The sequence below is a fragment of the Lycium barbarum genome, chromosome 1, assembly GCF_019175385.1.
Source record: "Lycium barbarum isolate Lr01 chromosome 1, ASM1917538v2, whole genome shotgun sequence".
Classification (NCBI taxonomy): Eukaryota; Viridiplantae; Streptophyta; class Magnoliopsida; order Solanales; family Solanaceae; genus Lycium; species Lycium barbarum.
This window is the reverse complement of record NC_083337.1, coordinates 6,283,514-6,427,692: the sequence shown is the minus strand read 5'-3', so window position 1 is coordinate 6,427,692 and position 144,179 is coordinate 6,283,514. Positions and strand designations below refer to the sequence as shown.

Genomic DNA, 144,179 nt, shown 5'->3' with positions numbered 1-144,179 from the left:
AGTAGAAAAATATTACTACTGTTAAGAAAAGTGAGTCCAACTCACTTTCGTCCTCCGTTTCCAATTTAATTTTTTAAAAAATATTGTGAGCCACACCCATATATATTAAACAGCCCCACCCATATATATTAAACAAAACAATTAATATAAAAAAAAATGTGAGCCCCATAATTCTATGGATATATATATATATATATATACGTTTCAATTTTTTTTTTAAAAGTTGTGGGCCCCATATATATTAAACAACAACTAGTATTAAAAAAATAGTGCAAATTAATAATATAAAAAAAAAAAATGCACCCCATATTAAAAAATCAAATAATATTCATGTAATTTTCAAAGTATCTCATTAAGTCAATAATGTTGGATTCATTGTCACGTGCGTATTCGTAGCAAACACTAATATAATAAAATTTTAAATACAAAGCACAAACTACAATGTTATATTAATTGTGTTTTGAACATAGTATCCCATGTGTGTGTGTATATATATATATATATATTATATGCATAAAAATAGTGCAAACTAATAATGTCCAAAAGGGTGGGTCCCATACTAAACAACACCAAGCAATATAAAAAATAAAAATAAAAAAAGAAGAAACTATATAAAGCATGCGTTGTCCCTTAAAAAAAAAGGGTGGGCCCCATACTAAATAACACCGAGCAATAAAAAAAAAAGTGGAACTCACCATCTCCAAACTCATGGGAAAAAAAAAAGTGGAACTCACCATCTCCAAACTCATGGGAAAAAAAAAAGTGGACCCTATATTATCAAAATCAAGCAATATAAAAAATAAATAAAGGTGAACCCCATATTAAAAAAAATATAATGTTAGAAAAAAAAAGTGTTGGCTTTGTATTTGTAGCAAACACTAATATAATAAAGTTTTAGATACGGAGCACAAACTATAATGTTATATTAATCGTGTTTTGAACATAGTATATGTATATATATTATATGCATAAAAATAGTACAAACTAATAATGTCAAAAAAAAAAAGTGCATCCCATAAAGGGTGGACATCATACTAAACAACATCAAACAATATAAAAAAAATAAAAAAAATAAAAATTGGAACCCACCATCTCCAAACTCACTGTAAAAAAAAAAAATGGACCCCATATTAACAAAATCAAACAATATCAAAAAAAAAAAAGCGAACTCCATATTAAAAAAAAGTGCAGACTTTGTATTCGTAGTAAACACTAATATACTAAAGTTTTAGATACAAAGTACAAACTACAATGTTATATTAATCGTATTTTGAACATAGTGTGTATATATATATATATATATATGTATGCATAAAAATAGTGCAAATTAATAATGTCAAAAAAAAAAAAAGTGCACTCCATATTAAAAAATCAAATAATATTCATGTAATTTCCAAAGTATGGGGCGGAGTGTTGGCCAGTTAAGGTTTCTCACGTTCAAAAGATGAAAGTTGCTGAGATGAGAATGTTGAGATGGATGTGTGGCCACACCAGGAGTGACAGGATTAGGAATGAGGATATTCGGGACAAGGTGGGAGTGGCCTCGGTGGAAGACAAGATGCGAGAAGCGAGATTGAGATGGTTTGGGCATGTGAAGAGGAGAGACACGGATGCCCCAGTGCGGAGGTGTGAGAGGTTGGCCATGGATGGTTTCAGACGAGGTAGGGGTAGGCCAAAGAAGTATTGGGGAGAGGTAATTAGACACGACATGGCGCAGTTACAGCTTACCGAGGACATGACCTTAGATAAGAGGATTTGGAGGACCCATATTAGGGTAGAAGGCTAGTAGATAGTCTCATTACCCTGCCTTATTAATAGTCGCATTATCGTAGTATAATTTCTTGTGCTCTAATTTATGCTATTATGCTATTATCTGTTATTTCCTGTGCTTTGATTATTCTATGTTATCTGTGTCGCTTGCGTTACTTCATTTCCATACCGCTTTGAATCTCTTAGCCGTATCTGACCTCTTTTTATGTTTTTATTGAGTCGAGGGTCTCTCGGAAACAGCCATCCTACCTTGGTAGGAGTAAGGTCTGCGTACACTCTACCCTCCCCAGACCCCACGTTGTGGGATTTCACTGGGTTGTTGTTGTTGTTGTAATTTCCAAAGTATCTCATTAAGTCAATAATGATGGATTCATTGCCACGTGCGTATCAGTCCATTAGTGGGAGCAAATAAAATTGTTTTTCTTCAAAAAGTTAAGTAGTCAAACTATACAGTTTTTTTTTTTTATATATTAGCCTGAGATCTAATCTAGATATTAAACTGTTGTATTTGCTATTCCGCCATGTCATTTATTTGTTACGTTCACTAAAATAAATATACTTAAAATATTTATATTTTAAAATAACATAGAATTTAATTACTTTTTTATTTTGATCAAATACTGAATAAGGTAAATTAGTCAAATTATAATTGTAATCGACGTTTTCTTAAAAACCCATGCAAAAGACAACATGACAAGTAAAATGAGCTAAACCGAGAATTTGAATTTGAATTATCCAAATCAAAATTTGATAAAAAATAATAAATATTCTACACCTTTAAATTAATCGAATTAAATTAAAAGTATCAACTGATGCTTAAATATTGCTATTGTTTTATCTCAAAGAGAGGAAAATATTTTCCTTTTAAACAAGTCTTCTCTTTTAAAAAATATTAATAAATTGCCGATTTTGTATTCGTAACAAACATTAATATATTAAAATTTTAGATACGGAGCACAAACTATAATGTTATATTAATCGTGTTTTAAACATAATATATATATATATATATATATATATAATCACTATTCAAAGACAACTACATACACATAGATGCATTATAATCTAGTAAAATTTTCACAGATAGCTACCTTTTAGCTGCTTCTAACAAGTTATAAATACAAGTTCATTATTTACAATTCGTAGCTGGTTTTTCCTATATTTAGGTCCTGGACGCGTCGCATAAATATAGCCAAAATATAAACTAAATACACGGAACTGTTGAGCAAATAGTGCCTCTATTTAAGGGGAAAAAATCTTTTTCAAACTAAACAGAAATCTATTTTTAATGTTCCATAAATCACGCAAATCTTATTCTCTTCCATATCTAATCACATATCTCATTCAACATCTAATCATTCACATAAAATTTGAATTCAAAAACCCTCTTCATATTTTTCCCAAAATATAACTAAAAAAAATCTCTTTTTAATGTTCCATAAATCAAGCTTTGCATGATTTGTTCATCAACTGAATTACACGTTTCACCATGTAATTGCAACTTTTTTATTTTTTATATTTTTCTGAACTTTTTAGTTGTTTTTCATATATATTTTAATTGTATTTTAATTATTATGTTCAATATTGCTTATTCTGATTTCTGTTGACTATATTTAAGATATATTTTTCATATATTTTGACTATATTTAGAAAAATTTCAGAAAAAAAAAGTTGCAGTGAAAACGTTACTACCTCCATTATGAACTCAATTATGACTATATTTTGGCTATATTTTTTAATTATATTTTGATTAATATGTTCAATATTACTTATTCTGGTTTCTGTTGTCTATATTTCAGATATATTTTTCATATATTTTGACTATATTTTTCAAAATTTCAGAAAAAAAAAATGTTGCAGTGAAAACGTTGTTACCTCAATTATGAACTCAACTTGAATTCGATATTTCAACAGATGAATTCAAATATATATTCGTCGTTTAAAATGCAAAAATAATAGAGAATCTTACATATTTTAGGAAATAGAGTTGAATTTTGGGGGTAAAAGGTTGAAATTAATGAGCAATTAATACAAAGTAAAAAAAAAAAAGTGAAAGAAATCTGAAACTGATTTGAAAAGCACGAAATTAGGGGAGATGGGGAGTTAGAAACGTGTATATTTAGGAAAAGGAGGGAGAGAGAAGTGTGCAGCTAAAAAATAGGGGTGTGGGGAGTGGTAAGTTAATTGGTAGAAAAGTGGTTAGCTATAAGTTGTAAAAATATAATATTATAGCTACTAAACTTAATTATTAAAAAATATAGTTATGTTCCATAAATATGTAACATAGTAAGTTATGCCAAGTAAAAAATACTATAATCTAAAGTGTTGGGCCCGTGCTGCGCCGTCTAGTTTTTGTAAAGAAAGACCCAAAATAGATTTGAAGAGTGAATGGATTTCTATATGATTATTAATGATTATTCAAATGACAAGTGGATCTTTTATTAGCATTTGGGTTTTGATTTGAGTTTTATTTGAGTTACTAACATTTATAGACTATGAGTTACTAACATCTATAGACTATAAAACTTGTTTGGCCATTTAAGATTCTAAGTTCAAGTTTGAAATAATAAGCTAAACGACCAAAATTATGAAAAAGTTTTAAAATATTTATAAATTACATTTCAAATAACCTTTTATGTATAAAATATTTTAAAAAAAATTGTATACATGTAATATCGGGTTGGTTTGGTTCGGTTTGACTTTTTTTAGTTAAAACTAAACCAAATCAATTATGATCGGGTTTTTTTTTTCCAATACCAAACCAAGTCAAACCAAACCACTAGTAGAATTTTGTTTTTCTCAGTTTGGTGCGGTTGTCGGTTTTCTTTGTACACCCCTACTTTTGACTATTAAATTCTAAGGGGGTTCCAAAGTTTAATTCTCCCACTTTAAAAACTTAATTAAGTGATTTAATGAAATAAAAATATATGTTAATTAATTATGATTAAGTAAAATAAACTTATATTTAAATACGTAACATTCATGTATTTACTTAACGTAATCACCCGATACGGATAAGTTTTTACCAATTTCTTCACTTAGCAATTAGCATCATCAGAGAGTGTTCCCTTTCTGGATAATTGCAATTTTTGGAGCTTAATTTCATAGATTAGTCTCTCAATATTTATTTTATTATATTAAAATTATAAAATTATTTTTATGATAAAAAAAATCACTTAATTTTATCTAAGTATCATAAATATTTTTGTAAGAGGATAAATTTTATTGGACTTAATTCATTTGATAAATTGGACTATATGCTAAAATTTTAAGATATATCAATCTAAATAAATATTTTAAATTAAACTACTTAACTATTTAAGTTCAATGTATTATGGATTAATAAAAGGTCTATAATATTCATTGAGCTACAAATACTGAGCCTACTTCATTAGCCTAAGACGGAAATATCTCAAGTGTGGCAAGTAATTAACGCAGCGTGCCAAATTCAAGATCAAATTTCACGACCAATAGGCTTATTATATATAAAGAGAAGAATAAGATGTAATCCTCATTGTTTCTTGATATTATTATTGTAGACACAAAATTTGCTGTTACAATTATTAAACTATAACTAGCAAAAAGAAATGAGCATTTTCACAGGACATTTTTAACGGAATGTTTGGAAATTCGTCGGAAACGTTAGTGATGAGCTAAATTATGACAGATTTTCGATCGGAAGTCTGTAAGAAATTTCCATTTAATAATGTATTTTTAATTAAAAAGTCACTCAATTTTATCCAAATATCGTGAATTTTCAAGGGACATTTCCGTTGGAATCGGTCAGGAACCCATCAAAAACGTTATCGTCGAGTCAAATTACGACGGATTTCCGGCTGTACATTTGTAGGAAATTCCCCATTTATTTAATAGTGTATTTTCTATAATAAAAAAGTCACTTAATTTTATCTAAATATTGTGGATGTTACTTAATTTTATCTAAATATTGTGGATGTTACTATACTAATCAAGAAGCTAATTAATCGAAATATAAAATTTAAATTCTGAAACCGCTGAATCTAATTGATAGAGAAAGCATCTCGATTCATAACTACTAGGAACCATCAAAGGATGTGGTACAACGGATGAGGTTGCTTCTTCCTTAACCAGAAGTCTTGGATTCGAGCCCTGGGTAGGGAAAATTCCTTGGTAGGGAGTGCTTCCCCCGAATGGGGCCCTACGCGCGTGAATCACAATATATAGTCGGGCTCCAATACAGATAATGGACATCAGGTGGAAAAAAAAATAAAAAAAATACTAGGAGCTAGCTGTGTTGGCAGCAACTAATTGCGTAGATTTTGAATCGACATTATCAATGTTTCATTGCATTCAAATCTTATCACCAGCTGAAGGCTTGACTTTTTTCATACTTGTTATAATTGTATATATTGGTCCTAACAGCTTTTAATATGTAGTGGTGTCGCCCTCATGCAGCCTAATATCTTATTTATTTATTTATGGTTCAATGACTATATATGACAATCTAACCGCTCTATCCTTAGCTACCCTCCTACGACATGCCATATATTTTTATGACTTGCTATATACTTGAAATATAAAAGAAACGAGATCAAATATTGATTCTGTAATTATTTACAATTTTATTTTTTTTAATTTTGTTTTTATCTTTACACATAAAAAATATGAAAATAACACATAAGAAATTTTGGCAGAATCATTTTCTTCTATTATTCAAATTATAAACGGTTATGTTCACCCGTTTCAATGCAAGATTAATCTTATAAGTCTGTGCAGGCAATAAGTATGTGTTAGAGCCATATATATATATATAATATTTTAATGTTATAATTTGTATTTGTACTTGTGACTTAGTGCGACTTTTGGACCCTTTTGACTACTTCTTAGTGTAGAATTTTATTATATCAAGAAGATTCAATGTATTATCTATCATTATATTTTTTGTTTTTAATTATCTATTATACTATATATAGTTTTTCGTGAAGGATTCACTTGAATTTTTCGAGAAGGATTCACCAGCCTAGCAGTAGGTGCAAAGGTAATACGTAATCATAAAATAACTAAGTTATCCAAAACTACTCAACTATATTATGTGGTTCATTCATATTAATTCATTAAATTTTAATTTTAATTTTAATTCAACTATATTATGTGGTTCATTCCTATTAAATTTTAATTTTAACAAGTGATGGACTTTAGGGGCTACAGTCCCAAAATGTTCACATTTAATTAAGAGCAAGCATTTGGTCCCGAGTTATGGCGACGTTTCTCGTGCCAACTTTCTTTTACAATTAATGACATCCCATCAAGATGGCCAATGCACATGACTTGTTGAGATTTGAACCATATCTTAATCTGGCAAATTAAAATGTAATGCTCAATTGTCTTCTCTTACTCGAAGAGATAATTGTATCTGTTGAGGTCCACATCGATATTTTAAAGGTGGGATGATTTCTATATATTTTTGGGCAATTTTGCGCTAGCCGTAGCGGTGGAAGAAGAATTATCCTTACGTATCTTGATTGGATCCTTTGAATGACTACAACGAGTCAATCCTTCCATTATACGCCTAACATGTTTAAGACGATGCATTGCTACACATTTTTGGAATAATAAGTTATTTAGTTACAGTTTTTTGGAATAATAAGTTGTTTAGTTATAGAAGTCCAATAGTACTTTATTTAGTAGAGTATTCATTTTTTTCCGTAAGAGTATACTCCTTCCGTCTCAAATTATTTGATGTGGTTACTAAAAATAGTTGTCTCAAATTATATGTCGGTTTAGAAGTTCTAGCCATAATAAATTATTTTTCTCCATTTTACCCTTAGTAGGATTTCGTCATTAATGGATATCACATATAAATAGAGTATATAAATAGAGTAAACATTTAATGGAGAGAGATTATAACTTAGACATAAATAAGTGTAAAATAGGTCAAATAACCCTCATAATTAATATTTTCTAAGGGGTGTGTAAAACAAAAAACGACAAATAATTTGAGATGGATGGAGTAATACTTTAACTGTAGGAGTCTACTGCTTTGTTTATGTGGAGATATAAAGGCCTATGATTAATGAAATTTATAAAACACAAATTTTCATTCATATTTTCAATCTTAATCCTTGCATCTCTCTTCAAAAAATCATAACTGTGGTATCAGAATCTCCGCTAATCTAATTTATCGATTTGTGAGTTCATTGAAGAAACATAAGCTTCAACCATTTAAAGCCAATATATATATATATATATATATATCTATTTTCGATTGACTTTTGACCCAAGCTTATTTTTAATGGAAAAGGGCCAAATATACCCCTCTGCCACTACTAAAAAACTGACAAAAAAAAAAAAAAAAAACCGATGGATTCCGTCGGGTTTCGATATTTTTAAAATTTTTTTTTTTAAGAAAATCGACGGACTGCGTCGGTTATTTTTCACTCAAAAATACGTGAACAATATAATTATTTTTTATATTGTTTGGAGTCCGTCTATTTTTTATTTTTTAATAAAAAAATTGACAGAGTCTATCGGTTTTTAGAGCAAAAAAAAGTATAAATTAAATCAATGTAAGTATTTGAACAAAGAACATGAGTGGTCTAGTGGTAGAGCCCTTTAAAGCCAAAGAACATATTCAGGTTCGATTCCAAGTTGCTACATTTCATTATTTTATTTTCAAAAAAAGAAACCGACGGAGTCTATCGTTTTTTTTTTTTTTTACATAACCGACGGACTCTGTCGGTTTTCGAAAAGCGACGTAACATAAACCGACGGACGTGTTGCGTCGATTTTCCGTCGGTTTTGGCCGTCGATTTTTGCCTGTTTTTAGTGGCGTACTTTGTTTTATTTTCAAACTTAATCCCCATTATACTTTTTCGTCATACATACCCTTACCGTCTAGTAAAGTTCTACATTTGCCCTTAGTTTGACGGAAGGACACGTGGAGGGCTTGGGGTGGCTTGACCCATCTAAAATAAAAAATACGCGGTTCAACGGGTTGAACCCGTAACCTGACTAAAAATCCACCCCAATTAAAACCCTAAAACAAACTTAATTCTCTCATTTTAGGAAGTGAGAGGTCACGAGTGGCTGCTACATTTCTGTTGCGATTCTTTGTCAAAACCCATGCCATTTACTGATTGAAGCTCAAAAAGGTAAGTTTCTTCACTAAAGATTGTTGTATTAACTACTATTACCTACACTGATGGAATCCGACATTCCAATGACAAAGGGGACATCACATCCATTGCTATCTCACCTCACGATGTCACTAGCCCCAGGAGGGAGTTCCACCATACACTATGAATCCCAAATGAAAGTCTTATTATGGAACTGCCGTGGCTGCAATAGACTGAATTTTCAAAGAAATTTTAGAGCTATTGTTGCATGGAACAATCCCACTATAATATGTTTAACCGAAACAAAAGTGACAGACCACTACCCACTCATGCACGCAGTGGGTTTCACCGACATGTTTGATATAGCTGCTGAGGGTTACTCCGGCGGGGTCGTGTTCATGTGGAAAAGTGATGAGCTGAGCATGGATCCAGTCGCAGTCGCTGACCAAGAAATACATGTCAATGTGCAGGTTAGTGAAAATTCCTCCCCTTGGATGATATCATTAGTTTATGCTAGTACTAAATATACCAACAGGAAAATATTATGGAACAATCTCCAAACTGTTGGGGGCCATAATAAGATTCCTTGGCTACTGTGTGGCGATTTTAATGAAGTGCGCGCCGCCTCTGAAAAATATGGGGGAAACCCTATTAATAATAAAAGAGCAGCCGCCTATGTGCAGTGCCTAAATAATATTGATATGATTGACTTAGGGTTTACGCGTAGTAAATACATGTGGACTAATAAAAGAAAAAAATAAGAATAACATAATATTGGAAAGACTAGATAGGTTTTTTGCGAACTCGGATTGGCTAAGAATTTTTAGGGATTCCACTATTGCCCACCTACCTTGTACACACTCGGATCACTGCCCAATCTTGCTAAACCTAACTAGACCTATGAGCAAACCCAAAAGCACATTCAGATTAGAAACCATGTGGCTTAATCACCCTGATTTTAAAAACATTACTAAATCACATTGGACTAACAACACTCATTACTGTAGCGCTGTTGACTCCTTCACTAAACACATTGACTATTGGAACAAAAACACTTTCGGAAACATTTTCAAAAAAAAAAAAAACCCTCCTCTCTAGAATTGAAGGACTCCAAAAAATGAATGAGTCTCACAAACAAGCTTTTCACCATGACCTAGAAGATCATCTCATATCCGAATATAACATCATCCTTAAACATGAAGAGAAATTCTGGAAACTAAAATCGAGAGTTTAGTGGTTAAACGAAGGAGATGCTAATACTAAATTCTTCCACATCTCCGCAATCCAGAGGAGCAGGAAAAATAGTATCCTTGGACTAAATGACAGTGTAGGAAATTGGACTTATAATCTAACTGCTATAAAAAAAATATCATCACCAACCACTTTATATCCATTTACACCACGGAACTCACAAGTTATCCCATATATACACCCCCTACCCCAGCAAATTAAATATCCTCACTGACACAAACTAGACACTCCTTACCAAGCCTTTGACCTCTTATGAAATCAAAAAAGCAATAAATTCTTTCAAGCCCCTAAAAGCACCAGGCCCTGATGGCCTACACCCCATTTTCTTCCAAAAGTATTGGGAGGAAACGAAAGATGCTATCACCATTACATGCATGAATTTTTTTTTCACCCTCAAAATACCGGAAGACATCAACCATACACTGGTTACCCTGACATCAACCATACATTGGTTACCCTAATACCCAAAATAAAGAACCCTTCCACTATCCTTCACTATAGGCCCATTAGTCTATGCAACACTATTACAAAGATTATTGTCAACCGTATCAGGCCTCACCTCTATCATATCATCATCCCTAATCAGTGTAGTTTCATACCAGGAAGAAGAGCTGTAGATAATGCTATTATCGTCCAAGAGGCTGTCCACTCTTTTAACAAAACTACTGGCTCAGGTGGAAAAATGATCTTAAAAATAGACCTTGAAAAAGCTTTTGATAGGCTGGAATGGACTTTCATCAGACAATGCCTATGTGATCTTAAATTTCCAGACACCTTAGTTACCTTAATAATGAACTGTATCACCACTACTTCAACCTCTATCCTTGTCAACGGCCAGCCTACGGAGTCCTTCCAACGTACTCGAGGCATTGGCAAGGAGACCCCCTATCCCCGTACCTTTTCATAATCTGCATATAAGCTCTCACTGATGCATTGACCACCAGGTTGATATCCTAAACTGGAACCCCATCAAAATAAGCCAATCAAAAGCCCCAATCTCCCACTTACTCTTTGCAGATGACCTCCTCCTATTCGCAAAAGCTGACACCGAAAATGCGCACACCATTATCAACACCTTCAACCACATTACCGCCCATTCTGGCCAACGAATCAACTTCCACAAATCAAAAGTCCTTTTTTCCAATAACGTTAGCCAGAGGACTTCTGACAACCTAGCCGCAATTCTAAATATTAAGGCAACCAACAATATTGGAAAATACCTCGAGTTTAAGATTACCACTAACTGCCCTAAAGAAACTGATTACCAATACATCCTAGATAGAATGAACGCCAAGTTGAAAGGCTGGAAAGCTACACAGTTAAGTTTAGCTAGCAGGGCCACCCTTGCGAAATCAGTCCTTTCTACCATCCCCGTCTACTCTATGCAACTAAACATTCTCCCTGCTACCACTAGAAAAGCCATTGACAAAATTCAACGAAATTTCCTTTGGGGCTCCACCACAGATAAAAAGAAAATGCACCTTATCAATTGGGACACCGTCACAACCCCCAAGGAGAAAGGAGGACTAGGATTACATAAAGCTATAGGGAAAATCACTCCCTTATTCTATCTATGTTGTGGATATTAAAGAAAAATCCCCGAACTCTTTGGGCAAAGTCCCTCTTAAGTAGATATCATGGCAACAACACAACACCACATACACTCATACTAACGCCGATTCCTACATCTGGAAAAACCTTACAAAAATGAATACACTCTTTAATAAGGGTATCTCATGGAATGTTGGTAATGGAACAAAAAACAGTGTTTGGAATGATAACTAGTTGTTGCCATCAACTAACCTTAGAAACCTAATCCAAGGACCACTACAAAGAAAGGATGACTCTATTACACTCAATATACTAATTCAAAATAATAATATTAACCTCAATACTCTTGGCTAAGATTTACCCACCACCATTTCCAATACTATCAAGAATACTTACATACCCTTCAATGACACACCCGACACCTTTTTCTGGAACCAAACTGGAAATGGTGTTTTCACAACTAAGAGTGCTTACACACTTAAACACCACCTAAAACAACCAAGTCCACCCGACCCCCTCTACACTTGGATTTGGAAAATTAAATGCCAAAATAAATATAGATATTTTCTTTGGCTGATAGCCCACAAATGCCTACCTATAGCAGATCTTCTCCATAAAAGATCAAGATCAATCTTACAAAACCTTGCTTGTTTCTACTGTACCGGAGTGACCGAAACCATCCATCATATACTCTTCCAATGTCCAAAATCTAGACTCATTTGGGATGCCTTTGGCATTCAAACACCACTTGAGGACCACTATAAAAAATACATTAGAGATTCCTGCTGCAGTGACGACACCACTATCAGTCCAAACAACCACACAATACCCATGAGATCTCTCATCCCAATCACCCTTTGGGAGATTTGGATAAATAGAAACAACAATATATTCAACCATACATCTCTCAACATCAACACCAATAAAGCATTCAACATGGCCCTAGAATATCACCCCCCGACTGAAAACCTCAATAACAACACACCACAAAAAACTATTATAAATATCAAGTGGCACCCTCCTGAAGCCAACCACTATAAACTTAACATAGATGGTTCTTACAAACAATGGACAATGGAAAGAGGGTTTTGCAAGCTGCATTATTGCACACTCCCCTCTTCATGCAGAGATTATGTCCCTGTTCAAGGGACTTGAATTGGCCTTCACAAAAAATTTGTTTCCCCTGGCAGTGGAGATAGACGCTCAGGTATTGCTATACTTATCAAATGAAACTGATAATCACACTTACTTTAATATTTTAAATGACTGCAGGTTCCTCCTAAAAGCGATGGGCAGGCACAAGTCAACCAGATATATCGTGAAGTAAATGCTGCTGCACATACCCTAGCTCTATATGGAAGAAAAATGTGCTCAAACATGATAGATAGGGAAGAAGAACATGTTTTTTTGGAACTCTACTCCTCCTTTCATTTCTTTTACTTTATGCAAAGACATCTCTGGAGCATGTTCCCAGCGAACTGTTCCATTATGTAATTATGTAATTTTAGCATTTTAGTAAGTTGGTTTTATGTTGTAATCTGATTTCTCTTTCTAGGGTTTGTATTTTTTTACACTAACTTGATTTCTTGCCTTTTCTGGTAGTATGTTTGGCTTTAGTTGTTATTTTTGTGTATTTATTGTTGTATAGTCATGCATGTGCTCTTTAATGTGTGGTCCTTTCCTTTTTTTGGATTTGTTAGGGTTTCTTTACTTCTTTTTTTTAGTTATTGTGAGGTTTGGGGCGGGCGGGACCATAAAATTGAATATTTTGAGTTGTCATGTTTCATACGTGGTATTACATTTATGGGGTTGTATCGGTTGAAAGCAGAAGTGTTTGGTGGTTTTGGGGTTCATATTTTGGTATTATTTGTGGGTTTGATGTTTTTATTATTGAATTAGATCCCCATAATAGCATGTGACTTATTTTGCATTGAAATGTGGCGTTTGAGAGTTAAATTTGTTTAACTTTATGCATTCTTTAGTAAGTAGGGCCCTTATTGTGGTATTTTATTAATTGTTTTTGTATTATTTGTTAAGTGGGCCCAATGTATGTTGTTTCTTAACATATGAGTTGTTTAATATGACTTTATGCATTCTTTGTCTAATTTATGTTTTGTTTTGTAACTTTATGGCTCATTTATTTTCTGTTACACTTTGTAGGTTAAAGATGGTTCATATGGACCTGGTTTTCAATCATGGTGGTGAATGGATAACTAAGCCCTATGTTCTCTACTCAAAGAAGGATGTTCACTTTTGGAGAGGGTATGATATCAGACCTTCTGTACTTTAAAGATTTAGTTGATGAATACATTAAAAAATTAGGGTTTGTAGGGGTTCAACAACTAATTATTGCTGATCCATCTGAAAAATATTATGAGATTGAAGATGATGTTGGAAATAGATACCCGTTGTGTCTTGTTAGTGATAAGTTTAACATTATCAATATTTATGTTGTAGAAGAGTGTGACCTTATTGTTTCTATCCCCAACATTGTCCACCACAGTGAGACTTGTGCAGTTGTAGCTTCAGCTGCTAGTGATGGTAGTATTACTGAAAATGAAGGGGAGGATGATGATGACATTGATCTTGAGGAGTTGGACTATGACTCTAAACAAATAGGTTGCTTTCTGGCACAAAGAAAACAAGAAGTTACTGAACACCTTATTGAGTATAAAGAGATACATAGTGGTATGTCTTTCAAGGATATAGCCGAATCTAGAAAGTTTTATGCAATGGTTAGTAAGAAGGAGTTAGTGCTTTTAAAGAGTGACAACAATAGATTGAGATATAGGTATGAAGAGGGCGGCCAATTTATTTGTCTAATATCTAAGGACAAATGCAGAGAGGGATGTAGAGTGAAGACATTAAACACAAAACGTGATTGTACTGATAAGTTTGACAATAGTAGGGTTGATTATTTAACCAGTGCACACTACTTCAAGGGGAAGTCGCAAGATGATCCTAAGTACAAAGTGAAAGAGATGAGGAATTATTTGCAAGCTACCTTTAACCTTAATGCTACTCATGGTAAGTGTACAAGGGCAAAGAATGATCTTGGAGAAGCTTGAAGGCAGTTTGATCTTGGAAAAGCTTGAAGGCAGTGTCAATGATGATTACAACAAGTTGTAGGCTTATGCCAATGCTTTGAGGGATAGTAATCCTGGATCTGATGTGGTTATTAACTTGACCAATGAGGCACTACTTCAGGGCAAAAGGAAATTCCTTAGAATGTACATTTGTTTCCAGGCTCTAAAGATGGGATACAAAGATGGTTTGAGGCCATTTATTGGACTAGATGGTACTTTTTTGAAAGAGAAAGCAAAAAGCCAACTGCTAGTGGCTCTTGGGCAAGACAACCAGGCCCATTTTTATCCTCTAGCATGGGCTGTTGTTGATAAAGAAACAAAGAGGAGCTGGACCTGGTTTTTGGAGCATCTGAAGGGTTCATTGGAGTTGAACATGGGAGAAGGAGTTACATTTACCTCAGACATGCAGAAGGTACCTTTCTTGTCTTTACTTGTCTTAAATACCATGCTAAGTTTATTTTAGTTGACTTAAATTATGTAATAAGTTAGGTAATTAGTTGACTTAAATGCCATACTTGGCTTACTTTAGTTGACTTAAATACCATAATTGACATTCAGTACGTATTCATGTTACCTTATGTAATTACTTCAACTAAATACCATACTTAGTTTATTTTAGTTGACTTAAATTCTATAAATACTATACTTAAGTTAGGTAATTAGTTGACCTAAATTTTGTAAATACTTTAGTTGACCTAAATTCTGCGCATTAATGTAGAGATTAATTGATGCACTTAAAAATGGGCTTTCAGGAGCAAAAAAAGGGTATCGTGCCAAACATGTTGAGGCAAATTGGGCAAACAATTATAGATCTTTGGAGATGAAGAAGCTGTTTTGGTAGGCTTCATGGTCCACTTATTCAGAAGATTTTAAAGACTAGTTGAAGTGTATGGAGCAGTTGAGTGGAACCTGTTGTGAAGTCATTGTTGAAGTATCCTCCCCAGAGTTGGTGTAGGGCATAGATTGACACCATTTGCAAGAATCCATCAGTTACCAACAATATCACTGAGTCTTCAAGCAATGGATTTTGGCTGCTAGATTGATGTGCCGTGAATTTCGGCACATTTTATGCCTTTGTAATTAGAAGTGTTGCTTGTTTTTAAGTGTTTTTACATTGTTTCTTATGTTATTTTTGTGTTTTATAGGGTTGGTTAACTAAGAATCGAAAATGAGATGAAATGCTGAAAAACAGACAAATTAGAGCTAAATGACGGTCCGTAACTCATGTTACGGTCCGTAACTCATGTTACGGTCCGTAAAATTGAACCGTAACAGGAGCCAAATTTCCAGAAAGTTTTCATGGAAACATCAGTGTTATGATGTCGTGTTACGGTCCGTAACATCTCACCGTAACATCAGCCAAAATTCCAGAGAGTTGCCAAGTAATTGTCACAAGTTACGCTTCAGAAGGACGAACCGTAACACAGGTTACGGTCCGTCGCATGGTGGCCGTAACAACAAGTGGACAAATGACGAAATGAAGGACGGACCGTAACCTGTGTTACGGTCCGTCCTTCTGAAGCGTAACTTGTGACAATTACGGTCCGTAACGATGCGGCGTAAGGGCATTTTTGTCCAGAAACTTGGCGCGATTTTTGGCTTTATAAATACTTAATGTAGGGTTTTAATTCAGCAGCTAGATATATTTTTGAGAGCTTAAACTCTAGATTTTTCATATTAGAAGTTTTTGGAGCATTTAAAGTAAACTACTTCACTTCCATTCCACTTTGTAATTGCATTGTCAGTATATTATGTCAGCTTTTAAGCTTTCTTTGCTAGTCAAGATTATGAGTAGCTAATTTTAAAGCTAAGGTTGTGAGTCCCATGATGGATATTATGTGAATGGGTTTCTATTATTGATATATGCATAATGGTTGTTGGTATTCATTCAGTTTTTGTGATTTAGCGTTGGATGATGATTGCAAGCATTATCCTAAGCCATTATATTAACTTTTCTTGGGAAAGAAAGTTAGTATTGGTAAGATTGAATGACAATGACTCGAGGCGTTAACCCTCATTTAATAGACTAACTTAGGGATGAGAACAAGTCTAAATTGGCATTTTTGGTCATTCTTCGATTGCAACTCTTTTACATTCGGAAGAATCATAAAGAGGAAATACGACTTAACTGTTGGAAAACATTAAGAAGTTCTTAAGAGACCAAGTGCATATTCATAAAACAACCATTAGAAGTATATCACATTGAAACCTGAAGCATAATATCTAATCAAATTGGGGAACACAACCTTAGTCTCTATTTCACATTAAATACAATTTCAGTCAAAATACTTAATTACATTATTCAACAACTATTTCAAACTATCAGGAATAGGATTAAAGCTTTTAAAGTCTAGTATCGCATACGATTAATACTCTTTTCTCTCCATATTCCCTGTGGGATTCGACCCCAACCTTGTTGGGTTACTATATTTGACAACGTCCGCTTTACATCATTAATAGGTGTAATTTGAGCGTATCAAATTTTGGCATCGTTGCCGGGGAATACGGTTTAGAAATTACTAATTGTTGTGTACTCTTCTTTAAAACTTTTTCTATTCCATCACACCTTGTTTGCTGTTGTAGAGAACCAGGTGAACATGGCAGGAAGACACAATCGCAATCAAGGAAACCAAGGGGGAATCCAAGTGAACCATTCTGCACCAGAAGAAGAGGAGGATGAGAATGTATTTGCGGAATTCATCGACGAAGCTGATTAAGCTTCTGCTGTAGTTCCTCCTAGAGCGGGAAATGCTAATTTCAAAATTGATAGTTCTATCTATCAGCTATTGAAACTTGAAGGCTATTTTCGAAATTCTTCGGAGGATTGTCCACTCCGACACCTGAAGAATTTCCTGCGTGTATGTTCTCAACAATCCCAAGGTGTTGTTCCTGTTGATGCACTGCGGTTACGAGTCTTCAAATATTCCTTGGCTGGCCAAGCAAGGGAATGGTATGAAAAGCTCCCCAGCAATACCATTCATACCTGGAACGAGTTAACCAATATATTCTTGAAAAAGTGGTTTCCACCAAGCAAAAAGGCTGAGCTTAGGGACAAGATCTTTGAGTTCAAACAACTTCTGGGGGAACAACTATATGCAGCATGGGAGCGTGTCAAATATTATCTAGCTCAATCTCCGAATCATGGATTTCCGGATGCTATCCTCACCGAGAAATTTTACAAGGGGTTAGATACCATGAATCAAATTGCTGTCAACACTGCAGTTGGGGGATGCTTCATGGACAAATCATTTGTCAACATCACCAGGTTGCTCGACAAGCTTACTACCCACAACCAAGCTTGGCATTCTAGTGATAGTGAAACCCTGTCATATGGTAGTCCCTCTGCTGCCGCGGTGGCCAAAAAAAACCATGAGCGAGATCATGCTTTTGCTCAATTGCAAACCACCGTGGATTTATTATCAAAAAGGCTTATGGAGAAAGAAGCCAAAGGTGTGAATGTTGTAGAGGAGATGCCACTTCATGCTCCCGGAATGTACCAAGTCTCTGAAGAAGCTTATCTAGAGGGGCAGCCACAATATGAAGATGCGAATTATGTCAACAACTCGCAAGGGGGCTATCAAAGGCAAAATTATCAAGGTCCCGGTAATCACCCATGGCAAAAGCCTCAACAACAATTTCAAGGGAACAATTATGGAAGAAATGATCAGGGCAATCCAAATCAAGGGAATTACAACAACTATAATTATGGCAACAAGAGCTCGAACCCCTACATCCCACCTAGGGGGCAAGCATCTAATTCCTAACAGTGGAGAGATAATTCAGCTAGCAACTCTGCTGGCAACACGCCTAATGATTCTGCTGAACTGAAAAGTATGATGCAGAAAGTGTTAATGAATCAAGAAAGAACAGAGAGCACAATCAAGCGAATGTCTCAGGTCCAACTATCTCATTCAGCTTCCATTCAGAAGCTTGAAGCACAATTCAGAGACCTTTCCCAAGAAGTGCATACTCCTCAATGGGGACAACTACCGAGTGATACAGTTCCAAATCCAAAAGGTAGTGGAGTAAACTCTGTGGAGAATGCACTTGCTATTAGCACCAGAAGTGGAAAAATACTTCAAGGTGCTAATAAAAAGGTGATTGATTTGGAACCAATTGTTGAAAAAGAAGAAGAGCAGCCTGATGTACGTGATGCTATTGTAGAGGAAGAAGCAGAGGAGGAAGTCCCTATTGTGGCTGAAATGGAGCAGAATCTTGAAAATCTCAAGGCACAAAGAGAAAAACAGGAAGGGGGAAAGGCAAAACTTTCCGGCGCTCTTCGCCCTTTGAGCCAATTGTTTAAATCTTCACCGCCTTTTCCTCAAAGGCTAGTGAGAAAAACAAAAGATGAGAAGTGCTTGCGATTTTATGATCAACTCAAGCAGTTGACAATGAACATTCCTTTCATGGACGTTGTCCAAGAAATGCCTGGCTTTGCTAAGTATTTGAAGGATCTTTTAACAAAGAAAAAGAAGCCATTGAAACACGACACTGTAGGTATCACTCACCGCGTTAGTGCTATTCTTTCCAAGACCACAGTGCAAAAGAGGGAAGATCCTGGAGCATTCACAATTCCATGCACCATAGGGCAGCAAGATTTCGCCAGGGCTTTGTGTGATAACGGGGCGAGCATAAATCTTATGCCCCTGAAAATTTTCAAGAGATCGGGGTTAGCGATGCCAAGGCCAACTACCATGAGGTTGCAGATGGCTAACAGATCGATAAAAAGGCCAGTGGGTGTAGTTGATGATGTGCTGGTTCAAATCGGGGAATTCCTACTGCCGGCAGATTTCGTGATTCTTGATTGTGCTATTGATCAGGAAATTCCTATCATTTTGGGAAGACCTTTCCTTGCGACAGGGAGGGCTCTTATGGATTCCGAGAAGCACGAGATCAAGTTCCGAGTGAATGATGAGGAGGTGACTTTTCACGCTAGCAAAGGCATGAAATTACCTAGTCCTTATCAAAGTATTTCAGTCATAAACTCAGTTGATGAGGTGGATGAAGCAGTGGAATTTAAAATGGAGGAAGAATGCTTGAGTGAAGCATTATTGGCCATCTTGGTGAATTTTGATGCCGAACAAATGGAGGGATATAATGAGACAGTGAATTCACTCACCGGTCTGAGGTCTTACTCTTATGAGCCCAAGAAACTGTCTCTTGATTTAGAATCTATGAATGAGAAGATCCTCCGGTTTTCTGTGGAGGGATCTGAAGAGTTGTACAACAAGGGGTGTGAGCTGGTAAAGAGTGAGGGGCAGGACCCAAGGCGGAGTATTTTCGAGGAGAGGACCGTCAGTTTCGACGGTCTCGATGGTTATCCAGGCATTCGTGACACTATCCGCTTCCATAAGTTAGAGTTTCTGAAAAACTCTGTGGGGTCTTACATCCCGGTTTTTGTTCGAGAATTCTACGCTTCGTACGGGGCTACTGTATTCAAAGCACTAAAAAAGGGGCAGCGCGCAAGTCAAGTACCGGCAATGACCGAGGTAATAATGCGGAAAACGAAGATAGACATCTCTCCGACGGCTATCAATAGAATACTATTCGGGGAGGATTATATAGAGCCTACAGCAGCTGAAGAAGGGGAGTTTGTATACAAAATTGAACAAAAAGATACAATCTCCGTCTGAAAATGGGTGGCTTCAGTTATTGCACAAACAGCAGATCCCGAATGGGCCATGGTGCCAAAGTTGACAGCCACCACGCGAATTTGGAAAAACACCCTCACACCAAAGGCAAAGTTTTGGTGGCAGATTGTTCTATTTCGCATCCGCCCTACCCAGACAGATAATGTTTTGACTCCGGACAGGGCTGTTCTTGTAGCTGCCATTATGTCAAGATATAAGATCAACTTCGAACGACTGATAGCAGCAGATCTCCGAGAGAGAGCCACTCAGTCGGCCACTTCCCTCATTCATCCATGTTTGCTTACGCTATTGTGCTTGCGTGCAGAACCAGAACCCCTACCCCATATCGATCACAGTGTGATCGCCAGAAGTATTTATGACATCACAAAGGGGAAGGATGATCTGTTGAGCCAGGGTTTAATGCCATCTGCATCATCTTCTGAGGTCCCGGAGGGGCCAACGGGATCAGATGTTATCCCCTTGGCTATCATGGGTGCTGAGGAAGCTGCTGCGGGTCAGCCCACAGATTCTGAGGCTCCACCGGCTGCTCATGCTACACAACCCATGCCAGCTCCAGCCGCACCTACTTCGGGTGGTCCTACCTCGTCGACTGGAGCAAGCCCAACACCGACTCAGCCAATACCGGGAGTCCCACCTGAGCTTGCGAGAAAAATGATGTTCAATAGGGAGAATTTTGGGGCAGTGGTCCTGCAAGCAGATCGCACAGATAGGCAGGTTAAACAGCTCGTGACTGAGCTGAAATTGTACACTAAAAGAGCCATTGATGCTGCGTTGCGGCCAATCAAAGAATAGCTGGCTGATGACCACCTACGGATCCACTCTCGGATAGATGGTATTGAGAACAGAATGACTGAGCTGACCAGGACACACCCTGCTATGGAGTTGGGCGCTATTCGAAGTGAGTTGCGGTCTGTCAAGGATGATGTGCAGAAATTGAAGGCCCAAGAAGTGGCTGTGGCAACGGACCAGCTTCCTAAAGTACACACGGAGTTGGTACAGAGCCTATACCAGCTGGTTCAAAGCCTACTAGGGGATAATGACATCGAGGACACGGTTGAGGAAGAGCACGACGAGGAGTTGGAAGAGGATATCCCCTCTTTGGCCACAGGGAAGCGCAGGAGAGCCTCGCCAGATGATGAAAACCTCGACCCCATTCTCCAAAGCCTTGATCCATTTGCTGATTTGCGCCCACAGAATGAGGAGGAGGAGCGGCGTACTTTGAAGAAGATCCGCCAAGAGTCCCGGCTGAGTTCTGACACCACAGGAGCTACTTCTAGCTCAGTCCATCCCATTGAGCCGGATCACCATGCTTCTCCCCCACCCACTGTGGCTGGGACTTCCAGTGTTGGCCAGTCTGACACCACCACTGCTCCACCTCGTGATGCTGCTGCAGATCCGAGCGCCTAGTGCGCTCCAGGGAGGCCCTCCGTTCTTTCGATGCATTATATTGATGCCTTGAGGGCAATGCATGATTTTAAGTTGGGGGTGTGGGTAATTGCTATTGTTTGATTGGGATTGCTGTTTTAGTATACAGGATATTGTTTTTATTGTTTTTGTTTTTAGTGGATATTTGTGATAGTAAGTTTGTGTTTCGGACAACTGTTATTGTTTGTGTTTTTGTTGATAGTGTTTTTATTATTAAGTATGTGTTAGGACCTTCTTCGGCTATTCTTTTCTATGTGTTCTATTCCCGAAGAATGCTATGTGTATGTTGAACCTGGCATGTTTAGGATGTTTAATATAGAAGTGAAGTAATAATGACTTAAGTGGTGGTGGTTCGTGTTTCTAGCATAGATAAAAGTGGTTTTTACAGTTCAATGATATCCCTCCGAAAATTAATTTGTGATGTACATCAAGGATGAGTTGTTGATATTTACATGTATAGTTCTTTTAATGACATTGCAAAGAAAGGGTGTTCATGCATGCGAAATCTTAAAACGGAAATGAAGTCAGAGTATTTAAACAATCCTTATGCCATTGTGTTGTGAGTTCTTAGTTTCTATTTGCATATGATGCTTGTAATCTAGAACTTGCCCGGTTGGTCATGCGTGAATTCTAAGGAGAGTTTGATTGTGAAGTGATCTTAGGCTTTCTTTGTATTAACCCCAAAGCCTGTTTATCTTAAATGAGCCTAGCCCATACAGAAAATGATCCCTAGTCTCTCATTTTGAGCCTATAGACTTTTTCTTCGATTAACCGTGAACAAACCTCTTTCCCTTCTGTGAATAAACCTATTAGACACCAAGTCTCTCCTTGACACTGAAGAATGGCAAATGAGGCTAAAAGCCTAAGTTGGGGGTCACAAGTGAAAAATGCGGAAAATGAAGCTAAAAGCCTAAGTTGGGGGTAATAAGTAAAAGATAAGGAAAATGAGGTCAAAGGCCTGTTGGGGGTGATCGCGAATATTAAGGGGCATAATTCAGCGTGGATATATATATATATATATATATATATATATATATATATGTATATACAAAAAAAAATTATAGATATATAGGTATATAAGCTCTAAATAAATCCACGCTGAAGATAGAGGGTCGGAAATGATAGGAAGAATGGTGAATGAAGTCAAAAAGAAGTGTCGAGGAGGGTGAGTCCCCGATATCCAAATATTCATCCTACCCGTCCCTAAGCCAATGTTACAAGCCCAAAAAGTCCTAATGTGATCACAATCAAATTGTTCAAAGTTGAAGGCATGGAAAATAAAGGCAAGCCTATGGTATGTGCACGCATGGTATGCAAATTTCTTTGTGAGTGTGCGTGTTCTTCTGTCTCTTTAGCCTTTTGTCCCATTTATGTTGAAAATGTGTGTTGGGACATTCGTCTATGTGAGGGCGTAAGAATTGTAGGTTTCAAAGTAACTGGCTTTCCGGAAGTTGAAATTCATGTGCATAGAGACCCCCGTACTATGATTGTGTCATTAATTGAGGTTGCATAGTGAATTGAGATTTTTCTGAAATGTGCGTCTTGTGTCACAAATAGGAGATGGATAAGAGCCTTAATATTTTTCTTGGATTGAAGAGTCCGTGCTAGAAACACATGCCAAAACCACCGTAGTCATTCTTATTTTGCTAAAATGTCGTGTGTTAGTAGTGAATCTTATTGTAGTTGCATGAGGACAAGCAAAAGCTTAAGTTGGGGGTGTTGATGTGCCGTGAATTTCGGCACATTTTTTGCCTTTGTAACTAGAAGTGTTGCTTGTTTTTAAGTGTTTTTACATTGTTTCTTATGTTATTTTTGTGTTTTATAGGGTTGGTTAACTAAGAATCGGAAATGAGATGAAATGCTGAAAAACGGACAAATTGGAGCTAAATGACGGTCCGTAACTCATGTTACGGACCGTCAGTGGATTCGTAACTCATGTTACGGTCCGTAACATTGAACCGTAACAGGAGCCAAATTTCCAGAAAGTTTTCATGGAAACATCAGTGTTACGATGTCGTGTTACGTTCCGTAACTCATGTTACGGTCCGTAACATCTCACCGTAACATCAACCAAAATTCCAGAGAGTTGCCAAGTAATTGTCACAAGTTACGCTTCAGAAGGATGGACCGTAACACAGGTTACGGTCCATCGCATGGTGGCCGTAACAACAAGTGGACAAATGACGAAATGAAGGACGGACCGTAACCTGAGTTATGGTCCGTAACGATGCAGCGTAAGGGCATTTTTGTCCAGAAACTTGGCGCGATTTTTTGCTCTATAAATACTTAATGTAGGGTTTTAATTCAGCAGCCAGATATATTTTTGAGAGCATAAACTCTAGGTTTTTCATATTAGAAGTTTTTGGAGCATTTAAAGTAAACTACTTCACTTCCATTCCACCTTGTAATTGCATTGTAAGTATATTATGTCAAATTTTAAGCTTTCTTTGCTAGTCAAGATTATGAGTAGCTAATTTTAAAGCTAAGGTTGTGAGTCCCATGATGGTTATTATGTGAATGGGTTTCTATTATTGATATATGCATAATGGTTGTTGGTATTCATTCAGTTTTTGTGATTTAGCATTGGGTGATGATTGCAAGCATTATTCTAAGCCATTATATTAACTTTTCTTGGGAAAGAAAGTTAGTATTGGTAAGATTGAATGACAATGACTCGAGGCGTTAACCCTCGTTTAATAGACTAACTTAGGGATGAGAACAAGTCTAAATTGACATTTTTGGTCATTCTTCGATTGCAACTCTTTTACATTCGGAAGAATCATAAAGAGGAAATACGACTTAACTGTTGGAAAACATTAAAAAGTTCTTAAGAGACCAAGTGCATATTCATAGAACAACCATTAGAAGTATATCACATTGAAACCTGAAGCATAATATCTAATCAAATTTGGGGAACACAATCTTAGTCTCTATTTCACATTAAATACAATTTCAGTCAAAATACTTAATTACATTATTCAACAACTATTTCAAACTATCAGGAATAGGATTAAAGCTTTTAAAGTCTAGTATCGCATACGATTGGTAATCTTTTCTCTCCATATTCCCTGTGGGATTCGACCCCAACCTTGTTGGGTTACTATATTTGACAACGTCCGCTTTACATCATTAATAGGTGTAATTTGAGCGTATCATAGATACAAGCCGATAATTAAGATGCTTGAAACTATAAGGGTGAAAGTAATGAATCAGTTAAGAACTCATGAAGAGAAGGTGAGTTCATGGAGACATGAGTACAGTCTTAACTGCTTAGAATTGTATTATGACTTCCTCAAAATTGCTCAATTCTATGTGGTGGAAGCCAACGGTGATGATGGTTTTGAAGTTCCAGTGGGGCAGGACAAGTACATTGTGAAGTTGGAGATGAGAAGGTGTACATGTAGGATGTGGGACATCTTTGGGATCCCATGTACCCATGGAATAAGGGCACTGCAGTATTTGAAGAGAGACCCTTTAAGGGAGATACACTGGTGGTACACCAAAAAGGCTTATCTACTGACTTATCACCACAAGATACAGCCAGTTCCTAGTGAGAAATTCTGGACAGTTGATCCAGCTCATGCAATGTATCCACCAAATATGATGAGTCAAGTAGGCAGGCCTAGAGTCAAGAGAATTAGATAAAAAAAAAATGAAGCTAGTAAGAGGCAAGGTAAGTGGAGCTTGTCCAGGAAAGAAAGGATTACGACTTATAGAACTTGTGGAGAACTCAAGTGTCTCACACTACTAAAAAACTGCCAACAATCGACGGACAAAAAACAAACGCACTGCGTCGGTTTAAAAAACCGATGGAAAACCGACTCCCTGCGTCGGTTTTTTACATTTCTAATTTTTTTAATTATTTTAATTAGAAAACCGACGGACGATGTCGGTTTTTTTGGCAGAATTTTGAAAATATATATCCGCCAAAAAACAACCGACGTCCCACGTCGGTTTTATTAAAAAAAAAATTAATATAAAACCGACGGACGACGTCGGTTTTATTTTTAAAAATATTTTAAATAATATGCAATTCAATTTGTTTTTTAAAAAAATAATAAACATTTTTTTTAGGAAATCGACGGACAGGGTCGGTTTCCTTTTTTTTTTTAAATTATTTTTGGGTCAAATCTGGTCAAACGTGCGGGAAAAACCGACGGACATGGTCGGTTTTGTCCGTCGGTTTTTCTTTAAAAACATTCCAGACGGGTTTTCATACCCATTTCTTCTCCTCTTCCCAATTAAACTCCCATTCCCCTCAAACCCTAGCTACCCGCCGCCCCCCTCCCCTCCGCCCAGCCCCGCCGCCTGCGCAGCCCGTCCCCACTAACCCCAGATCCGTTTTGAAGTTAATTAATTGAGGTTAGTTTCTCTTAAAGTAGGGCTTTTAAAATTCTTTCAATTTTAGTTTTATTTGTAGATTTTAGGCCTAATGCTAATCTATTTAGCTTTGTTAAACATCATTTGCAATGCTATTAATGTTGAATTTGTGAAAAAAATGTAAACTTTATTTGACTAGTTTAGTTGTCATTTTTTTTTTTTGGCTTGAGATTGTGCTATATTTCATGTTCTTTGTCAATGTATTTGTGTTAGCTTAGTTATCATTCTTTGTAATATTATTGATGTTGTATATGTGCAAAAATGTATACTTTAATTATTTGACTAGTTTTTTTTTTTTGTTAGATTGTGCTTTTTGTTAGAATTCCATAAGTTATTAGAATTGTTATTGATCATTCCAAATTAGAATTGGTTGAGATTGTGCTTTTCAAAGTTAGAATTGTTAAGTTATAGTATTTCTATTACCTCAATACTAAAATGTAGATTTTATTTCTCTAGATTTACTTTTCAATTTTAGAATTGGTTGGAATTGTGCTTTTCAAAGTTAGAATTATTAAGTTATGTTAGAATTATTAAGTTATAATATTTCTATAACCTCAAAACTAAAATGTAGACTTTATTTGACTAGATTTACTTTTCAATTTTTATAATTAAAGTTAGAATCCATAAGTTATTAAAGTTAGAATTGTTATTGAGAATTCAAAGTTAGAATTGGTTGGGATTGTGCTTTTCAAAATTATATTAAAGTTAGAATTGATAAATTATTAAAGTTAGAATTGTTATTGAGAATTCAAAGTTAGAAGTGGTTGGGATTGTGTTTTCTTAACTTAAATTTTAAGTTAGAATTCTTAAGTTATAATATATTTCTATAACCTCAATAATTTGTGGGTATATTTTTGTAGATGGATCGTATGTGTATGTATAATATGAATAATAGTAATCGTGTGAGTGTACATGATGAATTTGTTGAAGGTGTTGATGGGTTTATCACACATTTAATGACACTTCACCCTTTTCAAAATGAAGGGATAATTAGGTGTCCTTGTTCTCATTGCCGGTGTATGAAGTATTTGAAATTAGAAGCGGTTAGGGTTCATTTATATAGTCGTGGGTTTAAGCAGAAATATTATGTTTGGACTGATCATGGAGAGACTGATGGGGTCAATGTTATATTTTACAATATCGTTGTCGGTGAAAGTAGTGTGTCAGGAATATAGTAATGTCAAATATGATAGAGTTAATGATATGGTTAATGATGCTTTTGGCGTACAGTCTGGGTTTGAACCTGAGCAAAATTTTGAGGAACCTCCTAATGAAGAAGCAATGCGCTTCTATCAAGAATTAGAACAGGCTAGTCGTCCACTTTAGGTAGGGAGTCAGCATTCTAAGTTGTATGTTGCAGTTAGAATGATTAACATCAAATCAGATTGGACTGTTGCTGAAGCTGTTATGGACTCAATGATTAAGCTTGTAGGGGAACTAGTTAGTCTGGAATTCAACATACCTAAGAGTTACTATGAAGTAAAGAGATTGTGTTAAAACTAGTTAATGGTACTTTTGGTTGGACATTTAAATATTTCTGAACTTTGAAGGTCTATTTAGATCGTATTTGATGTGTTTAGATAGTGTTTGATGTGTTTTATTATTACTTAGGGTGATTTTATGTGTTGTAGCTCTTTTAGAATTGATTTGGAGCATTTTAATGCTAGTTTTGAGCTGCTTTTGGTACTGGTTTCTGTGCAGGTGTGGCTGCAAAAAATGCAGGAATTGAATGCAGGAAATTTTCCAGAAAACCGACGAAAAACCGACGCAGTCCGTCGGTTTTCTGGAAATTAATTTTGGAAATTTTCCAGAAAACCGACTCAGTCCGTCGGTTTTCTGGAAAATAATTCTGAAATTTTATGAAAAAACCGATGCACTGTGTCGGTTTTGTATTTAAAAAAAAAAAAAACCGACGTCATGCGTCGGTTTCTCCATAAAATATATATTGTTTTTATATAACATAATAAATCAGATATTAAAAAAACCGACTCAGTCCATCAATTTTTTTAATTTTTTAATTTTTTAAAATTATTGTATAAAACCCGACGGACCACGTAACCGACGCAGTCCGTCGGAAAAAACCGACGTGGTCCGTCGGTTCTCAAAAAGCGAGGCTATGTAAACCGACGAACCGTAAAGGGTCGGTTTCCCGTCGATTTCATTGAAAAAACCGACGTAGTCCGTCGGTTTTTCCCATTTTTTAAGTAGTGTTAGCCTAGTCAAGACTTTGTATTCATGCCTACTCCAATAATGAATGCTTTTCCAGACTTTGAGTTTCCATTCTTTGAAGATTATCCTGACCCAGCTTTAAGGACTTGTATCATTTCAGAGGCAGAAACTAGGTTTCAGCCAAGGCGGAATGTTCAACTGTCTTCTGGGACAAGAAAAAACTGCTTCATAGGGGATGCCATAGGTGTTAGTGAACCCACAGATCTTCCTTACTCACCAACAAAGCTCACATGGAAGGAAAATGATGCAGTGACTGGGAATCAGTTGGAGAAGAAAAGCAGGCAGCAAAGGCTTCAGAAATTAAGGCCAAGAAAGGGGAAAGGAAGTGACATTTAATTTGGTGTTATTTTGGGATGTAATTACTACTTAATGACAGTACAATATGTGTGGTTTGATGTTGTTTTGGCTATGATTTGGATGGCATGTTGTGACTTAGGTTGTGTAAGTTTTTGCAGTTACAGCATAGCATCCAAATCTCTAAGTTTGTGTATATGTCTAACTATTGACAGACTTAACTTGTCAAGTGTGTATGTTAAACTTGGTGCCATTTTGGTTAGATTTTCTTATTCTAGTGAAGATGTTTTAGTAGTTCAATTGCCTTTGTTTTTGTTCTATTATTGTGCAGTATTTCTATTGAATGTGTTCTATTATTGTACCCCGCAAAACTGTCGAGCTAAAGAGGCAAATGCCTAGGCAAAGAATGTCCAGTTTGGGATGCAAATTTTTGGTAAAAAACTGTCCAGTTTGGGACTGTATTTCTAGGCAGTTTGATGTCTATTTTGGGACAATATTTGGTTGCCAAAAATTGTCTACAACTAAGTGTTCATTCACCAATATACAACTACAGAAACTCATCTAGTTAAACCAATTTCACAACAATAGACTCCAAGTTAATATGCACGAGTAACTTGACATTAAAGATTAATGAGTTTCATTCAAAACTTAACTTCAACATGAACACTAAACGTTACACATTCAAAACCTAACTTCAACATGAACACTAAACATTACACATTAATGAGCTTCATTTTGTCTTCGTCACAAATGCAAATCCAACAATTAACGCACAGAACATTATAATGCACATCTTCATCTTCAACACTTTCTCTTCCCACTTCATAGCTTTATTAACTTCAAAGTTTTTCATGGCCTCCAAAGCTTCCACTTTTTCCTTCAAACCATCCTTTTCGATCTTCACTTGATCCAACGTCATATTCAAAGCATTGATTGACCCTTTTTGCCGCTTCAAATTCTAAGTTGGTTAATTGCAATCACCACACCATCAAGGAAATCTTCATTGTCCCGTTTCCAATAACCACATGATTTCTAATAACAATAAATGAAATTAATTAATGATTATAAATAACATAAACATACATTTCAACATCTATCCACCGAAAAAAAAAATAACTTACATCACGATTAGCACACTTATGACATTTCCTTACGGAATTTGAAGGAGTTTTTGAAGTGAATTGTCAAGGAACTAGCCCGCAATGGCAAGTCCTCGCAGACGAAACACTATTCCCAGACATTTCGTAAACACTAAAACTTGAAGAGAGTAAAATTCACCAAGTTATATAAACCCTAAAACTTAGAATCAACCAAATTAAAGAGGGCTCAACTCAGTTAAAGAAATTAAATTTAGTGAACAAAATTACCTTTTTGAGGCTTTCCCGTCGCGTTTTTGGAGATGAAAAAGCTATGGAGCTATGAAGGTGGAGCTACGGAGATGGAGAAAGGATACATTTTATTTGTTTTTGGGTTTTAATTGGGGTGGGTTAATTAGTCGGGTTATGGGTTAAACCCGTTGAACCAATTTCTTTTTTTTTTAGATGGGTCAAGCCACCCCAAGGCCTCCACGTGTCCCCTCCGTCAAACTAAGGGCAAATGTAGAACTTTACCAGCCGGTAGGGGTATGTATGACGAAAAATATAACGAGGGATTACGTTCAACAATAAAACAAAGTAGAAGGGCATATATGACCCTTTTCCGTATTTTTAACACGAGCACCATTTTAACCCTTATCTATGTTTAACGCTTGGACCGTAAAACGAAATTTCAACCAATATCAATTTTTAATTCACGCCTATTTTTACCACGGGGTTATTTCCAAGCAATACTAATGTTAACCTATTTTTAACCAAAATCTATATATTTTAACTCATACGTATTTTTAACCCATGGCAAGCACTCATATCTTTTTGAATGTGCCCCAAATTTTCATTGATGAAAATTATCCTTGTTGGTCAATGAAACTGAAGTTAGAAAGTGATTTTACAATGTGCATGCCTAATTCTCTTCCGTTTGAAAAGAAAAGTTACACAATTGCTTCCGATCAACGAAACATAAAAATTATTACTAGAAAATACTTTAAGCATGTGATAGAAAAAAGGCAAGAAAAATGAGTTCACGACGAAAGAAGAAGAAAAAGAAATCATATTACAAAAGAGTAGTTTCAAAAGAATGAACAAGTACAAATCACCAAAGTAAAAATTGAGGAGGAGCAACATTTTAGTAGATTGCAACAAAAGCAATGAGGAGAGTTTGATGTTGCATTTGTTACTGTTATAATTTTCTAGAATAACTAATTAGTTGTTTAGTTGTTTAGTTGTTGGAGGAGTTTAATAATTGATTTAATAGAATATTCAGTTTCTTAATTTTATTAAGAGTCAAATACTTTAGCTATGTTACTTTATATATGTGGCCATATAAAGTCCTATTATTAATGAAATTTACAAAATACAGATTTTTATCCATATTTTCCACCTTTCTCTTTGCATCTCTCACCGCAAAATATAACATCTTCAATTTATGAGCTCTTGTATACATACTCCTACTTCTTTAGAGTTAAAGACGTACAAGTGCAAGTATCTAGAAGCACACGTTGATTTTTAGTGTGATTGTTGTTTGATCCCGTGAAATGTTGTTTGATCCCGTGACCTTTGAGTTAGCTAATGAATGGGAAATGAATGATTTTGTCCAACATAAGAAGAACGAAATAAATTTACTGGATATAAATAGAAAAACACTTCTACTCTATCTTAAAGAGTTAGGAAGGTGGCAAGCTCTCTTGCCGTCGTGGCTCGGCTTTGGCTTCAGCTTCGACTTGCTTCGGCTTTGTTTTTTTACCGTTATTTCTTTTCCTCTTTCGATTAATTTTTGTGCCGTTTTTTAAATAAAGGTAACAATATAATTTTCATTTATTTTCTCGTGCCTTTTTTCGTAAAGGCAATTGTTTTTCGAAAAAAATACTCTTGCCCTCTTCTTCAGCATTATTTTCGAACAAAAGTAAGTGTCAAGTGTGATTTGCTCTGTTCTTTGAGTTCAGTGAAGTTCTATAATTTGAAGTGCCGCTATTGCAAAATTGCATTCTTTTATGTCCCGGAAGAAATTAATAAAACTTTGAGCAATAATGAGGGGATTAAATTTCTTAAGGACAAACAATGTAATATGTGCGCTCAGAATTAATTTAACGTTAATGTTTAATTCAGTCTAGCAATACTGATTTTGCTTTAATAATTCTGGTACAAATTAAAAAGACACAACAAGATGTACTCCCTTTGTTTCATTTTATATGACATCTTCTTTTTAGTCTATTTAGGGAAATGACGCATTTTTATAATTTGATTGTTTTAATTTTAAATTGTGTGTTCTACTCCTAATGACATTCTTTTATAGTTATAAGAATATCATAGTATATTTAAATCACAAGGTCAAGAGATACTTTTGATATGTGTTGAAAGCCTTTTTTTTCTACTCCCTTCGTCTCAGTTTATGTAAAGGTAAAATGACTAGACACAGAGTTTAAGAAAAAAAAAAGATTTCTGAATTTTGTAGTCGAAAGCAAGCCATACAAAATTTTGTTGGTCGGAAATCACCTCATTAAGAGTAAAATGGGAGGTTTAAAGTTAAATTGTTATTAACTAAAAGATATATCATTCTTTTCTGGACTAATTAAAAAGGAAAGAGAGTCACATAAATAGGCAAACGGAGTAATGATAATATTCAAAAGTAAAAATATTATTGATGCCTTTATGAATATTACTTTGATTCACTTGTACACTCCACGTGTTAATTACTTGTCATGTTGAAAACTAGGAGCTATAGATTTCATGTTCAATTATATTAAAACTTTCTATCACTCATAGGCTGTGCTATGAAACCTCTTAATGGTACATACATTAAGGATTCTTAATAGAACTTGGTTGCTAGTGCATCTAGGAGTCTTAAACTGGCTCATTGCTGCTCCATTTCCAATAAAATGCTCCAAAATCTTCTTAAAAGTACCTCTCTCCACAATGCAAAGTTCCAATGGTCCAATTGAATTGGTCTTTCTTGACACAACATATCCATGATCCACAAAAGAAGCATCCATTTCCCTGCAACACTCTCCAAGGACTTTTTCTTCAACATCTCCTTTGATTTCCCAATAGATCACATAGTGGCCTGGTCTTTTTGCTACATTTGCATGGCTTGTGAAATCCACTAGCTCAGCCCTTGACTTGCTTAGTATTTGTGAACCTTTCTCCACCACTAACTGAAGGTCTTGCTCGGTGTTCTTATCGATATTAACTGTCAGTATTAGCTTTCTCCTGCATATAAAGTTGAGTTTGGGGGTCTTCTTGTGAAAACCGGCCACTTCTACTACATCCCCTAATCTATACCGATAAAGACCTGCAAACAACGGTTCAATCAGTCAAAAATGAAAGAATTTAACTTATATAAACTAATAAATGATATAAGTTGTACACAATTAATATATTTTAACCTGTTGTAGCAAATTTCTTGTCTTATTTTTCTGGTCAGTTAATTATCGATTATCTTTTTGTCATGCCCTTGTATGTAAAAGTTCTTTTACTGACAGTTTAGAGAAGTAACTCGAAGAAAGACATTGCAAGTAGACAAAATATTTTTTTTTTAAAAGGAGAAAAAAACTAATTTAGTCCAAATGCCATAAGAATTATTCAATTTGTTTTTGGAAAAAAAAATTAGTGTTTTGGCCATGAAAATTTCAAATACAACTTCAAGTTGTATTTGGAATTTGAAAAACAACCAAAAGTTGTTTTTCACAACCAAAACCTTGTTTAAAGAGTACATTTCAACAACAAAAAATTATTTGCAAAAATTATGACCAAACACAACTCCAAGTCCAAAATTCCTATGGCCAAACGCCTACTTAAAGTCTAAAGCCATTTAATTTGGTAGAGCATAAACTTATTATGGATGCCATGGTCCCCGAGTTTTTATCTCATCGATTTGCAATATGAAAAGGACAAAATTTCCCTGCTCTTGAAATCTCAGACACACCAAGTTTATATTTAACAGGATGATAGATCTCACTTTTGATAGGTCAACTAAAAATATCTATGAACAGTAAATACTTATGTGGGCCCTTAACATAAGGCTGGTAAGTAGAGATATAATTACATGACAATGACATGTAAAAAGGAAATATATACATAAACATATATGGAGATTGTGATGGGATCGATAGGATCCTTCACCTTTAATTAGAGGTTTTCAGTTCGAGTTTTTGACATGAAAAAAATTCTATTAGGGAGTACTTTCCCCGGCTTTATTATACGTGACGTGAATTTGGATTAGTCAAAATAGATATTAGACACCAAGTGATTAAACAAAATTAAAAAAGTATAAATTGATATTTTGTTACCTGTGAAAGTGGTGATGACAATCTCATACTCTTGTCCAATCTTGACTTGAGATAAGGGAACAGGGTCATCTTCTATGAAATCATCAGTGGCTAGAAGATTGGCATCTTTGCGGTTATTATTATAACTTTGTGACTTACTTCTATGGAGTGGTATGAATTCAAAGTAAGAGAAAGTGGGTATCACTGCAAAAGTAACTTTCTCTGGCGGAGATGAAGGTTCCACATTCACTCCAATCCAACTCTCTGTGGACCCATAATCAGCACTCACTAAAGGCAACTCCCCAGCATAATGCCTCAATTTATTTAAGTATGGTTGCATTGAGCCAGTCATTATTGAGTAAACATACTTAGCATTTGGCCATAATCTTGGGATTATGCTAAACCAATCTGCCTTTTCTACTTTCTCACAGATTGATTCAATTCTTGATGCCAACTCTGGATTTGGCAAAGTGATACCTGTTGAAAACATAATGAAGTAATTAAAAGCGTAGAATTTTCAGTGCTAAGCCAAAGAAAAAAACCGTGGACATGTGCGGCGGAGGTGTGTTAAAGACACAATGATATAATTTAAAAAGTGCTCTCCATAAAAGTTTGGCTTAATGCATATGCAGCGCCTTAAACTTTTTTTTTTTATATTTTTTTCATTTTGGCATCTCAACTAAGTGTTGCTCCTATTGAATCCCTGAACTCGTCTTCAAGTGTGTTTATTAAACCGTCTAAATCTGATTTTTATTAGAAGCAAAAAATAAATTGTGGTAATGAAGGTAAAGAATATTTTAAACGTGTGGTAAGCTATTCTTTAGGTCACGGATGTGTCGATTTCTGCTGGTTCTGCTCTTTCACTGTCAGCTTAATTAAGAGCTTACTCTTTTTTTCCCTCTCAGTTGCTGCTAGTCTTAGCTAAAAAATGGCATAATTAAATTAGAATATGTATTAGCATGTTGCTATATTGAAGATAGTATACAATGTAAGTCAGATTGTGTTTGATAGACATACTTGGGGACGAGTTCAGGGGTTCAATAGGAAACACTTAGTTGAGGTGCCAAAATGGGAAAAAAGGACAAGTTCAGGGTGCTGCATATGCATTAAGCCTAAAAGTTTTAACTTTTAGATAAGATGGTACTCCCTCCGGATCAAAAAAAGAGTCCACTTAGCCTTTTTTTCTTGGATAAAAAAAAGAGTCCACGTAGCAAATCAAGAAAGAATTAACCTTGTTTTTTCATATTTGCCCCTATTAAGTGTTATATGATCAAATCTCAATGCCTATTTAATTAAGAGTAGTTTAGTCAAATTATCTATTTTTGTCTAGGAGTTAGTATTTTCTTAAGGGGTATGCAAATGACTAAATGGACTCTTTTTTTGATCCGGAGAAAGTAATATACTTCACTACTTATATCAAAGCAGACAGAGGGTCTTATATTCAAGTCTCACCATCATTCATTATTTTAAAAGAAAAATATACACGTGTTCGGCCAAAGAAAGAGGAATCTAGCACATGAAGAGGGCATGTTGAAGACAATAAAGTACCGTAATTAAATATGTACCCTCGCGAAAAGTTTAAACTTTTAGACGAGATGTTAGACAAAAGATCTTTTATTCAAATCTCATTGTCACTCATTATTGAAAAAAAATCATGTGTTAGGCCGAAGAAAAAAGAGTCAGGCACGTGAAAGGGTGTGTTTTAAAGACATAATGAAGTTATTAAAAATGTGCTATGTCTCACAATATTATGCTTTTAGATGAGATGATATATAACACTTCGACATTAATATCGAGCAAGCAGAGCCAGAGAATCCTATCTTCAAGCCTCACCGCTGCTCATCATTTAAAAGCACTTCCACGTGGTAGGCCCAAAATAAAAAGAGTCAGGCTTACACGGAGTTAAGCACCGAAGACAGAATGAAAGTAATTAAAATGTACTCTTTCGAATAGTAAAAACTTTTAGATGAGACGGTAACATACCTAAAACGGCTTTTCGGACTTTTGTTATGTTGATTCTTGAGCTAAGGCTGCCTTCTCTAATGTCATGGCACAATTCCTTCCACAACTCTTCAAATGATCTGAATGCTTGAACTATGCTATATGCAAAAGTTGAGGTCACAAATTCAACTTCCTCACAAAAATACAAGCCAAGAAGGAGGTGACAATATGTTGATTGTTTATAATCTCCACTTGAAATGACTTCCTCAGGGCTACAAGTAAAAGACTTTGTGTGTTGCTGTTTAATCTTGAATTCTTCACTATTATAATAGTGAGTTGTGGCCGTTCCTGCTATTAGTCCTCCTCTTGTTTTGTATTGTTTGCTGCTGTATATGAATTCTAGAACTTTTCCTCCTTCTCTTATTGAATAAATCCTGTATTATCAAAACAGAGGAAATTTGTATGAAAATCTACTAAAATAGAGGAACTTTGGAATAGTTTCAAGAATTCGGCAATACCTTGATCTATAAGCTGCTGCCAACTTGAAAATTTGAAGAGTTGTTTGGGAGCTGTGATGAGTAAATGGCACAAATTTCTGTTTTCCCTCTGTGGTTCCAGAACTAAATGCAGCAAAAAGAGAAATATCAACAACTATAATTAGGCATCAATTCCGAACAAGCTGAACCGGCTATATGAATCAGCACTATCCATGTCGCTCCATTTAAAACGTGTCTTTAACTATTGTAATATAATTAAAGAAGAAACAAGCATCATTAAGAGAAATCTAAAACTAGCTAGTTGGTCTCCCTTGTATGAATCTATCATGAAAGAAACATCTCTAGCAAATATATTGTCATTTCATTACATACATGAGATCATTTTTTCCATACTATAAACTATTTCATTGTCAAAAAGGGTGCTTCTTAACTACCATTTAAAATATAAATTAAAAAAAAGAAAAAAAAAAGAGTAAACATAGAAAGAGTATAACTTCTATACTAGAGGCGGGTTCAGAATTCTGTCTCGGTAGTCCAACTATTAAGGTTTTATCACTATACCCATTGTACTTTTGAAATTACAGGTTCAAAATTTAATATCTGTTTATAGTTTAGTAATTTTTGTCAAGAGTGGTGAAGTCAAGAATTTCGCTAAGAGTATTAAAGATCTAATATATATGTGTGAAAAGTAGTTTTTCGACGTATACACACAGTATAATATTCTGTATACACAATATAATTTTTCGACGAACGATGTTCAGCTGACCACGCTTTAGTCTGTGTGGCTCCGCCAATGCGTGTTGAAAAATTATAGGTTTAGCCTAAACCATCAAACACACGGTACATCCGCCTCTGTACACACTGACAGTGCAAAAGAACTCTGCAGACTCAAAATTAGAGGGAAAAAAAATGTGGCTCAAGAAACAAGAAGTTCACCTTAAAGACAGAGTAGTGATAGGCTCTTGAGTGAGGAGAGGAGCTATTTCACCATCAGCCATTCTATGAATATAAGGCTCAAAATCTGCATGAGAAGCAAGAGGGACCATAGTAGCATAAAGTGATTCCAATGCATTTTCATCCACAATATCTTGAAGCCTAATATCTCCAAGCCATTTCTTGAGATACTCAACACCATGGTTGAGTTCAACAATCCGTCGAAGCGTCTGCCGCTGTATAGCGGCCACGTTTTCGACGGTTTCTTCAAACCAACTGACTATTTCATTGCCCTTATAATAATTTGTTGGTTCCATTTGCTAGGCTAAGAATGTTCATCAATCAACAAATATATAAACTGTTGTCTTAGTAGGTAGTGGGTAGCTTTCATTTTGTTTTCTTGTTAAAAATTGACTCCTCATTTGAAGTTGTGAGGTTGAAGTTATTTAAGAGCCAACATATATAATAACGATTTATAAATGTCCGGAGTAAAGCCTGGCCGTTGAGTCGAGTCGAGTCGAGACAAGACTGGTCTAGCAGATAATGGTGGGTGAACACTTTTCGTGGTCGTCAATATTACATTTAACTAAACCATAATACCTAAAATTTAAAAGGGCCAAATATACCCCAATATTATTAGAAAATGATTAAATATACCTCTCATTATATTTTGAGTCTAAATATAACCTTTTCATTAGACTTTGGGTTCAAATATACCCCTCTGTTATACTTTGGGTTTAAATATAACCCCTCCTTCATTAAAATTGTCCAAGGTGAACATAAGATCTGACGCGACGCTGACAATTCCATGAGGTGGAGATCACATGACATGTCACCTCACCACCCCAACTCATTTACCCATCTCTTCCTCCTTCTTCTTCCATCACTACCATCTCCTCCCCAGTGGCGAATTCAAGATTTTCATTCAGGGTGTTCGGAAAAAAGAAGAAGCTAAATATACACTGTAATTTTTTACCGAGGGTGTTCAAAAGTTAATATATGTACATAAACACAGAAAATTTACTCTATATATACATTATAATTTTTTGCCGAAGGTGTTCGCGTGAACACCCTGCCCCCAAATAGATCCGCCCCTGCTCCTCCCCTTCACAACCTTTGCCACCATTAGCACCACCATTTTCACCTTTTCACAGTTAAACAGTTGTCATCTCTAAACCAAAACAGAACACCAGCTTTCTAGATTCAAGAGGGAATTCCTTCATAAAAAAAAATATATATATATATATATATATATATATATATATCAAACCGGTTGCTAATGAGAAAAAAATCATAGAAAGAATAATCTGATATCATCCACACAAAATAAATCATTAAACTTATTTATTTTTCAAGTTGAACTCTCGCTATCAATTTACGTGGAGTTACAACAACAAAAGTCATAGTAGCAGTAACATAAATGTTGTTTCTTTTTTTTTCTTTTTCTTTTTTTGAATTTGAAATGTCAATCAGTCCACTCTGTTGACAACAGAAGCTAGCAAAATTGTACGAGTAGCTGCGAAAAGGTGGAGATGGTGGTGTGGTGGTGTTGGTGGTGGAAAAAGTTGTGAAGGGGGAGGAAATGGTAGTGATGGAGGAAGAAGGGGAAGAGAGGGGTAAATGGGTTGGGGTGGTGAGTAGAGCTGTTCAAAACCGAACCGTAACCGAAAATCCAACCGCAAAATAGGTTTATCGGCTTATTGGTATGAGGTTATCGGGTTAATAGTTGGAGAACGGATTGAAATTTTATAATTAACGGCTTAACGGTGCGGGGTACGGATTACTCGATTTCCTTATTGGGTAAATCGTTAACCCGTTAAGAATGATCAACACTTTTAAAATCTCTAGCTCTAGGTGAGGGACTCATGGTGCAATAAAAAGGTTTGCGGTTCTCTCTGCTGAGTTTGAAAGACTTGCACTTGATTACATATTTCTATGTCCCATTAATTTCCATAATATTTGAATCACATCCTGAGATGGTTTCTTTCTTATGTGAATTTCCTTTTTTAAGGTAAATTATAAACTTTGTTGTTAGTTGTCTCACAATGACAATCCTTTCTGGCTCATTTTTTCCCCTTGCAGTTGTTCTTTCCCATCCTTAATCTGTTGAAATTTCTTCCATTAAGCTAGGTTTAAATCACCGCTTGCCTTTTTTGTTTTTAATTGACTTTGTTGATTAACGAATAAGCCAACCGATAACCGTTAAATCCAAACCGAACCAACCGCTATCTTATAGGTTGGTTAATGGATTGGTATATTTAAAAACCGATAACCGATAAGCCGAACCGTTAAGTGCTAATATCCAACCGAACCGCCCGATAAGCACCCCTAGTGGTGAGGTGGCATGTCATGTGATGTCCACCTCACCGAGTTGTCAGCGTCACGTCAGATCTTATGTCCACTTTGGATAATTTTAACGGAGGAGGAGTATATTTAAATTCAAAGTATAATAGAGGGGTATATTTAGACCCAAAGTATAACGGAAAGGATATATTTGGACTCAAAGTATAACGAGGGCTATATTTAACCCTTTTCTAATAGTACAGGGGTATATTTGACCCTTTTCCGTTTCTATAATCGTTACCCCCTCATACAATAACTGGTCTTAATCACTCCCGTGTACTTGGTTCTATAATCGTTACCCCCTCAAAGGAAAAATGGAAAAATTGGTAGTTGTATTTTAATGGAGGAATAAAGAAAATAAAGAAATATCCGTTGGAATGACTAAATATAAAAGAAAATGGTATGTTTGATTATTTTTTTACACATCAAATTAATATGATCTTATAGCTATTTTACACTCTCACATGCCAAAGGTCATTTGAAATCACTTCGATTATAGAAAAGCCAAGTACAGAAAGGGTGATTATGACCTGATATTGTTTGAGGGTGTTAGGATTATAGAAAAACCAAGTATAAAAGAATAATTAGGACCATGTATAGTTTAAAGGAAGTTTTGGGAAAAGGGTCAAATATACCTCTGTACTTTTAGAAAAGGGTTAAATATACCCCTCGTTATACTTTGAGTCCAAATATACCCTTTCCGTTATACTTTGAGTCTAAATATACCCCTCTGTTATACTTTGAATTTAAATATACCCCTCCTCCGTTAAAATTGTCCAAGGTGGACATAAGATCTGACGTGACGCTAACAACTAGGTGAAGTGGGCATCACATGACATGTCACCTCACCACTCCCAACCCATTTACCCCTCTCTTCCCCTTCTTCTTCCATCACTACCATTTCCTCACCCTTCACAACCTTTTCCACCATAAACACCACCGCACCACTACCTCACCTTTTCACAGCTTCTCGTACAATTTTGCTAGCTTATGTTACTGCTACTACGACGTTTGTTGCTGTAACTCCACGTAAATTGATAGCTAGAGTTCAACTTGAAAAATAAATAAGTTTAATGATTTATTTTTTGTGGATGATATCAGATTATTCTTTTTATTTTTTTTTCTCATTAGCAACCAGTTTGATATGTTTTTTTTGTTTTGATGAAGGAATTCCCTCTTGAATCTAGAAAGCTGGTGTTCTGTTTTGATTTAAAGATTGTTTAGCTATGAAAAGGTGGAAATGGTGGTGTGGTGGTGGTAATGGTGGCAGAGGTTGTGAGGGAGGAGGAGATGGTAGTGATGGAAGAAGAAGGGGGAAGAGAAGGGTAAATGGGTTGGGGTGGTGAGGTGACATGCCATGTGATGTCCACCTCACCGAATTGTCAGCGTCACGTTAGATTTTATGTCCACCTTGGATAATTTTAACGGAGGTGGAGTATATTTAAACCCAAAGTATAACAGAGAGGTATATTTGGACCCAAAGTATAACGGAAAAGGGAGCCCGGAGCCTAAAGGGTATAAAAATACACGGTATTTACCAAAAGGAAATGTCCAAAAATTAATATACCAAAAGGGGTATATCGTGGGCTGATCCACGATATACCCCAAAAACAAATTCATCTGTCAGCAAGTCAACGAAAAAAAAAAAAAAGTGTATAACGTGGACTGATCCACGTTATACAATATAAATTGTATAACGTGGATCAGTCCACGTTATATAATTATAACTTGTATAACGTGGACTGATCCACGTTATACAATTTATATTGTATAACGTGGATCAGTCCACGTTATACAAGTTATATTGTTAACGTGGACTGATCCGAATTCTTACTCACTCATTCTGCCCTAAAATTTTTCATTCTCTTCCATTCTCTTCCGCCGCTTCCTCCATTGCAAATACTTACAGAACCTCTACCTCTCCATCTCCTTCTCCTTTTCCTTCTCCTCCATTTATTTTCTTTTTAAACCCTACATTACAATCTAATTTTTGGAGCAACTTCTTCATCTTTATCTTTTATTACTATTTAAATTAAGGTATTTTTTCTAACTCATATAATATTGTATATTTATAATAGATGTAGATGTGTTTGTCTTATATATCTTAATTGTTATTTTTTATTTGTGTTATTTTAATACGTTTGTGTTATTTGTGTTATTTTAATTTGAACTTAAAATATGATTGTTAGAAGCATTATTATATAAAAGGTCCGATTTGTTTAGTAGCACTTTTGAAGAAATTTGTTGTTATGTTGCTATTATTTTTGTGGATTGTTATATAAAAGATCTGAATAACTAAACAATATATTTTGTTATGAATTGTTATGTTGCTGTTATTTTTGTTATTTTTGTGGATATTTGTAAAACGTGGACTGATCCACGTTATACAAAATGTATTGTATAACGTGGATCAGTCCACGTTTTACAATATATAATTGTGAAACGTGGACTGTTCCACGTTATTCAATATATTTTGTTATGGATTGTTATACAATATATTTCATTGTACCTTTAATGTGATATTTATATAGCCAGAAAAGTGAAACTTAATTGATGCCTCAGTAGGCCAAAAAAAAAATACTTAAAATGTCATGATAATGCTTTATTATATGGGACCTAAGTCTAAGTGGGTGGACAATATTTTGTCTATACCTTATAGGTATTAATGTGATCCACTATCAGTGGTTTCTAAATAAGGCGTATGGAAGTTGGCTTTATCTAGCCAGTGCATATTTGTTCTGCTAAAATTGGAATAATATATATTTTTTTAATCGTGAGTTACTCCAAATAGCTTGATCTGGACTTCATTTTTTTTTTTTTATATAAGGTATGGAGTTTTCACGGGTATGCGTACATCCGGGGCCAGAAGTGTACGATGTGTTAACACTCCAGGAGAAGCATCGATCAGAGGCTGTGTGGGATGGTTCCTTGAGAGGACCGACCGGATGCCTGTTTCCTCGCCGCGTGGATACCGAATTTTGGAAGCACGTGAGGCGCCATCCTTTTCATCCTCGCATCCTTGACTACTTTGGCCTGTGTGGATTTAGGGTAGTACTTTGGCCGCGCGCTGTTGAAAAGAAGTTTGATGAATATTGGGAGAGGTCCCTAAAGCATATTGACATGCAGAAATACAATGCAACTGAAGGGGTCATTGAAATTCTGACATTTGCACACGAAGGTAAGGGCGGAAATATCCATAAAGTCTCTGCCGAAGGGAAAAAGTGTTCGTGTGGAAAGTGGAGAAACTACCATATGCCATGTTCACATGCAATTAAATTTTGTGATATTCGCGGAATTCAACCAAAGACCTATGTTAGCAAGTACTACAGTAGCAGGTTTTACAAGCAAACGTACAGTGAAAATTTTTCACCGTTGGGTGATGAGGCATATTGGCCACCTTCTCCCTTCAGTTTAATTGCAAACACTGAATACGAGCGAACTTCAGGAGCGCGGAGTACAACTAGAAGGAGGAATGAAATGGATATAGCTCCTGCTCGCATGGCTAGAAAGTGTAGTACGTGCAAGCAAACAGGTCACAACAAGAATCGCTGCCCCGACAGAAATCAGTAGTTGTTGTTGCTTGTTGGTTTTTATGTTTTTTCTTAACTTGTACGATTGTTGTTTCCTTATGTACTCTTCCAAAAATATATAACATGTCTTGTGCCGTTTAATAGTTAGTATGTAATTTAACATTTACTACTCAGTTAATGTGTGACGTTTATTTAACTTATATTTTATTTTTTATTTCTGTTCGCATATATAACACATTTAATTATTGCATGTGTTAAAATATTTACTTGAGTTAATCATGCTTTAAAAATTAAAAAAATCAATAAATTTTTTTAGGGCAGAATGAGTGAGTAAGAATTCGGATCAGTCCACGTTAATAATATAACTTGTATAACGTGGACTGATCCACGTTATACAATATAAATTGTATAACGTGGATCAGTCCACGTTATACAATTAATTTTTATTTTTCGTTGACTTGCTGACAGATGAAAAAAATGTTTGGGATATATCGTGGATCAGCCCACGATATACCCCTTTTGGTATATAAAATTTTGGGCATTCCCTTTTGATAAATACCGTGTATTTTTATACCTTTTAGGCTCCGGACTCATTAAAAGGTATATTTAGACTCAAAGTATAACGAGGGGTATATTTAATCCTTTTCTATTAGTACAGGAGTGTATTTGACCCTTTAAAAGTCAAGTTGAGAGGGTAACTAGGAGCAAGTATAGTTTAAAAAAGATGTTAATAAAACGCGTCAAGTTTAGGAGGAGCTTAAAATTACATATGTAATTTCATAAAAGAGTAGAGTATTTTTTAACCGTAAAGAACAATTAGGATTCAATTGGTTGAAGGAGAGATATTCGTAACCCCAATATTAACGTTAACGGCAAAAAAAAAATTGAATTTTTCTCAACCTATCTTTCCTGACTAAACTGAAATTTAACTTGTTTCCTCACCTTTCTCTACTTCAAAAACTGATAATATATGCTATTCAGCAACAAATTCATTATAGCCTAATGCTTAACTTTTAAGAATTAGGCTGTTAACGAAGTCAATAGTCAGGAGATATTTGGTTAGAGTTTAAACTAATTTTTATAGTTTCCTTGTTTATATCAAGATTCAAAGCTTTTCACCAAACTATTTTTCGTTGTTTTAACTAAAAAGCTACATACAATTTGAAAAAGCAACTATTACAAAATATGGTTTGTATAAATCAAGAAAAGAAAATCTTAAGAGAATGAAAAAATCATAATTAAGTTTGGATCAAATTTGCCCTTAAACTTTGCAAATGGTCTAATTTTGCCCATTAACTGTAGTTATTAGCCTGTTAGGGCGAACTCAAACACTATGTTAACGACAACAGTAGGAACGAAACATTTTTAACGGAGAGCAAAATTATTCTTTTTTACTTAGTCCAAGGGCAGTTTCGATCATTTTCTGTTTTTATTATTGCTCCATATGTTTCAATCTATTTGTCCTACTTTTCTTTTTAGTCAGTTTAAAAAAGAATGTTTCTTTTTTTTTTCCGAAACTTATTGAGACCGAATGTGACCAAACCAGTTGGTGCGGACACGTCGGTGTGTCGGTAAAACCTTAGGTCGGTAGGAACCCTATTCTAGTATAATTGTAGTACTAGTTATTTATGGTGAATTTGTAATTATGGTAAAATAGGATTTTAGTTCTTTTAGAATAGGGTTATCTTATTCGACTAGGGTAAGGAGAAACCTTACTTGTATATAAGGAGGTCATTATGATGAATGAAAGATAGAAAGAATATTCCCATTATTCTGTCTCTCTAAATTTTCGTCCCTGTCTTGAATTTAACATGGTTGTTATACCCCATTTTAAACGTATCAAAGCGGAATACAACATATTGGGGATTCCTAATTATTTAATTTAAGGAGTCGCCACCTAATTATTTTAACGGTGAATTAGGACACCTAATTATTAACTAAATATTGCTAAACTAAACTCCAATTAATAGTCTACTTAACTTAATGATTCTAGGTAAGTGTTCTTAGTTATCCTAAAGGGAAGGGGTAAGGCATCATTTAAGATCCACTTAAAATGCGCTTAACCGGTTAAACTTAGGTTATTTAATTAAAACTAGAAAAATACAAATATAGCATTTTAAATGTTTAGGAAAATAACTTTTAAATATTATCAAGATTACAAATGGAGAATATAAGGCTGCTATTTAAATTAAATAAGATAGTAATTTGTAGAAAAGACTTTAGTTATAAGTTAAACTAAAGAAAACGTGGGATCGTGCAAGGTTTTTATGAACATTTGAAATAATTCAATGGTTAGGTATCAATTGATTTTAACGACTTAGAAATATATTGAATGACCAGATAAGATAGATGAATAGCTAATGTAAATTTTGAAAAAAATAACTTTATAAGCAGACTCTTTTCTCGGTTAAATTAGTCACTTGTCAAAAAATGAAAGTCTTGAAACGTTGAAAAAAAAAAAAGCTTACTTTTTCTTTCAAAGATGCACTAAAATACTTCGTGAAATGAACTAAAATATTTTCGTTATTATAACGTTCCAATTAGCTTATCCGATTAAGTTCTCTTAGAGTCATAAAATGAACCAAAATATTTTCGTTATTATACCAAAATAATGTCCCAATTAGCCCCACTATATTAGGTATTCTAAGGTAGCTAAATAATCACATACGAACACAAATAAATCAAGCAAAACATAATATGTTGCTTTAAAGTGTAGCAGCCTTTCTCGTTTTCTCCCCCCTTCATATTGCTTCGGCCCTGGTTGTTTTCCAAGGGGAGAAAGAGCGACCCGAATAGGGAGATTTTATCTCGATCGTCACTGGAATTGTTTCAGACAAATTTAGTGAACTAGAGACACAAGGTGGAGCAATGAAGTCGTTTTGATCTAGCGGCGAAATCGAGTCTCATTTGAGACTCATCGCAACTCCGGATGCCATGCAAAAGAAGAAAAGAAAAGAATTAGAGCGGTGACATGATTCTATAATGTACAAGATTTTATGACCGACAACCAACATAATAGAGCAGTTTCAATATTCAAAACAAACAAGTGACTTATGTATACGTTATGTATATTTGAGTATACTTCGTGTATACACATTCATAAGGATGCTTAGAAGGTTAATATTGGAAAGCTTTTGCCCCCGTCTTCCCGATGTTGCACAAGTTCCAAGGGATTTCCATGAATCCCAGGCATGACTAACACCGGGGAGGGTTCAAGCTTGATCCATAATGACCAACTAATCTCCCCATAAATATATTAACTAAGGTATACTGGTCATATACGTACATATACATGACTCAAACAAGGCATATTTGCTCATACAATAACATACAGGACTCAGACAAATTGCATTTCACAATATTCAGCATAGATATAACTCAGGCAAGGCATGCTTGTGATTTTTGGGCACACACAAGACCAAGTAAAAACATGCTGCAATATACAACATATACAGGGCTTAAGCTGAATGTATTTACAACACTCTAATCAAGACTTAAGCAAGATGTATTCAACGGTATTCAAACATATACTGGACTCGGCCAAGGTATACTTGTAACATTTGGAATTCATACAAATCCTAACCAAACATATTGGCATATTCGTGCGGACACAAAACCAAGTAAGGTACACTGGCAGCATACAAAACATGTACAGATCTGAGGCAAGGCAAATCAACAACATTAAGCACTTAGGCAAGAGGTGTGTCATGCATCATTTTGGGAGAGCATAGAGCCACAACAATCAAGCAACAAGATATATAAAGTCAAGTACATTTATGCAAGCTAGAGTTGTTCATATATGGTATCTATAATTACTCTTACAAAGCTAAAACAGGGGACTACACAGAATAAGCAACCACCATGATGAGTTTAAGCAAGGGAAACCATTTGGACTTAACAACATCTTCAATAAATAGCAATTGATTGTTTGAATCATTCCAGTAAAAAATGAGGGAGAAGAAGGGTATATAAACAACAGAGCCAGTTCATTATAGTCTCTCACTAAGGTGGACTCCTGTTAATACTGAATATTATACTTAGTTGATAAACACATAACCAGGACAGACCCTTATTAACTCAAAGAAAGGTAGACAAGTGGAAAGAAAATAAAGCAAACAATGTTCCAGTTAAGAAAAAGTAAACTAGTTTTAAGTGACTGATTATTTTGACAATACAGTTCTTTAAAAACTCTGATTCATGTTAACATGTAACTATCAATTAATCTTGCCTCAGTCTAGAATCTAAAAGAGAGTAGCAAAGTTATTGAAACCAGCATACTTGAGTTGGAAACAATAAATTCTTAAACAAAAAGGGAAGGAAGAGGGTGACTTATTGATTGAAACAGAACAAGATGTAGGATGAAACAGAACAAGATGTAGGATTGAAACAGAACAAGATGCACTCAGTCCTACAAATTTGAATTAAAACAAGCCAAACCAGATCCTGAATTTATATGTTAACACAGCCTTATTCATGATTCTTTAGGTAAACGAAACAAAGTGTGTAAATGCCTCATTTTCATGAACCAAGCAGAAAGTTAAATGTCTCCACCCAAACTCTAATATATGATATTGAAAACTAAACCAAACTGACCTGATTGCCACATTTCTCATGGAACAGAACTGAAACCAAAGATGAAAAGGGAAGGAAATCTAAACTGGGCATTAGGGAACGAGGGGGAATACACTCATATAAACATTGCCTCTTCCCTATATAACTAAATCAGGCAACTCATCACACCATAAGCTACATACCAAGATTTATTGATTCAAATTAAGCGAATGACCATTACAAATTAACCTAGTAGGAAGTACACCATATGAGAAACACTTAGACTTCATTTAAACATACATAGCCAACTGACACATACATGAACCTACCACAAAATAATTATAATTAAGCTTAATCTGATTAGCCAACTTAAACTCAACTACTGCATGCTAACGTAGACGGATAACTAAAACAGAGCTAACTTATATGCTAATATACGTTAAGGCTAAATTAACCAACCAATTTATATGTTAAACATATGTGAAACTACACAAACCTAATCTAAGCAGAAACAGGCATAACATCTATTAACACTAACAACTATTAGACTAACCTAGCAGCTAACTAGCAAACATATAAAGCACATAAACACATGAAACAAACAGAAAGTATTTAATTTACTGATAAATAAATAAAAGAAGATATGTTTACCGACCTTTTTCGGGTGCAGCGAACAGGGGCTTTGAGTCTCTGATATACACTCGAACACCACAAACTCCAAGCTTGCATGCACTCAGATTCGAAATAATAGCAGGGGCAGAAAATAAAAAAGATTTAGTATTTCGATTGAATACCCAGAGATATTGAAGAAGATTAATATTTTCAAGGGAAATCGAGGCGGCTCCATAAACCTTTTTTTTTCTCAAATGACTAACGAGGCGAGTATTTATAGGAAAAGTCCTAGGGTTTGCTGGGGTGCAAAATTTTGGGTGGGATTTCTAGGTCAAATTCCATTCAAATCCCAACGTTAGGATGCTTTGGTATGTCATCGAATCAGAAAAAAAAAAAAAAAAAGGAGACAAAAACAATTAAAGCTTTGTACTCGAAAATGAAAAGGAACTGATAAAAGAAAAGGATTTGAACTCACAAATGGAAAAAACCCATTAAGGATTCAGATCGAAAAAACAACAGAAAAAAAAAGATCACCTCTTCAACGTTGAACCCTGACGGGGAAGGACGAGCATTAATTTCTTTTCCTAAATTGACCACGCATGGTCTGCGGGAGTGAAAGGGTTTTGCAAATTCGCCATTTTCATCGAGGAGAGAGAGAGGGAGAAGAGAGGCGCCGTTCAGTTCACTTTAGGTTTAGGGCAATGAAATGAAGAGGTATGGGCCGGGTCGGTTTTAAACGGTGTGGGCTGGTTATTATGGACTGGTCTGAAAATATTTGTGGGTTGATTGGGCTCGGATTTGGGGCTCTCCATTGGGCTAAAAAAAATATTTTCTTCTTATACTGTTTTGGGCTTCTAAATTTAAATAAAAGACCTTCTTCAATTAACGTGTGCTAAAATATTACTTATTATAAAATATATTTATTACTACTCAAATAAAATTATACAATATCGCGATAGCCATGCGATAATATTTTAAAGTTTAACAGTAAGTAAATGTTATTGCTTAATTGCATAAAATAAATGTGATGCGTAAGATATTAAAAGCGATCATGGCGGGTAGTAGTAACGGTAATAAAATAAAATTAAAATAATAGCTAATGACTATAATAAGATAATGAAACGATGATATTAATAAAAAGCTAATAATTGTAGTAAAGTATAAATAATTATTTCTTAAGTTGCCAAAAATATTAGAAGCGCAAATAAATATTTTGGAGGAAGGCGGGACAAAATTGGGTGTCAACAATGGTATCAGAGTCACATTAGAAAGAACACAGAAACCCTAAAACAATGGCAGGTCACACAGAACCCGGCGATAAAAGCAAAGGAATTACCGGTGAAGAAAATAAAACCCAAAGAAAAATAATCTCTCCTTATGACATTACGTCGAATGATAACCCCGTAATTGTGGTGACACAAGTCCGATTAAAGGGTGAAAATTATGAAGAATGGACTAGATCTATGAGGACAGCCCTAAGAGCCAAGAAGAAATTTGTCTTCGTTGATGGTATGATCAAGAAGCCAGATGAAGAGTCGCCCGATTTGGAAGTTTGGTGGACTATAAATTCACTGTTGGTGTCGTGGATTTGTAACACCATAGAACCAATGCTTTGCTCTGAGATTTCGCATAAAGAGGAAGCGGAAGAATTGTGGACGAGCATCCGAGAACAGTTCGCAATTATCAACGACCCACGAATGCAACAACTTAAGGCCGAACTCACAGAGCGCAAGCAGAAGGGAAGGACCATAGTGGATTACTATGGAAGATACACTAAGCTGTGGGAGGAATTGGCAAATTACGAACAGATTCCAACTTGCAAGTGTGGAAAGTACACGTGCATGCAATCTAGGGACGGCCCTAGAAACCAAAAGAGAAGAAGAAAAAGTACATCTTTTCCTTATAGGATTGAATGAAGCGATGTATGGAATGGTGAGGTCGAACATATTGGCCCAGGAATCGTTGCCATCATTAAACAAGGTCTACTCGAAGCTGGTGCAAGAAGAGCGTGTGAAAGGAATCACACGAAAAATGGAAGATCGGAGTGAAACCATGGCTTTTTCCATACAAGGGAGAAACCCTCACCGTGAACAAAGTGAAGGGAAAAACGATGGTGCATTCTGCACACATTGTAAGAGATATGGACATGTCATGGACGGATGTTTTCAACTCATTGGCTATCCGGATTGGTGGCCATGAAATAAAAAAGAAGATCAAAAAATCGAAGGAAGAAGAAAAGGACAGCAACAGAAATAGCAGCGGATGGGTGGACCGGGATCTGGACATGGAAGAGGCAACTACCGGGCTAACGCAGTGGTTACTAGGGAAGGAGCTCAAACAGAGATAGGACAGGTGAACACAGGCGGGATAGGACCTCACAATTTGAGCGAAGAGATTCGGAAGACTGTGATTCACCTGTTAAATTCTCAAAGAATAAATCCAAATGGAAAGACGGACGGTACGACCGAAAACTCATCTTGGATCATTGACTCCGCAGCTACCAACCATGTGACAGGTAATCCAGAGGAACTGAGCGACCACTGGGACATTCCTGAGTGTCCGGTTGGACTTTCGAATGGAAGTAGCTCGGTGGCCACGAGAGAAGGAACAATCAAGATAAATAATAGGATTTTGTTGAAGGATGTCCTTTATGTTCCGGATTTAACATGCAAATTGATTTATGTGTCACAACTTGTTGATCATTTAGATTGTGATGTAAATTTTAACAAAATTATGTGTTCTGTACAGGACCTCACAATGAGGAAGCTGCTTAGAATGGGTGAGTGTCGAGATAGACTTTACTATTTCTGGAATATACTGTGGATACGACCTATGAAGGCAGAGGCAGTTGATTGGTTCGATCGTTGGCACAAACGGTTAGGTCATCCTTCAGCACAAGTTACAAAGTCTATTACGACATTAAGCCTAAAAGAGAGTAGCATGAGATTAGATAAAGAATGTGATTTATGCCAGGAAAAGCAAACAAGAAGTGTTTTTCCTTTAAGTGATACTATAGCTTCAGATATTTTTGATATGATTCATTGTGATTTATAGGGACCATATAGAACCCCTTCATCTTATGGTGCTTTATATTTTTTTACTATTATGGATGATTGTTCACGAGCCGTGCAGATTTTTCTCTTAATCGATAAGAAAGATGTGTCCCAAACCTTGAAAAATTTCTTCGCTTTGGTAGATAGGCAGTTTGGTAAGAAGGTAAAGATTGTTAGAAGTGATAACGAAACTGAATTCACTTGTATGAAGAACTACTTCTTCGAACATGGAATTCTTTTTCAAACATCTTGCACAGGGAAACCACAGCAGAATGGAAGAGTCGAAAGAAAATATTGTCACATTCTTAATGTGACACGCGCATTAAGATTTCAGGGTCATCTTTCAATCAGGTTCTGGGGTGAATGTGTTTTGACTGTAGGGTGTTTGCTCAATAGAACACCATCTTCGATTTTGAATGGTAAAAGCCCTTATGAAGTTTTGTATGGGGAAGTACCCCTATTATGAACACTTAGGGGTGCTAGGGTCACTGTGTTATGCACACACAAAGGGAAAAATAAGAGACAAGTTTGAGAGAAAGAGTCGTAGGTGTGTATTCTTGGGATAACCCTATGGATAAAAGGGTTAGAGATTGTATGACTTAGAGAATGATGAATATTTAGTCTTAAGAGATTTGGACTTGTACGAGACTAAGTTCCCTTTTACTGTAGGATTAGGTAACTTAGTCGATAACGTAGAAGTGACCCCGGACAAAACGAAAGAAGAGAGAAACCAACACGACTTCGAGAAAGATCGGACTGATAATGTAAGAACGAACGAAACCCGGATGGACTAAGTGCTAACAACGGATAACGAACCCACGGAACAGCCAGAAGTGGATCGAACAAAAACAGGTCCGGATAGAGAAAATGTGGTGGAAGTACAGACAGAAGATATCCGAGCCAACAATATGCCACCAGAGGAACAATTGGGTCGGGTTAAACATCAGAAGCATGAATCAATTCGGTTGAGCGACTACGTCACTGAACCATTCCGGAAAGAAAGTCCATCAATGCGTCCGCCCGATCCTCTGCAACCCTCAGGTGCGCCTTATCCTTTAGCTCACTATATATCTTGTGATAATTTTCCTTGCAACACCAAAGTTTCCTGGCAGCAATCACCACAGGAACTGAGCCAAAAACCTTCTCGGAGCCATGAAAAAAGAACACTGCAGAAAAGCAACGCAGCGACAGATCTAAGCATTGGAGGATAATGGAACATGGATATTAGAAACATTTCCACCGGATAAGAAAGCACTAGGATATCGATGGGTGTACAAGATCAATACAACTCTGACACGACAATTGAGCGATATAAAGCTCAGTTGGTTATTTTCAGAAATAAACAGGAGGAAGGAATTAACTGCAATGAGACGTTTGCTCCGGTTGCTAAGGTAGTAACCGTTTGGACCTTCCTGGCAGTTGCTACTGCGCGTAATTAGGAGTTGCATCACATGGATGTTCATAATTCCTTCTTGCACGACGATTTTACGAAGGAAGTGCACATGAAATTACCATCGAGATTTCATGTACCTGGTTCGGACCAAGCATGTCGACTCCAGAAATCTTTGTATGGTTTGGAACAAGCCCTACGGTGCTAGTTTGCAAAATTATCAAGTCCATTGATGAAATATGGGCTCAAACAGTCCTACTTCGATTACTCTTTACTCACGATGACCCGAGAAGGTATGCAACTTAACATTTTAGTCTATGTGGATGACTTGATTATCTTCGGCAACGATCATAGTGCCATTGAACGATTCAAAGACTACCTACGTGCATGCTTTCACATGAAGGATTTGGGCCCTTTGAAGTACTTTATGGGAGTTGAAGTTGCATGTGGACCGATAGGGTTATTTCTCTGTCAACAAAAACATGCCTTGGACATAATTTCTGAGGCCGGTTTGCTGGGAGCTAAATCACTCAATTTATGGAACAGAATCATGGTTTAAAACTGGCCAAAGAAGGCTTTTTGGGAAATCCGGAACCATACCTATGTCTTGTCAGTTGACTAATATACCTCAGTTTTACGAGACCTGAGTTGTCGTATTGCGTGCATGTTCTGTCCCAATTCATGCAGCAACCGAAGGAAAGCACACTGGCATGCGGCTCTCCGAGTGGTGCGCTACTTGAAAAAGAACCCAGGACAAAGCATTGTGATGAGAAGAGATTGTGATCTCCAGTTGTACAGATGGTGTGATTCGGACTGGGCTGGATGTCCGTTGACTAGAAAGTCATTTACCGGTTGGTTTATCTCCCTTGGAAATTCACCCGTATCATAGAAAACCAAGAAGCAGCATATGGTCTCTCGATCGTCAGCGGAGGCAGAATATCAATCAATGGCAATGACGGTCTGTGAGTTGAAATGGCTAAAGGGAATTTTGCATAGTTTGGGCGTTGAACATAAATCTTCAGTGAAAATGCACTATGGCAGTCAAGCGGCATTATACATTGCTCGGAATTTGGTGTTTTATGAACGGACTAAACACATTGAAGTCGACTGTCACTATGTCGGGGATGCGTTGTAGTCTAGAATCATACTTCGCAGTCATGTGTCTACCAATGAGCAATTGGCCGGTGTGTTTACAAAAGCTTTGGGCTAATCACAGCATCAATGTTTACTTGGTAAGTTGGGCATTCGATACCCTCATGCCCCAACTTGATGGGGGGGTATTGAGATCGAATGTGGCCGGACCAGTTGGTCCGGACACTTCGGTGTGTCGGTAAAACCTTAGGTCGGTAGGAACCCTATTCTAGTATAATTGTAATAGTTATTTATGATGAATTTGTAATTACGGTAAAATAGGATTTTAGTTCTTTTATAATAGGGTTACCTTATTAGACTAGGGCAAGGAGAAACCTTACTTGTATATAAGGAGATCATTATGATGAATGAAAGGCAGAAAGAATTCTCCCATTATTTTGTCTCTCTAAATTTCCGTCCCTGTCTTGAATTTAACAAAACTTTTTAATTTCAACTTTCCACATGGCATGTATAGGACCACAAGATTAAGGACATTTTAGTACATTCTACATACCTTTGATTTAAGACTATAAGATTCAAAAGTCTTCTTACTTTCTTAAATTTTGCATCAAGTCAAAATCAGACAAACAAATTGAAACGAAAGAAGTGTGTTGATATATTCAGGGACGGATTTACTAAAGGCCGAGGGAGTGCCACGCCACCCGCAAGCTTCAGAAAAAACTCTATGTATATATGTATGTATCCACATGGAATCGTATGAATAAATCAATTTGCACTCGCAGCAACAAATGTTGTGATGGTTCCAATTGCAAGGAGCGAAAGTTGAATCCCTGGAGATGAGGGTTCCAGCCCGGTTCAACTACACTATAACTAAATAGACAGCACTGCACGACACACCTACACCGCTAACGAGTAATGGGTATAATTGATGTCTTTTAACATAGAAATTATATTAACTCCCTTATTTGTTTTAACATGCCTTTGTTATTTTAAATTAAAATAGTTACATGAGGGTCGCTTATTAATTTCATATATTTGATTCGTAAAAAGTTCCTACAGGTTAGAATTAAAAATTACGGGTAAAAGAAAAATTAATGATTTTAAATGCAATAAAAATTGATTTATTTCAAAGAAGCTTAATATGGTAAAAGTCATCTGCACCATTTGAACCATAATATGACGTATTTTTTGTATAATTCATCATATTGCAAATAAAAGAAGTTGAATAATCAAAAGGACCGTATGAGAGAAAGAGAAAATAATTATTTGAAATTTTACATAGTTTCATTTCATTAAAAAAAAATATATATGAATGTAAAAGATATAAAATAAAAGTAATGTTAATAGTAGTTGCAAAAATTTATGGAACTTAAGGATTTTTCTTATCAATGTTAGTGAGTGCGTTTCTAAAATTATCTCACTTTGTTAATTTAATCTAAGTCTCTTAATTTAAAACAAGATAAATGTCAATCATCCGACTATACACTTGAAAAAAATAAAAAAAATGTATAATGGAGAGGGGCCGAATTGTAAGCTTTCTATTCTCCTTCCTTTTATTTTCATTTTTGTAATTCCTCTTAACTTGCTTTTTATTATTATTATTGACCATCTCTATTTATTAATTCGGACTTTTTTTAATCTCTTCTTAGTTATTTGCATAATTTAAAAAGTTAAAGTATCATAAGTTTTCTAGTCCAAACATCTTCTCTCTCCCTTTGGAACAAAATCTTTGTTATGCCGAGTTGCCATAATTATTACGTTTTTTGGTTTAACTGATTTATCTAAATTGAAAAGACAATAATCCGATCCGAAGCCCAACGTCAATTGAACCGATCAAAGATTTACTTTATTTGGATTCAAAGAAACGTGACACCCAAAATCCCATATCCTGGATCCACCTCTGGATATATTAAGTGTACTTAAATTTTATCTTTGACAAGTCACTGTTTCGACGAACGTTAAAAGTAAACTTAGTTTAATTGGTGTTTTCTTTCCCTCCCACTAAATTGAACACGAGGAGAAATAGTTAAGAGCCCACATGTATAACGAAAATAATGATATTTCCTTTTTATCACAATGAATTCAAGAAGAGTGTTTTTGCCCACACCCTTAATACCCAAAAGGTCAGAAGAAATTGGTACGATGCTTTATACACCACATAAATGCCTGACATCTATTAAGAGGAGAGATAAATAAAGGAAATATCTTTTCTTATTTTGGTTAAGAATGGTTTAGTTGTATACACCACATAAATGTCCGACATCTATTAAGAGGAGAGATAGATAAAAGAAATATCTATTCTTATTTTGGTTAACAATGGTTTAGTTGTATAGCATTTTCACCTTCCATTTTCAAGCATTTTTCACACCAATAAGTTAGCTGAGTTCGAGTCGTGAAATCGATTATTGATGTTTGTGTTAGGATAAGCTACCTACAAATTACGTCTTCTTGGCATGTGGCCTTTGCTGAACCATGCGTGAATGTAGAACGTTTTGTGCAATAGACTATTGGTTTAGTCATTTCAAAAGAAAGATGAAAGCTTTGGAGCAACGATAAAGTTGAATTTATGTGACTTATAGGTCACAGATTCGAATTGTAGAATTACATTGATGCTTGAGTCTGGATAAACTATTTACATTACACACCATTAGGGTGCGGGCTTTCCTAAACCATTAGTTCATGCGTGATGCTTCATGCTTCGGGTTGCCGTTTTAATCATTTCAAAAGAAAAGAAAAAAAGCCTATGACTACCTATAACCTACATTGTATTGTGTCGTCTAACTTTGCATAAAAATTAAGAGGGTGTTTGGACCAAAAAAAAAAAAAACTTGTTTGGTTATACATCAGACTACGTTTTTAGTTAGTTTTTTTAAGATTAGCTTGACCTAAATTTCAATTTTTTTCAAGCAAAATGCACATCCGAACACAACTTCAACTTTCAAATATCATTTTTAACTTCAACTTTAAAAACTCTTTTTGTTTAAGTTTCAACTAAAGTTATGTTCAAACACCTACTTATTTTTAATAGAATCCAACTCAAAATTTATATTTATTTGATCATTTCTCAAGTTCAATTAAGTTGTACCGAATTGATCGGTTTCGGTTGGTACAAATTTTGTCAGGATAAGTTGGGACTATTGTTGATTGTTTTGGTAAAGAAAGAACAAAGCTCATTTTGGTTAAAGAGAATATGGACTAGGAAGTTTACCCTCACCATACATTGTGAGATCTAGAATTTTTCAACTAGTATTGTTAAGGGAAAATTGTATCTGCTTTGAAGATTATGGATAGACATTGTGCAAATATAAATCATCTCATTAAAAGTAAAATAAAAAATTTAAATTTATATTATTTTTAAATAAGAAAATATGATATTCTTTTTGCGACATACTAAAAGAGAAGTATAACAGATAAATTGGAGAAAAGGGAGTAGTTACAATCGTAGCTATTTTCTAATTTTTACTCACTCCGACTCAAATTATCTGTCCTGAATTCTAAAAATAGTTGTCACAAATTGTTTGTTTTAGAAGTTTAAGACAGAATTAATTACTCCCTCCGTTTCAATTTATTTGTCTAGCTTTGACTCGGCACAGAGTTTTAAAAGTAAAGAAAACTTTTGAATCTTGTGTTGTTAATTAAAAATATGTAGAATGTGCCAAAATTTAACCTTGTGATCTTAAATATGCCATGTGAAAAGTTGGAATGAAAAAAGTTGTCAAAAAGAGAAAGAGACATTCTTTTTTAAATGGACAAAAAAGAAAAGTAAGACAAACAAATTGAATCGGAGGGTGTATTTTTTCCTATTTCAACCTTGATAGTTATTGTTCTTGAAGACTACAAACACCTCAATTATAGAGTGATGTTATGATTGTTCAAATGAATAACGAATAAAATAGCTAAAACCTCCTCCTAAATAATGTTTCTTAATAGACGTGTAATACCACGACTGATAATTTGAGACGGGAGGAGTATTTGATAAGGGAAAGTTGTAGCTTCTTTGAAGAAATACGTTTGCTTCCTCAATATATAGGAAAAGTGGATCTACGAAAAATTCAACTATTACCCTTCATGGAATTCACAATCTAGTGAGTGGATTGCACTTGCAGCTGATAAATTATGTGGGACTTAAAATGCAGTTCCATATATTCAATTAACAAAATCCTCTATATCTCTCCAACATAGGTTAGTGAAGGGAGATCCCTTTTTCTGTTTTGCCGACAAGCGAGAAAAAAAATATTTTCTTGCACACAATATTTACACTAAATTATAATAACTTATTACGGTTATATGACAAAATGATGTGACAATGTATGCTAATTAAAGATGGTAAATTGATAAAATTTTATGTACATATCAATGTCATGCGTGTACTACTAGGCAAGCACACCAAGGTGTGAGGTATAGCATTAAGAAGAATTATCCATAATAGGGACCATGCACTTACTCTTGCTAAAGCACTAGTTTCAGGTACACTATGCTCAATAGTAATTCATTGACTAGAATACTCTAGGCCCTATCGTTTAAGTGCATGTTTACCCTATTTTGGGACAACCATTTAAATCATATCCCTATTTTGGGACCACCATTTAAATCATACTTGTAATGTAAAAAATCCAAGTCTACCTCTTTCGGGATAACTTCATATATACAGGCTTGAAGTTGCAAAATTATTGTCCGAAGTTGAGAGGGAACTCACATACATGAGTGAACTTTAGACACATATGACTGAATTTTTTGCATGAACTCAAGCCGGAAGTTCAGGTATTTCTACAAGAATGCAAATTTCAACAATCCAACACGATTCAACACCCTACTCCAAATGAGCTCAAATTTGAAATATAAATAAAGAACAATTCTAAATTATCAATTTGTCGAAATAACAATAAAATTTAACAAACTCATTTTACAATTATGATGATTTGGTAGTGTTTTCAAGCTTTTCCAACAAAAACTCACTTAGATTTAAACTCAATTTTCATATTTGAAATTCAAACCCACTTCATCGAGCTTCTTCAAAGCATTGTACTTCAATTGCTATAGGTTCAAAAAGCACTATTGTCCATCAACTAAGAAGTGAAATTTTTACCACTCTGACGCCCCACTCCCCTCCGCTAGGTAATGTTTATATAGTTCAAATCGAGAACCATATATACAGAAAAAAATCATATTTCCTAGCTAACACGCTGCGTAAATACCATATTTTCCCCAGCCTAGAGGCAAATTAGGGTAAAGAATATCCCCCATCATGTCTTATCGTCCAGTAAATTCCAAATATGTGACCCACCACATCTCCGTCAACCCCGCCCCACCCACCCCAGGAGTAGTCGCAATGAGAAGAAGAAGAAGAAGAAACAAATCCATAAATAGACAAGTAGCTATTCAGGATGAAGCAAATGATAAATCCAGAAAGACTTGCAAGTGGGCTGTAAATCAATTTCAGGTGGTCACTGTCTAGAACAAAAGCACATCTTTTTTTCATGTAAGGCAGAGGAATCAACTAAACATTGTCCCCTACCACAAAAAACTAAAGAGATAAGACATACCAAAATCTATACTCCCTCTGTCCAAATTTATGTGATACACTTTTTCCTTTTAGTCTGTCCTAAAAAGAATGATACATTTCTATATTTAAAAATAATTTAACTTGAAACTTTTCCTTTTACCCTTAAACGATTTACAACCACATAAATATTTATGGCTTGTTTTAGACCACGAGTTTCAAAAGTCGACCTTTCTTTCTTAAACTCCGTGCCTAGTCAAACTATATCACATAAATTGAGAAGGACAGAGTACTAAATACCAAAATATATATGGGGAATGAATTTCCCCATATATTCTGCACTTTATTTGGAGGTAATACTTCCAAATTATCATGCAGCAAGATTTCAATATCCAGCAGAATCTGCTTAGGACCAATTGTAGCTTCTTTGAACATATCATAGGTTAGTGAAGGCAGATCCTTTTTTCACTTTTGCTGACAAGCAACGAGCTTTGTTGGGAGAAAATACTTACCCGCACCCAATGTTTACACCAAGCTATAATAACTTTTTACAATTATATGATAAAATGATGTGAGAACGATTAACGATAGTCAATTGATAAAACTTTATCTACAAATTCATGTCATGCATATGCATTTACTAGTGTAAGCACAACTTTATGTGGGGTAGCAATAATAAGAAAGAAGGAGCATTCATATCAGGGACCATGCACTTAAAGCAATAGTTTCAGGACCATTGGGCTCAATTGAAACTCATTTACTAGCAAACTCTATGATGTCCCACTCCCCTCCGCGAGGGGCAGATCCAGGAATTTGATTTAATGGATTCAATCTTTAGATTTTTATCACCGGATCCATTACATTTTTGAGATTATGGTTCAGAATGTATTATTTATTTAACTTTATGTAATATCATATATATACATATTTCTATGCTCCACGCCGAATACTTCATATATATTTCTATGTTCCGTCCCGAAATCGCTGGGTTCATATGAACACAGTAATTATGTTTTCCATCCGCCACTGCCTCCACAAGGTACTATATAATCATATTCCTACCGAACACGCTGCCTAAATACCACATTCTCCCCAGCCTAGAGGCAAATTAGAGTAAAGGATATCCCCCCATAATGTCTAGATTGCAGAAGAAACAAATCCACAAATATCTCAATTTGCAAGTGGCCTATAAATCAATTTCAGAAGGTCATTATCCAGAACAAAGGCACATCTTTTTTTCATGTAAGGCAGAATAGTCAACTAACCATTCTCCCATACAACAAAAACTAAAGAGATAAGAGATACCAAAATATATACTAAAGGAGGGAATTTCCCCACACATTGTGCATTTTATTTGGAGATAATACTTCCAAATTATCATGCAGCAAGATTTCAATGTCCCAGCAGAATCTGAAAAAGATATATGCCCTTTTAAGAATTTATCGTTTAGGTTTCTCTACTCTCGAAAATTTAGATACCATATCTTCCATTTTGTGATCCTAATACAAAGTCAATTGGCAAAGCAAATAAAAGATGCATCTTCCCTGGCAAAGAAATGTATCTGCATAAACACACATCACAATCAATGCCTCCTCCAATGTTCAGATGTACTCCATACAACAAACCTTTCCTGAGACTCGACACGACGGATTCCATTAAAAATAACTAAAGTTGTACTAACAGATAGAGGCACATCTGAATTCTCAAAATTAGTACCGGCAAATCAACATTGTCTTTTGGATCGGTCAATCAACTACCTCCAATATCCCTCAAAAAAATAATTCGCCATGTTGTGGTTGAATGAATATGAATGGGTAAGCAATACAAGCATGTGCTTACAAATGTCACAGATGGTAGCCCCTTCCAATAAATTTAGGTTGAATACATCAACAACCCCTTAAACTTGCTAGTAAATTTCATTTAGACACTCGAACTACAGCATGTTCCGATTGAGTATCTGAACATATGAAAAAGCATTCCAACTACACTCTTCCAGCACAAATTTTGAAAAGACTTTTGCATGTATTCTCACGCGCCCATTACCTAGATAAGTTACCCACTTAAAATATGTCACTTCCTTAATTATATGCATTAACCTCAATAGGCCATAAAATCACAAGCATGTTTCAATTGAGGCTGATGTGTATAAATTAATGAGGTGACAAATTTTATGTGGTTAACTTATCTATGCAATAGACACTTGATAACATGTGCAAGAACTTTTCAAAATTTGAGCCGGAAGTGTCAAATAGAAACAAGTAATCATGTGTTCAGGTGATCAATTGAAACAATCCGCAGTATGAGCGATAAATGAAATTTACCGGCAACTTTAAGAGGTTATCGATATATTCAACCATAAATTTAATTAGAGATCCTGGATAAAAGATTTCAAGAATATTGTACCTCGGAAATGGCTTGAAAACTGACAAGTCGCCGTGCTCCAAGGGTCCACTCCAACTTCCAAAAGACAATGTGTTTGTACTCGTTGTACAGGAAATGCCAGGCCGAAAATATATTAGTTATGTCAGCTGCTGAGATTCTAGCTCCCACTTTTCTATCTCCATAACAAATGATTCTTCTTGTTCTTCATGCACATAAAGAAGCAAATTCTCGGTCACCCGTGTACACGGGCATCTTCCTGGGTCCAGTACTGAATGCGTTGACAATAAGTGATAAATCAATTTACAGCAACTAAAAGTACCTATTCCCCTAAAGGCGACGGCATCCTGACTGGAATTGAAACATTTAACTAATAATTTCTAACATATAAGCAAGATTTTGATTAACAAAAGCATGGGCGAAGGAAGACAAAATACAGCACGTAAAAAATTAGTGTCAAAGTGCAACTGATTATATATTTGATGTCATAAGAGGAGTGTCAAAGTGCAACTAATTACGTATTTGATGTTGTAAAGAAGCATAAAGACAACAGAATCAACTGCCTGCATATTATCAAATGAGGCTGAAAGGGCAGCCCGGTGCACTAAGCTCCTGCTATGTGCGGGGTCTGGGAAAGGGCCGGACCACAAGGGTCTATTGTACGCAGCCTTACCTTGCATTTCTGCAAGAGGCTGTTTCCACGGCTCGAACCCGTGACCTGGCAGCAACTTTACCAGTTATCAAATGAGGCTATTTATAAAAAAAAGCGTTGAACACAAAGCCCAAGGGTGTGGCCTAGCGGTCAATAAAGTGAGATGAAAACCATGGGAGATCAGTGTTTAAACTACAACAGAAACAAAAAATGATTGGTGACTTGTGCTTATCTGCCCAAGCCTTGGTAGACAGAGTTACCTGGTAACAGTGTTGGTAGGAGGTAGCAGGTAACCCCTTAAATACTCAAGTACGTGCAAGCTGGCCCGGATACTACTCTTGCCAAAAAAATAAAAAAAAGGAATAAAAATAAAAACAAAGAGCTAACACTGAAGAACAAGTGAATCAGCATTACAGAGAACCTAAGCTAGAGACAATGTTACCGTAATTGAGTAAAACGAAAAAGTGAAAAGGACAAAAAGAAAGTATGCAGGATACCAAATGGGACCATTCGAAATGATAAGAAACCATATGTTAATGCCACACTGATGTAGTTATCAACCATATGTTGCAAAGAGAGAAAAAGATTACAGATGTTTCTAAGAAAAAGCTAACCCTGCATAACTTGAATTCAAGCACTTGTATCTAGTTAACCCTCAGGGGTTGGCCTGGTGGCAATTGACTTGAGCCTTGGGGTGCTCCCCTTCAAGGTCTCAAGTTCGAAACCCGCTGGGTGCAAACAATTTCTGGGGGCCATCGGACTGGGGAAACCCTGAATTAACCGTGGTGCACTTGCGGGAAACTCCTTGCCGAGGGCCTGTGCACCCCCGGGATTAGTCGGGGCTCAAAGAGACTCGGACACCCGGTGCTAGTCAAAAAAAAAAAAAAAAAAAAAGCACTTGTATCTAGTTGCTATCCGGTGTAATCTTCAGAATGTATTATGAAGTGGATACCTTATAAGAGATCTCCGACCTTAGTACAGGATTAGTTAGGAACCTGACTGAATCAGAGCTTTTGTATGCTCCCATCATATTATATTGCTTATTTTTGTCATTAGTAATATTATTTTACTGAAATATCAAGAAAAAGTTAAGTGACATTACTTCTGAGACCTAGTGGAGAAGTGAACTTAGTCCTTTGTCAATTGTCTATTACTCTGACAGGATATGAATATAACTGCACGGATAGTCAAGATGATGTTATCCAGCATAGTGCTCACATCCCTGCCCTCAAGATTGATAAGTGAAAAATTGAAAAGGAAGCAATTATTATTGGACTGCTCAATAATCCAAATATAGCAGAATTCAAACCGGCGCCAGGACACCCATAAAAAAGATGGTGCGACCACCTTATGACTCCTGCTTGTCAATTATTAACCCAATTAAATAACAAAGGAGAAAGAAATCGAGGCAAATTTTATAGATTAATTTATCATCCCAGTGTCAATATCCACCTACTACAGGAAATATTGTTGCTATTAAACAGCATTCTCTGATTTTGAGCAGACCAGCTCTAAGATAGTGCAAAGGCAGTACACTGGTTAGGGATCCTTCATTACAAAAAACAAAAAAGGAAGGAAGCCCTCTGTATAAAAACCTATTCCTGTGAAGATTCTATGAAATCTAGCTTGTTAAATTTCATCGTATACATCATGTAGATTACACCAAAAAAGCCAACAGCCATAAACATTTGAATTTCAGCTTATATGCAGTATCTGGCACGGTAGGATGTCCTTAAGTTCCAATACATAGTTTAACATTAAGGCACAGCTATCCAGGAAGAAACGTAAGCATTCTACCGGCTGCTTATTACTTGAGCTTGGAGCTGTGATAGTACCTCTTTTACAACAATAATGCGAGAAGTTGTCTGGGAGTACCATATGTTAATTGATTGCAAGAACTGCTGAATTAACTGACAAAAAGCATAAGTGTAAGCAGAAAGCTTATGAGTAGAATCTGAGGAATAGTAACTAGGATGAGTAATAATCCCATCTATCAATTTTAGGTGTCTCAAAGATCAATAAACTAAAAAGGAAAAAAGAAAAAAAAAAAAATGGCAGTCCGGAAAAGGAAAAACAAGAAAAAAAGGCAGTCCGGTGCACTAAGCTCCCGCTATGCATGGGGTCCGGGGAAAAGCCAGACCACAAGGATCTTTTGTACGCAGCCTTATCCTGCATTTCTGCAAGAGGTTGTTTCCACGGCTCGAACCCGTGACCTCTTGGTCACATGGCAGCAACTTTACCAGTTACGCCAACGCTCCCCTTCCAAAGATCAATAAACTAAAGTATTTAAAAGCAACAGAAGGGGTGGGATGGAGAAGGCTAGGTTACCCGAAAGATGGTTATCGGTTCAAGAACATAAGGTGTCCCTGCTTTTTCAGGGTAAGAAGGAATAGAGACAATGCCTCGAGCCAATGTTCAAATACCAGGCGCTACGGCACAGAAGTAACCCATGACATACTCCCAGGAAAAGCTCAAACGACTTTGAGCAAGAGGGTAAACCGATACGGGTGAGTAGGTAGAGAATACCTAGGGCGCTAGACAACTCTCTCTAAGGAACTCCGCAAGAATAGCCCCGAAACTTTAGGACAAGGGGTGCTCCTCACACAGGAGGTAGAATTAAGTTGGCTAGAATCTGTTACTTGATCAAAACTAAATCTTGTGGAATCACATGAATATTTGATCTCTAAGTATCTTTTTATTCCGATCAAACAACAACAACATACCCAGTAAAATCCCACAAATGGGGTCTGAGGAGGGTAGAGTGTACGTAGACCTTACCCCTACCTCATGGAGGTAGAAAGGTAGTTTCTAAAAGACCCTCGGTTCAAGTGCAACAAATCAAAGTAGTTATGAAAAGGAAATACGGCAATGAAAAAAACATGGCAACTAATAAGGACTTTTCAATCCGATCAAATAAGGGGGAAAAAATCTTTTTTCTTCTTTTTTCATACTCTTTCATGCAACCCAGTGCACAAAGCATCCCGCGTTAGCAGGGTCCGGGGAAGGGCCGCACTCTTAATCAGAACTAGGAAAAGGTCGCACTTCAGAATTTGTGAGTTGACCATCACACCACCCTACATCGCACTTCCAGTTTCAACGAAAAGAATGAAAATATAACACAAGCAAGATGATTTTTCAGACTTTCTTATTAACAAAAATTTCAATTAACTTTACCTCTTGCTTTGCTTGTTAGAACTCCACAAAATGGCAGATTCGCATAGCTTCATCAAATGGCATGTTCATTGTTGATGTTGCCTCAGCATTTTCACCTAATAACCACCCATGACAGCATAATAGCACACTTGAGTGTCCCAATAGTAACCCCAATATCCAGCTTTAGCCTCAGCTTTCAACCAAAACTCGAAACTTTACTCTCCTTTTAATGCTACCCATCCTGTCGTATCCAATGCCAATCTTACTATGCATCAACTTCACCGCCATGTCAGCATTCCCCGTCTTCCTCAAGGCATTAATCAAAACCGTACGAACTTTTCCAGGAATTTCTCGACCTCGATCCACGATCCCATCAGCTAATTTGCAAGCCTGTTTTATTCTCCCTGCTTTGCATAGAACATTAATCATATCTTCAAAAGCCGTCTCCAATATAACACCCATAGGTGCCAGCTCATCCAATATCTTACACGCTCTTGCCACCTTGCCAGAAAGACAAAGCCCAGTCGAAAGTGCTCGAAAAGAAGCAGCGTTCGGAGTTATACCTTTATCAATCATCATATGCCATAATTTCAATGCCTCTTCATTTTGATGCTCTTTAAACAAACCACTGATCAATATTGTGTACGTATAAACTGTTTGATCACAACCTTCATCTTCCATCCTCTTAAAAACAACCAAAGCTTCATTGATTTTCTCGTTTTTGGCCAAGGCATCGATAAGCGCATTATAACAATATGAATCACGCGTACATCCCTTCTCAGCCATCTCCTCAAAGAGTTCTCTGGACTCGTCAACTCTCCCTGCCTTTCCTAGACCATCAATAAGACTCGAATAAAACATAGCATTAATAGCTACATTATTATTTTGGCAATACTCGAGCCACTGCATGGCCTCGTCTAACTTCCCACTTTTGCATAAACCATTTACAATAACCCCAAACGTTACCTCATCCGGTTCAAATCCTTCATTCTTCATTCTGTCAAAAAGTCTCATTGCCTCATCCAAGTTTCCGTGTTTCATGTACAAGTCAATCAAAGCAGTATAAATCGACAGATTAGGTCTAAAACCTTTCTTGATCATATTTTCGAAAACAGTAAACCCTTCCAAAACCTTCCCACATTTACAAAGCCCTCCAATGACTAACGTGTACGCGTGTAGTGGAATATCCAAGTCCTTTTCCTCCATTTCATGGTAAAGTCCCAAACAAGAATCAAAATCTCCCTCCGCATAACACGCTTGCATTAGGGTCATGTACGTAATTTTATCAGGTTCAACTTTCCTAACCTCCATATCTCGAAATTTCTCCATTGCTTTTTTAAGCTTCCCGGATCTACAATACCCTTTAATCATAATATTATACGTTACAATATCCGGATTAACTTTCCCGCTTTCCATAACCTCAAAAACGCGTTCAGCCGATTCAATAAACATGGAATTCACTAATCCATTCATCAAAAAGTTATATGTATATAAACTAGGCTCAATATCATTTTCTTTCATTCGACGCCAAACCCATAATAACTCCTCAACCATTCCAAGTTCTCCAAAACTCCTAATCAAAGAATTAACCGCCGCCACATTCATCAACAAACCGTTATCCTTAAATTCACTAAACACATGCTTAATTCTATCTAATTCACGTGAAGCAGATAAAATCTGAATTAAAAACACATAGCATTCACAATTATGAGCATACCCTTTCTGCTTACCAGCCCAATAAAAGAAACGAAACGCGATATCGGGTAAAAGGTTATCTGATTTCAAGATATAAGCAACAAAACTAGGTGATAATTTAATGAGAAATTTGAAACAATAAGCATCTAACTTCTGTTCCATTAATGGTGAATTATCTAAAAGATTCAAAATTTGAGATACCCATGGTGATGGTTTAAGATCTTTTCTATCTGTGATTAAATCAGAAAGGTCAATAAATGGTTGTATCCATTCTGGTGGTGGAATGTTAGCATTTGTGAATATAAATTTGGGTTTTGAACTGAAATTTAAGTAAAGATTTGGATTTTTTGATTTGGGTATTTGGAAAAGTGGAAAATTCACACATTCTTGAAATGGAAAGTTAGAATCTGTGAATACCAATTTGGGTTTTGAAGTGAAATTTAAGTAAAGATTGGATTTTTTGGGTTTGGGTATTTGGAAAAGAGGAAAACTCACACATTCTTGAAGTGGAAAGTTAGAATTTGTGAATACCAATTTGGGTTTTGAAGTGAAATTTGAGGAAAGATTTGGTTTTTTGGATTTGGGTATTTGGAAAAGAGGATTTTTCACACATTCTTGAAGTGGAAAGTTAGAATTTGTGAATATAAATTTGGGTTTTGAACTGAAATTTAAGTAAAGATAGGATTTTTTTGTGTCATTGATGAGGTTAGTGTTGATTCTTGAAGTTGCAGCAATGGCAGAAAGGGGTTTATTGAGGGTTTTTCTCATTTGGGGTTTTTAGTCACTAGGTTGATGAATATGCAAGCTTTTTTAACAATTTACTAGTGTTGGAATAACTGATGGTCACTCCGGTGAGGATCCGATCAGTGATGATGTAGAGAAGATGAAGATATGAAATGCAAACAAGACAAACGTATACCATTTGAAAGACCAACACTTCAAACTTACACAATTGGGCCTATCTACACTTTGGGCCAGCTGTTTCACAAACTGGCCCAAATTATCAGCTGTCATACACAAGTATACACAATGTATACGTACATAGTAGGTTCTAGAATTCTCATAGGTATACATTCTATTCTGTATAAATGCTACATAGATGAATAATATGATGACAAGTGTAGAGGTACACAGTACTATAGAATTAAATCAATTGTATAGTGACAAGTGTACAGTACTATATTTAGGAGTAGAGCAATGGTATATTGCCAAGTGTATTAAGTAGTTAAATTTCAGATTCCTTTCTTTTACTATTTATAGGAACCTTGTATAGCCTTTACAGATCATCAAATATACACAGAAATTTCTCATATCTTTTCTATTCTAATAACCAGTAAGCTTCAACTTCTTCTTGCAATTATGCAAAACTTATGTTTTGACTTTTAACCCCTTTTGAGCTTTGCCATAAAAGAACAGAAAAAAGTACAAGTTCCAGTTTGGTATAGAACTTACACCGCGTACAAGTTTGAGGAAATGATCAAACTGGTCCTTAATGTATGGGGTTGGATTATTTTAGTCGTTGATATATACCACGTGATTGGAATAGTTCTAATGTATAACAGAAAGTGATCATTTTAGTCTTTTATATATACCATGTGATCAAGATAGTCCTTAAGGTATCGAAAAATTGACCCTTTTAGTCCTTCATATGTAACGACACCGAAATAGTCCATAACGTGTAAAAAAAATGATGATTTTAGTCCTAAACATAAAATTAATGGTGCAAATTAAAAAACCTGTTAAGTTTAATCAACTACTCTCATGAGGTAAGTAAACTACCCTTTCCCTCCCGCCACCACCGTGTGCTTTTACAACAATGGCGTATACATTTTCTTGTTTTTCTTATCGCATAGCTTTCGTTCTTGCAGCAAGAGACACAGTTGGATTATGATTACACAGTAAAAACAAACGTTGATTATTGGTACAAGAGTTTGCATGAAAGGTAGCAAAAGTTGACGTTTCTTCTCATTATTTGGTTATGGTCGAAAGGTTTCGCTTTTATTCTCACATGAGTTGCTAGTTAAACTAAACAAATATCAACTTCTTCTCATTTGGGATTTCTGTTTTAACTAACCCTTTAAACCTTTTTTTAAAAACAATTTCCACCCAATGTTTCCCTATTGAAATCTGACTACATTCGGATTCGCATCGGGTAGGGCATATTTTTGAAAAAAAAATGCTCCCTATCAAAGATTTTTTTCATGTTCAATATTCGAACTCGAAATATCTGATTAAGGAAGGAGCAGCCACATCCGCGCACCACAACCAAAGGTGTCCCTTTTTTAGATTTACCATAAAAGAACATAAAAAGTACAAATTCCAGTTTTACTGAAATTTAAGTAAAGACAAATTCAAGTGGAAAGTTATACGTCCACGCCTCTCAGCATCCGTGTATAGCAGACCTTACTGCACTAACTACGTTTTTCTCAGAACCAAATACGTTATATTGTACCTTTATTGTACCTTTTTATAACAGTTGTTTACCTATAACAGAAAAAATCATATTTATAATAATACATTCTTTGTAAAATAACCCTCTATAACAACTATCTTCCTTTTTAGTAATATAATTATATATCAACAACAACAACAACATACTCAGTGAAATCCCACAATATAATGATTAATCATCTTTATAAAAACAGAACAAGATTACCAATAATAGGTATATAGATTTTTTAATACACTAATTATGATAAAAGAATATTATATGAATGTATATTTTCATCATTAAGATGTTTTTCTTTTTTATAAAAAGTATGATTAAGCTTAGGATTTGATATCTTTTTTGCTTATAACAGACATATATTATTTAAATGTCAACTACTATTATAGATGTATAATAGTCAATCACTATAAGAACCAAAAAATCTTAAAACTAACGATGCTATTATAGAAAGATTTGACTGTTCCACGTTAAGTTTTTACTTTAAAGTTTGCGTCCGGAAGCATGGGCTTTTTTGTTTTCATTGATATATGATATATAGTAAACATGGAAGACGAATTGGTTCTATAGTCTACCGGTTAGGACATTGTGACTCTGAATCCAGTAGCCCGAGTTCAAATCTCCATAGAACCTTATTTACTTTTTTGTTTTCTCTATCATTCTCTCCTCGTGCTTTTTCTATTTTGAAGTTTGTGTAGGGGCGGAGCTAGCCCTTCGGGTGTGGGTTCGGCCAAATTCAGTAATTTTGGTCCGAACCATATATTTGTATCAATTTTTTTGTCAAATATGTACAAATTATTAATTTAGAACCCAATAACTTTAAAAAATTAGAACCCCGAACCCACAAGCTTTAAATCCTGACTCCGCCTCTGAGTTTTTGCTCTTCAAATTTGAATATTATGAATTCTAAAATTTAATGAATTTCTCATTAAAAAAGATTTGAATTAAAGTTATTAAATATTGCTTGAATTCGAATTTTTCATGCTAGCTCAGCTATTAATTATCACTTTCATATGCTTCTCCCGTCAACTTTTATTTGTCCACCATACTGAAAATAAATATCTATTTTTATTTGTCCAATTTGAAAAATCAAGACATAATTTGTCACGTAGTTCCTAATTTACCCTTATTATTAATTAAAATCATTTCCCAATGGACAAGTAAAAACAGGCATAGGAAATATTATGTCGTTCGTCTTTATTGAGAAAAGCAGGGGGTGTATCTAAGTGTAGATTTTGGAGCACGTGAATCTACGGTTTTTCCGCAAAATTAAATATTCTATGTACATATTTTTTGGAATTGATCTAATATTATTTGGTTAAAAGTTTAGTTATTTACCAAGAGGAACAGAGATCAATTCCAGCGTAATGCATGTTTTTCTCCTTTTTTTAGTAGTGCGCCCATATTCTAGAAATTCTAAATTCATCTTAAAGAGAAAAGGTATTAACTTCCAACCATTTTGAGGCACATATCAAGAGAAAACATGAAATGAGAAAAAGGTCGTAGATATGTATCTTTTTATCCAGATTAGATTACACTTCATCTTTCAATGCTTTGCGATGATAAAAAACGACATTTAATTTGAACACATTCTAATTTCCCAACAATCGCCGCAGACATTTCTGTGGTGAATAGTTGTTGCTTCTGTGCAAAAGCAAACCAAGTTAGGCAATCAACTTAAAAAGATGTCCTAAGTCCTAACTAATTGTGTTTCTAATGTTGAAAAAATAAATCTTGAAACAAGTAAATATTTTATATCATATAACAAAAGAATATTAAACCATTATATAGATATTGTAGAAATAAATACATAGAGGACAAGAACAAGAATTGTGTACCTATTATGTAGAGGAATTGAAATTACAATCCAAAAAGTTGCTCCTAGTTCACTTTGAATTTCTTGAAATCAACATAAGAATCCACTAACTAAATGTCATTCGTGTTATAAAATAAAGACTATTAAGTAAATATACAAAAAAGAAGTATATAGAGAGGAATTGATTGTATATATAACTTCTACAAATAAACTCCTATTTATAGGAGGAAATAAGTTAACAACCTGATGGCTACACATACTTGGTGCCCAAGTTCATGTGATGGGCATTCAACTTGCAAGGTGCCCAAGTTCATGTGATGGGCATCCAACTTACAACACTCCCCCTTGGATGTCCATTAATTAGATGATGTGCCTCGTTAAAACATTATTAGGAAAATCCTGTGGGAAAAAAAAAATCCTAAGGAAGGAAAAAGAGTACACATATTTAGTAATACGCTTTGAGAACTGCCTCATTAAAAATCTTACCAAGAAAACCCAATGAGACGAAACTTGGTTAAGGAAAAAAGAGTACAACATGTATTTCACTCCCGCTGACGAAGACCAAAATTCAGATGTCGGAATCTTCGCATTCCAATCTTGAATATTATCTTCTCAAGAGTTGAAGTTGGCAAAGATTTGGTGAACAAATCTGCAGGATTGTCACTTGAACGGATTTGTTGCACATCAATATCACCATTCTTCTGGAGATCATGTGTGAAGAATAACTTTGGTGAAATGTGCTTCGTTCTATCTTCTTTTAGGAAACCTCCTTTTAATTGAGCTATGCATGCAACATTATCTTCATACAATATTGTGGATATTTTTGTATCACACTTCAAGCCACATCTTTCTCTGATGAAATGTATCACTGATCTCAACCACGCACATTCTCTACTTGCTTCATGAATAGCGATTATCTCAACATGATTTGAAGAAGTAGCAACAATGGAATGCTTTGTAGATCGCCATGATATAGAAGTACCTCCGCATGTAAACATATAGCCTGTTTGAGATCGAGCTTTATGTGGATCAGATAAATAACTTGCGTCTTCATAACCAACAAGATCTATACTACCTTTGTTAGTATAAAACAGACCCATATCGCTAGTTCCCTTTAGATATCGTAATATATGCTTTACTCCGTGCCAATGTCTTCGTGTAGGAGAAGAGCTATATCTTGCTAGCAAATTAACTGAGAACACTATGTCAGGTCTTGTAGCGTTAGCAAGATACATAAGTGCACCAATTGCACTAAGATATGGTACTTCAGGACCAAGAAGTTCTTCATTTTCTTCCTGAGGTCGGAACGGATATTTGCTCACTTCAAGTGAGCGAACAACCATTGGAAAAAGGATGCGCATAGTCCATGTAAAATCATTTTAAAACTTTTTCGGTATAAGCAGATTGATGGATAAAGATCCCGTCTGCTAAATGTTCAACCTGCAAACCAAGACAAAATTTTGTTTTTCCGAGATCTTTCATCTCAAATTCTTTCTTTAAATATTCAATCGCCTTTTGGAGCTCTTTTGGAGTTCCAATTAGGTTTATGTCATCAACATAAACAGCAAGTATAACGAACTCTGATTTTTTTTTCTTAATAAAAACACATGAACAAATGACATCATTTATATAACTTTCATTTACCAAGCACTCACTGAGGCGATTGTACCACATGCGCCCTGATTGTTTTAGACCATACAACGATCTTTGTAATCTGATTGAATACATCTACCGAGACTCTGAACTAATTGCTTCAGGTATTTTAAATCCTTCAGGAATTTTCATATAGATTCCATTATCAAGTGAGCCATAAAGATAAGCTGTAACCACATCCATCAGATTTATTTCAAGGTTTTCATGTACAACTAAACTGATGAAATATCAAAATGTTATGCCATCCATAGCGGTGAATATGTTTCTTCATAGTCGATACCGGGTCTTTGAGAGAATCTTGTGCAACAAGACGTGTCTTGTATCTCACAATTTCATTTCTCTCATTCTTTTTCCGCACAGAGACCTATTTGTGGCCAACTGGTTTTACACCATTAGGCGTTTGGACTACCAGTCCAAAAACCTCACGTTTGGTAAGTGAATTCAATTCTAATTGAATTGCCTCTTGCTATTTTGGCCAATCATATTTTCATCGACATTCTTCGACAGATTGAGGTTCCTGATCCTCAATGTCTTTCATAATATTCAGTGAAACATTATATGCAAAAATATTATCCACCATAATCTTCGATCGATTCAAATCTATCCCATCACTAGAAGAACTCAATGATAGTTCTTTACTCACTTGAGTCTCGGGTTCCCTAATATCTCAGGAATATCAAGATTAATCAGATCTTGAATATCTTCATGATATTCTTTCATAGTGTCATTCTGATCATTTTTCGTGTTTCTTTTTCTAGGATTTTTATCCTTAGAACCCAATGGCCTATGACGCTTCAGGCGTGTATGAGATTCAGAGGCTATGACACTAGTAGATTTTCCTTTGGGACATCAATTCGGATAGGCACATTCTCTGCAGGGATATGTGACTTAGTTATTCTTTTCAAATCAGTAAATGCGTCTGGCATTTGATTTGCTATTTTTTGCAAGTGAATGATCTTCTGGATCTCCTGTTCACATATAGGGGCACGTGGATCAAAATGAGATAGTGATGAAACTCTCCACACAATTTCTCTTCTGATTTCTTTTCTCTACCCCCTTAATTGTGGAAAATTTATTTCATCAAATCGACAATCTGCAAATCGAGCAGTGAATAAATCTCCCGTCAATGGCTCAAGATAGCGAATAATAGAAGGTGATTCAAACCCAACATATATTCCTAACCTTCTTTGGGGGCCCATCTTAGTGCGTTGTGGTGGTGCTACCGACACATATACAGCACATCCAAAGATTCGGAGATGAGAAATTTTTGGTTCATGACCAAATACTAATTGTGACGGGGAGTATTTATTATAATGAGTTCGTCTGAGACGAATAAGAGATGTTGCATGTAAGATAGCATGACCCAGACGGTAGTGGGCAACCGTGTTTTCATAAGTAGTGGTCTTGCTATCAGTTGTAGTCGTTTAATAAATTACTCAGCAAGGCCATTTTGGGTATGAACATGAGCTACAGGATGTTCAACTTTTATCCCAACTGACAAACAATAATCATCAAAAGATTGAGACGTAAATTCTCCGGCATTATCGAGGCATATAGCCTTAATGAGATAATCCGAAAACTGTGCCCTTAAGTGTATTATTTGTGCTAATAATTTCGCAAACGCCAGGTTGCGAGACGATAGGAGGCACACATGAGACCATCTTGAAGACGCGTCTATTAGGACCATAAAATATCTGAATGACCCACAAGGTGGATGAATAGGTCCACATATATCCCCATGTATACGCTCTAGAAAGGAAGGAGATTCAATGTCAACTTTCATTGGTGATGGCTTAACTATCAATTTACCTTGATAACAAGTGGCGCATGAAAATTCACCACTCTTAACTAGATGCCCATTTGAATTTTCAATAATTCGTCTCACCATTATTGATCCAGGGTGACCTATTCGGTCATGCCAAAGCACAAAAGTACTTGAATCATTAAACTTCTGGTTTACGATCGAGTGTGCTTCAATTGTACTAATTTCTGCATTATACTGACCAGAAGAAAATGTTGGTAATTTCTCCAAATCATGTTTCTGGCCGGAGACATTCTTTGTAATGGCAAGATATTTATCATTTATTTCGTTTAATGTCTCAACGTGATACCCATTACAGCGGATATCTTTGAAACTTAACAAGTTTCTTGGGGATTTAGAAGAGAATAATGCATCTTTTATAGCAAGTTTCGTCTCTTTAGGCAGAAATATAGTAGCTCTTCCGGAGCCTTCAATCAATTTCGAATTGCCAGAAATTGTATTAACATTTCCCCTTTTCCTACGCAAGTGAGAAAAATATTTCTCATCTTTGAATATGGCACGTGTTGTTCCACTATCAATCACACAAATATCTTCATGATTGGTCATTGATCCAAATAAAATCTGAGGAATTTCCATATGTACTTCAAAATGAAAGAATAGACAAAGTGAACATGAAAGTAGATATTATTATTATTAAAGAAAGCATTACACAAACTTTATTTACATAACTATGGAAACATAACTATTATAGCTAATAGTAATAACATGGATGAAAATATCTAAACTATTACAGATCCATCACCGATCAGATGATCTATTTTTTCTTCAGGGAGTTCAAAGAAATCTGCCACATCTAGATACATGGACTCAACATTATCTTCAGAAATAAAATTTGCTTTGGCATTCTTTTCTACCTTTTTGAGGAAGGCTTGATAAAGCTCAACTAGATGCTTTGGCGTACGACAGGTACGTGACTAGTGCCCCTTTCCTCCACATCGGTAGCATTTATTTTCTGAATCTTTCTTTTGCACAACTTTATGCTTTTCACCTTCTTTTTACACTGCTGGTGGTGAAGGGTATTATTTGGTGCAAGACGAGAATCATGATTAAAATTTCTTCCTCGACCACGGCCATGACCACGACTGGGGCTACTACCTCTTCCATGCCTAGAATGGCGAAAATTTGTCTCATTCACTTCAGGGAATGGGGCAGTACCAGTAGGTCAGCTTTCATGATTTTTCATTAATAATTCATTATGTTGTTCAACCATTAGAAGATGTGAGATTAGATCAGAATATTTCTTGAACTTCATCTCTCGGTATTGCTGCTGCAGGAGCATACTCGAGGCAGGAAAAGTGGAGAATGTTTTCTCCAGCATATCATGATCAGTGATATTTTCACCACATAATTTCAACTGAAAAATAATTTTAAACATGGCAGAGTTATACGCCCAAATAGATTTAAAATCTTGTAGCCTCAGATGGATCCAATCAAAACGTGCTTGTGGAAGCACAACCATCTTCAGGTGGTCATATCTATCTTTTAAATTATTCCACGACATAAGAGGATCTTTAACAGTGAGATATTCCATTTTCAAGCTCTCATCAAGGTGATGGCGAAGGAATATCATTTCTTTGGCACGATCTTGATTCGATGCCTGATTTTTATCTTTGACGGTGTCTGCTAGACCCATCGCATCAAGATGAACTTTAGCATCAAGTACCCAAGACAGGTAGCTTTTGCCAGATATATCTAAGGCAACAAATTCACATTTAGAAAGATTTTCCATTAATTAAGAAAAAAAAAAGTCAATACCTTCGAGACTTTCAAAGTATTTGCTCAAGATGACAGAATCTCGTGCTGATAACGTGTTATAAAATAAAGACTATGAAGTAAATATACAAGAGAGAAGTATATAGAGAGGAATTTATTATATATATATATAACTTCTACAAATGAATTCCTATTTATAGGAGGAAATAAGTTAACAACTTGGTGGGTGGAAATGAGTTAACAACTTGATGGCCACACATACTTGGTGCCCAAGTTCATGTGATGGGCATCCAACTTACAACAATTTGTTTCTTTTTCTTCTATAAAGGAGAGAAGCACCTTCAATAAAAGAAACTGATCCCACACACTTATATACACGATCATTATAGAGGGTGTGGGTGGTTACTTTGTGGTAACTTCCCTCCACTTTTTTCTTTTAATCAGGTCGGGTTAGTTCATATTGGCGACTCATGATTCAATTCCTATAGATATTTAAGAGAGAAAACTCATACGTATTCAGTGTTTATATTAATCCAATTGATATAGGACATGTATTTACATGCACTCTTATCACTAATTCATAATTATTTAATGCAAATTTTTATCTTAATTTATTACTTACTATAATAAATTAGTATAATTTGATGTAAATACCGGATGTGAATAAGTTTTTACTGATATCCAAATGGTGAATGTAAGGTCAACATACTAAATCATTTACACAAACCACATTATTAGGACATGACGAAGAAGGTCCAACCCATTGTTGCACGATTGCCCTTTGTTGGGGGTGGTCTTTAATTTTTGCCCCTCAAATTGCTGGTCTTTAATTTTTACCCTTCACCTAAAATACGCTGAGGCTCTGGGTTAGAACCCCGGCATAGTCATAAAAATAAATTAAAAAAATCGCAAGGCAAGACTTTGCAAAAAGTCTAACGCATAACTAAAAGTCTGCCGAATACGACAGACTAATTTGCCTTATAAGGAAAACTTTTAGTTATGCTTTAACCAAAGTCTACTGCATAAGGCAGATTTTTTGCAAAGCCTTGCCTTGCGATTTTTTTTTTGTTTGACTGAGCGGGGGGTTCGAAACCAGAACCTCGGGGTATTTTCAGCCACAGTTTTAAGCGAAGGGCAAAAATTAAAGACCAACCCAAAAGAAGGGCAACCTGCGCAAAAAAATGTTACTTGGACAGTATATATAAACTTAAACAATTTATCATATATATTCGTTCTTATTGACACAAAAGAATAGTGAGTGAAATGATACTTCTCATTTGTTTGCATTTAATGGAAGTTTGAATTTGAATGGTTCAGACCTTAAGTCATTAAGTATATTTGTTTACATTAAAATCTAAGCATTTATTTGGTCTGAATGAGAGGCTTAATCATTAAGATCTTGAACAAAGTCTTAATATCATTAAGAGATACTTTTTTATGGATAAGTTTTACCACCACTCTATCCACCCCCACGGCCCCACCCTCACTAGTACCACCCACTCCAACCCCCATCCTCACCACCACAACCCCACTCCAACCCCCACCCTCACCACCACAACCACAACCACCCCTCCCTAACCCCCACCCCTTTCCGCCCCTCACCCCACCAACCACCTCTGCTATCGTAACCACCATTATCAACACCCTCCTAACCCCCAATATCCACCCCTACCCTCACCGACGCACTACCATCCACCCATCCGACCACCACTAACCACCTCTGCTATCACAACCACCACCACCGTTGCCAACCACCAGCCATGACCACCAACCTCTATCATCATAACTAACACAGCTGCCAACTACAACCAGCACCATTGCTAATCACCACACATTCTTTAGCCAGCACCATCAATTACTAACATCAACCAACCCCACCATCACAACGACTACCAACCGCCATCATCCCACCAGTCACTACAACACCAACCACCTCCACCATCACAACTATCACCGCACCACCACCACAAAGCATTTCCACCATCACTAGCGAACATGTATATATATATATATATATATATATATATATATATATATATATATATATATATATGCTTCTGATCTCGATAAAGCTACTCAGAATTTGCTGGTTGGTTTCATTATCATAAAGCGGCGCCAATAATTTTATTTTAGTATATTTATATTTATTTTCTAATATTTAGTTACTTTTTTATTTATTGTATATTTATTATGTAAGTAAATACATTATGCACATTCAAATGTTGAAAAACAAACAGTTGTAATCATTTAGTGTTTAGATCTAGAGACAACATCTTAATCATTCAGATTTGCATTCAGATTCAGAAGTCTTAATCTTAATGAAAACAAATGAGGCCTAAGTCTCCGACCAATTATGTTTCGCTTTCGGCAAAAGAGAAGGTATATATCGTTTTCAAGTTGGCAAATGATGCAAAGAGAAGAAGAAGAAGAAGAAAAAAAAATACATTAATAGGATTCTAGAATGTGATCTTATATTAGTTCTCACAATAGAACAACAAGACAACGATGGTTGCATTGCATATAGGATAAGGGCTTTTTTGCTACGTTATAAGCCACACATTTTGGTTGAAATTTGACTAAAGCTGCAAACGTAGAATAGACTTCGTAGAAAATAGGTTCTTGTCGATATCCGCTTTGGAGTTCAATGAATTTGGATTTGCACAAAAAAATTCACAATTTGGAATCCGCTTTTGAACCTGACTAATTGGGTTTCATGTCGGGAAGTTTCACTTTAGGGGTAAAGCGAGTCCTACCAAAAGCAACTACATTACAAGGGTACCAACAATTGAAACTGGGATCTCTTATTAAGGATAGAGACATACTTGTCATTCTGCCGTAACCTTTTATAGTGAAAATGGGTTCGTTGAATCATCATATGAAGAATTGAACATCAAGTTGGAACTCTATTTTTGTTGCTTTCTTCTCCCTTTGAGAAGGCAATAGAATAATCTAGCTGGTCATTTTAGCAAAATCAATTTTTAATATATATTTCTTAAAAAATTTATTCCAAACGTTCAAGTTGTCACACCATAGGGGAAAATGCAAAATAGCTGCCATGGGGAAAAATAATTGCAATGTATAATTAAAATCCTGTTCTTACAAAAAAAAATAAGGCAACTTTCATGATATATTTTCTTAACTAATATTAAACCCTAACCCTAGGGAACAAGTATCTTCCCCATCAAAAGCAGCAGCTCAAGCCAAAAATCATTTTTGATATCAAGAATGTCCGATCACTTTCCCCATGATATCCTCATCCATATACTCAAACAAATTTCGATGCAATCCCTTGTACGGTTCAAACGCGTTTGCAAATCATGGCGTTTTCTAATTGAAGATCGTCAATTCATCGATCTTAATGACAAAACGTGTACTATAAATCGTCAAAAAATCCTCGTGGCTTGTAAAGAACACTTCTACTACTCCGTAGGCGCCCCGCTACAACACGATTCACATGTATCTCATACGTATTGGGCCTCCCCAGGGAATCAATTATTCGTTGAGTAGAAGATTCATGAGTTATTGCAACGATTTTTTTTTTTCTTATAGCTTTATCTTTCGATAGAATTATCTTTTTATGGAATCCTGCCACCGGAGAATCAAGAAAAATCTTTCCTCCAATCCCCGTTAAGGAGGAGGAGGAGATCTTTTCCGCTTTGTATGGTTTAGGCTACATTTCTTCTCTTGACGATTACAAAATTATTCGAGTAGTGCCTCAAGTTCGTGCAAGTGGTTATAATGTTCATATATTCTCGACGAAAAGCAATACTTGGAAAGTGATTGGCAATATACCTATAGACGATTACCATCTATGAGCCAAACACACGGAAATTTTTTATCCTGTGTTTGTGTCTAAAAAATGAAAATTTTAAGGAAATATTACTGCCATATGTAACGAAGGACTATCCATTTATTCTGTTTACCCTAGGAGAGTGCATTTTTTATGCTGAATCTTTTACTAGTGAAATTTGGTGTATGAATAAGATTAATGGTTCATGGAGTAAAATGTTGGGAACTAAAATTCCACATAGCTCATATGACAATTTTTGGGTACAACATGTGCCCGTGGGATTTGTGAAGGATGGAGAAATGTTGTTTGTAAGAGATAAATTTCAAGTTTATGATTTGCAGACAAGAAAGTTGAGAGAATTTAAAGTTGCTGAGCTTGAAGAATCAGTATGCCGCAGTTGGGCAATAACATATGTGGAGACTTTAATATCTCCTCCTAATGCTATATAGGATTTCATTAGTGAGTTTGTTGTTTTTGACTTTTTGTTTCAAATAGATTAAATACAAGTTTATTTTCTGTTTTTTTTAATTCATTCTATGTCTATATTCTTCTTTTTCCACGGTGAGAAGTACTTTGAATTTAGAAAGAATTGTAAAAATCCAGGGGAGCACCTTCTTGGGACACCATTATTTAATGTGTATCTAGTCTTTTTCAAAAACATTTTGCATGTCTATCTATTTCGAAACAACTTAAGACATGCATTTCATATGGCTGAAGTTTTCAAATAAAAATGACTTATTGGAACTCAGCCATATGAAACTTCAATGCGAAGTTATTCTGAAGTAGTAGACTTGCGAGTTTTTAGAGTAACATCAGAACTTACTTTGCAAAGAGCTCTATTCATATAGTATAAGAAGTTGGAAAATTCATTCTTTTATTTAACAATTCGGTATCTGAATCTTAACAACCCGATTATTTCATATTTGTATCAATAAACTCATTATAATTGTTAAAAACACTTTCTAACAAGGAGTTTTTTTTTTTTTTCGAACCTGAGACCTTTTATTAAGTATGAAGAAATCCTAACCATCTCATCAGGCCTTTTGGTTGTGGAAGATTTGTAAAAAGTTCAGACCAAAAGTCAAATTATTTAATTTTATGTAGATATCGAATACGAATAAGTTCTTACTAGCAAAATAACCTCCTAACATATATTTTTTTAATTGTCCACATAAATGAAATGTTCCTCTACCAAAATGTTTGACACTTTTTCTGTTTTTTATAAGGAGTAATAGCCTGTTTGGCCAAACTTGTTTTTCTCCAAGAGTGTTTTTTTTTTTCAAAAGTACTTATTTTAAAAAAGTGAGGTGTTTGGTCAAATTTCTAGGAAAAAATAAGTACTTTTGAAAAGTATCAGAAGCTATTTTTCTGAAGCTAAAAATAATAGTTTTTGTCCAAAAATATTTTTTTAAGAGCGCTTTTGAGAAAAATACACTTAGAAGTAGGGGTGGGCGTTCGGTTTTTCGGTTCGGTTTTTCGGTTTCGGTTTTTTGAAAGTGGACACTGAACACCGCACCGAATTAGTTCGGTTCGGTTCGGTTTTTTGAAGTTTGGTTCGGTTCGGTTTCGGTTATTCTAATTCGTTTTTTTTAGCAATTACACATCTCTCTATTTATTTTCATTTTCCTTCTTGATTGCTTCGAGTTACAGAGGTTTACGCTAGACTAAATGTTTGAAGGTTTGATGATTTTAGAATCCAACCATAGTTATCATCCACACATACAAGATAATATCTTCTATATACAATACTAGTTATGTGAGGCCCGTGCTAAGCCCGGGCCCAAACTCAAGATATAAAAGTAGATATTTTAACTAAAGAAATATAATTTGTGTTAGTACAAGTGTACAACAACAACAACCATATACCCATTGTAGTCCCACAAGTGGGTAGTTATATGAAAGCAAATTTTCATTCCACTCCTTTAATATTTTAACTTCCATTTTGATGAAATTATTTAATTCAAATCAAATTTGGAGCCAAAATTTGACATTATAACTTATGTATCCTAATTTTCTGAAGTTATTTAGTTCTAAATAAATAATCTATACATAGTTAATGAACTTTTAAGACAAATACATAATTTAACTTGTGCAGCGGATGGAGCTGCTCCTCTCTTAATTAGGGATTAGGGGTTCGAACATGGATATGGAAAAAAAATCTTTGGAGGAAGCGCTCCCCCCGAATAGGCGCGATACAGTGCGAATTATCTGGATTAATTGGGCTCAAATGCGGATATCGAGCACCAATCAGAAAATCAAAGAACGTGAAAAATGAGGTAGGAGGTTCGATAGCTTTTGAAAAGTAGACTTTAAAAACAAAAAACAAAAAAAATGACTTAAATAAATAAGATTAGGACCTAAAAGTAATTAATTAAAAAGTTTTAAAAAAAATTGAAAATTATTGTGAGGACTACAAAAGTCCCCAGGTTCGATAGCTTTTGAAAAGTAGACTTTAAAAACAAAAAACAAAAAAATTGACTTAAATAAATAAGATTAGGACATAAAAGTAATTAATTAAAAAGTTTTAAAAAAATTGGAAAATTATTGTGAGGACTACAAAAGTCCTCACATTTGCTCTTATATAATATAGTAATATAATGTATTATACAACGTATAATAAAATCATACGAGGTATATAAAATTTTATATAGTGTATAATCAAATTATGTGAGTTATATCTAATTTATTATAATAGGTGAAATAAATTATATGAATATTATTCTATGTATAACATTTTTATTATACTATATATAATAAAAATCAACACTCAAATTATTATTATACTTGTGTTCAATATCCTGTAGTGTTAAATGAAAACTGAGATTTTATTTTTTATGGAACAATGAAAGAAGTTGAGAATAAGGAGGAAGTAGAAAAGGTAAGAAAAAAACGCTGGAAAAAAATCTTGCAGAATAAGGAGGAAGTATGAAATTGTATAAAAGTAGTTATACTATGAACAACAAATAGGTATTGGAGTTATTCACATCTGAAGAGTTTCCTTATATATAGCAATTGATTTACTATAAAAAACTTAACCTGCCATGTAATGTTTAATAACATTTAGTTGCTAAGAGTATGTAAATATTATAATATTATTGTCTACTTATGTTTTATTTCCCAAAAAAAAATTGTATTCATGTAGTAAATCTTCAAAAAAAAAAAAAAATCGGTTAAACCGAAATACCGAAGAACTGTTGACCCGGAATCGAAACATCGAATTTGTTATAAAAAAAACCGAAACCGAATCGAAAAACCTAAAAAACCGAAATCAAAAAACCGGATTAATTCGGTTCGATCCGATTTTTCGATTTTCGGTGTTTATGCCCGACCCTACTTAGAAGCACTTATTAAAAATTTGGTCAAACACTAATTGCTGTTTAAAAATGATTTTTAAATTAATTGACCAAATACAAACTTATTTCAATACGTTTGCTGCCCACCGACCAAACTACCTACCAAGGACAGACATAAAATTATTTCATTTTCTTCTTCAAACTTCTCTCTCTTTTGCAAAAATAACAAACCAATCATGTCAGCTCTCAACAATTTTGCTACTACCAATATCCTCTCTTTTCCCTCAAAATCTCTTCAAGAACCAAGAAAAACTCAAACTTTCTCAATCAACTTTTCTCCACCCTTGACTATACAAAATTCACTAAAAACCCCATCAAGAATTAGTCTTGTTTGTCCAATAAATACTGTCACAGAAGATAGGGAAGCAGAGACCAGTCAAGAAAATGAAAAGAAAGATACAGATGGAACTGAATTTGATGAAACCAAGAATAGTTTATTGTCCATTTTGTTGGATAAAGATAGATTCTTTAATGCTTCAATTGTACTTGGTGCTGGTACACTTGCTATCACAAAGTTACTCACCATAGATCATGAGTATTGGCATGTAAGTCTTTTTATAGCTATCTTTTTTTGCTTTTGGATATTTCATATCAGAAAGGGAAAAAAAAAGGTTTTAAAGTAATATTTTTCAATTACCCTCTTGTGATCATTAGGGACCGAGCTAGAATTTGAAGTTTATAGGTTCTAATTTTCCACCAAACCGTAGCTATTTAGTTACTGGATTTGCAATTAAATATTTATGCATATTTAATAGATTTCCTGTATAAGCAAAAGTTATTGGATTCTTCCGAACCTATACATAAGTATGGTAGCTCTGCCCCTGGTGATCATAAAGGTTATTAGGATTGGATTTTTCAGAGGGCTAAATGAAGGCAAAAGGAATGAACTAAGTTGGATAGCCATTGTTAAAGTGATGATTAGGTAAATAAAAGTATACACTTTCTAGCTGTTAAGCTTTTAGATGAAATAGTCACAAAATTTGACATGGCACCCTTTATCAAAAACAACTTTCACGAGGGCGTGTGTTGAAGATATGTGAATAAAAATGTATCCTCTCTAATAGCTTAATCGTTTAGATAAGATTATCACATAATTCAACATATTGCAGCCTGCTTTTCTTTCCCCCCCTTGTATGGATTTAATTTTCTTGATTGTATACTCAGGGGTGGACCCTTTACGAGATACTGAGATATGCCCCGGAGCACAACTGGATTGCATATGAAGAAGCGCTGAAAGCAAATCCTGTTTTAGCTAAAATGGCAATTAGTGGTATTGTCTACGCTCTAGGAGACTGGATCGCTCAAGTAAGTAATGTCTGAATAGTTACTTGAAGTTACTTTATGGAAGTTAAACTCTTCCGAAATATTGTGAGCTGTTTTAATTGATCTAATTTGTTTTATTTTGTTACGTGGATTTACAGTGCTATGAAGGGAAGCCTCTTCTTGAATTTGATCGAACTCGCATGTTTAGATCTGGTCTTGTTGGATTTTCACTTCATGGTTCCCTTTCCCACTACTATTACCAATTTTGTGAGGTGATGCTTTGTGGCTCGTATATATCTCGATTGATCATCCGTATTTTTTGACATATTTGGTGAAAACTAAAAGGTTCAACTCTAACTTACAGGCTCTTTTCCCATCCGACTGGTGGGTGGTTCCTGCTAAAGTCGCTTTTGACCAAACCATTTGGGCAGCAATTTGGAATAGCATCTATTTTGTGGTCCTTGGTTTCTTGCGTCTTGAATCTGCTGCCAACATTTTTGGCGAGCTCAAAACCACGTTTTGGCCCATGTTAACAGTAAGGAATTCTTTTAATGATGCTGTATCTTAAAGTGTTTAATATATTTATTATTTAATGATCAGAAGTTAGACTATAGCTATAACGGGAACAACAGAGTGTTAGCTCAAGAATTTTAAGTTGGTCTATGTTGGTTCAGCAGAGCATATCTTCAAAACCAAAATATTGTTTCCTTTTTTATGATATATCTTTTTAGTATGTCCATAAGGTACTAGCACCCAAGGGTGTGGCTTGGTGATCAATGAAGTTAATTTAGAACCATGAGGTCCAAATCTCAGCTGAGGCAAAAAACACTAGGCGATTTCTTCCCATTTGTCCAAGCCTTGGTGGGCTAGACACCATGGTTATTAAAAAAAAGTATTGCCATAAGGAACTGGAAAGTTTAAGAATGATGTTACTTTTCAGTTCTACTTGAGACCTAAGATGGCCCGCAGGGTGCGTGTTAGCTAGCAGTATGTCCAGAGTGGTAAAATTTTCACATTGGTCAATCCTTATAGAATTCCACCTGTTGAATGAGAACAGTTGTTCCTGAACTCAAGGAGTTCTCTTTGGAATAGTTACTACGTTTGTATATTAAATGTTTATATATGTCCTTCAAATTTTGATTCGGAAAAATGAAGCCCGCAACCAAACTAATGACATTGCTGCTGATTAACCCTTATGACTCTTTGTCATCTCCCTAATGCAAATGAAGTTTAAGTGGCCGAATTCTGGCTGTTGAAGTTAGCTGCTTCTATTTCCGTTAGAATTTTGACATCATGAGCATAGAAGGAACTCCATGTCTTGTCTTATAGCTATTTTAGTGAAAGCCATGTAAATTTAAAGTTTCAAACCGATAAAATCATGAAGAAGTGTTTGTATCATTTCAGCTGAGTGGTTGAAATATGAGAAAGCTATTTGTACCATTGGAGTTGATCTTCAGGTTGAATCACAAAATGTTCCATGAACTGTTCTTCTCTTAGATCTTGCGCTATTACAAATGCATTTTATATAGAGTATGTGCTTATATTCCTTGAAAGAGTTCGTTGCTGCAAGCTATGTGATACTCCTAAAACGTGGCATCCTTTGGCGTCTATGCCCGTCTTCCTTTAATTGTTAATGAACTCTGCTTGGCATGGCTTATTTTGTTGATGTGGCCAATACATTATAAGAAACTGAGATTTTGTACACAAGTTAGTCTGCACACCACTGTCATAAAATAAAAAATAAAAGAGAGATAGATTTGTCTGTGTTTACTCCAAAAAGGTGTAGAGTGGGTGATTTATCGAGTTCAACTCTTTCACTAACTAATCATGAATGTCTTTATCAATTCTAGTTTAGTAGCAATCAAATTGACATCTGGATGTCTTGGAGAGTACTAAATCAGTTCTTAATTATTTCAGGCAGGGTGGAAACTTTGGCCATTTGCTCACCTAATAACTTATGGTGTTGTTCCTCTTGAGCAAAGACTCCTTTGGGTGGATTGTGTTGAACTGGTCTGGGTTACTATTCTCTCAACGTGAGTAGTTTCTGATTCAATTTTACAATTGCTTTCATATAACCGACAAATTAGTATGCGGAAATTGTTTGTATATTTTTAGCAAATTTTAAGGAAAAACTTACAAAAGACATTCTGTCGTCATGCCATGGATGTTGCTTGTTTTTCCTGTCAATTCTTTTATGGAGTATTTTATTTGTCTCCTTTGCCGTATGAAAAAACCATCCTTTAACTGTTTTAAACCTTTCAATAGCCATGACTTCGCTTTCACATTTTATGTTCTCTGTTCTAACGCCTTATATTAGATTTTGGCTTCAAATTCTATCATTCTTGATACTTTGAAATGCTAAGTGTCTTTGCATGTTATAATATATACACTAGAACTTCATCAAAAAGGAGTGGCATTTTCCTCATGCTTGAAATTCATTTTTGCAGTTATTCGAATGAGAAATCAGAGGCACGGATATCTGAAGAATTATCGGAAGCTAAATCTGATTCATCATCGAGTACATTGCCCGAGGTACTAGTCAAAAATAAATTGCCTTCTCAATCTTGTGTTTTCTCACTTTTCAAAGCACTAAAGCTTATTCTTCTGTTTGCATTTGCAGGAATAATCAGGAGAACAACTTCACAGGTTCTATGATGAGTTATATGATCAAGTTATAGTTAAATTAGCCAGAATGTAAAAAGCTATTTAGGAAATTAAAAATGTCTAGTATATAGCCAACAATGATTTTCTTCTTCTATAACTGTTATTACTTGCTCTTTGCCTCCCTTACCCCTTGATAAATTGTGCGAAGATATAGAAAAGGCAAAAAATAGAAAAGAAGAGTTTATTGTATGGAGGTCATTTATTTATATACTCCTTCCGTTTCAATTTATATGAACCCATTTCACTGGACACGACATTTAAGAAAGAGGGAAGACTTTTGAAACTTGTGGTTCAAAATAAGTCTTGAAAATTTGCGTGGCTGTAAATCATTCATAAAGTGAATTTGTTTTCAAATTAGAAAAGAGGTCATTCATTTTGACACGGACTAAAAAGGAAATAAGTTCAAACAAATTGAAATAGAGGGAATATATAATTTTGTACCTATTCGGAGAAACATTACGTAACTTTTATGAGTTTGAATAATTCAACCACAATATACATCCTGTGTAATTTTAAGATACACAAACGGATGAAAGGTTCTGTATGCTCATTTGCCTAAAGTTTTGATACCCAGAGTTACTGGTTAATTATGAGAGGTAGTAGATTAGTTAATTGAAGTACATGCAAGGTGGCTCAAAATCTCTATTATTTAAGAAAAAAATTATACACAAAGGGTGTGTTTGGTACGACGGAAAATGTTTTCTTATTTTCTCTTGTTTGGTTATATAAAATATCTTGAAAAATGTTTTTCTTAAAAATTCAAAGGAAAAATATTTTCCGAATTCAATAAAAACACACCAATGCATCCCAACTCCACCCCACCTAGCACCACCCCACCACCTACCCATACCCCACCTAACCACCCACGCACCCACCCCTAACCCCCTCCCTACGTCCCGCCAACTCCCACCTACCATCAACTTCCCACCCGTCCTACCTCAGACCCACCCCTACTCCCTTTTTCCCGAATTTTTTATTTCATATATTTTATTTTACTTTTATAAAAAATGAAAAATAATTTCATTTACCCCCACCACCACCGTGCTCCCTCTCCCGAATTTTCTATTTCATATATATTATTTACTTTAATAAAAAAAAATTATAAAAAATGGAAAGAAAAAAAAACTTACCCCCCCTCCCCACCGCTTACCCCACCTAACCCCCCGCCCTACCCCAACCTCCCACCCCACCTACCTCCCACGACTAGAAGTTGCACACCGAATTAAAAAATCTCATAGTGCTTTGTTTTGAATATATGCAAATGCTCTTATTCCAACTTGCGTATCAAATACAAAAAAATGAGTAGAAAAATTACTTATTTTTTGAGAAAATATTTTCTTGAAAAAACACGTGTAAAACATTTTCCGTCATACCAAACACACCCAAAGGGATGAAGTGTTCTGTAATTTCAATTACAGTGGACTACTTTTAAGAGGAGCAAAAAGAAACTTCTTTGCAATGATGCTATGGTGACCAAGAATTTGCAATTTAAATGGCAGTATCGCTGAGTCCATTTTATAGAACTGTTAACCCAATTACTGTTTCCTCTTTTCCTATTAATAACCTTATTTACAAAGAAAATAAAAAAATAAAGCATCCCCGCTGGCAACTACTCTATATAAATTGTATTTTTTAAATACGATGTGGTTTCAATGCTCGTTTATTTTTTATTTCTTTAAAATGTAGAGGCGTGTCAAGGATTATAACTCCATGGGCTTTTTTTCCTTTTTTTTTTCTGGATGGTCCAATCTTTTAGGTTCTTAGTATTGAACATATTATATTTATATATATCACTTGTTGCAATTGCAATAATTTTCTACACATAAATTTATGCTTCACGTTGAAAGTGTTGAGTGTAGATGAACTCGGTGCGACAACTATGCATTGCCTCTATTAAAATGTCAACACTGCTTACAAAAAATTCTGCGTACGCCACTGATCATAACCCTAAAAATTTATTTATTTTGGAATTGAGGGAGTAGGAAAAATATTATGTCATGTAGATTTGTTGTAATTAAGTGATAACTGAGGTAATGACACATACTCCCTCCGTCCCAATTTATATGATACATTTTTCTTTTTAATCCGTCCCAAAAAGAATGATACATTTCTTTATTCGGCAATAATTTAGCTTTAAATTTTACCTTTTACACTTAACGAGATGATTTATAGCCACGAAAATATCTGACTTGTTTTAGACCACAAGATTCAGAAGTTTTCCTTTATTTTTAAACTCTGTGCCCAATCAAACTATATCACATAAATTGGGACGGGAGGAGCATTAAATATTAAAATAATCTAATATATACACACTTTATACATAATTAGTAGTATATAATTTTTGTATATTTAGCTAACCGTTAGTAATGTAATTATTTATGGCTGACCATCTTCAAAAGAAAACAGATTAAATTATGAGATTTACTGAAAAGACCCTCTGATAAATTGACTATTTTATCTTCCTGCACCAAAAACAAAAAAGCCTCCCAATAGAATAACATAATCCAAGAAGATCTATTGGTACATTGCCTTTTGAAGTTCTTGATCTGTTCTTCTGATTCCCATTAATGACTAAGCTGGAATCAATGGAAGACATATCAAAGAAGATGGCAAAGAGGAACCATGGATCCACCAAATTCTTTGTGATTGTAGATTATGTTTACCTCTTCATATTCTTTTGTTTCCTTTGCTTCTTTCTTGTCAAAATGGTTGGAATTTGATCCATCCAGGTACTTTCCTGAAACCACTTTTTATTAAATTCCATCTTTGTTTATTTTCCTTAATTTATCCGTGACTCCCTCCGATTCTATTTGTTTGTCTAGTTTTGACTTGACACGGAGTTTTCAGAAAGTAAAAAGACTTTTGAATATTGTGATCTTACACTAAAGATACGTAGAATGTATTAAAATATTTTTTAATCTTGTGATTTTAAACATGTAACGTAGAAAGTTGAAAATAAGGAGTTATCAAAAAAGAAAAGAGACAGTTCTTTTTTAAACAGACTAAAAAGGAAAGTAAGACAAACAAATTGAGATAGATGAGTATTTATTAATGCCATTTGAATCCAATTTATGCAATTTTGCGTCTGAGCTAGTAAATTTGTATTTGTGGATGTTGGGATTTGAAAAAAAATGTTTGGAGATTGATTGTGTTAGAGCCCTTTGGGAAGATAAAAGATCCAACCTTTTGATCCTTGAAGAAGTTTATTTGTTGATGAAAAATGTTGCTTCATAAAACTGAGCATTGTGTGGATGAATGCCAAATGAATCCTTTTAAATTAAATCAGCAAACTTTAACTTGGAAAAAAAGAAAAAGTCAAGCAAAATAACTCTTACGATGTCTTGGAAGTATTAGGCCTGTTGAATACTTAAGAAGAACCTTTTAACCTCTTATACTAGGTGCTTTAATTTCAATTCGTGATAGAATCTGTATTAGTTATCAAAAGAAAAATCCTGATAGGATGTTGAAGTAGTGGTTGCTAGTTGCTACACATGGTTACTTAGGACTGGTTATCTATTGACATGTTTGATAGAACAAAGGGCTTGGGGAAGATTGGTGAATGTGGAGCAATCTTGCATTCCTGTATCCAAAGTTTAGCGAGTTTGGCATAAGCTAGTTATATCTGTCATGCTGACAACATAACACAGAATTATAGAGAAAAGTAACCGAACTATCTGTGTAGTACTGAAAGAGAGAGTTACATTGTCCAAGCATTGGTGGATATAGTTACCTGGTATTTGTTCTGGTGGGAGGTAGCAGATACCTCGTTAAATTAATCAAGGTGTGTGCAAACTAAGCCCAAACACCACGGTTATAGAAAAGAAGAAGGGAGACTTACACTGCTGGAAATAAAGAAAGCATCGAACAAAAAAAAAAAAAAAAACGCATCGAACAATAAAGATAAGGGCGATGAGAGGCGCAAACACAGTAATACAGAGAAAGGAGGGAGGAAACCAGAGAATAAGGGAGATTACTAGATGAGAAAGATCAGTGCCAATACAATACCAATGCCTGCCTTCTCTATGCTGCTACTACGCAATACATAACTAATCCCTATCCTTTACGTTTTTACGCATCAAAGCCCTGGGTCCCAATTATAATTTTGTAACTTTCCAAACTTGCTCTCCACCATACCTCTTTGGCACATTTCATGCATAATAATATCCACAAGCATGAACTCAAAACTTCCTAAATGATAGAGGACCTAGATACCTCATGCTATTTATTAGATCCACTGGTCGCAGATCAAAGTATGGACCATGATGTTATTGAGGTTATTTGTATATATGCACAGTGAATTTTTGTTGGCTAACTTATCAACTAGGGTAAAGTTTGGAATGATGTTGAGTCTTCACAACATATATTTGGTTTGTGCATGTCATCGGAAAGCTTGAATATTTATATTGGCAACACCAAGCTATACATACTGGTCTCTTTAGAGCTAGATTCCGTTATATACTGAGGCCGGTTACTTTGAGTTTTATCTTATATTTACTTTGATGCATTAGGAAGCATAAACATGTCCCGACATTGTACACTTCCCAATTCTAAGCTTCTTAATATTGCAAGGTTAGTGGGTAGCTGAGTGTTCTTCTATTTAGTAGTTTTAGTTAGTAACTGCGTAGTTTCTTTTTGCCATTGTGTTATTACTACCTGTTGTTGCATTTGCTCTATCTTATTATTGTCTTGCCATAATTTGCTTGATACCATGCTTCAAATTCTTTTTTTCTTTTCTTTCGACCGAGGGTCTATCGGAAACATTCTCTCTACCATGGTAGGGGTAAAGTCTGCGTTCACCCTACCCTCCCCAGACCTCACTTGTGGGACTACACTGGGTATGTTGTTGTTGTTGATTTGTCCGCCATCTAAGATGAAATTTGAGACCTTGTAAGACTAAAGTACCCTGAAGTGTCCACGTTCTATTTGTGAAACATAGTGGGATTTGCATGTTTCTAAAGTGCCTTATCTGACCTCTTTTTATGTTTTTTATTGAGCCGAGTTTCTTTCGGAAACAGCCGTCCTATCTTGGTAGGAGTAAGGTCTGCGTACACTTTACCCTCCCCAGACCCCACGTTGTGGGATTTCACTGGGTTGTTGTTGTTGTAGTGGGATTTGCATAGTTTTATCAGACGGAAAATGTTTATGTGGAATCACATAGCCAATGAAATGGCATATAGAGGGTTTTCATCCTCTATAATGAATGAGAAGCCTTTTTTCTAGTGGATTATTCTTGTTTACCTGAAAATTTGTCTTAATTTTCATCCACTTAAAAAAACTTCTTATTTTTCAGGTGACGGTAAGCTTGTCTGCAGATCAAAGGAATGCTGAATTCGAGAACTTCCGTTGGTTAACTCCAATTCAAAGTTTATTTTCTTCACCTTTTGGCTAGTGAGATTTGGAGAGGAATGAAGTTGTAAATGTTCAGTGGTGAGTGAACAATACAAATTACATGTAAACGTTCTTTATATATGCAAACTCCAGTAGATCTCTTGGTGGACTTGATTATCCTTTTAATGTGATATGGATCTGAAAGTTTGAGCCTCAATTTAGAACTACTACTACCATCTTCAGTGATCTTAGTAATGATAAACAAATATGAAGGATTGCTATTATATCAAATATTTGACAAAGTACAATCATTGATGAAAAGTAAATAAGACCATACATGTTCTTGCTTTAGTTTATTTATTGGACAAAAATGGTTAAACCAAAGAAAAATAAAAAGACCACACATGTAATGAAGGGATTGAAATGAGAGTATTTCATTAGGAAGGATGGCCATCAGGGGTGGATGCAGTGACTCGGATCAGGTTCAACCAAACTCAGTATTTTTACAGTGGAGTGTAGATTTATACGTAAAATTCCACTAAAATTTTAATAGATTTTAGATACAAACTTGTAATTTTTTAAATTACAACGAGTTCAATATTAAGAACTTTAAAGGTCAAATTTATCAAGTTAAAATCTTGAATATGCCTTTGATGAACATGCAACCGAAGCCTGGAATGAGAACGGAGTAAATGCACCATTTTCTTGGTTCTATTTGTATCGTCGCACTAGAGTAACCTGCATGAATCACTTGAATTTGGATTTATGGAATTGTTGAATAAAACCTTCAATGTCCCCAATGTATAGGTTTAGAACTACTTTGGTCCTTATGTCCACTTCTTCGCAAACATTAAGGACCAATTATGTTAAACATAATATATTTAGGACCAAAGTAATTCTAAACCTATATAAGAGATCATTTGGATTTTTTTTAGAGATCAGCTTGTGCCTAGGGGCAGCGCTAGAGAGAAAGCTATGAATTCGATAACCTTTTCTAGAATTTAGAACCCATAAATTCAAAACTTTGATTCTGCTTGCACATTTGAATGAGGTGTTGGCGACCGACGAAGAACACATACGTATAATTCATTTTAAGATGTTAAAAAATGTGTTCAAACTAACCCAAAAAAAGAGGGGAAAATCCATTATTTCTATGTAGAGAGAGAGTAAGAGCCCGTTTGGATTGGCTTATAAGTTGCTTATAAGTTGCTTATAAGCTGTTTTCAGCTTTTTTGAGTGTTTGACTGGCCAGCTTAAAGTCATTTTGTACTTAAAATAAGCTCACAAAAATAATTGGGTCCATTTGACTTAGCTTATCTAAAACAGCTTATAAGCTGAAAACAGCTTATAAGCCAAAAAAAATAAGTTAGACTACCCCAACTTATTTTTTTTAGCTTATAAGCTGTTTGCAGCTTATAGGCATAAGCCCATCCAAACAGGCTCTAAGTACATGATCATTTCAGTAGTTTACATCAATTCATAACATTATTCATAAAACTTTCATTCTCAAATATTCGTACGAAGCAAATTTTAAATTTTGAGGGTGATATTTTGTCTCAATCTAATATTTTTTTCAACTACTATTGCAATCTTTCTTCCACTATAACTTATATAATATACTATATATCATTAACATTTGAAACTTCCGACTCAAGGGGAACTTAGTGCACAAAGTATCTTGCATTCATACAGGGCTTGGGAAAGGGCCGCATCCCAAGGGGTGTAATGTAAATAAACAATTTACCTTTCACCTTAGAGATTAGGATGCACCTTTTATCCCAGCACAAATTAATTTTTGGATAACTCTAGAAAAATAATTTCTGAAGAACTGTCCAAATGCCATTTAGATCACAAATCACAGGCTAATCTCTCATCAGACTGTAAATTACACATAACATAAACTGTGATGATATGTCATTCCTAAGATGGGAACATCTTAAAGAAAAACAACAATTCACAGTTGAGATTGAATGAGATGAATGCATTTAACTTGGTGAACAAACAAAACCCGAAAAAAAGATAATACATTAATAGGCTAAGATAGCTGTGTATGAAAGTGCTCTCTATCAATGCAGGGAATGGGGAAGGGTGGACATATACACGGTCTAGTATACAATAAATACGCTTCAATCCCAAATAAGTTGGATCGGCTATATGAATCCTCACGGTCTAGAACGCTGCAACAAAAATATATTTGCACGGGACGTAGAGGATGGCACCGATCGCACTTTCTCTATTTCAATTTGACAAGAAAGAATTTGTATAGCAATCATAATCGACTAACAAGGTTTTAAGGTCCTTGCCTCTCGTCGGAAAATCTTGGAAGCTGAACCAGAGAGTTGACTCGAGTGACGCCTTCCAATCCTGACCATTCCTGATCATCCGTTACCACGGTTTCTTGATTTGCTTCTGCTTCCACTACTACTCGTTTATAGCCATCATTCTCTTCAGCTGATCTAACAGTAGTATTTCTTTGCAGAGATGGCTCGGAGTAATGCCCATCATCCGATTCAGCAGCGTTACCCTGAAGTGCAGCAGAAGAGATACATTGATCCTCCTCATTGTCAGATTCCAAGTCCATCTTTCCATCCAAGAATAAGCAAACAACAGCACAATCGTCCATTTTTGAAGTCGGATATTTGATTTTCCATTCGCGTGCAGCGGAGTCAACTAGGATTCTGGCAGCTGATGATCGTGTAGGCGCTGATGACACTATATCGACCACTTCTTCATTACTCAAGACATCCCAAACCTGCAATGCAATCAAGAATAAAAATTTAATTTAGAAACTTTTGTTCATTACACAGTCAAACAGCATATGCCAAATCCGAATTCTAGCCTTTTGTGTAAAAGCCTTTCCAAAGAATAAGCTGCAGTAAAGCAATATGCGAAATTTAAACCACTAGGGGTTTTTTCCATGATAATCTTTGTTTCCCCAACTACAACAACAATAACTATGTGTCAATCTTAACCAAGCTGGCTCGGCTATATGTATCCTCATTGATCATGTCGTTCCATTTAAGTTCATCTCGGACCAATATTATACAAAATAAAAATTAAAAAGTACTAGAAGTTTCTATATTTTCTACCAACATATAAATCACTGACAAAACTATAACTCTTATAAAACATAAAACCTAAAGTAAATGTACCAACATGACTAAAACATACTTCAAGCTAATTAATATCTTCTATGAAGATATTTTCCGTTCATTTGACCCTATTATTCGCTATAGATTTCAAGAGCTTGTAGGTCCTTCCGTGTGATTTTAGTTCTATCTCACGCTTTTTAACACCTTCACTCAACATGGTTTCACACCTATTGACCAGATCTGAAAGTCGACACAGCACATGACCAAACCATCTCAAGCGACCTTCTCTCATTTTATTCTCGATGTGTGCTACTTGCACCTTCTTTGCAATGTGGTCATTTTAATCTCTTTGTTCCCTCAACTAAAGTTTGAAATTCACTATTGAAACGGCGTCTTGCTTGACGGAGCAGAAGAGTGAACACATCCTATAAGAAGAGATAGGCTCTCCAAACCTACTCTACGAATATAAAGTTCCCAGTTATATTTCTCAAATCCAGACAGCTTTCAAGCTGTTATATTTTGTGCAATTTGTAGATGACTTCACCCATTTATCAGAATCAGGAAAACATCTGAAAGGGAGCCTCTTGCAGAAATGCAAGGTAAGGCTGTGTACAATAGACCATTGTAGTCCAGCCCTACCCCGGACCCCGCGCATAGCGGGAGCTTAGTGCACCGGGCTGCCCCTTTAGGAAAACATCTGAAAGGTCCAGTGAATTGCCTTGATCTCTTTCTAGAGAAATATGAAAGTTTTTAAGATACACGATAATCTCATGCAAATGACGGTGGTGCAGACAACCAAACAAAGATAAATTCTCACTCTCTGTTTCAATTTATGTGTCTTACTTTTCTTTTTAGTTTGTTTAGAAAAGAATGTCACTTTCTACATTTAGCAACTCTTTTAACTTCAACATCCCACATGGCATCTTTAAGACCACATGATTTAAGGGCTTTTTGGTACATTACACACATCTTTAGTTTAAGACCATATGATTCAAAAGTCTTTCTTTCCTTATTTTTTAAAATACAAGTGTTTCTTACTTGCATTAAACTCCTGATCCGTCAAATTAAGACACATAACATGAAACAGAGGGATTAGTAGGTTTTTCTTTTACAAAAAATAATTTTCCTTTTATTTCCCAAAGAGCGAGCTGATAGAACATTGTCGGATAGAAGACCGAGCCCTTAGTCATGCTATCAAGACTTGGCACCCCAAATTGTTTCAAGCTAGATTCAGTTTGTAGCTCTTGTTAAGTATTAAAACAATGTTATTGATTTTAGGATCAACTACAATAGCAAGACTAGAGATGCAGAAAGTAGGCATTGGTCTCAAAATCACAATTAAATTGATGTCAGATGTGAATAAAACATATTTTGCAGTTATATGAACAATGAAATTAACACATTAAAAGAGTCATTAAATTTTGTTCCACAGTTCACAACAAACAGAGAAACACACTTCTAGGTCGTGATTTCTGTAGCAGAAAGCATGCACGGAACAAAGGTATAAAAGGTTTTTAAATTAGAAAAAAGGAGGGAAGATAATAAATGATTAATGACATGCCTAGAAACTTTCAGTTGCCTTCATCTAGATTAAACTGTCCAGCAGTCAGAGAACTGTTAAAACATCAAAAGTTATAAGAAAATCGCCGTTAAGGGGTATGTGCTCAATGACAGACCACCCTGAAAGAAATTGTAGCGAATCTTATATGCTAAAACTGATCGCAAGTTCTTCCCTCCTAGGATTTCATTGCAAATAACTGCAGTCAAAGCTGCTTCTTCAAAGATTAACTAACTGTTTTCAAAGATGGCACTTCAAAGATCACCAATTTCAAGTTTCTTTCCTCAACACCATAAAGCCATAGAATACTAAAGTGACAGCTACTTCCCTAACCTGATTCAAAAACTAGTTATTATCTTTTCCTCCAAGGTACAGATCTAAACGCATATGTTGCTGAACCTTCTGGATTCAAAGACAACATAATATGTTCCTCTCTTCCCCCAAACCCAGAAAGCTACATGATAGAAAACCAACCATGATAGCCAGACCAAATACCTTTAATGTCTTACAAACAAAAGATACTACCCACCAATGATAATGTTTCACCAGTGAGATAGCCAAATGCCTTAGTTATGTAGGTACCAATCAATGGTGATGCTTCAGCCTAGCTTTGGTGGATCATAGCTAATGGGTATACAATCTCCAAAGCCTTAACAATTGACATAGGAAGCTATATCGGTCACTGTATATAGAGAATCAGCTTTCCTATAATTATGAAATGACAAGGAAATTGAACTTTCAACTTTATAATGCCTTCACTTCTCAATTCCCTCTTTTTCCCAGGACATGATATGTGCTCTATTTCACTTATTCAACGTACTTACACGTGTGCACACAAACACATACAATATTGATTATAGGGAAAAGTTCCAAATTTGTCGCTAAACCTTGCGAAATGGTTTAGATTTGCCCTGTATAGTTGGAGTCAGATCTACCCATGCCATTACAAAAATGGGCTAGATTTGCCCTTATTGACTAACAGCGAAGACTTCCCAACACATGGGTGTGTTTCTTTACAAAGGAAAAGGGGTCAAATTTGCCCTTAAACCATACGAAATGATTCAGATTTCCCCCTGAACTTTGTAAAATGGTCCACTCGATCTCTCTCATACCTTTATCTTTACTACTTTTACCTGTCACCATTTTACCTCCTCTAGAAGACTACCACCCTCAACCATTATAACACCACCTTGACCTCCACAATACTTGGTAACAAATGATTTAGGAGCTGAATGTTGCAGATCTGAGTTTCGTTTAGCATTGGGAGGTCGATACGGAGCTATGGCATCGCATTGTTTGAGTTCCTTTTGGACTGATTTGAGGCTTGAAGGTGGATAATTTGATCTTGGGAAATAGAGACTTAGCTGTTAGAGGTTATGAGTGGTGAAGAAGAGTGTGTTGCTGCCGCCGGAACAGTGATCCTATTCTTCAAAGTTCAAGGGCAAATATGTACCATTTCAAATAATGTAAAAGTGCCACGGATTCGAAAGCTTTCGCCGTTAGTCAATAAGGGCAAATTTAGCCCATTTTTGTAATGGCAGGAATAGATCTGACCCCAACTATTAACAGATGGAATATTTAGACCATTTCGCAAAGTTCAAGGGCAAATTTGGACCTTTTCCCTTGATTATATAGCTCATTTTATCTAATTCAAATGCAGGACACAGGAAGGTTACGTTCATCAAAAAGTAATCCTAGTCTGCCGAAAGTTCAGTGCTAAAATTAATTCCAAATCTTTCCTAGGATTGCATGTAAATAATTGCTGTCAGATCTACCGGTTCAAATATCAAATAACTGCCGTCAGAGCTGATATTTCGAACATCAGCAATCTCTATTTTCTTTGTTCAACACCAAAGCTACAGAATATACTACCTACAAAAGTAGATGAGCTAATAATACCTTTTAAAATACTAAAGTGATAGCTACCTAGCCTTATGAGGAGACTTAGCACATCTGACTCAAACACTAATCAAATCCTTTTTTACTAGGTACAAATTTATGCATATCACCAGTCTCCATTTTCTTTCTTCAACACGAAAAGCCATAGAATATTCAACCCACTACAGTAGATGAGCTAATACCTTTTTAGTTAAATACTAAATTGGTAGCTACTTAGCGTATGAGGAGTGTCTTGGCACATCTGATTCAAACTTTAACCAAATCCTATCCTTCTAAGTGCAGACATAACCACTTGTAGTTAAACCTTCCATATTAATAACAACCTAAATGTCTCTTTCTTACCCCAAAAGCTACATGATATACTAATCTATAAACAACTATTTCCCACCTACTCATTATATTTCACCAGTGAAATCACACCAAATACTTAAATATGTAGTTACCAATCAATATTGATGCTTGCAACTTACATTGACAGATTTTCTTTGATAAGATGTAATCTCTAAAATCTTAACAAATGACACAGGAAGCTACAATAGGTGACCGTATATAAAGCACCAACTTTCCCATTTATTTGTGCAATTACAAAATTAAAAGAAAATGAAATTCCTTTTGAAAAATATAGAAAATCAAATCAACTTTATAATGCATCATTTACAATTCGCTCTTTTTCCTAAGTTGTAATGCATCCCTCCATTTAACTTATCAAACATATACCCATACCCAGAGAACATATTATTAAACTATATATAACGCCAATTCAACCATGCCAAGAAACAGAATTACTAGGACGTTCGAAGGTGCAATATTTACCATAATACAAGTATTAGAGTCAGCCAAAAGGATCAATATGTCACTGAATTCTCATTGAGGCTTTTACTTAAATATGTACAACACCCTAACAAATATTCTACCATTTCAGGCTGCCAGAAAATGATTAAGCTAACAAATTATAACGAGATTCAGAAAGCGTAACATACCCCATCTGAAGCAAGAACAATGAACTTGTCCCTCTCTGTAAGAACCCGGTGAGAAAATTCTGGTACAGATATTACCCCATATTCTTTCACACAAAAATCACCAAATGCTCGAGCCATCGCCAATCCAGGGGCATTATCAAATGGCAACCAAACTCTGTGCACTTCTGGCTCATCTTGCAATGCAAAAACCCGACCTTTACACTGTTTTATCCTCTCTGCTTCCTCTGGAACCAGAAATACTAGATTATCTAATAGGAATTCAGAAATGGTTATACACCATGAAAGATTCACTATAAAAAGACATACTAGGTAAATCAGGCTTCAGATCGACAGTCAACTGGACTGCGACCATTGAATCACTTCCATCCTTTGATGCCAAGATTGCCCGAGAATCACCAATATAGCCCATATAAAGGTTTGAACCCTTAAAACATAAAAGAACAAATATAAGCTCAGAAATAAAGAAAACAAGACGACAGAAATAGCATGAGGAAAATATAACTCCCTCTGTTTCAATTTGTTGGTCTTACTTTCCTTTTTAGTCTGTTTCCAAAAGAATGCCTCTTCCTAATTTGGAAACTCCTTAATCTCAACATTCCACATGACATGTTTGAGACCACATGATTAACGGGCATTTTGGTACATTATCCATATCTTTAGTCTAAGACCACAAGATTCAATTCTTCTTTACTTTCTTAAACTTCGTGCCAAGTCAAATTAAGATATTCATAGTAAAATGGGGGAGTAACAAATGACTCATCTTACCTGTTTTACTAGTGTAATAGCAGTGCTGCCACTGCAAAAGCAATCTAAATTAGGTTGGGACCTCAATTCTTTGTCCATCGCCTTGTATGATTGAAGAAAAGCTTCTTTCCACTGGGTGTCCACTTTATCAGCCACCATTTGATCCTTATCAAGATCCACAACTTCCGCTTGCGGATCCTGATAAGTATCAGAACCGTTGCCCTTTGATTCAAATGACTGCAACAGCTTCAGGGGCAGTGCATCCCTTACTTTGCGAGCAACAAGATGGCCATGTGGACCATGGCCATCGAATACCCCACAAAAGGTCACATCTTCCGCCATGAAATCCTACATATGCACATTCATGTCAAAAATGAGATAATTACAGTCCAATGCCTTTCGATGATCTAACTTACAAAATAGCCAACAAATGTATAGGTTAAGCATATTAAGTATAAATATACATATAATATACATATTGTACAAAAGCACGACTTACTTCCCACACGATCATGGCATCTTGGTTAATGCCTTTACGTCCTTGTTGCGTGAATATGCAAGAAGTTCGGCTCTTTCCATTTGTAAAGATCCGATTAGGTATTGAACTCAGATGGTGCAATGCAATGGCATGATCAGAAAAAGTTCTTCTAGTCCTCTTTCGTCCAAACATGTTTATTCCCAAACATTCAGGTGAAACTTTTTCTCCATTACTCCTGCTACTACAAGAACTACTGCTTGTTGACACACAACCCCCCATTTTCCTCAGACCAACAAAGTGACCATCTGATTGACAGCAAAGAAAATGGATCTCACACGGCTCAAGCAAGCAAAACAATGTTGAAATGACAAGAAAAGGTGTTTTTGGGCTTAATGGAGATATAATTAAGGTCTCTTTCTCCTTAGTCAAATGTCGATTCAGTCAACTGATGAATCAGCTAAACAAAAGAAGAAGAAAAGATTAATTAATGGAATTGTTTATTTAAAAGTACATAAGAAGATGGAAATGCCAGCAAGTATAGAAACTGGACTATTCAATCAAAACATAGTTTAAAGGATATTGCATGTGACCTATGAATATAATATAAATCTTGGACTGTCTTAAGCTGTTGCCTTTTATGGGAATCTCAATTATACAAGTCAAAATTGATAGAATATATGTACTCATTCATCAATAAAAGACCATGAAGCTAAGAAAACATAAAACATGGAACTTTGGAAAACATAAAAAAAGACAGGAAAAACAGGAAACAAGATACTCCCATAAGTTGTCAAAGCTTCATCTTTTATCAAAAAAATTAAGTCTTTAAATTTCAAAGTTATCCACAAATCTGATATGTTACCTAAGAAGGTAAAATTAGTCCTTTTGGTTGCAATGTGAAACTAAATAAAAGGCATATGTAGAGATAAAATAAAGATAAAGTTTAAAAAAAAAAAAGTTAGTAGCTTTGTGAACACAAAAATGTCAATATCTCCAATAGTTAAACTGCATTAAATCAAGCACAATAACTTTGAAAATAAAGAAAGCAATTACTACTTTAAACAAATCTAATCTCAACTACACATCACCAAAACCAAGTGGCTAAAAACCACAAAGCTACATCATTCTCATAAAAATAAAAATAAAACACACACACACACAAAGCAACATGAATTAAGCAAAAGACTGACACCCAAATTGTAAAAACTGGAAATTAGAGGATATAAAAGAGAGAAAAAAAGGCAAAAACAAGGGATTTTCAAGAAAAAAAAATGAGATCTTTAAACCTAAAAGATCCTCTTTTTCAAAGCTTTAGAATCCAAGAAAAAATATGGAATATAGTCATATAGTAGTTACCTTTCAACTTGTTTCACTGAAAATTTTCAAGATTTGTGAAACTTGGGATTAACAAATGTGTAATTCCAACTAGATGAATTCTCTCTTCTTCTTTTTTATATATAGTACTTAGAAATATTTTTCAAGAAAGAATGGAGAACAGTAATGAGAAGCAGAGAAAAATGGGGAAGGAAAAAAGCTGGCACATTAATTAATTGTAGAAAGTATGAAAAAGGAAAGTAAGGAGAGATTTTACAGTTGTGAAATTTGGTTTCAACTTTCCAAAATGAACACCTTTTTTGACTTCACTTACCTTATGGCTGCTATGTTAAAATTATGAGATAGCGGTCAAAACATACCTCACGGTATAGTTTTCTATTTGAACTATTAGTTGTTTATATTTTTTATCTAAATTATTATAAAATATTTATCAAAATACAATGTAATTAGAATTTGAAAGTGCATGGTGTATATTTTTTTTTATTGTTTAAAAATGGTGTCAAATGGCTCCCAGGCAGATAATTAAAAGAATTAATTGGGAAATTTTAAAAAAAGATATAATAGTCAAAAACACATCTAAAGATACTAGTTGAGGTGTGTTATGATAAACGGTTGGTGAGAGTTCAGGCAGAAAACGTAAACACTTGATAGTTCAAGTGTGTTTTGATAAATAATTGTTGATAGTTTAGATAGGGAACGCAAACATCTGATAGTTCATATATGAAACTCACAAAAAAATGATACTTGAGGTGTATTTTTGACCATTATCTCTAAAATTATTGGAAAATTAACATTATTTTGACGAGTTTGAATTACCAATTACATTACTGTAACATATTGTAATTCAACACGTAAATGTTACCAGTTTGAATCTTACTAGTAAAATATTTTCGAGAAGATGACAAAAATGTTTTCTTATGCTTGTGGGTAAGTTTAAATAGCCCCTTAAATATATTTTTAAGCAATTATGATCCTTTGAATTTGTATTTAAAAGAAAAAGAGTATTTTTGTCTTCATCAAATATTTAATAAACTCTGGTCGTTAGATTCTACGACAAATGTGAATTTTAATGAAAACTCACAATTAGATGTGTTCTTTTATGCTATTTTGATGTTTGCTGCAGTTTTTTATATATAGTTTCTGCTATTTTTATCTATTTTCGATGTGCAGTTTTTGGTGTTGTATTTTTTCAAATTTAACAGGACTTCTTGATGTTTATAGTTAAATTTGGCACTATGTATTTCAACTACAATTTAAGCAAGTCCCTGAGGGTGTGAGTGTGTGTATATATATTGAGACTTATATGTCCTTTGCCAATAGTTGTGTGTACATATATATTGAGACTATATGTCCTTTGTCAATAGTCACATTTGTCAATAGGATTTTCTGTGTTACTTTTAGTGTTCTCTTGTGTAAAGAATCATATTGTAACTAAAATAACTTTTGTTTTTAGGGTAAGTAACTAAAATAACATTATAATGGACTAAAAAACCAAATATCATATCTGCCCCTCGTGTACTGTATGTCTTATATTTGGACTTGCATATAACTTGGCCAAAACACTTTAAAAAAATCAGCATTTATTGTAATGTCAAAAAGAATTATTATAAATAATAGTGGATATGTTGAGTTAATTTTGTCATGGGTGATGTGTGTAAGCAATGATGCCCTTCACAAGTATATTGTTATCCAACCACAAACAATTGAACTACTCCCTATGTATGAGTTGTCGTATTAATTTTTAGTTTTATGCATTGAAATTGGAAAAAAATATTTATACTGTTAAATTACTTAAAGATAAGTAAAATTAATCATACACGTTAAACAAGATTATTAGTAACATAAAAATAAGTCTAGTACACTATGTTAATGCCCGTTGATAATGATAGTGATTTTTTTTAATATAATTTTAGTATATACAGTATAATTTAAATTTAATACTTTTATAAAGAATCAACTACCACAAAGTTAAATTTAACGGAAAGGTCTTTCTGACACAAATCTTTTAATTTCAAAGTTATCCACAAATCTAAGAAGGTAAAATTAGTCCTTTTGGTTGCAATGTGAAACTAGTACTCCCTCCGTTCACCTTTACTTGTTCAATATTTCAAAAATAGATTTTTACTTTTACTTGTCACTTTTAGCATATCAAGATAAGACAGTTTATTTTTTTCTATTATACCCATAGTATTAATTACTCAATTCAAATTATTTTTCAAATCCAATAAAAATATACACTAATTAATATGGGTACATTAGTAAATTATGCACTTCATTTATTGTTTCTTAAACACCGTGAAAAATCCAAAATGGATAAGTAAAAGTGAATGGTGAGGTAAATAAAAGGTATATGTAGACCTCAACTACCAAAATGAAAGGTAAAAAAAGCCTGAATATAAGTAGATGCTGCACACAAATGCATAATTTCAGCCTTTTCAGATTGGGTACAAACTAAAGAAAGTGAACACAAAAATGTCAACAGCTCCAAAAGTAAAACTACATTAAAAATCAAGCATTATAACTTTGAAAATGAAGAAAGCAATACAAATCTAATCTCAACCACACATAACCAAAACGAAGTGGCTAAAAACCACAAAGCAACATCATTTTCAAAAAAGGAAAGAGCTTTTTGAAAGCTTTAGAATCCAAGAACAAAGAGAAAATGTAGATATAGTATTAGGAAAACTTTTAATATGTTAGTTGCATGAGGCTCCATTTTGTGAAATAAAAAAAATAACCTAAAGTTATGAACCCATTAGTGTAAGATGTGGGTTCATTTTTTTGTCACACAAAAAGGTGTTTCACACAACTAATGTCAGTTGTGTGAGACACGCACGTAGTAAAACTTTTCGTCCGGGGATAGAAATTGTAAAGTGAACAGTACTCGTTTGACTTCTCTTACCTTAGCTGCTATAAAATTATTGGAAATTAACATTATTTTCACGAGTTGGGATTACATGTTACGTTAATAAAATATTGTAATTCAACACGTAATGCTATCAGTGAATCTTACTAGTAAAATTAAAATGATTTCTTATGTTTATGGGTTTGTTCAAAATAGTTCCTTAAATATATTTTTTAGCAATTATAATCCTTTGAATTTGTAAAAAAAATGAGTATTTTTGTCTTCATCAACCATTCAACAACTTGTAATTGTTAGATTTTATGAACACTGTGAATTTTAACATAAACTCGATATGCTGTTTTGTGCCATTTTTGGTGTTTGGTGCAATTTTTCATGTGTAATTTTTAATATTTTTATTTCAACTAGTACAATTTAAGCAAGTCCGTGAGGGTGTGAGTGTGTATATATACATATTTTCTTTGTCCTAATTTATGTGACACCGTTTGAATTTCGAGAATCAATTTTTTTTTTTTTAATTTGACCGTGAATTTAGAAATACCGTCTTTAAATATTTTTTTAAAAAAATCATTTATATATTTAGAACAACATAAAAAAAACTATAAGTCACATAATTAACAATTTAAAATATTTAAGACGAATAAATCGCGGTAAAATAATTTCTTGTTTGACTCTCGGAAAGAGAAAAGTGACTCATAAATTGTGAAAGTGGAGTGTATCTCTCTTTCTTAATCTTTCTTTTCTTCCTATTTTCCTCTCAAACAAGCTTCGTTTGAAATCTACTTTACAATAATTTACACACTAATTCATCTTAGGCCTCTTACGTCATTAAGTGCATTTATTTACATTAAGATCTAAACACTTATTTGGTCTGAATAGGTCTTAATCAATAAGATCTTGAAAAAAGTCTTAATATCATTAAGAGGTATTTTGTATGAATAATTTTTACCACCGGCTCCAGCCCGCCACCACCCACTCCCACCCCCTAACCCTACCCCCTAGCCCCGCACCCACCACCACCCCAACCCCCTCACCCTTACCTACCAATACCCACCCCACTCCCCAACCCCTACCCCCAACTCATAACCACCACTAACACCACCCCAAACCCTCACCTACCCACCCCACACACACCACCCAACCCCTACCCCATTCACCATACCCCCTACCACCCACCTACCTTACCCTCTTACCACCCCCACCCCTACCTCCAGACCCACCGCACTACCACCCCCACAACCCTCCCACCCCCACCCCACACACCACCAATACAAAATCTCCATGATTACTAGCAAACATAAATGTTTCATTTTTTTATCAAATAATATTTTTATTTTGTTAAATTTGTATTATTTTCTAATATTTAGTTATTTTTTTATTTGAAGAGTATATTTATTATGTTTAAATAAATACATTATGCACATTTAGATGTTAAAAAACAAACAGTCTTAATCATTTAGTGTTCAGGTCTAAAGACAACATCCTAATCATTTAGATGTGCATTCAGATTCAGATGTCTTAATCTTAGTGAAAACAAATGAGGCCTTAGTTAGATACTAGTTCATCCAATATTTCAACTCACTTTCTCAATATAGAAACTGACTCATACAGATCACTTGTCGGGAATATCCTCTCTACCTTCACGAGGTAGGGACAAGGTCTGCGCACACTCTATCGGTATAATTTACACACTAGTTCATCTTAGTTAGATACTAGTTCATTCCAATATTTCAACTCACTTTCTAAATATAGAAGCTGACTCATACAGATCACCTGTCGGAAATATCCTCTCTACCTTCACGAGGTAGGGACAAGGTCTGCGTACACTCTACCGCTGTAATTTACACACTAGTTCATCTTAGTTAGATACTAGTTCATCCCAATATTTCAACTCACTTTCTAAATATAGAAGCTGACTCATACAGATCACCTGTCGGAAATATCCTCTCTACCTTCACGAGGTAGGGACAAGGTTTGTGTATACTCTGCCGGTAGAGTGTACGCAGACCTTGTCCCTATCTCGTAAAGGTAGAGAGGATGTTCCCGAGCAGACCTTACCTATGAGATTACAATGGGTATGTTGTTGTTGTTGGCTCATGCAAATCACAAGCTAACCATTTGAGTTTGTTAATGAAGTTTTGTAAATCTTTTGAGGAGCCTTAACCAAAAAAAAAAATCCCAACTAGGAATACATATATATATATAAATGTCATGTTAGTTACGTACTGAAAAAACAAAGTTATTACAGTTACTATATGATTCTTCACACAAGAGAACACAAAAAAATTGTAAATAAAACACTGAAGATATTTGTACAATCATTTTCTTTTATTTATATATATTGGTTTACTATCTAAATAAAAGAAATTGATTGAACAAATGTTTTCAGTGTTTTATTCACAATTTTTTTGTGTTACTTTTTAGTGTTCTCTTGTGTAAAGAGTCATATAGTAACTAAAATAACTTCTTCTTTTTTCCGGCAAGTAACTAACATAACATTTATAATGGACTAAAAATCCAAATCTCATATCCGCCCCTCGTGTATGTCTTGGACTAGCATACAACTTGGCCAAAACCCTAAAAAAAAAAAAAACAGCATTTATTGAAATGTCCAAAAGAATTATTATAAATAATAGTGGATATGTTGAGTTAATTTTATCATGGGTGTAAGCAATGATGTCCTTCACAAGTATATTGTTCTCCAACCACAAACGCTGGAACTACTCCTGTGTATGAGTTGTCGTATTTGAGTTTTATGCATTGGAATTGGAAAAAAAAAATTATACTGTTAAATTACTTAAAGAAAGATAAGTAAAATTAATCATACATATTAAACAAGATTATTAGTAACATAAAAATAAGGCTAGTACACTATGTTAATGCTCGTTGATAATGATATTGAAAAAATAATTTATAATTTTAGTATATACAGTATAATTTAAATTTAGTACTTTTATGAAGAATCAACAACTTTTTCAACAAGTTGCATTATATATAACCATAAAACAATGATCACAATTCACAAGATCTTGGGTCAATATATAATACTAGCAAACTATGCCTGTGCGATGCACGGGGCCTAACATTATTAATTTAGTTACTCACTTTAATTAGTCTTTATGATTTGTATATTTTGTAAAGGATACCGCGATTCTCCTTAGTGAATCTCCATATTTTATTTCTTTTCCTCTTATTTTTCCCCTTAATTTCTGAATTGTTGTTAAAATTTATCTTATATTGGTTATGTCCGCCTCTTTTTATATTTAGTAAGTTGACAATTCAAATATCCTATATGTTAAGCTTATAAGCACAAGATTCAAATGATATTTCATTATATTATACACATTTTTTATTTTAGAACCACAAGATTCAAAAGTTTATCTTTATTTCTTAAACTCAGTATCTAGTCAAACTTAGACACTTAAATTGAGACAGAGGGAGTATATACCAAATGAAAGGATAAATGAGACACTGCGTTAGATCTAATTAACAAAGAAATTCGTAGAATAAACTCACCAAAATTAATAGCAAAACTCTAATTTAAACAGGAAAAATTAAAAGAAAATCTCAAATTTAGAGTACCAACTATATGAATCACCAAGCAGTATTTTGTTTCTTTTCCCCTTATTTTTTCCCTTAATTTATCAATTGTTGTTAAAATTTGTCTTATTTTGGTTATGTCCGCCTCTTTTTATATTTAGTAAGTCGACAATTCAAATATCCTACATGTTAATTCTTAAGAAGAGGAAGATTAATATTGCTTGTGTCCAAGAGACTAAATGGGTAGGTCCTAAAGCTAAAGAGGTAGACGGATATAAGTTGTGGTTCTCTGGTAGGTCGAAGTATAGAAATGGGGTGGGCATTTTAGTAGATAGTGATTTAAGGGACCAGGTGGTAGAGGTTAGGAGAGCCACTGATAGGATGATGTCGATTAAAGTGGTCGTTGAAGGGCTCACTTTGAACATTATTAGTGCATATGCGCCGCAAGCGGGCTTAGGCGAGGAGGAGAAGAGACGCTTTTGGGAGGATTTGGACGAATTAGTGGGAGGCATACCACCTACTGAGAAGTTATTCGTGGGAGGTGATTTCAATGGGCACATCGGGCCTATTTCGGGAGGTTATGATGATGTGCATGGAGGCTTTGTCTTCGGGGACAGGAATGGAGGAGGAGTCTCACTTTTGGATTTTGCAAGAGCTTTCGGGTTGGTGATAGCCAATTCGAGTTTCCCAAAGAAGGAGGAGCACTTGGTAACCTTCCGTAGTTCAGTGGCTAAGACTCAAATAGACTTTTTACTCCTTAAGAAGGACAATAAAAGTCTGTGCAAAGACTGTAATGTCATTCCGAGCGACTATCTTACAACCCGACATAAGCTCTTGGTGATGGATTTAGGGATCAAGATGACGAGAAATAAGAGGGTCGTGGATGACCGACCTAGGATCAGATGGGGGAGTTTGACCACGACTAGTGCCGTGGAGATGGGAGAGAAATTGAAGGTTATGGGGGCCTGGGATAGTAGTGGGGATGCGACAAGTATGTGGGATAGGACGGCTAGTTGTATTAGGGCGGTAGCAAGGGAAGTGTTGGGGGTCTCGACGGGTAGTCGTGGCCAGCATCGAGGGGACTGGTGGTGGAATGGAGAAGTTCAAGGGAAGGTGGAAGCAAAGAAGGTGGCGTATGCGAAGTTGATAGAAAGCAAGGATGAGGTGGAGCAGTGGACGAATAAGGAACTTTATAAGATGGCGAGGAAGGAGGCGAAGTTGGCGGTTTCGACGGCAAAAACGGCAGCTTTTGAACGCCTTTATGCTGAACTAGAAGAGAAAGGAGGGGATCAAAAATTGTTCAGGCTAGCCAAGGCGAGGGAGAGAAAGGCACGTGATGTGGTTCAAGTGAAGTGCATCAAGGACGAGCATGGCAAAGTATTGGTAGAGGAGACTCTCATTAGACGGAGATGGCAGTCATACTTCTCCAAACTCTTAAATGAAGAAGGGGATAGAGACAATGTGTTGGGAGATTTAGAACATACAGGAAGGCGTCACGATTTTGGATATTGCAGGAGTATTAAGGTTGAGGAGGTTAAGGGTGTTGTTCGTAGGATGCGCAGGGGAAGAGCGACCGGACCTAACGAGATTCCTGGGGAATTTTGGAAGAGTGCGGGTCCGGCAGGTTTGGAGTGGCTGACTAGGTTGTTTAATGTCATCTTTAAGACGGCAATGATGCCTGAAGAATGGAGGTCGAGTGTAATGGTCCCTCTATACAAGAACAAGGGAGATATCCAGAGTTGCAACAACTATAGAGGTATCAAGCTGCTAAGCCATACTATGAAAGTGTGGGAAAGAGTGGTGGAGATGAGGGTGAGGAAAGGCGTGTCTATTTCAGAGAATCAGTTTGGATTCATGTCGGGACGCTCAGCTACAGAAGCCATCCATCTTGTGATGAGACTAGTGGAGCAGTATAGGGAGAGGAAGAGGGACTTACACATGGTATTCATCGACCTAGAAGAGGCTTACGACAAAGTTCCAAGAGAGATCCTATGGAGATGCTTGGAGGCTAAAAGTGTACCTGTGGCGTACATTAGGGTGATCAAGGACATGTATGAGGGAGCCAAAACCAGGGTAAGGACAGTAGGAGGAGACTCAGAGCACTTTCCAGTTGTGATGGGGTTGCATCAAGGATCAGCTCTTAGTCCATTTTTATTTGCCTTGGTGATGGATGGATTGACGCGGAAAATTCAAGGTGAGGTGCCATGGTGTATGATTTTCGCGAATGACATAGTCCTGATCGATGAGACTCGTAGCGGAGTTAACGCTAAGCTGGAGGATTGGAGACAAACTCTGGAGTCTAAAGGGTTTAAGCTGAGTAGGACCAAGACAGAGTACTTAGAGTGTAAGTTTAGTGAAGCACCTCAAGAGGCTGGCTTGGAAGTGAGGCTTGGTACCCAAGCCATCCAGAAGAAAAGTAGTTTCAAGTATCTTGGGTCTATTATGCAAGGCAGCGGGGAGATTGACGATGATGTCACACATCGTATTGGGGCAGGGTGGATGAAATGGAGGCTTGCTTCCGGAGTGCTATGTAACAAGAAGGTACCACCACAACTTAAGGTCAAGTTCTACAAAGTGGTGGTTAGACCGACTATGTTGTATGGGGCGGAGTGTTAGCCAGTTAAGATTTCACACGTTCAAAAGATGAAAGTTGCTGAGATGAGAATGTTGAGATGGATGTGTGGCCACACCAGGAGTGACAGGATTAGGAATGAGGATATTCGGGACAAGGTGGGAGTGGCCTCGGTGGAAGACAAGATGCGAGAAGCGAGATTGAGATGGTTTGGGCATGTGAAGAGGAGAGACACAGATGCCCCAGTGCGGAGGTGTGAGAGGTTGGCCATGGATGGTTTCAGACGAGGTAGGGGTAGGCCAAAGAAGTATTGGGGAGAGGTAATTAGACACGACATGGCGCAGTTACAGCTTACCGAGGACATGACCTTAGATGGGAGGGTTTGGAGGACCCACATTAGGGTAGAAAACTAGTAGATAGTCTCATTATCCTGTCTTATTAGTAGTCGCATTATCGTAGTATAATTTCTTGTTCTCTGATTTATGCTATTATCTGTTATTTCCTGTGCTTTGATTATTCTATGTTATCTGTGTCGCTTGCGTTACTTCATTTCCATATCGCTTTGAATCTCTTAGCCTTATCTGACCTCTTTTTATGCTTTTTATTGAGCCGAGAGTCTTTCGGAAACAGCCGTCCTACCTTGGTAGGAGTAAGGTCTGCGTACACTATACCCTCCCCAGACCCCACGTTGTGGGATTTCACTGGGTTGTTGTTGTTGTTGTTGTTGTTGTTGTTAAGTTTATAATCACAAGATTGAGAAAATACTCAAAATACCCCCCCAACGTTTGACCAAAATCCCAACTACACACCTAACATTTGCGTTGGTCCTATTACCCCCCTAGATAATTTTTTTCAATATTAAAATGCCCTTTTTTTGCTGATGTGGACAAGACCGTGACTACACCGCTCAGTGGCGCGTTATAGCCTTTAAAAAACAGCGTCTGACGTGTTTTAAAATGCCAACTGGACTGTCACATAGATGCCACATAGATAAATTTAAATTCCCTCCAATTTTAGGCTACTTCATCTTCTTCTTCACCCTATTTAATACTCATCTCCATTTGTTTGTCAAAATAATATCCATTATAAATTCATAAAACATAAAAAATAATACCCATCCCCCGAAAAAGTACTGTATAGCAAATTAACACCACTAATTTGCACTTGGGTGAAGTTCGATTAGGCGTCGCCGGCGTTGCATCGGAAGAACCACTGACAGAGAACTTTCCTAATTTTCCTTTGGTGTTTTTTGTTGGTCGCACTTAGCTGATTCTGTTGCTTTTTGTTTGTTTGTTTGTTTTAAGACAGCTGATGGATTGCTTTTATTATTCCTAAATAAATACCCACTAAGTCTTCTTAGTGGTTGAATTAAAAAAAGAAAAGAAAAAAAGATCATCTAAGATCTCATAAAATAAACAAAAAACCAGTTTTAAGACCCAAATTCCCCACAAATCTTAGCAGATCTCTGAAGTCTCTTGCTTTTAGGCTTTGTCTTCAATGATTGAATCAAAAGAGAATCTTGATACTTAGTAGGAACAGTTTTGAATCTCTTCTTTTGTTGTCTTTTAGGGAAAGAATCAACAATAAAGAAATTATCAAAACTTAGAACTCTTTTTTTCCTTCTTGTAATGACTCTTTTTTGAATGTAAGGAACACCCACAATAGAGCCATTAGTGACTTGATGAATGGCTTTAACGAGGATATTAAGGCCTTGACATTTGTGAGTTGTGAGTGATGAAGAAGATAAAGTTGATGAAGATGAATCTGTTGATGAGAAAATGGAGAATGGAAAATTGAGGGATTTTTTTTTTTTTTTTGAAGAAGAGTAGATGGATGGAGAGTTGTTTGTTAAGGAAGAGAAAATGGAGTATCGAAAATTGAGAGATTTTTTTTTTTTTTTGAAGAAAAAGAAGAGTAGATGGATGGAGGAAGGGGGGAAATTAATAAAAAATAGGGGGGGGGGGCGAAATTAAAGATGTGGCATGTGGGGCAGGCGTGTGTGGACAAGCGCCTATTAATAATTGGGGGTTGTCATATTGGACTACCACATCAGCAAAAAATGGGCATTTTAATACTGAAAAAAATTGTCCAGGGGGGTAATAGGACCAACGCAAAGGTTAGGTGTGTAGTTGAGATTTCGGTCAAACGTTGGGGGGTATTTTGAGTATTTACTCCACAAGATTCAAAGGATATTTTATTATATTATACACATTATTAATTTAGAACTACAAGATTCAAAAGTCTATCTTTATTTCTTAAACTCTATATATAGTCAAACTTAGACACTTAAATTGAGACAGAGAGACTATATGCCAAATGAAGGAAATGGAAGGACAATTGAGACATTGCGGACACGTGGGGACTTAAAAATTAAACACACAAGAGGTAGAATTAATGTTAAACTTCTGAAACGTACACATGTTAGTCCCTGCTTAGAGGACAATTTCATGTGTTTTCTATAATAGAGTAATAAAATGAAGTGTAGAAGTAAAGAAATATGATAACGTAAAAGTGGGATACACGTGTATAGAGAATAGGTGGCAAACCAAGTAGTAGTAATTGTAAAATGAAGTGGACCCACAACTGGAAAAAAAAGGAAAGAAACAAAGTACAATTGAAATAAGTCCAAATTTAGTGTACAACTTAGACAACTTTTTGCACAATTTGTTGTTGCTGTGTTCGCCCCTCTTGGACACTTATATATAGTAGAAATTTTTAGTAATGTGGCCAAGTAATATGGGACGAAGGGAGTACTTCATTTATTAATTCTTAAAGAACGTGAAAAGTCAAAAGTGAAGAAGTAAAAGTGCACGGAGGAAATAAATGTGTTGTATACACGAATACATGAAAAAAGAATAAATATTCAGTGCTATGACATATGTCCACGTGGATAAAAAAAATAGTTGATTAAAATGTACAATTTATATAGCTTTTGGTACAAGTGCTTATTTACTACTCAATATAAAAGTCTAGAAGCACACACCCGTTCGTTGACATATGTGCTTCTAGCAGGGGTAGTTTAGGCTTTTCCAACGTTCTTTGCTCTAGCTAATGAGGGTAGTTTCGGAAATTCAAGATTTATATGCTTTTAATCTGTTGTACCTCATGATGTCATGTATGTACTATTTCCTGTTTTGACAGCTTTCTATGAAATTTGGGCCCCACCTAATTACTTGCTTTTCTTGCTGGCTTTTGGACTACTCCCTGGACATGTGGGCTCCACATGTATCTTACATTTGATAGGTTTTTACAATATCCCTGTTTGTACCATTTTGTGCTGCACATGCTAGAACTTTTGGTGTTCGTCCTTCTTTTCCATTTATATATAATAGAAAATAGGCAAAATATATCAAATCACCCTTAAACTATACCCAAAATGTCGATATCACACCTAAACTATACGGGCGATCTATTACACACCTAAACATCTAAAAATTGAAATTATTCGCACCCTGCAAGGCATTATACCACTTTCACAGTATGTGGTGTTCCACACGCGCATCCACATCAACGCCACGTGAAAATAAAATAAATTTTATTACTTCTAGTACTTTTTCTTTTTTCTTTTTTCTATTTTTTTTAATCGGAAAAGGTCCAAAAATACCCCTGAACTATTGAAAAAGGCTCATAAATACCCTCCTTCCACCTTTTGGTCTAAAAATACCCTTCCATCCACCTTTTAGGTCTAAAAATACCCTTAAGGTTTGTTTTTGGCTCAAATATACCCCTCAAACTAACAAGTTAAAATTAACTCTTTTAAAAAGCCAAATGGAAATTTGTAATTGGTCAATAATAAAATTCCGTAATTTAAAAAAAAAATCCAAATTAAAAAAAAATTGCCAATAATAAATTTCCAGTAATTTAAAATTCCAGATTTAAAAAAAAAATTGCCAATAATAAAATTCCGTAATTTACATATTTTTTTAAAAAAAAATTGTGGTTTTTTTTTTTGCATTTCGTGAATTAATCAACGAAATATTTTTTTTTTTGCATTTCGTGAATAAAAAAACGAAATTGGAAATTATAATTTTTTTTTGCATTTCGTGTATTAAAAAACGAAATAGGATAAAAAAAAATTATTTTCGTTCATATAAAAACGAAATTGGAAAATTGGACAAAATATATTTTCCAATTTTGTTTTTATATGAACAAAATTAATTTTTTTATCCTATTTCATTTTTCAATACACGAAATGCAAAAAAAAATTATAATTTCCTATTTCGTTTTTTTATGCACAAAATGCAAAAAAAAAACATATTTCATTGATTAATTCACAAAATGCAAAAACAAAATCAGTTTTGTTCATATTTTTTAATTTTTAAATTAAATAATATATGTGTTCAATCACAAAATGCCATTTGACTTTTTAAAAGAGTTAACTTTAACTTTGTTAGTTTGAGGGGTATATTTGAGCCAAAAACAAACCTTAAGGGTATTTTTAGACCAAAAGGTGGAAGGAGGGTATTTATGAGCCTTTTTCAATAGTTCAGGGGTATTTTTGGACCTTTTCCGTTTTTTAATTTACATTATTTTCTTTTTCCTAAGAGTGGTAGGGTTGTTAATCCAGCCATTGCTACCAACATTCCTGCTGGTGCTCCGAGTGAAGCGACTCTAACACCTAAACGAAGGGGAAGGCCACCAAGGGCTAGTAATCAAGATGGAGCTGCTGCTGCTGTTGGTGTAACTGATGTGCCTATTGTTGCTGCTTTTGATTCTGAGGAGTTTAATAATACTGTTGGTGGTGTTAAAAATCCGCCCAAGATGCCGGACAATTCTCTTTGAGTTTTGCACAAAATTCAATCTTTGCTATTTCTTAGACCGTTCCTTTCTCTCTCTCTCTCTCTCTCTCTCTCTCTCTCTCTCTCTCTCTCTCTGTGTGTAAAATCCTCTCTTGATTTTGCACCAAATTATTCTTTGGTGGTGGTTTTGGTGAAAGGTGGTGAAATTGATGATGGTGGTCGACATTTTTGGTGGTGGCAGTGGTGCTGCTGTGATATTTGGTGATGGATGTTGAAATAGGTGATGGTGGTGTTGTGACTTTTGGTGGTGGAAGGTTTGGTAGTGGTGAAATTGGTATGATTTTGGAAGGGTGGGGTTTATAGGGATAGTGAAATCCATGGTGGGTGTGTACGGATTTGATTGTGGATAGTGAAAAAGATTAAGTTGGTGAAGTTGTTGTAACATGGTGAATTTCTTCTATATGGATTAATGAAGAATTGTGAAGATCATTATGAATTGATGAAGTTGTTGTAGAGAATTATAATAAAAAAAAATGAACTAGAAAGAATGGAGGGTGGGACGTAAAGAAGAAGAGGGGGGTGCGGTGGTGGTGGTGATGAAATGGAGAAGAAGAGTTGAAAAAAAGGAGGAGAGGCGGGTTTGGGTGGGGGTGGTAGTGGTGAAATGGAGAAGAAGAGTTAAAAAAAAATAGTTTTTATTAAATTAAAAAAATATTTTTACTACTTCACTCACTTATTTATTAATTATAATTTTTTTTTGCCACATCAGCTTATAAGGTGCAAATAATTTTAATTTTTAGATGTTTAGGTGTGTAATAAGTCGCCCGTATAGTTTAGGTGTGATATCGATATTTTAGATATAGTTTAAGAGTGATTTGATGTATTTTAGCATTAATATTGACACAAAATACAAGACAGCCATGGACAACTTGTAGCTGCGGCCATTTTCTTGTGTGGCCAAAAAACAAGACACGTGTATATGCACCAAATTTTGTCACTTAATTATAATTAATTAATATTTTTTTAATTTTATTAAACTACTTAAGCATAATAAATTAATATAAATTTATATAAAAATTGAGTGTGAAGAAATATTTATGTATTTATTAACATGCAATTGCATGTGTCACTTCATTTTACTTTTCCAGTTTGTTTGTCTCGCACATGTCTCTTTGATTAAATTACTTAAGCATAATAAATTAATATAAATTTATATAAAAATTTAGTGTGAAGAAATATTTATGTATTTATTAACATGCAATTGCATGTGTCCACTTCATTTTACTTTTCCAGTTTGTTTGTCTCGCACATGTCTCTTGGTATCAAACAAATATTTTTCTCCTTAAAACAAATAATGTATTTCCACTTCATTTAGCTTTTAATTAACGGCTAATATTGTATTTCCAAATTTAGCTTTCCATGCCTTTGTTGCCTAGTGCATTCTTAGTCTATACTGTTAATCTCACATGTTAGAAAATAAAAATCATTCCTTGTACAGTTCACACAATTCACAAATTATCCACTAATCACTATAAGAAAAAATAAAAAACCACGGAGGCCCCACAAAAAGAAAAGCACTCCTCCGTTACATAATACTTGTCATGTTTCACTATTTAAGAGTTAAACTACACTAATTTTAATCACATTTAAAGATATATTTTTTACTATATTGATATGAGAAGAATTGCAACGTATTGTACTTTTTGTATATTTTTTTTATCTATATTATGATTTTAAAATATTGAGTTAAATTAATCCAATCTAGCTTTTAAAATTAGTTAAATAAACTCTCAAAAAGCGAAACATAACAATATGAGATGGGGAGTAAATAATAAAGGAAAGGGAACTGAATTTTGGGCTTGCTTGTAACATGTTGGACTGTGACCAAGTTTTCATTATTGGTTTCCATTATTGGGCAATTTGCAGGATTTCCCTTCATTGGGGGCGGTCTTTAATTTCCCACTTCTTCCTTGCGATTTTTTTTTTAACTGAGCTGGGATTTGAACCCACAACCTCAGGGTATCAGGTAAAGGGCAAAACTTAAAGACCATCAATTTGAAGGGCAAAAATTAAAGACCACCCCAAATGACGGCCAATCCGCGCAAAAAAAAAGTCCATTATTTCGCGATCTTTTTTTTTAACTGAGCTGGGGTTCGAACCCAAAACCTCGGGGTATTAGGCGATGGGCAAAACTTAAATACCACCAATTTGAAGGGAAAAAATTAAAGACCACCCCATCCGCGCAAAAAAAAGTCCATTATGTCGACATTTTGTTGACAGAGGCTATGGACCCTTCCTCGTTATTAACATTCAGAATTGAGAGGGAATTTCTACAGATAGCTAACGGATCCAGGATTTTCAGCCCCTTCCTTGTACTTATCCCGTTGAAGAATTTTATTTTTATTATTAATAAAAGGCCCTAGATACATTGTCTAGCATTCACCCAAAAAAAATCATTATTCGACCACAAGGTTGAAAAGTCATTCTTTCTCAAATGCGACCACACCACATAAATTGAAATGGAGGAATACTGTTCTCTTTTATTCATATTCCGTGTTCACACCAAATCATACAAAATTATAAATTAACTATAATTAAGTGATTTAGAGCCTGTTTGGGTGGGCTTATGCCTATAAGCTGTTTGCAGCTTATAAGCTAAAAAAAATAAGTTGGGGTAGCCTAACTTATTTTTTTTGGCTTATAAGTTGTTTTCAGCTTATAAGCTGCTTTAGATAAGCTAAGTGAAATGGGCCCAATTATTTTTTTGAGATTATTTTAAGCACAAAATGACTTTAAGCTGGCCAGCCAAACACTAAAAAAAGCTGAAAACAGCTTATAAGCAACTTATAAGCCAATCCAAACGGGCTCTTAATGATGTTAAAATGCATGTTAAGTAATCATTATTACGTTCTAATTAAGGGGTTGTTGGGTATGATGGATTAGGAAAAATAGTTATAGAATTTTTGTATCGTCTTATCCCTTGTTTGGTTACTAATTCTGGGATAAGTTATCCCACGATTAAAATTAGTACCGGGATAAGTTGTTCCTGGCAGAGAGTTGAATAACACTCCCAGGATTAGTTATCCCAGGATAAAAAATGAAAATGACAAAAATAGCACTGCGGTCCCTCAAACCTTTTTCTACTAAATAAAGTGGAGGGATTTTTGTAAACAAACATTTTTTTCTTAGAAATTATGTAATGCATGTTACTTTTAATACAACAAACCAAACGATCAATAGAACTAATACCAGGATAACTAATCCAACATAACTAATTCCAGTACTAACTAATCACAACATAACTAATTCCAGCATAACTTGCCTTCAAACCAAACGACCCCTAAAAGTCTTAATTGCCAACACATGCCATGCATCTATTGGCTTGGTGTAAAAACACTAGGTGTAGAGCAGGTAAGTAATATAAAACTGGTATTCACAAGTTTTTCCATACGGCCACAATTTGCCATGTTGCCAGAATTGTGCCGGCTGGAGTTTTGGTAAGCATTTGAAGAAGTAAATATTTTAAAGGGAAAATGACACTGTGTATCCACTCAGCCAAACTAATCCCACATTTAACCACTGTTTGGGCTTAATCCCACCAGGAGTCCAGTCGGCCCAAATTAATGCCAAAAAATGTCCGGCCGGCCCAAATTAATGCCAAAAAATGTCCGGCCGGCCCAAAATAATGCCAAGGCTGGCCGGCCCAACAGCCCAGGCTCTTAAAAAAAAGACTTTTTGTGGCGACTAAGTCGCCACAAAAATGTCGCCACTAAAGGGCTGCTACAGCATATATACATATGTTGGGATTACATATACACTTTATATACAAGAATGATACAGTTTATATACATATGCTGGAATCAATCATACATTTATTATACATAAATTATACGTTAATTATACATTTATTATACACATATTATACAATAATGATATGATTTTTTTTTACATATACAATAGTGATACATATTATATACCACAATGATACAGTTTCTATAATACATTTTTTATACGTATGATACACTTTCTATACAAGACTGATACAGTTTATATACACATGCTGAAATTATATATACACTTTCTATACAAAAATGATACATATTATATACAAAAATAATACAATTTTCTATTCTATACAGGGCAGTTGCACTGTGCTGATACACATTATATACACAAATGATACATATTATATACAAAAATGATACATACCTTAGTGATTCATATTTTATACAGTTTCTATACATTACAGATAAGTACTGATACATATTTTATACACAAATGACACATATTATATATAAAAATCGCCTCAAACATTTTTGTGTTTGGGTTTTTATTTGAAAATTGTCTTATTTAAGTTTTGGCTAATGGATGAGATTTGTTTAATTGCTACATTTTGGGTTTGGGAAAAATTGGGCTAGAGGATGAGATTATTTATGGCCGAGCGGTCATATATGTCCTTTTCCCTACTTTAAAAGTAAAATTTTCACAAACAACTACCTTTTAGCTCCTTCTAACAACCTATAACTACATGTTCTATATTTACAATTCGTAGCTAGATGACTCTATATTTAGCTAGTGGACAGGTATACTAAAATATAATATAAATATAGCGGAAATACAGACGCTGGGCTAACTGAAAGTGCTATATTTATGGAAACAAAATCTGTTCCAATTTAAATTATAATCAGTTTTATTGTTCCCTAATTCACGCAAATATCCTCCCATTCCATATCTGATTCCATATCGCATTCAAACAGCTAACAAATTCAAAAAGTACATTCATATTTTTAACCAAAAATAAAAAGGTTCAAAAACTAGTTCATCAAAAATCTTTGAAAAATAACAAAATCAAACCAGTGAACAGAGCTCGATTAGAACAACGAATATATATTTGATTTCATCTGTTGAAATATCAAATTCAAGTTGAGTTCATAATTGAGGTCACAATGTTTTCACTGCAAACTTTTTATTTTTTCGTCTTTTCTGAAATTTTGAATATACGAAAACTCAGATTCATAGATTCAAAATATTATTGTTTCAGCTAAATTGAATATAACACATTGCTGTATTCGAAAACAATAGGATAATAACAATCGTAACTGCGTTGATCCGTCATTCTGATTTTTGGAACGATCAGAACTGTTTTGTGAATTACAAAATTGATGTTGTTGTATTCATTGATAATTGCAGTTACGATGAGTTAGTTTCTACGATTACAAATAAATTAGGCGTGGATACTGTCAGGAAAACTATTTCAATAAAATATGCTGTTGAAGGCGATTTTCAACCAATTGAAATACACAACGATATGGGAGTTCGTGTTTACGTTGAGCTTAAGAGAGAAAACAGAGTTTTGGGGATGTATCCAATGTGCGTTAGTATTCACGATTTTGATGTTGAGGATGATGCAACTGGTAATCGTATTATTAGAGATGATGTGCTGCAAATTTGATATAGCGAGAATCGGGATGGTATGGAAGTTTGTGATTCTACAGGAAAGGTTGTTGTTTTGTTTGGGAATGATAACAATTTGGTAATTTTGAAACCTGAAGCGAAAGGAGTTTTTGTCGATCAAATTTACCAGGATAAGGAAACTTTGAAAATTGCGATGAAGAAATACGCAATTCGTGAAAGATTCAATTTCAAAACAGAGAGATCAAATGCTATAAGGTATGATTTTCTAAATGTATTCTGGTAACTGAAAGTGCAGATGTATTTTTGTTATATTTGTACTATATTGAGATGATTTGTTAACTTAGTTAGCACACTGTTAAATTAAAAATGTTTGATGCAATATATTTCTGATATATTTTTGTATATTTCTACTGTATTTAATTGATTCAATATGTACTATTTGCATTGTATTATGTAGCTATACTCTGGGATGTTGGTCGCCGGAATGTAAATGGAAGTTCAGAGCGTCGAGAATTGGGGATTCTGAAATGTTCATGGTTAGATCTTTCGATGACGAACATACATGTCCGTTGAAGGACAAGGTGTATTCACAAAGACAAGCAACAAGTTAGTTTATTGGAGAAGCGGTTGTTAAGGAGAAAATAACTAACCATAAAAGGAAGGTCACACCTGGGGATATAATAGACGATGTTAAAAATGAATTCGGCGTAGATGTTTCTTATATGATGGCATGGAGAGCTAGAGAGAAGGCTATAAAAGATTTCAGAGGTGATCCAGCTGATTCATACAAGAAGTTGCCGGCATATATATACATCCTTGATAAAACGTATCCTGGATCGCTTGTTAAAATGCATAAATCACCAGAAAGTGAGTTTATGTATTTGTTTATAGCACTCAAAGCATTCATAAAGGGATTCGAGTGTTGTAGACCAATAGTTGTAGTGGATGGTGCACACCTTAAATCAACGTATAATGGTACATTTGTGTCGGCAAGTACTTTGAATGGAGCAGGTATGTGTAATTCTATTCTATGAATGTTTTTTTTTTTATAAATACAACAATATGTTATTGATTTGCAAATAAAGCTGCTAAAAACATACTTTGGATATATTGCTGGTGTTAATTTGTGAATAATATATGCTGAAATACACTGTAAATATGTGGTGAATATATTGTAAATATATACTGTTGTTTTATAAATGATGTTGCTAAATACATAGTGTGAGATCAAATTCAGTTAAAATATGTGTTGAATATATTATAAATATATACTGGTTTTTGTAGGTAATATCCTACCACTAGCGTATGGTGTGATAGATTCTGAGAATAATAAGTCCTGGACGTGGTTCTTTGAACTGTTCAAGCAAGCTTATGGTGTTAGGCAAAATATGTGTGTCGTGTCCGACAGACATGAAAGCATAATACACGTAGTTTCTAAGGTGTATCCTACTATTCCTCATTTGGCTTGTATATGGCATTTGTGGAAAAATGTGACAAAGAAATACACAACAAACAGTGAGGTGTTGAGTCCTATATTTTATTCACTAGCGAAGGCATACAGCCAGGATGAGTTCGATAAATTGATGGAGAAGATTGGGAATGTTGATATTCGGGTAAAACGATACCTAGAAGATGCTGGAAAGGATAAATGGTCTAGGATTCATTCACCTGTTAACAGAGGATGGACAATGACTTCGAATATAGCCGAATGTATTAATGGAAAACTGGTTGCTGCAAGAGAGTTACATATTTTTTATTTTCTTGAAGAAGTGAGGAAGATGTTTGGTAGATGGAATTGCACAAATAGAAAAAATGGTACCTACAAATTCACAACACTGATGAGGCGGTATCAAGAGATGTTGTCGATCAACGAGTACAAATCAATACGAATGAGGGTATCTTTGTTTGCAACACAAAAATTTAATCTATATTTTACTATATCTAATCTATATTTATCTATTTCCCAATATGGTAAAACTGCCCAGGTTAATGCTTGTTTATTGGTTAAATGGTTCTCAGGTTGAAGTGTCAACTGAATATGTTTACACAGTGAATGATGGACCGAGGCGTTTCATAATCGATTTGAAGAAGAAAACTTGCAGCTGCAGGATGTTCCAACTGGACGAGATACCGTGTTCTCATGCATGGGCAGTATTGAAGAATAAAAATTTGACTGCTGATGCATATTGTTCGGAATTATTCAAGCCAGAAACAGTTGTGGACACATATGATGTGCCAGTTGATCCTCTTCCCGATGAGACCAAGTGAAATGTTCCTAAAAGTATATCAGATGAAGTTGTTATGCCATCGATCTATAAGAGACCCCCTGGGAGGCCAAAAAAGAAGAGGGACAAGCCATTACAGGAGTTGATGATTGGTAAACGTAGGAATGCTTGCGGTAAATGTGGACGTCTTGGTCATAACAGGCGTTCGTGTGATAATCCGCCGCTCAATAAGAAGAATAAATAAGTCCATTTTGATTTTATTTGTTAACACAATTCTACTTTAAATTTCTGTTAAAAATAAAAAATGAATTCATCTTGAATTCATATTATTCTAGTATGATTGTATTTCACATGGTTGAACATCCGATGTTTTTCGATGTTATGCTATATTGGTGGTTTAATGGGATTTGGAAAGTTTACTCTATGTAAACTGATTTGACCTTTTGTTTTAGATTTATGCTTTAATAGTTGTATTGTATATATTTTGATAATATTTTAGTTGCATTTTGTCTGATCTGGTAGATAATACTTATTCTGGTTTACTGTTAACTATATGTCATATATATATTTTACATATATTTGAAGTGTATTTAGATGAAATTTTAACTTTTATAACACAATGTACATTAAAAATGGACTTGTGGAATATATCTAAGTTATATTTTCTGTATATTTCGACTGTATTTAAATGGTTAGATATACTACTTTGTTAAATGAATACATTTCACAGAAAATGAAAATGGAATTTATGCATTGAAAAAATAACATACTTGAAAGAAACAACAATATAACAGCCATAAGGTGGTGTTCAACATTAATCATCCTAAAAAACATTACTGCACATGAAACGATATGCCAAAATGAAAAAACAGCAACAAAAGTCGCAACCAACTATGCTATTGTTCAACATGAAAATAAAAAACACAAAAGACTTGGTGGCCTAATCAAGATCCTCTTTATCAACTGCATCGTAATCAACTGCCGGTCTAATTGGTCTTGGAGGCTGCTCGTTATCACTTGATGCATTGTTGTTTGACTTATCCCATGCATAGTCGCATAAAAGGACACCGTATCTCATACGGAGTAACTTTGCATCGAATTCGGTTGGGATGACTTCACTTGAGCTCAAGTATTCATCAAAGGCTGCCACATACACACCACAATCCCTGAAAAAAATGATCAAAAAATTTACTGATCAAAACCCAAGAAAAAATAGATGTATTTATTGTGTTTTTTATTGGAAGAGATTCTTACATGCTAGCGGGAGCTTGTTGCGGGAGATTGTCTACATTCACAATGTCAAAGTTGTCGGTCTGTTCTCTATTTCTGTAAGAAGGATGTGGCAAAATCTATATCCGCCTTCTTCTCATAGAAATCAGTCATTTGTAGACTGTGTGTCACAAGAGTAGCCAACATTTTCATTTCGGCTCTAACGACAGCATCATGCCCTGCAGCTCGATATGAGTTGTATACGTAGATGCACCTATTTGTAAAAAGAAAAAATACAAAAAAAACAAACATATAAATTTTGTAGAAAAATGAATGATTTTTTCAAAGGATGAGAGCACACCTGTCAGTGAATGATATCACAACCAAAATCCAGTGATTTTCCTCTTTTACGTTGACAGGAATTAGTACGTTGTCAACAATATACCATGGTACATTAGCCAACAGCCTGTGCCCGTTAATGTATTAACACAATTCATCTTCCTTACTGGCGACACATGTGGATGAATCAGGGTTTTCCCAAGATGTGTAAATTTCAGCAACTAAAGTGTGAAAAATACAGCTGGCAGTGGTGAATCTATAATTGTTGTTATTGTGATACTTCCCCTTCTTGCGTAGGTAGTAGAAGATAACATCAATATGCTGTAAAAACATCAATTCAGTGACTATAATCAATACTATGTTCAATAAAACTATTGCTGTATATATATTAAATATAGTGAAATATACTCTTAAATATAGCAAAAATACAATTCTGTATACTTGATCAGTACTATGCTCAACTAATAAATTAATGTCTCTATATTAAATATAGTGTAAATATAATGATGAAAATATTTTTAAAATACAATACAGTCTTAACGTAAATACAAAATTCTGATATATATATATATATGTCAAATATAGTAAAAAATATGCTCTAGATACATCACACTGTAATTCTATTATAAAACATAAAAAAATTAGATAACAAGCAGAAAGACATCAAACCTCATCAGTCCAAATTTTCCCATCCATAGATAACAAGTAGAACCAGTTTTTGTCGGATACGGCTGTAACGCCTAAATGTAACCGAAGTTCGGCATCCGCAGGATCCAGTCCTTCCTTGTTCTTTCTGTAATGATTTTCCTTTGGCTTCCTGTATATCAATAATGGAAAGAACATACGTCAAGTTTATTAAGAATTGATTTCTGAAAACTAAAAAAATAAGTTGTGAAAATAATTACTTTTTGTCGTGCGATTTCAACAGATCCTTCTCAAGCCACTTTTGATATTCTTGAAGAAACGAAGTATCTAACGGGGCATTGATAGGGTGCTCAACAAATGGGTATTTTTTCTGATAAATGCAAGGACTGATATTTTTGGCAGAAGAACCCGCTGAGCTAAATTGAGACAGTAAGGGGACAGGTTGTATTTGCTTGGTTTCCTTTCTCGGGTAGCCCCTGGATGGACAATGATTTGGTTTTCAGGGTTTGAAAGCTGTGCAGTCTCACCGCTTGAGCTTTGACCCGCATTTGGTTGTACAGGAACTTGTTGTCCAGTTTCATCACTTGAACTGTGGCCAACGATCGGTTGTACTCCAACTTGTTGTTCAATTTCATTAGTTGAACTTTGTCCAGTTGTTGGTTGTACTCCAAGTTGGATTGGTATCTGAGAATCAGGAATCATCCACTGAGAGATCGTTACCGGGTTATCGTCCGGATTCTGAGGGGTCCTTAAACTTGACAAATCGGCTTGATCATCGCGTGGTACTGGAGGGGGACCGAGAGGAATAACACATGCTAAAGGACAGGTGACTAGCAAGTCCGCTATCATTTCCTCTGATGTGGTAAATTCAGCATTAGCATTCTCCATATCACCGGTTTGCTGAGATTCCTGAAATAAAAAACAGACAAAAAACGACTGGTGTTTGTCAATTATTGCTTATCAAAACGATATGCGATTGGCACTTAAAAGCCACATTTCAGTACTTACATCAAATTTTAAATGGATTGGTGTTATGGGCACTCCATCTGTTTGTGCATCACTTTTAACTCTCGTTTCTTTATCCACATCAACAACAGAAACCGGATCATTAATTGGCAACCCAACTCCCTCAACCTAAAACAATAAAAACACGATTCAAATAAATTTAAAGGCATCAGTAAAATAAATACACATATACACATATATAGCACTGCTATAAAAGTTAAAAGTTTCATATAAATATAGACAAAATATATGAAAAATATATCTGAAATATAGTCAACAGAAACCAGAATAAGAAACCTTGAACATAATAATCAAAATACAATTAAAATATAGCCAAAATATATATATAAAAAACTATTATTAAAATATCAATCCAAAACAAATATAGCACTACTATTATATATAAACACAATCATAACAAAAATAGCACAAATAGATACAACAAATGGAACACTAGTAACAAATGACTATGTGAAAAATATATATGTAAATACACTATAGGTAATACTAAACACAAATAAAATTCCAATATTTTTACTTTGAAAAATATACTACAAATATAGCAAAGTGAAAGAAAAAATGAGTACCACTGGATGACTCCTCTGCGCGGAAGTTGCACCACCACCTTGATTCTCTTTGGTTGAAAACTTTACTGCACCGCCACTTTGATTGCCTTGAGAAATCCCACCATCAGTATGTAAGTCAGCTTGCAACATTGTGTCTCCGACCTTTAAAATTTTCCAAAAGAAAATATAAAGTCTTCCAATAAATATATCAAAATAACTTAAAAAGTTAATAATTCCATTTTTACTGTGTTGTCTTCGACTACGTCGTTGACAGTTGGTGTGCCTTTATCAGAACGATGACGTTGACTTTTCTCATGTGAGTGTTGTATGCCAACATCATGTTTATGTGACGGGGCTTTACTATCAGCGAGCTTCAAAAAAAATATCTTATTAATAAAAAGGTAAACCGGTTTGTTAATGCCTGTAATGTATTTCATGAACATAACTTTTAGTTTTGATTTTTACCTTATCTGGTGTTTGATTGCCCTTTATTGCATCTAACAACTTTTGTTAACCATGTAGTCAAACACCTACAGTTTTGAAACACAAAAAATAGAATTAGAATTGTTAATTACTTGACACAAGCAATATGAAGTAACAAAAACATATTGAAAACAAAACGCCTACTTCTTTCTTGAAAATCTGAATCTCTTCCCTTATCAGTTTAAACTCATTTGTTCCGGGTCCTGTAGGTGCATCTGGTTTGCTTATCCCTTTTATCCGAGATTCTTTCCGTGATGGTTGTTTCCTGGAAGGAGGAACAGAAACGGGAAACCGTGTCCGTTTCTTGCATCGCGGGGAATCAGAATTGGCACTCCTTTGTTGCTGTTTGCCACTTGCGGTGGTGTGGTACTAAAATCATCGTAATCATCGTCTACCAAATCAGTACCATGTACACCATCAACTCCATGTTTGACGTCTGGTATATCATGTGCAACAGGAGGAAAATTAAGAGTTTCCAACTCATGGGGTGTTGGCACAACTTCCTCAAATCTACAAGACTGTGAACAACAAAATATAGAAACTACATTACCATATATATCTACATTGGTAACATACTAAAATATGAGAAAAATATAGTCAAAATATATTGATCACAAATGACTTATTTCATAAATATAGTCAAAATATGATCAAAATATACCATTAAAAACAAACATATTAAAACAGTTAAATGGTAACGGACACAAACAAATCTAACTGTTTAGTTTGTTAAAAACTGTTTTACCGGGTTTTTGTCGTCTCTGAACAAGCCATCCATCAGTTTCTTGAATTTTGGTTTTCCTTCCGTAGTCCCCCAGTTCAAAATTCTAGGAACTAAATTCCCCGTCTTAACTGCAATGGTGGACGGAACTTTTGAGCAACATTCATACAACCAGACTTGCATAGCAAGTGGCAACCCATGAATCCTATAATATTTCTTAAAACCAGCATATTTCTGCCCGATGCTTACAACCAACTCTCTAAACGAATCTTTTCCCCAAGGATACTCATTATATCTCCCGTCCTCTACAACATCAGAATGGATTCTTGGTATGTTTGTTGAGTTTGGCTCACCACAATGTACCCACGTATTTATGAAATACAATATTGCCATCTTGACTGCGTCATCCCCTTTATCATCCCAAACTGTCTTGTTGAAACACTCAATAAGCTCGTGTCTTTTAACTGGCAGTTGGTTCTCCTCATTTCTACCAAAATATTCAACCATAAGCCTATTCGGTTTTGAGTTATCATAAACAAAATCGTTTTCATCGGAGACACAATCTAGCCCAGTGATCAGTGCAAATTCTCTAAGGCCAAAACGCAGAACTTTACCGTTTATTTCAAATGTAAAGCACCTATATGTACTGCCCCTAATTTCTTTGATCATAAAGCACCGAAAAATCTGTGCTTGTAAATCCAATTGCTACATTCTGAGATATTTACCAAAACAAGAATTCATAAACATATCCTTCTGTGGATCTGTTAGTTTGCCTCTAATATCTTGCATTACATTAACATTCATGTATCTACACATAGATGGTGCCACAGCAGGGTGCTTGGTAACAAAAAATCTAGATACCTGAAACAACATGCCAAAAAACACGTATGATTGACAAAAAACAGTGAATACAATCAGGTAAAAAGGAGATCAACTAAAAATATATACAACTATGAAACAAAACAGTGATTGACAATGAAAAAATATAATGTAATTCAACAATAAATATATATGAATATACTGAAAATATATTGACATATATTGACTGAATATGTAAATTACAGAACTGTATTAACTGTCAACAAAATATACACAAATATACTTAAAAATCTTAAAAATTACAGTTATGGTGAAGAACAATAAACACGAATTAACTGAAGAAACATGTGTAAAAAAATAACAACAGAAAATATACTTAAAATGCACATAAAATATAGATCTAGTTAATTCACAGATCTGTAATAACTGAACTAAAAAAAACGAACTAAATATACTGAAAATACAACATAAATATACCTCTTCATCATTATCCTCATCCACATTATGTTTGTCTTTAGCAATTTTTTTGCCCTTAACATTAACAACATTGTCACCAGTCTTTCTCTTCTTTTATTTCTCCATTTGAGAAACCTTTTTCACTTTTTCTTGTTGTTTACTCTTCGAATCAACATAATCCTTAGAACGCCTAGGATCGTTAATTCTTTTTGAACGATTCTCAGCATAAGAGCCTGCAATGGCAGTTTCATGTTGAGAAATTCCCAAAGAAAAAGTAGGAATCTCAAATTTGGGTTCTATACCTGTATTTCTCATCGGAGTAGAAGCTTTCTTAGCCATTTCACTTGAATCTAAGAAAAAACAACCAAGAACAAACACTGATAATTAATTATTTTGAGTTGCATTGCTGATTCAAACGAAAAAACCCCCCCAAAATATAGGTTAAATACACGGTGAAAATTAAAAATCAGTATAGAATCTTACCTTTTTGGGAATTAGATTTGAATCATGAGTGAAATTAATGAGTAGTTAATTAGAGATAAAAAAAGGAAGTTGAAGAATTGTAAATCTGATTTGAAATTGAAGGAAATTAATGGATATTGTGAATAATGACGTGTATTTAGGGGGATAGGAGAGAGACACATTTTTTTTGGCTTAAATTTAGGGGTGTGGAAGTTATCAGATGAGTGGTTAAAACATGGTAGCTATATGAAGTAAATATGTTATATTTTAGCTACTAAATATAATTATTAAAAAGTTTAGTTATGTTCTATAAATAGGTAATAATGGAACCTATGCTAAGTAAATTTTACATTTTAAAACCAAACCGGCCCAAAGTGGAGAGTCAAATTTGCGAAAACTTTGAGCCTCTCTTTTATTTTTTTCTTTATAACAGTAAAACTTCTCTTTTCAGTAGCGTATCCCAAACATATAGAATTGTGTGGGAATGCCTCTGAGCTCTAGTTTGCAAAATTACTCTAGTATATAGAATCACTCAATTCTATTAACGTTTAAGAAGAGATAGTAAAATAACAGAACAGTGTATCTCTCTTGAAAATAACTTTCTAGCTTGTTTTCTAAAGCAACCACTAATTGCTACAGTATTATTATTTTCCAAAAACCAATGTGGAATCAAGTGTCTTCCATTACCAGAACTTTCAACACATACAAAATTAGTTATTTCAGAATTATGTTAAAACACGCACAGTCAATTTCAAAAACAGAAAAAGTATTAGGATTTCCCTCTTGGTCCAGGTCATTTCGGGGCAAGCGGATCATTTTTGTCAATACAAACACCAACTAAATCTTTGGCACTTTCCTGAGACCTTTCACAACATTTGAGGATAGCTTGTATATAGCATCTTGGAATCTTTCCATTGCTGTTGGAGGCAAGTTTATTGTTGTAAGAATGCCCGTGTGCCCTTTGTTAACTTTTACAAGGTACAAAGTAATTAATAAAAGAATGAGCCTTAGCAACCCCACCATATACTTAGGTTGTCCCCATCAAAAAATCAACTTTATCAAAACCTACATGAGCAATGTTTGAAATAATAAAAGTCCATGTTCGTGTATCAGGTCTCCCTTTAATAACATTAAGATCTGCTAGAGATCTAAAATACTCTTCATTCACTTGATTCTTTGCTCTCTTGATTAACTCAAGAGCATATGTCAATGGCTATGTACCAAATAGTCCTGCTTTCGATAAAGCTTGTGGAAAAGCAAAAGCATTACCAAAATACATTTTGAAGGAAGGGGGGCTTAGCCTGACCTTCCATTACATCTGACAATGATTAAAAAAAAAAAAAAGGTTATAGATTTCAGTGTTAAACTATTGGACTATTAATTCTACATCAACTAGTATGAATATGTACATTTGCTTATTTCAACTTCCAACAATTACAATTCCTTATAAAACAAAAAAGGTTCACCTAACAAGATCAAATCCTTTCTATGCTTACTGATGCTTAAAAGACTCCCCACCAATGTCTATCTGCATCACATTGAACTAAACGTCCAACCTCTTTGTACTTTTCTGTGGTATTAACATGAAACAATCAGTCGCATCTTCTTTGAGTGCCCTCCAATTCTGGGATAAGATCATCCAAAAGAGCACCAATAATCATTGTAAGCAGGGACTCTGAAACAAATGAGGGATATTCCATTTAGACACTCGAACTAAAATCTGTTCCAGTTGAACACCCTCAACTCCTAATAAAATGTTTAAATTAAAGACTTTCGGTTCAAATTCTGAAACTTTTTTTTTTTGGGTGTTTCTCATTCGTTAGGTAGTTGAATCGGCCACATAATTATGTCATCTCTTTTAGTTATAAGCATTCGCCTCAATAAGTCGTAAAACCCCACACATTTTCTACTTGAGGTTGATGCGTAAAGTTAAAAGAATTGATATATTTATATAGTTACTATTTTATTTATCTGTAGTATCTACTGCTCCTTTTTTTTCCAGGTTGTTTTACCATGATTTTTTCGCTTTCATTATTTCATTTTCATACTACTTTGAATTGCTTCTGACCTTTTTTTTGCAAGCTTTCTCTTGAGCCGAGGGTCTTTCGGAAACAACCTCCTTACCTTCCAAGGTAGGGGTAAAATCTGCGTACATTTTACCCTTCCCAGACCCCACATTGTGGGATTTCACCGGGTATGTTGTTATTGATATATTTATGGGGTTAACTTAACTACCTAATAAATGAATGAAAATACACGCAAACAATTTTTCAAAAATTGAGTCGAAAGTATCTAATTGAAACACTTCATTAAGAGTTAAGATGTTCAATTGCAAAGGGCTTAGTTCAAGTGTCTAAATGCAACATTTGAACAAGTTTAAGGGGCTGGCTATACAATTTATCTCAATTAAGCAAGATTGTCAAATTTAACCATTGAAGATATGATTTGGCCATCCCATCAAAATTTCGCAAACTTGACTAGATATATGTTGATTGGTGGGCTTCTTTTGGGCATAACCCATATTATGGGTTTGCACAAGTAGAATGATTTAAAGCCGCTGTTTATATTTTGTCCTATGTTTAAGATAGTTTTGGCGCTACATAATTGAAAGATTGAAAAAATGACGTTTGTTCAATCGTTGCAAATTTTGAACAAAATTAGGCACTATTGAATTATTCATAAGTTTTGCAAGCTTGGGTTGCTTGTGTTGTTTAATTGTTCACAAGTTTTGCGTGTAGTCACAACTTGATATTATTTTCATTCTACCTATTTTGTAAAATTATTCACAAATTTTGCCGGATGGACAAATCTTATCTGTTTTGTTGAATAACTCGAAAGTTTTGTGGGACAACCACAACTTGATACAATCATCAGTCTACCTATTTTATTTAAGTGTTCACAAGTTTTGCTAGATAATTGTCAAATCTTGCTTGTGTGTTCAACTGTTCACAAGTTTTGTTGCACGAGCTAATGGTCAGTGGTGGAGCCACAGCCTGCCAAGGGTGTTCAACCGAACACCCTTCGCCGAAAAATTATACCGTGTAGACATGTCAATTATTACATATTACAGACATATATTACATATTGAATACCCTTAATATATAGATTACATGAATTTGAACACCCTTGACAATATTCTTAGCTTTGCCACTGCTAATGGTACTATATTAATTCTACCTTCTTGTTAATTGTTAACAAATTTTATAGGATGGAAGATATTATCTTTGTTGTTCGATTGTCCATTCTGTCATTCTTTCAATGTTTAGTTTCTTGTATAACTTTTGTATTCAATTACAGATAGAATAATATTGTTTCAATAACTAATCAGGGGCGGTTCAACGATATCCGTGGCCTAAAGTCAAATTTTTATAAGAGGCCTTAATTTATTTAATAAAATTTTATATAGTTTTATTCTAATTCTTTCTCTTTGTTTTGTAAAGATGGTATATGGATCATCTTGTACCTATCTACATTAATATTCACTTTGTTACATGCTACCTTCCACCATTAGAGATATTTAGTAACTCTATCCATTCCAATCTAATTGAATATTTGTATAAGAAACATATATTGGTGGTTACAATAATATATTTATAAATTCTTATAATCTAATAATCTCAATTTTGTACCACTAAGTAGATATCAGTAATTTCATACATTTAGAATAATTCAATCTATTTGAAGTAAAAAAAGGTTTAATCCATTATTTATAAGAAATACTCAACTCTACAAGAGATTTCATCTTTTTAAAATTATCAAAGTCGTCATCAATTTGTTCATTTTTATATATTGCATAACGTTTATTACTCTTTAATTCACATGAAGATGTTTGGCTGGGCACAAAATTAAGATAAAAGAAAGATTCTTGGAAATTGTGGTCTAAAAGAAGTTATAGAAATTTTGTAACTATAAATCATCTTATTAAGGTCAAAACGAAAAGTTTAAAATTAGATTTTTATCAAATATGAAAAATGTCATTCTTTTGGGACTCATTAAAAAGAAAAGAATGTTACAACATTAATGAGAACCAAACGAGTATAAATTTTGAATTATTTATTTCAATAACCTATTACATTTCAAGAAAAGAGATATAAAATCTAGTCTCTTTTATTCATAGTTGCATTTGCCTTTATAATATGTTCCTGTAAAATAAAATTTTGGGGCCTTCAATTTGGGGGGCCTAAAGCAATTGCTTTAGTTGCTATTACCATTTTATTACGAGTCAAAATGCTCTATTTTCCTCACTGACAATACATCGATGAAAATACAAGGAAACATGTTTTTAGATTGTTAGCGCATAGAGAAAGATCAGAAGACAGCTCAGGTTGTGTTCTTCGTGCTGATAAATCCAAGGAAAGGGTGTTTGGGACATGAGCTTAACAATACAGTGATATTATTATTTTTGTACCACTTTTAATTCAGGATAATAATTTCAGAGTTATTAATTAAATCCCGTAATAAAATACCAAAATAATAAAGATAGTGGTTCCCAGTTAAATAAGCTAATATGCAATAATAATTGTACAAAAAGACTCCAAGAGGAATCAATCCCGCCAAGGACACGAGAGCTGCAATAGGGTTTTTTCGTTGCCACTGGGCCAACAGCTTATTTTAGTAATGGAATCCCAACTAGCAATTTCTTATATAATTAACGAACTCTCTACATAAATATAGTGTTTGGGCTATCGGGAACCCACACCCCATACATTGGATCTGCCGCTGAACGGATCCAATATTATATTTGAATAATTATATTTAAAAACAGTGAATGGTTGACCTTAATCCATTTAGATCTAATTTTATCAGTATCACTTTATTGGTAAACTATGCTAAAAGTGTATTTCTATCTTCAATAACAACAGCAGCATACCAAGTGTGGTATTCCGCAAAGGAAATTGTAAGTCACCCTTTCCCGATTGGGTTAGCCGAAAGACAAATTTTCCGAAGGCAGATGACTGGGTGAAGTTGTAAGAATACTTGACACGTTGCCATCGATCTAAACGGCCAAGCCGATGATACCCTTGATAATGTTAAAATTCCAAGATGCAGGGTATCACATTTATAATTCCATTAAGGGTCCACGATGGGTAGGGTTAGGAGGAGTTAATTAATGTAACCTATCCAATAAAATTCTCATCATCCCTTGATTATATCCTATTTGATGTTTCACCTAAATAATGAAAAATTCTTTACTTTGCTCTGTAGGACGCAATCGTCAAAACACTATTCTTCAGCATTCTTTGTCATTGATCACAAAATATTGAATAAGAATTTATCTTTTGTTACTCAATTCTACAAATATTGTTTACTATTTCGTTCATTATTTCACTTACTATTTTGTTTACAGCTTTCTATTTTAATCATTTAATCAAGAATTTTATATTATTTGGAATAATTCGTTGTTATAGACCTCTTTCGAACAAATTTAACTGATTTTAATTCCTAATTAACGAATTTTAGGCTAAACAACCACAAAAGTTGGGGTAAGGTCCGCATACAACGTATCCTCTGTTACGGTTCACTTTTATGCGGGCGCATAAAAGCTACTAAGAAGTTGTTGGTGCTCTAATTGCATTGTTGTATTTTTTAGAGTCACCACCAAATTTATTGGTAAACTAGGAAAACCGAGTTTAAAGAATTTTTTCAAACACGAGAAAAAATCTTTTGGACCAGAGTTCGAGGTAAAGGTCCTGGTGATCCCCTAGGGAAGGTTTTAAGCACCCTAGTATTAAGATCCATAGAATACGGTTGACTTACGAGCTTCAATGTGTGATTTTTTGTATTTTTATTTGCTTAAATTGTTTAAGTTTCCGCAAAAATATCATTCTCATTCATATCATAATTTTCGGAAAAAATTGGCAAATAGTCTCCTTATAAAAGGGGTTTTGGTTTAGAAAATCCACGTAAGTGTTCAACTCACTTTATTGCCGGACAAGGACACACCCGGAATTTCTCCCAAGTAGAGTCACTACTATTCTAATCCTAATAAAATGAGTTTAGTCCTTACGGGTTTTATACATATATATACGAAAGTATGGAGTATATCTCCATTTTAGACATATATATATAAGAAAAATCACAAGTTATATTAAGTTAAGTCAAATTTTAGTCATTAAAGGCCATAGGTCAAATATTCTAAGTCCAAATCCATCTCACATTATACTCGGTCCAATAGTGCCCTTTTTTGGTCCGAAACAGTTTGTGGGCTTCCAGGCCCAATATAGTCCTTTTTTCCAGAAATTGCTTAAGTCCAAATCCAGTATTTTTCTCCAAAATGGTCCGTTCGTTTTAGCCCAAAATTTCTCAAGTGCAAAGTTTATTTTTTACTTTATAAAAATGTCCAGATCTTGTTCACTTCAACAGGTCCGTTACATAATCATTTCTTGTTAAATAGAAACAGTTTTCAACTCTTTTCAACTTAATTCCAGTTTCCAAAGCAAAGTTTATCACAAGAATCCATTGTTTATTACCAGCTCATAATTCAAAGTTTATTTGTTTCATTGGAAGACTATTTCTTACTATATATAAAAAAGACCAGTTTTAAGCAAAAATCCTATTAAGTGTTAGTTCACACAATTCCAAAATTTGACCGATTTTTAAAAGTGTTTTTAGGCGACTTACCTAAATAGTATGTATTTTCTAATTCTAACATTCATAGGGTTCCAATAACATGTGAGTGTTTTTACAAATACATTTTGTACAAATAAGCAACACAAAAGGAGGAAAGTTTAGGCTGGTGGGCCTACCTAAGCCCACCAGTTGGATATTTTTACTCATAGCTGGGCCTTCACCATTTTTACCCATTGTTGGGCTTTCATAGCAAATATTAGCTTCCCTTACATATTTTCTCAAAAGCGGACTCGATCTAATAAGTGGAACTGGGCCTCAGGCCTAGTTGGTTTATGCTGGAGGAGATGGCCCGAGTGACCCATATTGAATCACATAGACATAGAAAGGAAGTAAAGATTAGTATCCTACTTAGTTATTTAAATTAAAGCATTTAATCCATGTTTAAATCAGAAAAGTACAATAATCAAGCAAAGGTGTAAAGATTTAAAAGGAATATAGCAATTCAGGAGAAAAACTCAAGCCCAATATCAGGCAAGTCAAAGAATATTTATGACCCAAGTTGCTTATGCCATCATAATCGAATAAATGAGCCCAGATACAACAATAGAAATCATAGCCCAACATAAAGCACACAGAAGAGGCCAACAGTCATAAAATGGTATAAGTCCACATAACATCAATCATTTTTTTTTTAAAGAAAATAGTAAGGGATATACGCTTATATCATTAAGTATACCACTTCATATACGCTGGAGTGTATTTGTATATCAAGTATATATCTCCTATGTTCAGAGAGTTCAAAATCAGAGGAGGCAAGAAGAGAGTGTAAAGGACTAAAACACTTAACCCAAACTTCACGTAAAGGCAGTAATAAAATAAGAACACACACATCACATCCAAATATAGATTTTAACACCAAATAAAAACAAAAGCAGTCTCACACAGGTTCGTTATTTCATTTACTTGCTTCAAACTTAATCCTCATACCAAATTTAGAGTCAAGCAGTCATACTAATTGACATACAAAGAAGGAGATGAAGAGAAGACAATACCATACTCATCAAGCATAGGCAAACCTAGTATACATGGGCATAACATGCATTTTTTGTTGTTCTTTTCCGTAAGTAGCAAGATATAGCAATCCCATATTTTTTATATAAGTTCAAACATACATTACACTAGGTGATATACTCATTTGACTTGTTAAATATGCATGAATAGGTTTTAGTTAACAACATGATCAAACAACACATTCAGCAGGTTTATCTCATAGGGAACTTCAAATATTTGTTGCAAAACTTCAACAGAATACTAAAGTAGGCTCAGAGATGCAGCAGATTAAACTCAAAATCCTTTTAACACATTCTAAGGCTTATGACACTAGATTAACAGTAGAACGAAGTAGTATAAGGCTTATAGCTTGGCACAAAATGATTCAGGAAGCATACAAAGGTCTTGGATACTACCCAGTTAAGCAATAAGTCATTTAAATTTCAAAATATGCAATTTCAGGTCCAATAAACATAAGGTTTCATTTTTTTTACCCTTAAATACATTGTGAGGACATGGTTTGATTCAAAACAAAACACAGTACAGAGGAAACAGTCCAGTGCATCATAATTTGAGTCATAAATGGCTTTAAACATTCAACAAGTATAAGCATTTGTCAAGGGTCAATCATTAATACAAGTTAGTCTAGAATCAAAGAGGTGGTTTAGTATGTTAATCTTGTTGCTAACAAAGGAACTTAGGAACCAATTCAACATGCATTTAGATTAGGGAAGTTAGGTCCAATATTCACATAGGAGCAACTATCACAAACAATCAACAATACCATTAGGCACATATCAGTCATGCTTAGCAGATTTAAATATCAAACCAAGTTCAGTTTTCACCAATGACACAATAGCAGGTCACACAGACTCACATTCAGAGAATAGGCAAAGACAGGATGATCTTTAGTGCACAGATTTTGGAGGCATATAGGCATATCATTAATCTAATATTGGACACTTAGTTCCATAGAGATTCCAGTTATGCAAGACATGAGGTAGAAAAAGACCGAACACTTTGGGTAAAGAACATGATCCAAAACAAGCTAGCATTTGACCATTAAGATGTTTAAAACCTCTTGGTGTCTTTTCCCTTCTTAATATATCTAATATGGACTAAACAAGGCTATAACAAGACTGCACTATGTATTAAAGGGACAAACAAACAGGCATCAGATCATTATGTACTTCACAACATGTTTTAAAACTAAGCATTATTACATAAGGATTAATCAAATCAAGCTTGGTCAAGATAATGTACAAACATGCTTTGTTGAAACAAACTAACAATATAAGAACATGCTTTAGTATAGGCTAAGTTAATCTAAATTAACACATGAGGCATATTAAAACAAACTAGGCTATAGCTGAATAAAAACTAAACCAGCTAAACCAATATTGACATACAAAGACATACTCTACTGCCGAAACTAAACTAACATGGCACAGGAACATATTTAGCTAAAAATTAAACTAAAACCAGCACATAAACACAATACAAACAACTAAGAAACTGAATTAAAATGCAAAAAAATAAAGGCGAAGGAGGATTACCTCTTTGATGCGCAGCCTTGAAGAGATTTGGACTTGGAAGCTTTGTTGTTCCCCCCAAATGCTAAAAAATCACACAAAAGACCACACAAACACAGAATTCAACCTTTAAAATTTGAACTTAACCTAAAGTTAAAGGTCTTAAGCAAATAATGCTAGAAACCCTAAGTATTCGGTTTTGCAAGCGAAATATCAAGTGCAAGGTCTTGAATAATAAAAATTGGGGCCCTATTTATAGAATCCCCAAATCCTTAAAACCCTAATGTAGCCGAAGTGGGACAAATCCCAAATTTGAGATTTCATCCTCACAATTCACCATTGTAGGGTTAAGATTTCATCAAATAATATATCAATGGTCAGATTTTAATCACAAAGGTCAAATCTCAAAAGTTCATCAAGAACCAATCAGGATGAAATATTTAAAATCAAGAACAAACAAGAGCCATTAAAGATTCACAGTGTTGACCGTTTGATTTTGCAGGAAAGTAAGAAAGAAATTGAAAACAAATAATACTAATACCTCATTTGGGGTTGCGTTTGGTGAAAAGTGGAGGAAATATTAAATACGTTGCCATTTTTGGCCACACAGACCTGGAAATCGCCTTTTGGGACTGAAATATTACCGTAACCGTCGAAGGTGATAAGGAGAGAGAGAGAAGATCAAAGCAGCGCTAGGGTTTGCCTTTTAGGTGAGATAGAAGATGTAGGGTCTGTTTGGACGAGGGAATGAGGGAGGGAGTAAGGGGTATTACCCCTCTAAGTCCATGTTGGGCCGGGTCAAGTCCCATGAGATTGGGCCTGGTCCGTTTAGAAAGAGAGGGGGAATGGGCTGGTGCGTGTGTATACATATATACATGGGACATCATGTATATTACATGTATATCCATGTATATATGTGCATACAAGTCGATTTTTGGCACTTGTTTTAATAAGTAACCAACATTAGGAAAAGGCTTAATTAATTTTAGACTCTCAATCACGATTAAATGGAAGCTAATTAAGCAAACAAAGGCTAATTTTTCAAATGTGTCCTTTAACTGACTTGGTCTTAAGACCAGGCTATTTCAATTATAGCCTCATTTGGTCCAATTAGCCATTTTAAAGCAACTTTTGCGAGAATGACCTTAATTAGTCAGACCAATGAGTTTGGCCTTTCATGTGAGGTCACAATTAGACTAAATAACAATTAACAAGGCTAATTTTGCAATAATGACCTCAATTCATGGAATTGACTTTCAATTGGGTCATAATTTGGACTATTAATTGATCATTTCAATTATAGCCATTCAATGGGAAATTTTCAGAATTTATCACAATTAAATACTCAATTAATTATGTTAAATTTCTAATAAATTGATTAAAGAAGAATTGAGGGGTAAAATGGTTAATTTTTTTAATTAACCAGATTCCTTGCATTAAATAGAGTAAAATACTCGCAAATTGACATTTTAGCAATTTAGACTATTAAGTAAATAATTGTGGTAAATTTATGAAATGTGTAAATTAATTTATAAATGATTTACAATATTTATAGAAATTATCTTACCAATTAAGAATGGTAAAATATTATCTGAACAATTTTATAAAATCATTTTGGCTTCTAAAAATACATATTTTACTCTGTTTGATATCCAAGGACTTTGAGTGACTAAAATAAATTACGGGAGGTCAAAAATTAGGTGTCAACACCCTCTCCAGACTCCACTTGTGAATCACACTAGACTTCTTGTTGTTTTTAACCACAAAGTAGGATTGGGCATGTGGCAGTTTTAGCTTGAAATATTATGAAACTTGAGTTTGAATTTTATATATTCTTTTTAAAAAAATTATAATTCAAATTCAAACCAAATAAGTTCGGATTGGGTCGATAATTTTTAAGTTCAATTTTGAATGAACTATGAGTTCAATTCATCTCATCTAGTAGAACAACGAATACTCCTTGATCATTTAAAAAAAAAAAAAAAATACTTGCTTCACAAATTTCGTACGAGAAAAACAGTTTTCATTCTCCATCTTTCGAAAAATCTTTTTTGTTCGGCTTAGCTTTATCCCTCTAAAAATATTTTAGTAACAGATTCTATAGAAGCCAAAAGATCATATCTAGTCAAATAACTAGTCGCATATTCCTATGTTCCTTTCATTACAATAATTTGTGCAGCCAGTATGGAGTTAGCTGCTACACATACCTAACTAGAGATAAGGGAAAAACAAAAAAATTGGTCAAAAGGATGATCAGATCATTATGATTACGTGCTCAAATTATAAAAGCAGCCCCAATATTGGAACCCAACATTTGTAAATTGGACTGGGTCTACAGTCCAAAATTGATATCTAAAGTCCAAACCATTACCTAACTTAATCTGTAAGACCACTTCCTCTTAAAAACGCCTAACGAAGAATAAGAGTTCAATCCATCTTGTTTAGCAAAAGTATGAATATTCGTTACTTATTTCATAGAAATTACTTACTCACAAACTTTATATGGAGAAATAATTTCTATTTTCCAGCTCAGAAATAACTATTTTCACTTCGCTTAACATTGTTCCTTCTAGACATATTTTAGTAACAGGTTTTATAGAAATTAAACGATCGGTCAAATATACCTAGCGACCAGCTCCTATATCCTTTTCATTACAGTATTTATGCATAGATTCTATTCAAAAACAAGTGTCTCAGCCAGCATGGAGTTAGCTGTTACACAGAACTAAATAAATTGAGAAAACGGAGAATAGAAAAATTGGTCAAAATTATTCTAATTTTGTTCTTGAATTATCACATACACCCATACATTGGAACCTATACCAATACATTGGAACCTAACATTTGTAAATTGGACTGATTCCACAGTCAAAAGTTGATATCCAAACCATTGCCGAACATAATCTATAAGACCACTTTCTCTTGACTGGGAAACCTTCTCAACACAACATTTAAAAAAATAAAAACAAAGGAGAATAAATAGAATGAGAATCCCATTCCTTTGTCTGGTTGAATTTAATCTTTTTCTTCGACTTTTTATAGCAAGAGTATTCCTGTTTTAATACTCTTGCGTATCAATTTATACAACATATTTTTCGTCTTAGTCGACTCCAAAAAAATGTTATATTACCTTTAGAATCCATTTAACTTTTAACCAAATAGCTATATAGTCACACAAATATCAAGGACTTGTTTTAGCTCAGAGTTTCATTTTTTTTTTTTAATTTCATACCAATCAGATACCGTCACATAAATTAGGGGAGAATATGTAAACTATTGAAGACAGAAATGGTTTAAGATGTCTGACTTGTTAGAATTGCGACGTAATCAGAATAATAGTTGTTCTCATTCTGTAGTGGGGTGAGGAGTTCATTTGAATACCCTTCATTAGAAAATTACATTATATATATAAAGTTAAAAAAATATTTATATATAATCGATGATGAATCTTTTAATGAAAATTCTGATTCCATCACTGAATTTTCGTTGATTCAAATATTAATCTGTTGATAGTTTTCTATGGTGACAAGTATTCTAACGAAAAATTTATTCTTTACTTTTCTTTTTACGACCTCTCATTTGTTTGGCCATATTATAAGAAAGCTTCACTCAGAACAGATATT

General features: G+C 34.8%; 6 protein-coding genes, 1 long non-coding RNA gene and 1 other non-coding gene across 11 annotated transcripts; 3 read left to right on the top strand and 5 right to left on the bottom strand.

The window, feature by feature from the left end:
- Positions 1-17,793: 17,793 nt before the first annotated feature.
- Positions 17,794-17,900, bottom strand: LOC132618685 (small nucleolar RNA R71). Its single transcript, XR_009574259.1, has one exon. It is a non-coding gene; the product is annotated as a small nucleolar RNA R71 (small nucleolar RNA).
- Positions 17,901-25,032: 7,132 nt separating this feature from the next.
- Positions 25,033-25,473, top strand: LOC132608954 (uncharacterized). The gene has a single exon (XM_060322778.1). It carries the CDS (start codon positions 25,033-25,035, stop codon positions 25,471-25,473), a length of 441 nt encoding a protein of 146 aa, XP_060178761.1.
- A 6,960-nt stretch (positions 25,474-32,433) lies between these two features.
- LOC132630655 (indole-3-acetic acid-amido synthetase GH3.10-like) lies at positions 32,434-37,916 on the bottom strand. The gene is made up of 5 exons (XM_060346214.1): positions 37,465-37,916; positions 36,550-36,651; positions 36,074-36,465; positions 34,112-34,567; positions 32,434-33,114 (listed from the first exon to the last, which is right to left on the bottom strand). Exons 1-5 carry the CDS (start codon positions 37,776-37,778, stop codon positions 32,579-32,581), a joined length of 1,800 nt encoding a protein of 599 aa, XP_060202197.1. The 5' UTR covers positions 37,779-37,916; the 3' UTR covers positions 32,434-32,578.
- Positions 37,917-60,943: 23,027 nt separating this feature from the next.
- On the bottom strand, positions 60,944-68,319 carry LOC132630631 (pentatricopeptide repeat-containing protein At1g03560, mitochondrial). Of its 4 annotated transcripts, none has more exons than XM_060346198.1 (4): positions 65,738-68,319; positions 64,399-64,473; positions 62,824-62,895; positions 60,944-62,182 (listed from the first exon to the last, which is right to left on the bottom strand). In XM_060346198.1, exon 1 carries the CDS (start codon positions 68,177-68,179, stop codon positions 65,906-65,908), a length of 2,274 nt encoding a protein of 757 aa, XP_060202181.1. In that variant the 5' UTR covers positions 68,180-68,319; the 3' UTR covers positions 60,944-62,182; positions 62,824-62,895; positions 64,399-64,473; positions 65,738-65,905. The 4 variants fall into 4 exon arrangements, with proteins under 4 accessions (XP_060202181.1, XP_060202187.1, XP_060202178.1 ...); XM_060346204.1 differs by lacking the exon at positions 64,399-64,473 and having other exon boundaries at positions 60,944-61,093; positions 61,936-62,182; XM_060346195.1 differs by lacking the exon at positions 64,399-64,473.
- Positions 68,320-84,118: 15,799 nt separating this feature from the next.
- LOC132630625 (protein SYM1-like) lies at positions 84,119-88,160 on the top strand. The gene is made up of 7 exons (XM_060346190.1): positions 84,119-84,549; positions 85,169-85,309; positions 85,426-85,539; positions 85,632-85,802; positions 87,185-87,300; positions 87,715-87,799; positions 87,888-88,160. The coding sequence occupies exons 1-7, from the start codon at positions 84,181-84,183 to the stop codon at positions 87,891-87,893; spliced, it is 1,002 nt and encodes a 333-aa protein (XP_060202173.1). The 5' UTR covers positions 84,119-84,180; the 3' UTR covers positions 87,894-88,160.
- Positions 88,161-90,208: 2,048 nt separating this feature from the next.
- On the top strand, positions 90,209-93,476 carry LOC132630620 (uncharacterized). The gene is made up of 2 exons (XR_009578630.1): positions 90,209-90,660; positions 93,222-93,476. It is a non-coding gene; the product is annotated as an uncharacterized LOC132630620 (long non-coding RNA).
- A 1,625-nt stretch (positions 93,477-95,101) lies between these two features.
- LOC132630612 (probable protein phosphatase 2C 1) lies at positions 95,102-103,576 on the bottom strand. Its single transcript, XM_060346179.1, has 6 exons — positions 103,367-103,576; positions 102,032-102,467; positions 101,554-101,880; positions 101,095-101,212; positions 100,789-101,012; positions 95,102-96,011 (listed from the first exon to the last, which is right to left on the bottom strand). Exons 2-6 carry the CDS (start codon positions 102,287-102,289, stop codon positions 95,550-95,552), a joined length of 1,389 nt encoding a protein of 462 aa, XP_060202162.1. The 5' UTR covers positions 102,290-102,467; positions 103,367-103,576; the 3' UTR covers positions 95,102-95,549.
- A 23,732-nt stretch (positions 103,577-127,308) lies between these two features.
- LOC132608947 (uncharacterized) lies at positions 127,309-128,675 on the bottom strand. The gene is made up of 4 exons (XM_060322767.1): positions 128,485-128,675; positions 127,901-128,026; positions 127,451-127,801; positions 127,309-127,368 (listed from the first exon to the last, which is right to left on the bottom strand). The coding sequence occupies exons 1-4, from the start codon at positions 128,611-128,613 to the stop codon at positions 127,309-127,311; spliced, it is 666 nt and encodes a 221-aa protein (XP_060178750.1). The 5' UTR covers positions 128,614-128,675.
- Positions 128,676-144,179: the final 15,504 nt, after the last annotated feature.

What these genes read in the sequence shown, in the direction of transcription:
- LOC132608954 (XM_060322778.1), top strand. Translation starts at nt 25,033, where the DNA reads ATGAATCAGTTAAGAACTCATGAAGAGAAGGTGAGTTCATGGAGACAT.
- LOC132630655 (XM_060346214.1), bottom strand. Translation starts at nt 37,778, where the DNA reads ATGGAACCAACAAATTATTATAAGGGCAATGAAATAGTCAGTTGGTTT. An exon ending in AGTCCGAAAAGCCGTTTTAG is followed by an intron (nt 34,568 to 36,073) that starts GTATGTTACCGT and finishes TGTTTTCAACAG; the next exon opens with GTATCACTTTGCCAAATCCA. An exon ending in TGTCATCACCACTTTCACAG is followed by an intron (nt 33,115 to 34,111) that starts GTAACAAAATAT and finishes CGTTGTTTGCAG; the next exon opens with GTCTTTATCGGTATAGATTA.
- LOC132630631 (XM_060346198.1), bottom strand. Translation starts at nt 68,179, where the DNA reads ATGAGAAAAACCCTCAATAAACCCCTTTCTGCCATTGCTGCAACTTCA.
- LOC132630625 (XM_060346190.1), top strand. Translation starts at nt 84,181, where the DNA reads ATGTCAGCTCTCAACAATTTTGCTACTACCAATATCCTCTCTTTTCCC. An exon ending in TAGATCATGAGTATTGGCAT is followed by an intron (nt 84,550 to 85,168) that starts GTAAGTCTTTTT and finishes TTGTATACTCAG; the next exon opens with GGGTGGACCCTTTACGAGAT. An exon ending in CGTTTTGGCCCATGTTAACA is followed by an intron (nt 85,803 to 87,184) that starts GTAAGGAATTCT and finishes TAATTATTTCAG; the next exon opens with GCAGGGTGGAAACTTTGGCC.
- LOC132630612 (XM_060346179.1), bottom strand. Translation starts at nt 102,289, where the DNA reads ATGGGGGGTTGTGTGTCAACAAGCAGTAGTTCTTGTAGTAGCAGGAGT. An exon ending in TCTGAAGCCTGATTTACCTA is followed by an intron (nt 101,013 to 101,094) that starts GTATGTCTTTTT and finishes TTCTGGTTCCAG; the next exon opens with AGGAAGCAGAGAGGATAAAA. An exon ending in TTGTTCTTGCTTCAGATGGG is followed by an intron (nt 96,012 to 100,788) that starts GTATGTTACGCT and finishes ATTGCATTGCAG; the next exon opens with GTTTGGGATGTCTTGAGTAA.
- LOC132608947 (XM_060322767.1), bottom strand. Translation starts at nt 128,613, where the DNA reads ATGTTGCAAGCTGACTTACATACTGATGGTGGGATTTCTCAAGGCAAT. An exon ending in CAATCCATTTAAAATTTGAT is followed by an intron (nt 127,802 to 127,900) that starts GTAAGTACTGAA and finishes TTTTTATTTCAG; the next exon opens with GAATCTCAGCAAACCGGTGA. An exon ending in AAACTGGACAACAAGTTCCT is followed by an intron (nt 127,369 to 127,450) that starts GTACAACCAAAT and finishes TTGTCCATCCAG; the next exon opens with GGGCTACCCGAGAAAGGAAA.